The sequence below is a fragment of the Pagrus pagrus genome (genome assembly GCF_965226575.1).
Source record: "Pagrus pagrus genome assembly, chromosome: 18".
In the NCBI taxonomy this organism is placed as follows: domain Eukaryota; kingdom Metazoa; phylum Chordata; class Actinopteri; order Spariformes; family Sparidae; genus Pagrus; species Pagrus pagrus.
Genome location: NC_140202.1, coordinates 20,565,759 through 20,709,937, shown reverse-complemented (window position 1 = coordinate 20,709,937; position 144,179 = coordinate 20,565,759). Strand labels below are relative to the sequence as shown.

At 43.2% G+C, this 144,179-nt stretch overlaps 6 protein-coding genes across 18 annotated transcripts in view; 5 read left to right on the top strand and 1 right to left on the bottom strand.

Annotated features, from left to right (window-relative positions):
• Positions 1–1,130, top strand: part of fndc3ba (fibronectin type III domain containing 3Ba) — a 96,344-nt gene extending 95,214 nt beyond the window's left edge. For both annotated transcript variants that reach the window (XM_084381819.1, XM_084381820.1), the window contains one exon: positions 1–1,130. This exon is cut by the window's left edge and continues 3,664 nt beyond it. The gene's annotated coding sequence lies outside the window, so the exon portion shown is untranslated.
• Positions 1,131–6,082: 4,952 nt separating this feature from the next.
• Positions 6,083–8,741, bottom strand: LOC311273915 (growth hormone secretagogue receptor type 1-like). Its single transcript, XM_084381208.1, has 2 exons — positions 7,881–8,741; positions 6,083–7,708 (listed from the first exon to the last, which is right to left on the bottom strand). Exons 1-2 carry the CDS (start codon positions 8,719–8,721, stop codon positions 7,395–7,397), a joined length of 1,155 nt encoding a protein of 384 aa, XP_084237334.1. The 5' UTR covers positions 8,722–8,741; the 3' UTR covers positions 6,083–7,394.
• Positions 8,742–13,653: 4,912 nt separating this feature from the next.
• LOC311274169 (phospholipase D1-like) lies at positions 13,654–46,801 on the top strand. The gene is made up of 26 exons (XM_084381618.1): positions 13,654–13,798; positions 26,098–26,307; positions 26,798–26,967; positions 27,184–27,326; positions 28,539–28,650; positions 28,913–28,978; positions 30,159–30,217; positions 30,404–30,496; positions 31,298–31,450; positions 32,850–32,999; positions 33,582–33,665; positions 34,858–34,939; positions 35,254–35,364; positions 35,464–35,649; positions 37,140–37,359; positions 37,462–37,590; positions 37,813–37,931; positions 38,311–38,424; positions 40,759–40,869; positions 41,053–41,141; positions 41,281–41,394; positions 41,576–41,625; positions 41,757–41,891; positions 42,325–42,478; positions 42,752–42,869; positions 43,745–46,801. The coding sequence occupies exons 2-26, from the start codon at positions 26,130–26,132 to the stop codon at positions 43,967–43,969; spliced, it is 3,165 nt and encodes a 1,054-aa protein (XP_084237744.1). The 5' UTR covers positions 13,654–13,798; positions 26,098–26,129; the 3' UTR covers positions 43,970–46,801.
• A 3,031-nt stretch (positions 46,802–49,832) lies between these two features.
• Positions 49,833–115,694, top strand: LOC311274167 (traf2 and NCK-interacting protein kinase-like). Of its 12 annotated transcripts, XM_084381603.1 has the most exons (36): positions 49,833–50,270; positions 63,129–63,194; positions 82,184–82,240; positions 83,181–83,306; positions 84,698–84,808; positions 87,040–87,130; positions 87,600–87,730; positions 87,820–87,874; positions 88,710–88,788; positions 88,882–89,057; positions 90,874–90,940; positions 91,024–91,222; positions 92,174–92,290; positions 93,865–93,951; positions 94,812–95,024; positions 95,380–95,979; positions 99,406–99,570; positions 99,843–100,109; positions 101,265–101,371; positions 101,735–101,850; positions 102,450–102,547; positions 102,705–102,728; positions 103,615–103,683; positions 104,227–104,333; positions 104,563–104,665; positions 104,897–105,046; positions 105,489–105,588; positions 105,761–105,931; positions 106,015–106,158; positions 106,596–106,730; positions 107,660–107,760; positions 107,978–108,127; positions 109,804–109,821; positions 110,903–111,062; positions 111,685–111,824; positions 113,032–115,694. In XM_084381603.1, the coding sequence occupies exons 1-36, from the start codon at positions 50,214–50,216 to the stop codon at positions 113,113–113,115; spliced, it is 4,641 nt and encodes a 1,546-aa protein (XP_084237729.1). In that variant the 5' UTR covers positions 49,833–50,213; the 3' UTR covers positions 113,116–115,694. The 12 variants fall into 12 exon arrangements, with proteins under 12 accessions (XP_084237729.1, XP_084237736.1, XP_084237737.1 ...); XM_084381610.1 differs by lacking the exon at positions 93,865–93,951; XM_084381611.1 differs by lacking the exon at positions 95,380–95,979.
• Positions 115,695–118,492: 2,798 nt separating this feature from the next.
• Positions 118,493–122,678, top strand: slc2a2 (solute carrier family 2 member 2). Its single transcript, XM_084380960.1, has 10 exons — positions 118,493–118,651; positions 118,918–119,042; positions 119,480–119,595; positions 119,748–119,910; positions 120,251–120,357; positions 120,640–120,720; positions 121,026–121,130; positions 121,248–121,349; positions 121,602–121,805; positions 121,929–122,678. The coding sequence occupies exons 1-10, from the start codon at positions 118,563–118,565 to the stop codon at positions 122,124–122,126; spliced, it is 1,290 nt and encodes a 429-aa protein (XP_084237086.1). The 5' UTR covers positions 118,493–118,562; the 3' UTR covers positions 122,127–122,678.
• A 1,180-nt stretch (positions 122,679–123,858) lies between these two features.
• Positions 123,859–129,267, top strand: LOC311273420 (eukaryotic translation initiation factor 5A-1-like). Its single transcript, XM_084380494.1, has 5 exons — positions 123,859–123,952; positions 124,777–124,948; positions 125,091–125,195; positions 125,807–125,938; positions 126,414–129,267. Exons 2-5 carry the CDS (start codon positions 124,790–124,792, stop codon positions 126,477–126,479), a joined length of 462 nt encoding a protein of 153 aa, XP_084236620.1. The 5' UTR covers positions 123,859–123,952; positions 124,777–124,789; the 3' UTR covers positions 126,480–129,267.
• The last annotated feature ends 14,912 nt before the right edge of the window (positions 129,268–144,179 follow it).

The following is a 144,179-nucleotide window of genomic DNA, read 5'->3' as shown; positions in this document are numbered from 1 at the left end:
TTATGCCGAGAATTAGTCTTGATGAGGTTAATGGGAGCGAGAGGAGACGCGAGGTCCTTCGCTCCGTTCCAAACACTACTGCCAACGCCGTCTGTTACATTCATTTGGCATTATTCTGTCGTTGGCGTCACTGTGACATTGGCATTACTGGAGCACGGTTCTGTGCTCCTCAAACGGCGCCCTGCTCCCTGTAGAATGCAAACTACGGCAACAAAGGAAGTACAGTTCATACGGGAGCACGGTGCCTCTCTCAGATGTGCTCACGGTGTCTACCTGGCCTGTTGCTACGTAGTCGACAGGTGACGTGTGAGTTGTCCTGTCCTTAAACCCCCATTTGTGATGTTGCCCACCCACGGCCCCCCCTTTATTCCCCTTTTTTAAGCCTTAACGCCCCAGAGGGAGAGCCGAGGTTCGCCTCGCGTGTTTGGCTGAGCTCGGGCCAGTCGTGTTAGTGTTGTATAGTCCGAGGTTGACGCAAGTGTTGACTGAAAGGCTGTGCTTTAGTGGGCAGGGTACTCCCTTTATGTGCTTTGTTGTTTTTTGTTTTGTTATTTTTAAAAAAATGCTGGTGATTTTTATAGACACCCCGCCCCCGACCCCCACCCACACACCCTGCAGGTCCTGCACATTTGGCGGGTATATCAAGAAACGAGAGACAGTTTGTTTGCCCAGCAACCCCACGTCTGTGCCTTCTGATCAGTTTATTTTCTTCTTTTAATTTCTTTTTTTTTTTTTTTTTTTTTTTGGTTATGTTTTGTACGTTTTACAGTAAGTAGAGATTTTGACTGAGAATTTGGCGATTTGACAAACATACAGAGACTCACAGGTATTTAACTATTTTTTAAGCGAGACAAAAAAAGAAACGTATTTTTACCTCACGATTTAAAAGCAAACATTCCAATGTTGTCATGGTCTACGAATTGAGAAAAAAAAAAGAAAAGAAATTCATGCATTTCTTCTTGTATTGTAAATGTTAGACAATTTCATATGCATTATATAAAAGAAACTGCCATATCAATTTTAATGTATAGATTTTTGCAAATACTACCCTATGTATGTAAGACGTAACTGTATCGGTAGCGTATATATAATATATTTATGCCCAATAAATGTTTTGATTTTTTTTCTGACTTTGATTCCACGTGTGTGTTTTATTGTGTGTCTCATTACTCATCAACACTTCTACATACATATACACACTTCATACATATTGTAGGTAATTAAAGCAACATTATGTGACTTTTCTTCCTTAAGATAACGGCTTCAAAGTCATGTTGATGGTTCAGGGTCTTGCAATAGGGTGAATGGTGTCTCTCTCTCAGCCACTCTGCCCCAGTATCACTTGTTTCTGCACTGTGTAACGTCAGTGAGAGGGTAGGATCACAGCGTTACATACATGACTTTAGGTTTCAACACGTAATATTGTTATTATGAGTTTTGTTTGTAGTTAACACCTACATTACGTCTGACAAATTGTTACAGACCAGGGATTTGTATTTACTACAGTGGTGTTACACTCAGAAACTATGGAGGATGCCAAACTGCACAAAATGCCAATTTCTACATAATGTTGCTTTAAATGCTTTATAAAACATTTATTAAACAATTGTTTATTGTAAAGTTGCTACTGATCTCATAGTACTTTATAAATGGTTAATAAATACTGTGTAGTTAATCTATAAACATTATTTGGCTGGCCATTATAAAGTTGCAATTGCTGTTTATAAACCTTTACAATCGCTTAATATATAATAAATGGATTAAAAAGTATCTCATTGTTTATTAACAGTGAAACTACTAATAACTACAGTTTAATTAACAAAAATTTTACCATTTATTAATGATGGTTATCATAAAAAGTTACCGTACTATTGTATGGGTCACTTTTCTACATATAAACACACTAGAATCTGTGTTACACAATAGCTAAATAGGCAGATTTTTGATAAGCAAACTCGCAGTACAGCCAGTATCTGTGATGAATAAATTAATTTGCAGGTTGTGTAAGGCATGGATTTTTATCCTCAAGATTTAATAAAGAATGATTATTCTGCTCCCATCAAGTACACCTTTATGTACTGTTGTAAACACAGCGGGGCATCAATCAATATTAACAATATGAGCGTTTAAATTATGATTAATTATCTCTCAGAACAGGTGTAATTCTTCAAGTTGCCAAATAGCAAAGTGTGTCAGACAGAATTTAATAGTGAATTGTGTCTGTGTGGAGGTGTGTCAGTGCTAGATTTACTTTCCAGCGGCCTCCGTTGTGTTTTGCCAGGTAGCTTGGAGGAGTATATCACACACACTATTATCCTCTGCTGTCCCCAAGGGCAACTCTGCACACTCTACTCTCCCTCAGCCCTGCAGCGACCCAGGACAGCAGGGAATATTAGTCTTTTGACCTTTTATGTTAGTTTTTTGTGGTGCAACCACACAGGTTTGATTAAAGATGTGTCTAATTTGAAAGATTAGACAGGCGGGAGCAGCTTACCTTGATCTTTTTTCAATAATAATAAGATAACCCCTGTGTTGAGGCAGTGCACCGTAAGCAGTGTCCCCAGATTAACTCACTCTTCCAGACAGTGCACTGCAGGACGAATAAAGCTGAAGGATGAAGCACTCAAGTGGGTTTAGGTCAAGTCAATTTTTATTTATGTAGCCCAATATCACAAATCTCAATTTGCCTCAAGGGGCTTTACAGTATGGACAGCATGCAATACCCTCTGCTCTTAGACCCTTGATTCAGATGAGGAGAAGCTTCAGAGAAGCTATTCCTCCAGTCCAAAATATGTCATTTCATTATTTTCTCCACAACCATCTTGTGACCCACTATTGTGGCCTTACCTTACACAAATTAGGAGGACAACGGACCCTGATTTGATAAGATTTTGTCCCAGGATTACCCATCTGACAGCACACACCCACACTGATAGACTCCTTTAGTCCCGTTCTCCTCCTCTTCATCAAACAGTAATTTATTCACTCTCCACTGCACAGCCCACACCTGGATAAACTATCATGATGTCTGACTCATTGATTAAACCTCTCTTCTCTCACCTTTTGTTTCATTGTCTGTTTTCATTGCACAGTTATTCTGAATAGGGACCTCTTGTCCCCATCCTTGTTATTTTACACCTCTTCTTGTCCTCACCTATCATCCGCCCACTGACCATCTTCTGTGAGATACCAACCCAGCTTTTATTAAATTTATTCGCTTCGGATTTTATAATTGTTTCAAGGGTCTTGGTTGAGTGAGGGCACACTCGCACATACTTTTCCATTTTCCGCTAAACTGTTCGTACTCAGAATGTTTCACAGGCACTCTTAAGTGTTTTCATCAGGTATGTGAGGTTACCTCAGAGATGACTGCCGGGTGCTTTGAACCCTGTGAGGTACATAAGGGCAGAGCTGGTTGTTTTGTGGCTTGTTGTCACATAAATACAACGGCAGCAGAGATGACAGAGAAAACACTGCTGTGTTAAGATTGCGACCAACCGACTGGTGTTACATCCCACTGAGACTGACATTATATAACGGAGAATTGCAGGGTCACATGGGGAAAAGATTACAGGGCTTTTCAAGGTACGGTATGTGTCTCTCAGACTTCACTTCAATGATGTTTACTAAAGGTGTAACACGTGGTGTGCTAGTTTCACAAACTTCTCTGTTTGCAATTTGCATCTTGTACCTCTTGGCGACAAAAAGCTACCTGATTGTCAAGTGTGTGCCAGCTCGCATGAAAAATATAATTATGGTTTACAACAGAAAAGCAAAGAGAAATTCAGTTTCTCGCTCCCTTTTTTTTTTTTTTTTTTTTTACTTTTACAAGACTTTATCATCAACACCAGCAGGATCCATTTACAGACATCTTCAAAAAACAAAAAACATGAATCAAATTTTTACTCTTTTAATTAAGTATACATCCTGTAGATTAATAAATAGTATGCTATGACATCAGTATGTACAGTCAGAAACATTAATTGACAGAGGTACATTCTTCAGAGCCTGGAGGGCCATGTTTTTGAAATCCAGTGCATGTCAGTGGAGGCTGCTGCGGTGATTTGGACGGCTGAAACCATCTGAGTGTACGGCTTCGAGTGGGTAGCATCACAAAGCATCTATTTACAAGTCAAAGCAAGCATTACATCATCACTTATAGACAGCTCACTGATCCTCTTTGTCCAGGGCGCATGTTACACTCTAACTTTTCCATATGTTGCATTATTTTACAAAGGCTATTTTAAGGTTGAATCCTTTGGCACACAATGGTTATTTCACTGCAAACAATAAAATGCTTTATAAACATTTATTAAGCAATTTTTTATTGTAAAGTTGCAAATGACGTTTATAATACGGTACTGTTACTGGTTAATAAATACTGTGTGGTTCATCTATAAATGTTATTTATGTTTATAAACCTCTACAATTGCTTTTAAATGATTTATAAAGCATTTTATTGTTTGTTAGAAAGTAAAATAACTACTAAGTAAAGTTTGATTAACTCTAAATATACCATTTATTAATGATGGTTATTATAAAGTGTTCACACAGCATCATGCACTGCAGAATCACCCACGAAAATTGTTTCTGGGCCCACATGCATGTCTCACCATCATCTTCATTTGAAACTATTTAAAAAATAAAAACTTCTAGCAGATCAATTATGAAGAGAAGTAATATAACTCACATTGTGCATGTTTCATTTGACCACAGAGGAAGTCAATTTGCCTGTTGACACCGAACAGTTGGCAGCAGATGACTAACAATCCTGCCCAGTTGCGAGGATAAAATGTTGACAGATATTGTTCCTACAAACCACTGATATGTTCATATTTGTAAGTGTAATAATGTAGGCAACGTTCCATATTGACACCTCATTTCACCTCATATTACATGTTTATTACCTGATGGCAGCCAAGCCTTTGACTGCAGTTCAAGACTGGGTTTCAACATTTGTAAGCGTGACATCACTGGATATTTTTAAGGAGACCTTGAGACATCTCCAGCTGTGTTAGTGGCGACCAAAACAAAACCTTTCCCAAAACCTAACAAAGGGTTTTTTGTGCCTAAACCTAACCAGAGCAGAAGCATGGTGTCGTCAAAAGATAGTTTCAACATATCCATGGTTTGCAGAAACATACACTGTTAACATTTATTCTGACGAGTGGGTGTGTATGATAAAAAAAATAAAATAAAATAGTTACTCAACCTACACAACTGTTTTCATAACTTACCAAAGTTGAACTTTGCAAATGACAGAATGAAAATTCTGCTACATATTTTGTATGACTGTCTGGAACCACAAATAAGTCCATTTTGTATAGAACAGAAAAGGCCCCGTGCTGCAGGTTACATGAAGGTAACATACATCACTACACCTGAGATGGCTGAAATCAACAATGTGTCAACGGTGCAGAAAGCTGAGGTGTTTATGGCCACTGACATTTTGATTTTTACAAACACCAATCAGCTTTCTTTGTCTGATGCACCGAACTGATAAATGTCAAGCACTTCTCTGACCCTCCTTATGTACATTGTTTATTCCAGATGATTTCTCTTAAGTAATAAGAGGCTGCAGCTTTAATAATGATGATCACAAAGTATACTTACAAAAAAAAAACAGAGACAAAGCGTTACATATCTTGGAAATGTTTGCATTCAGTAAATTGTCTCACAATCCCTAAAAATGTGCTGGCTTTGTGGCTCACATGTACCAAACTCCAACCTTTAAGTTGAAACTCACCGCGTACAGTACATGGCTGCACTGGAATTTTTTTTTTTCTCTTCATCCCAAGGACTGTACACCAACCACATTGGCCTTTTGTTGGCAGCATCGACACAGCATGGACTTGAATTTCCAAGATACAGGGCATTCAGCATGTCAAGAATTACAGTAACATAGTACTTTTACATCCAAAGGCTTGACACACAATACACACATGCACATTCTCTCTCTCTCTCTTTCTCTCTCTCTCTCGCACACACAGACAAACAAACAAACACACACACACACACACACGGTATCACTTTACTATAAAGTACACAAAAATGAGAGTATTTACTAAGGAGCGTGTGAGGACTCACTGGGCCATTAGATAATGATTAGTTTGTAAATATCTATGAATTTACATGCTTTACCTAAAGGCGCATAAAGAGTAATAAATTATTAAGTAATTAGTAATTAACAAGCCTACCTAATTCTATGTGTTAATTACTCAGTATTATGATTTACTTTACTTGTGGGACACAAAAAGGGTAACTAATGATTAAGTGATCAGTAATTATTGAGTCTACTTGGTAACTACTCAGTATTATGTTTCACTTAAGTTAAAATGTGCAAAAAAAGAGTAACTAATGATTAGGTAATCAGTAATTAATGACTCTAATTGGTAACTACTCAGTATTATGCTTCACTTAACTTAAAGTGCACAAAAAGAGTAACTAATGATTAGGTAATCAGTAATTAATAACTCTAATTGGTAACTACTCAGTATTATGATTCACCTTAATTGAATGTGCACAAAAAGAGAAACTGATGATCAATTAATTAGTAATTAATGACTCGCCACAGTGGCTGGTTCAAAGTTAATCAGGACAACTGATGAGAGAGCGGTCAGTACCTCAATTCATAGATATTTATGAACTAATCTTTGACTAATGATTCATAATGAAGTATCTTTAGTCTGTTCTATGGTAACTCATAATTATCTACTATATATAGTCCTGGAACCACAGTTATTCAAGGATTACTCCTTAATGATTCTTTAAGTCGTTCCTGATTCGTTCCTCACTCGCTCCTCAGTAACTACTCACGTGTTTGTGTGCCTTATTGTAAGTGTGACCACACACTGCACCTCTGCCCCTCTCTGAAGGAGTACAGAGAAGTGCCTCAAGTTCTACAGTGCTTCCTTTGTCATCCAGAATATGAATACAATATAAGGCAATTGTAGATGTCTAAGATATTTACTATATGTGTGTGCGCGTGTATACGGGCACGCGTGCCCCTGCTGTATATGGTGGTCACATTTGGATCAATACAAGCACTTCAGGCAGGTGTGTATTTTACACCCCACCGGTCGTACTTTTTCAGATTGCAGCTGAGTGTGTTGTATGAATGGCGGAGAGCACTTGCTGAAATAATCCAACAAGAAAATGAAACTGTTGGAGGAAAAATCGAAGGTCTATTGATGCATGTGGACAAAGTGAACAGAGGCGTGCAGCTTTTTTTTTTGGCTCGCGCTTTTCCCATCCTCAGCTTCTTTTAGTCCCAGTCAAATAAAGGCAAATAAACGCTCGTGTAGGCCTACAGAAGTTTGTCCCCGGCCAGACAAAATAATGGCTTTTAGGTTATCAACTTATGACTTGTGACATTTTTTTTGACAATCATATGTTTAGAAGCTGATTGTGGATTCCGTCCAGCCGTTCGAGCCGTCTCCCTTCACGGTGCTGGCTGTGCGGCCTCGAGGCGGCTGGCTGTCGGTCAGGCCGAAGAGCCGCGCCGCTGCGCCCCGGTATTTCCAGGACATGATGTTGTAGAGGATGGGGTTGATGGCGGCGCTCAGGTAGAAGAGAACTACAGACACTAAGCTGCAGTACTCGGACAAAAGAGACAGCAGCGGGGATGGAGCGTCCAGAGAACGGAACTGCAAGTAGCGTCCTACGTGGAACGGCAGCCAGCACAGCACAAAGGCCAACACCACCACCACTGGAGGAGGAGGAGAATGAGGATGATGAGCAGGTGAAGTGGTGGATGAATGGGTGAATGAAGGAGAAGAGAGAGGTAGAGAAGTAAGTGAATGCAGACGGGTGAGACGACATATATACTCTATACAGACAAAGTTATGCGTGTGCGTAATTTGCGCACTCTCCAAACTTACCCAACATCTTGATGGTCTGTCTGTTGCTTTTTTCCCGATGCGCCACACGGGAGTTTATGTTCGTTTCTCTGTGTCTTTGCCACAACCGCCGACCTATGAGGCTGTAGAGCACTGTGAGACAGAACACCGGCATGAAGAAGAACACAGAGCTCAGCCACACCATGGCCCCCATCAGGCCTGACTCCACTGCGTAATGGGTCATTTTACACTCCCGGGTGTCCCCTTCCTCCGGGAAGAACCCAGTCTCATTCACTACCCAACTGAAATTTCCTGGCCACATGCTGTCACGCTCCACCCCAACCATGACAAACACAGGTCCGGCGCTCATTAGAGACACTGTCCAGAGTAGAAGAATGAGGCCGCGCACCCGTCTTTTGGTAACCAAGGCTTTGGCACGCAGCGGGAAACAGATCGCCAGGTATCTCTCCACTGACAGCGCGGTGATGCTGAGGATGGTGGAGTAGGTGCATGACTCTGACACGAACTGAAAGAGCTTGCAGAGCGCGTCCCCAAACCGCCAGGGCCTGTACCTCCACATACGGTAGAGATCCAGCGGCATACAGAGGAAGATGAGCAGGTCGGATACGGCCATGCTGCACAGGTACAGGTTAGTGGTTGTGCGCATGTCCCGGTACTTACTGACCACCAAAATGGTCATGACATTACCGGCCACCCCGACCAGAAACAGCAGCGTGCAGGCGATGGTGATGGCTGTGAGGAGAGGGATTGAGTAGTAATTGAGAGGAGGCAGTCCGAGGTTAACCTTCCTTGTGGCGTTGTGGGTCTCCTCCCAGCTGCAGTTATGGGAGAGGCACTCCGAGAGATTTGGCCAAGAGGGCATGCTGTCGCCGCGCGGTTATTCACGGGGCCGTGCCTGGCCCTGACTGCTGAAGGGACCCAGGGTCTGGGACTCCTCAAGCCCCTTGGCGCTGCCCTTTCCTCCCATCGTCTGTGTTAGAGTTACACACGTAATGGAAAAGGTTGGCAGCCGTGCGTAAAAACCAAGATACTTGAGCGCGTTGCACACAATGTTGCGTCCACACTGAAGCTGGAACGACTCACAATTCTGATCGGACAAAAAACAACCAAGATCCTCCAGGGAATAGATAGTCCTCTCCAAAGTCCAACACAAACATGAGGCTATTTTAGGGCAATCCAAATTATCCACTTCATCTGCGCTCTAGAGTGCTCCAATACTGTTTGGTGTTGAGTACTTGTTCAAAAGAAGAGTAGGCGTGTTAATTATAAAACTAATTGCATGCTGGATATTTGTAAGCTACACATCATCAGCCTAAATCCATGCGGAGGTGTATTCCAATCAAAACAGATGCAGGAGGAAAAAAGACAGCACAGACATCTGTTATCTAAATGATAAAAGAAATATCTAACTTAGGGACAAGTTACAGTCCGCGTCTTCTCTGTTTAGGGAAAAAAACATGAGATTTCTTCATGCGCAAAAGAGTCCCAAAGAGTTCCCATCCCCGGCAGCGCGTCCCTGTGTTTGCGCGTCATATGAATCAAAACAGTGGATCGGCAGATGCATTGGGCAGCATGTGATGGTGAGTCAGAGGCTGGGTCGTAATGATGCGGCAGCAGCGGTACACATCTGTCATGGGAAGGGCACCGCAACTCAAACTCAGCCAAACACAAACGGATAAAAAACAACCACAGTGAAAACGAATACTGTGTGCCGGAACGGAGACAGTTTTCTAAAAGTCACAAGCACCACGAAGGAACGACGCATTCTCAACATAATCATGCACATATGACTTTAAAGGATCTAAGTAGAATAAAGTAGTTGAGGATGAAGAAATTCACCCTGGCTCTCCACATCTGCTCCTCTGGTTGTGGTGCATATCCATTATGTGAGTCCTGACTCCCAGTGCGCAAAACATCATATACAGGTGAAGTGGTGCTGCTCGAGGGGAGGGTGGTGTGAGGGTCTACAGAGAGTCCGGTGCTGCAACGCCACCTACAGGTGTTTTCAGGCTAGTGATGAGTCTGGATTAGTGTCCACCGATCTGTTACCACCAAGTCTTCAGAGAGGGGAAAGAAGAGTGAGCTTTCAGACCCAAAATTGCCACCTGTTCCAGCAGTGTGGCTTTGCAGCACGGATGGTGAGGGTGATTGAGGGAAACAACATCCCCACAGGGATCAATTTAGTCAACTGCATAAGATTCAAAGATCCTATCTGGATGTTGCTTCCTAAAATTATCCACACAGGCCTCTCTAAAGAGCCACTTTTGGTGATGGTTTAGACAGAGAGTACAGTTTTTGCCCAGTGGGATATAAAAATGTGATGCTTAATATCTGAGAACTGCACTCTGCCCGGATGTAATCATATTATTCCACAGTCACAAAGAATCAAATTGCATTAAAGTCAATCGGAAGCCCCAGATTTAATTCAAAGCTCAGATTTGCCCTCTGCTGTAGGGGAAAGTGGGCTATGGTGTGGCACTTATGAGTGCATTGCATTCCTGTTTCACAGTGTTGGCAAATTAGAGACATGTGTCACTTCCCTCCTGCTGTAGAGTTTTATTTGCAAGGAACATTCAGCCACATAAAGTACATTGTATGCACATGTATGTGGATAATATTCATGTTTCAGGCAGATTAAAAACTGTTGCATAGTGTAAAACGAGGGTAGAGCAGAGTCATTTTTAGTAACTTTACTGCCACTAGAATATAAAATAGCTTATATCACCCTGTAATAACAGGCAACCCGATTGGCAATTCTGCCAACAGCAGTGTTCGGTACCGACAGAGACTGTGAAGTTTGGAAAAGAACTTATGAAGTTTGAAGGCTCTAAGCCAAACTGTCAAAAAATTACATTCCGTTTTATAACTTTCATTTTATGCCCGATCATTAATCCCCGTTATAGACTTGACTTTACATAAAACATAGAGGAAAAATTTGGATTGGCAACTGCAAAGTTTGGACAATGTATACTGAGCAGGGAAAATGGAGCATCTGCAGAACACATTTCTGTTTCTTTAACATTGTTTTTAAACTGTGGTCAGGGATTTCTTCTAAATGTGTGATTTAAATGTAGCTGGACCACATGAAGTCATATGGGACTTCAGGAGAGCCAGAAGCTATATAAAAAGCAGTTACTGATATTCTTCTAAGCTAGGCTAATTAGCTTTTAGATTAATGTATCAATTACTGTTTGATTAGACTTAACTGCAGCCTTATTTGTTTGGTATAATAAGCACAATTACTGAGATGCTTGACTATAAAAAAAAACGATTTATCAATGACAAGAAAAGTGGGCAAATTAGACAAGGCTTTCTCTCCAATTAGCATTTAAGGGTAACTCCACCAATTTTAGACCTTTAAATGTGTTACAGGTCTTGGAGGATTACTGAATATGTGACGAAGGTTGTACAAAGCCTTGTTGTTGTTATGTGTTTCAAAAGGGACAAAAAAAGACTAATGGAACACAAGTAAGCAGGAAAATGGCGGGAAAAAAGACAAAGACAGGAAGTTGAGAGTAAAACATGACACATGAGGATATGATCTACAAAATAAAACAGGAAATGACTAACCAGAAACCCAAACCATGACATGTGTGGCTTCAGAGGAAGCTGCAAGTGATATGATAAATTGCCTCAAGTGATGTCACACATTGGCTAACTTGCATTGTGGGTAATGTAGGCGCCAGGTTTGAAAATGGCAACATCATCCGTATCGATTTTAATCATTTGTTTTTAAGCTGTCCATAATGAGCTCAACAGTGTTATAGGAGTGCAATGCAAACCAGTGGACTGTGCTTTTCATAACTTTGCACCAGCATTACCCACAATGCAACTAAGCCACTGAGTGACATCATTGGAGGCTATTTATTAGATTCCATGCAGCTTCCTCTGGAGCCACAGAAGGCTTCATACCACTTTTTCACACAGTAGTACTTCCCAAGACCTCTAAACACACTTAAAAGTGTGAAACTGGTGGAGTTACCCTTTAACTAGTCATTATAGTTTTGTTTTTACACACTTTCATTTTCCATGATGGCATAATGATGTTTATATGGGAATGTCAGATGTCAATAAGTCTGGTCTTGATTCATTTTTGACTGAATGTGCAGTCAACATGCACTTTAGATTTGCAGGGCGTTGGCCAAGATGAGCACATTCGTATCATTGGTGAAAATCCTGTCGTCAACTTTGACAGTGTAACACTGTTTATTGCTGTTAGACCGACAAACATCGCTGCTCATATTCTCGTTGACTCAACGGCTGGAGGCCTGAATTGTGAAGCTCATCACAATTTGCAATCTATTTCTATTTCTACTGCACTGATGTGATCCCCATGCCTCGAATATGGTTATCTCTCTGCCCTTTGCGCTGTGTTTACCAGCAGATACCATTATGTTTATGACCGCTGAATCATAGTGTGAGAGAGAGAGAGAGAGAGAGGCAAGAGAGAGAGAAAAACGAGAGATAGACACACAAATTAAGAAGGAGAGTGAGAAAGACAGATATCTGGTGGTACGGACAGGCGCAGGACACTTGTCAGGAAAGTTGTGTCTTCGACGGCATCTTTGAGACCTTTTCATCACATCTGGTATGTACCTGTGGTCATACGACTGTGTTGTTTGTGCATGTAAGGTTAGATTTGGGTTGTGTGGAAAAAAACCTCAACCGACAAACTTTTGGCATCTGTATTTATGGACTCGTACCATTTGTTGTAATGATGATAATAGCCGACAACAAGCTGAAATCACCACTATTTACAGACAAAAAGCCTCAATTGGACTGTTTCTGTGACAACAGGCGGTAATAACAGCAACATTGGTTATCTTCACTGAAATAGGGCTGTGTTTTAGTGTTAGGAGAGTTCTGTTTTTCTGTTTGTTTGCTCTTTTTATGGCTGTGAACGGTGTGTATTGTGTCCAAGCGTGAAGTCTGTCATAGTTCATCTCTGTGTTTGATCTTTTTACGACAGTGTTGCCGTGTGTTTCAGTCCTATTTCTCTATGGTTCACGTGTATGTTGTTCTACAGTGTCTCTGGTCAGTGTTAAAGTGTTTTTTAGCCGTCATTTTGTCTGACCTATGACTCCAAGGTGTGGTAGCAGAGTCCAGGGTAAAGTCCCTGCCGTCAGGATACACCCACACATTTGACGGTGATGCGTTCAAGTGCGTGTTTGGTCTGTGTGAGCCGTAGTTTGTAGCTTCAGCCACAAGATGGAGGAAGAGATCTCTTTCTGATTTTGTACTTGAACGTGACGATCTCTATCCCTACTCGTGTGTGTGGCCGGCAAACTAATGAATGGTTTAGTGCTACAGGTGTGACATGAGGGTGGGCATGATTTTATCAGGGGAAAGTTTCAGCATGAAAACACACATAGCACGTTCACACAAAGGCTTCGGTGGACACACGACTAACTCAAATTCTTGTTTTGTTACTCATCCAAATCAAAAAAACACATGCATGTAGAGCCACAGGCAGTCAAAAAGGCTCATTAATGCACACATTGGCACAGATAGACACACGTGCAAAAAGCTAAAGAAAGAAACATAAATAACACAAGTTGTACAAACACAATGAGAGTTAGAGTGTGAAATGATGAGACAACAAGCAGGACCAGTGTCAGTATTTTCTTCCCTGAGAGGACTCCTCCTACTTCACCAAAAGTCCACAACATGTGTCGATCCAATGAGAGAAGCCCGTGGGAGGAACCTGTTGCTGTGATTGGTGTAGAGTTTCAGACACCCCTCCCTTCCTGAGGAGTTGGAGAGAGTTCACTGTTAGTTTTTTCCTCAGCCACACTTACTGAGTTAGAGAACAGAGGGAGAGAGCCGGGCTAGCTGCCTGCTGTACAGTCCTTTGTGGAGAGTGTGTGTCGTCCATTCAGTGAAGCCAAGTGGACCGGTCACGAACCAACATGTGGGCTGAACGTCCACAGACAGAGCAGGTTGGTATAGTGTCTCCCTCTCTGTCTGTCTGTCTGTCTGTCAGTGTGTGTGTGTGTGTGTCTGCTCTCTCTGTTGCACTATTTGCGTCCATGGACTTGGGGGGAGATATGTGCCTCTGTGACACTCCTTGGGTTTTGGGTTGTCAGTGAGATCATGGAGAAGAATGTGCAGTATCTTCAAGCTCCTATAAGTAGAAACAAACAGTGGGGCTGAGGGCAGCTCTTGTGTTTCCTCACAGCTGATATTTAACATGAAGCTGCGTTTGTTCATGCTGGGAAGATGTTTGAGTGAAGATCCCTGGCTTCCTGAGCGTCTTGGTCCTTCATTCAAAGAGCGTGCACTGTTTATTCGTGTGTGTTACCTGTTGTACAGGGCTGCTCAGGTGTGTGTGTGCTGACCTGCTGCCCCCTCCTCCTCACACCCTGTTGTGGAAGTTAGTTGCTGCAGCTGGAATGTCATGGGAAGGCTGGAGATATTTTGCTTCTCTTTCTACGCCGCTCGCTCATACCGGTCCCCCCTCCTCTCTTCTTCTGTTGTCTTTGCAACCGATACGCATGATTCTGACCTCTGGCATTCAGAAGCCTTCATTTTCACACAGGCTGCGTGACCTCAATACTGTTCTGTTGTGGTGACAGCACACACACACGCATACATACATACATAGTCAACTTTATTACTGTTACGCCTGACTCAGTGTGTCTGTGTGTGTTTAACTGCATCGACCTGTTCCCTGTGCTGCTGCCCTGGGCAGTTTGTGATACGTATCAATCATTAATCCCGTCAGAGAGAAGTAGAGGAATTTTAGTCCACGACCACCTTGTGTTCATTTAAAGAAGTTATGTAACAGTAGTTGTATCTCATGCAGAGTTATTCTTCTTCTCAGGCAGGATAGGAAGGATTTCAAATATTTTCAGCGTGGCAGGCAGATTACTACTGAAAATATATTCCAGATGTGGACTGCAGGCTCATGTGCTCTCACCATATGGTGGAGTCCTGCCAAAAACCAACAAACATTGTTCTGAGTTTCCAACCACAGTCTCATAAATTATAACCTGTGGTCAATTTAAAGATTATTTTTACGGTTGTACAAAGACATTGTTTCTGTCACTTGTGCTATTAATCTGCATCATAAGATTGTTTATAGCTATGTTGGAAAGATTTGTGGTCCACCACAAGACCTGACTTTCTCAATGATACTGCTGTAGATAACAGGTTTAAATCTAACCACTGCAGTTCCCATTCAAAACACGCTGTTCGGCACAGATTATCTGGTAATGTGAGGGGTTTGCAGATCCAGTAATCCCAATTAATACCAAACATGTTTGATGCCAAACCCCCCTGATAAATTCTGGATGATTGCATCCGAGCTGGACCAAAACAGCCAATGAGAGAGGCGTCCCAGAGCAGCTGAAGGGGCTGTCAAGCAATAATAAACATTGTAGCTCTTGAGACGCACGCGTTAGCTAGCATACTACTGTCAACAGAAACGTAAAATCTCGTTTTGACTACATCGTCACACTCACCCAGACTCATTTAACCTTCTGCTTTTATTTTATTCTCACTGCAACGTAAGTTTTTGCATCAAGCTAATATCCATTATGTTTATGTCTGCTTCCCCATGAGATTGTGTGCTCATACAACACCGTACTTCCCTGGGTGCCTCAGCAACAAAAATGCCAAGTGAGAAGTTGAATGAATGTTTCTCAAAATAGCGGAGAGCAGAGATACTTTGTTTTATAGTTGGATTGCAGCAGACAGCACTGTTTCACTGCTGAGGACAAATGAAAGCGCTCTCATGCACAGCAGTCGAAGATAAAAGGGGTTCGTGAGATGCAGTAAATAGAAGCGATTTATTTACATAGTGAAAAATGTCACTGTGCCATTTGGCACTCAGACCATCATAAGCACCATTTGTTTGCCAGTGTTTCTAAACTGTCTCTATTTTTGATTCAGAGTAGTTATTTTTGATCTGTATACAAGCCTGGGTTATGAAGTTTTCTTGCAAACTTTAAAGGGCTGGTTCACCCAATTTAAAAAAAATAAAAAAATAAATAAAAATCATGCTTTACTCCGTATCACCGTATCTAGCAACGCAGGTAGTTTTCATCATCTTTTCAGAAACAACGTTCTCAATACTCAAAAAAAGAAAACACTCTTCATATGGGCTATTGTTAAAAGTTAAAGATGTAATATGTAACATTTCTCCATTGAAATATCAAAAAACGACTTGACCTTTAAAAGATAATGGTATCTTTCATTTGGTCACCTGTTGCTTCCTCCAGGAAAGAGTGCAGAAGGAAGTTAGCAAAAGTCACTAAACGTAACAAAAATAAAGCTTAGAAACATTTCCTCAGTCTTGAGCATGTCGCGTAACATAGATATTTATCTGCAGTTTTGGGTGTTTACCAATGAAAACAACAACTCCCATAATCTGGCACGATTTACGTCCTTTGTTTGATTGTGAGACTTCTTGAGACGGAAATTACATACTGTGCCTTTAAAGTTAAAAAGCAGTTCCAGCGAAAACCTCCTCACAGCCTGGTCTGTTGATTAACTGGTAAATTGTTTTCTGGACAAACGTGCAGCTGCTGAACTTCTAAAAACGCTGTCGGCATCACATCGCAAAATCTCATGGACAGGTATCTCAACACCCGAGCAAATAAAACCAAAACATGGCTAAAAATACTGGAGATTGTAATTTGGTTGAACCAACCTAAGTCAAGAGCGCGAATGTCCTCTCTGCTTTTTGTCCTGCTACTGTAATCTTGGCGAGTTGGAGCCACTTCAGCGGTCAGTAAAGTTCTAGTTTGGTAGTTTCCAGCCTCTAACTTGGCCGCCTCGGCCGGGCTGACTCAGGCTTGGCTGAAAGAGAGAGAGCAGTTCCATCACTCCTTCAGTACAATGATGCCTTGTGTTACTGCCAGCAGAACGCCACTCTGGCGATGATGACGATTGCTCCCTCTCCTTTTCTGGCATCTACTGTATGTCTTGCTTTCTCTGCCTTTCTGACCATCCCTATCCCCCTATCCGTGGTGTGAAGGATTAGATAATAGGCAGCTTTAGTGTGGGCAGCGAAAGAGAGGTGTCACAGACCTCTCTTGTTGCTTCTCTACTCGTTCCTCCCTCTATCTTCTCTCTGTCTCTCTCTTTGTACCATCTGTGCCATGAGGAGCTTGGCACCGCACGAGCTGTAAATGCCAAACTAGGTTTATTTTATCTTTATTGCATGTGTGTGTGTGCGCGCGTGAATCCGTGAGCGTGAGCGGTAGCCTGTTACGCAAAGACGATGTTTACATGTATGTATCGTATCTTTAAAATGTGTTAACCACTCACAGTTTGCCACAGTACTTGTCAAGTTTGTTACCACACATCCAGGAATAGATGATGCATCTTGCAAGTTAGCTATTTTTTTTCCTGCACTCAGTGATACGTGACAGCACCTCTGCCGATATTGACATAGACGGGCAGCCCCCATCCAATAATGTGACAGTTTCCAAGCACGTATTGCGAAGAAAAATGAGTGTAGAGGGACAAAAGTGGGAGTGCCGGTTTATGACTGGTAGAGATAATTGTAAATGCACATTTAGATGACACATTGTGCAGCCAAGGCAACTTTTATCAATAAACAGATACAGATGTGATAGTCATATGATAAAGATGTGGGGTTCAGAGGTGATGACAAGCAGTATTGGTGGTCACGCCTGTGAATGTAATTCTGCTTTGGCACACTGAAACTGATTCAGACGTTCCCAGACTTAATGATGAAATGCTGTAACTTTTTTTTTTTTATGTTGTCTTCACGTTTTCCCAACCTGTCATGTCTGATTCCACTGTAATCACTGATTTCATGTTTCCCAGAAAGACCAGCCCCTTCTCTCAAACTACGACATGTATTCAGTGCTGCGTGAAACAGTTTAAATCATCTACGCACAATATGCAGATATATTCCCGTATTGATTTATAACAAAATATAACAAATCCATTTAACAATGTTGCAGAATGATAAAACGAGCAAAAAGTGCATCTGCAGAAATTAAAGAACAGTGATGTCCATTGCTTCTTATGCAAGAACTGTACTTTGTTTGACCCTGGAGAATAAGGATATGAGCCACACATCTATTAATGCAAGCCATGTTATCACAACCTCTTTTTTAAATGTACAAAGATAGATATTTTCTGCCAGTTATACTGTTAAATCCCCCCAAAAATCTTGTTCATAACCTTCACAAGAAGAGACAAAGGAGATGACATGCAGAGGATTTGAGTGGAATGTGCTGTACACCTTAGACCTCGCTACCACCAGCATGTCCTGAAGCAGCAGAAGAAAATCATTTTCTTTAGCATATTGGAAATATAAACACTCTGCAGCCAGCTCTGGGTGAGGAAAATAACCCTGTTTCCCTTTTCAAAGCATTGAGGATTTGGTTAAGGTCTCACGGAGTCAGGCTTTGAACTTTCAGACTAGATTAGACCACTTACACATCTCCATCGTGCTGCCTGCTTTTGTAAAAGACAGATCAAAGCTGTTTCCAAACACTTTCTGTTAGTCACTGTCACCCCCAAACTCCCTGTGTATCTAGTTGTATGAGTACAAATCGTGATAAGCAAAACAGCTTCAGAAAAAACAACATGATCATCTTACATGTGGACCGTGGCCACACACATTTGGCAGTGAATCGGATTTTTGGCTGGAAGACACACAACTTCCTGACTAAACTTAATTTTGGATAACAACAGCCTCGCAAGTGATAAGGGATGCAGATTGTTTTTGTCTGCCAGGGTGACCTCGTCTTCGTTCCCATGTGTTGCTGAGCTGCTACAGGAGCAGGACGGCTAACGAGGCTCTGTTCCAAAGACATAAACCAGACCGGGTCTTATCTTTGTTTTTCATATCAAAACCTCAGAGGGAAATGTTTTATGTTATAATAAGGACTGTAAATGCAACAGGGCCGCCTTTTTTGGACACTCATTCATGTAAAACAAACATGTCCTGCTCACTTCTTCCTCACAGAGCGACATTAATGGGTGTAAATGGGTGTGAGAGATTAATGAATCAACTGTATGTATACAGTACAGAACAGTAGTATTGCAGTATTGATTGTGGATTAACCTGCTGTAACCTACAGTAAACCTTTGGTACCTCTTTCTATTGAGCCCATTTTTAAGTGGTAACTAATTACTTTATTCATGAAATTATTAACTAATGGTAGATATGGTTTATGAGTCATTGATAGTCATGTCTTTCTCATAAACCATCGGTTCAGTGTGGGTAGCTGTTGATAAGTTGTTCCTAATAAAGTTACAGGTTTCTTACTTTCTAGGCCAACAGCAATAGTAAGTCATCTTTTGGAAAATATGATTATTCACTTTCTGGCAGAAAGTTAGATGAGGTTTAAAAGGCTTACCACCCTTATTACTTTTCTTTTATAAAGTTACAGCTAGCAGCTAGTTAGCTTAGCTTATCACAAAGACTGGAGACAGGAGGAAACAGCTAGCCTGGCTCCATCTTGTTTGTTTAATCTGTCCAGAAACCACATAAAAATGACAATTTCGCAGATCGAGAGGATTATCCACCTATTATTCCTAACCCCCACGATAGCTTTTGTGACTTATTGGCACTCCCTGTCGCTTAACCGAAAGCCCAGAGCATTTTCCTGGTAACACATTGCTAATCCTCTTTCCTAGAATGATTGGTACGGACCATCATTCATTCATGAAGAGCTAGGTTGGCGACTTTATCAAGTGGCTAGCACTAGTATTATTGCTTAACAATCTTATCATCTAACTCACTGCAACAAAGTAGATGTGTGTGTCCTTGTCCGGTCAGAAGTCAAACTGTCTATTAGAGCAGTTTATTTGATAAACCAAAGAGCAAAAGACAGAGCAATCAGTGTCAGTTGGAGAGATTCTTCACAACCTGGCAACCTAAAATGAGTTCCCATTGATGGCTTGTAACTGACCTTTATAAATGGTGCCTTAAAGTGGTACAAAAGTTACCAAAGTTCTCCAGCTGGCCATAATTCAATCCAAAAACACCATATGTGTGTTGAATATTACATACCCAGTGATGGATTTGGTCTGATTTCAAGCTCGGTCCCTGCATTAAAAGTGTCGCAATATGTCTTTAATGGCTCTCTGGCAGCAGGGTGACAGACAAAATTTCCCCCATGCCACATACTGGAAAGATTGATGAGTGCCCACTTCTCCTTTATAATGATCTTTTTGTTTTTTTTTGCTCTCTCTCTCTCTCTCTCTCTCTCTCTTAGCCGCACTCTGCTGAACCTCCTCAGTTGTTCTCCCACTCTGCATTCGTTCATTTCCTAACGATGTATGATCTCACAATGTGTTGATTTCCAACTAATTGACATTTAAGAGGGATGCTAGCACATGAAGGGAGAGGCGGACACTCTCTGCTGCCTCTGTTGATATTTATATACAAGGAGCTCGCTGGCTGTTAAAGCTATCGCCATGACAACAGGACAGGAAGCAGGAAGCAGGCAGTGTTCCATTGGAATGGAGTCGAGAGATAACGCCTGCATCTCACCAGTTTCCATTTCCATCCCGTAGCATTCTCCCCATCGCTCTGCTCTTCCCTCAGGCTGCGCATTGTAGGCAAGTGACGTGCTTTTGAACATGTAGGTGCATGCATATGTTTGACATATGAGTCTATGCGTGCAGACATTCAAGCCACAGGCTGCGATCGAGGTCCCTCTGCAGTTGACCTCTTTGCAGGGTCAAGCATGTCGGGGGGTCGTGGGTATTCTTGGAGCGGGGAGATAACTCATAAATACTTCTTCTGGAATAGAAGATCGCATGCACTCCCCTCAAAAGTATGAGCAATGGGCCTTGGTGGATTTAATGACACTGATGCATCCAGAATGTTCCCGGAACCGGACCGGATTTTTGTTGATTTACACAAAAGACAGACTTTTTAACTCATTTTATTACTTTCTCTTTGTTCTAATAATTAATTTGACATTAAGCCATAAATCATGAGTTCTCCAACTGCATGATCTTGTCTTGTTTAGAGATTGAATACAATAAAAAGATGTAGCTTTGAATGATAATATAGTATTCATTCAATTGTGTGACCGTCATGAAAGATCAGAGGGCGAAATATACACATTATACCAGCGTTGCTCAAAAGCAATCGTCAAGGTCCATGGGTGTCACGGGTGCAAGAATGCTGGCTTAAAAGTGTGTACACAAAACATATTTCTTCATATACCATTGTGTCGCAAAGTCCTTAAAGGACGAGTTCACCCAAAAATGAAAATCCAGTCGTTATCTACTCTCTCACATACCGATGGAAAGTCAAGTGAAGGTTCTGCGTCCGTTTCTTCCTCGCAGCTTCACAGCAAAACAGTGTTGCAGCATCCTCCTGAGCAGCTGAAGTAGTTTGGGGACTTCCAGATCCGAGTGTCTGGGAATCTCCTGTTTGCTGCATTCATAGTCGAAAATGCTGGCCCACTGCCCCGGCACCTCTTGAAAATGAGGCACACTGGTCTCGTGCTCCTTCAGACACAATGAACTAGTGTCTCTCATTCTACTTGTCCACTTTTTGAAACCTCGGGGTCCCACCTCTGACACAGGCTTGCTAAATGCGCCTATACAAGCCTTAAAAAATATCAGGAGAGGTGTCACTCGCAAGCAGTTTTGATCAGGTTGCATTGAGATTTTGTGAAGATTAAATTGTCATTTTTTTAGGTGTCAAACCACTCTTAGCTGTGCACAATATCTTTTCCCACACTATTGTCTTTCTGTACAAAATGTGACCAAACAAAGGAAGCTATTTAGAGCCACTGTTGACTCAGCAATGATCAAACATGCTCTGCTTAGAAATATGAATACTCTGATCTTATAAATAGTCTTAAATAACTGTTCTGTAGAATATTTACAAAATAACAGTACAGTGATTGTGATGATAGAAAAACAGGAAAATTATCAAATTATTTTGCTTCTCATATTATAAATGCCAATGACTGTGATCGGCACTCGTTAACACTCATCATGATAAAGTCCTATGATAATAATAAACTGAAAATCATTACTTCGTTCCAACATAAGCATCCTTATTCAGGAACAGACCAGAATGAGAGAATGACTGGATGAATGAAGAGACTAATCTGTTTCTCAGAGATAACAGGACACACGCAGACGTGCAGTCAGTGTCGCTGTAGGCAGCTAACTGGTGGCTGCCGGTGACTCTCCTGACTGTGTGAGCGTGTTGGATCCTGTTCAGTGGCGTGGGAATGTTTACCGTCAAGCTGTTATCTGTTGGTGTAGGTGCTCGTGCGTTATTTCCTCGTCACGAACTTTTTTAGCTCCGATTTTGCATTCGGAAGGGACAGAGGTGTCTGGTGCCTGTTTCTCACCTGGGCTGGGTTATAGGTGTAGAAGTTAAGTTCAGGCATTATAGGAAGTCTTAGGATTAGGTTAGGAGATAAAGCTGGTCGGTGGAAGCTCCTTTGAAGTGAACTGTTCAGAAACAATTGGTTTCTGTTCTTTTTTTCCTGTGTGTGTTTGTGTTCCTGCCCCGACTTGCTTCAGACAAAAGGTTGTTGAAATCTGATGAATCACTTAAACCTCCCCCTTGGGTGCTGCTACTCCCTTTTGACTTTAAACCAAAAAGATAGAAGGCACTGTCTCTGTTTGCTTTTTGGAGAGCTGATCCCTTTTTAAAGGGACACCCCAAAATCAAAAAATACATATTTTTCCTCTTACGTGTAGTGCTTTTTATACTTAGTTGGCAAGTTGATCGGTTGTAGAGATGTCTGCCTTCCCTCGAAAACAGTGGAACTGGAAAAGCACTTGGATTGTGGTAGACACGATCACATCAGCGATGTCTCTTTCCAGAAATTAACAAGCCGGTTAATCAAGATTACCCGCAGACCTAGTGAGCAACTCATTTTGAAACAACTTTCTCTCGACCATGTCACCAGGCAGGAGATGACAAGAGGCAGCTCGAGGCAGCGCAGGGATGACAGGTGTTATTTATTTATTTTATGTAATTACAATTTTCAAATGTTATTGATAAAACTCAGGGTTTAAAGAAAAGAGATACTTTCAGACGTTCTGCTCAGCTTTTCATATTAATGCACACATTTTGGATCGCTGTGAGCTGGGATGAGATTGCAGGAGCAACTGCTAACGCTGCTTGCAAACACACACACACACAATCACTTTTAACGCCAGACCTTGTTAACGTCCTCTGGAGTCACGTTGATAACATGCCAATCAAACCAATTTTCTCAAAAACCGAGTGAGAGGCTAGAACCACTAACTTGAAATGCAGCATTTTCTCAAAGAAATAAAGGAAGATTGGGGGATTCAACGTGATACAATACGGGAACATAATCCACACTGTTGTACCACAGAGTAATCAAAAACTCTTTTCAGAAGCTTTCTGCTGAGTCAGCTGCTCCCTTTCTTTCCTTTCCTTCCCCACCCTCTCCTCCAGAATCGTATTCTGTTCTACTCAAAGGGAGGTCTGCTAATGGGCCACATGTGTATCAGGTAGTCTCGGATGACTACACTGTGGCTTGGTGGTATTTTGCATATATGGGTCGTTCTTTGTCCTGCACTTGGGGGTTTATAAGGCGGATTGCTGTGCAGTCGTAACCACTGTTGCAGTGTTGTGGTTCTCCACACCCTGTCTGTCTCCTGTCTTAGTAATGCAGGATTTTACAGACGACTGATCACGGTGCTAAAGTGAAGGTGAAACGGCACCGGGCAGGCGCCCAGGGAGGATATTTCCTTTTCAGACAGGTTTAGCGGGTTTTTTTGCATCTCAAAAACTGTTTATTATTCAAAATGATTCTGAGCAGTGTGTAAAACAGAACGGAGCAGTTTCTCCACTGTCTTTTGCTGTGAATATACGCTGCAAATATTTGCCTTTGGGATGCACACACTGTAAAAACGCAGTACTTAGAGTGTGCAAACTCTTATTAGTCTTTGTGTACATGCATGAGCACTATAACTCATAGTATGTTAATGTAGCATGACTGCAAAGGTGCGGGTGCATGTCATTTGTAAAATTAATTTTGGGATGTGTTGCTGACTCATAATCCCGCTCCGTCCGGTTTTACTCAGCGGTGTCTTACTCAGCGAATTGCATCGTTGCTTCATCACCAACTCCCCCTCTTATGGGTGTAGTCGGTCATGATAAATGTGATTAATCCAGTAATAAGGATAAGGAAATAATGTGATAAAGGGTTTGAAGAGAGAAAGGATGGGTAAAACCTGGCACCTACATTACCCACAATGCAACTTAGCCATTGAATGACATCTCTGGAGGAAATTTATCAGATTACATGCAAACATGAGACACAAAAGGCTACTTTTGTCGTATACGCAATAGTGCTCCTCAAGACACACTTTTATGTAGAAAACTGGCGGACTTACCCTTGAACTCAGAACGTATGAGCCTGTGAGTGGAATATCTCGTGGAGGAGCAGAAAAAACATGACCTTAACCCGCATCTGGTGCAAGACATTCAGGCCACAGCTGTGCATGATGACAAGCCGTCGTATTTTTAAAAAGCAGTAGTAATACTGCTGTTTGCTGCAGCACTTCCCTTTTATTTGGAATACTTCTGACTTCCGTAGAGTGTCATAACGTAGATGATGTTATTCTTTTTTGAAACGTTAATTCAGACGATACATAACGTGATATAATAAAGAAAATGTGAACAGGTAAAAAAAAAAAAACAATTTGTAAGGAAATAAAGAAAAATATTACTTGAAATTCAAAATATACTCCAGGTATTTAAATTGTATTGCAGTGATTTTGATTTAACCCGTGGTGAGACATATAAGAGATACCAGTTAATCATTGGATAATGTAATATTACTGATGCCATATAAAAATCAGCATTGGGTACCATGCTTTTAATGTGAAAAGTCTAGTTTTCTGCCTGAAACCTTTGTCATTTTTTAGCTTCGGTGTCAGCTGGTATTGGTACTCAACTCTGGAAATTATCATGGGAGTAGTAGTGTTGTCATGGGAGTTTAAAAAATGGCACCCCGCCTGGATTGTGTTCATCTGCTGTATGTGAGTGCATGATAAGTCATTTAACTCATGATAACATGATTTGGACGTGGAGGAGGCTATCAGCTGATTTTGTTTGTGTCATTCTTTGTGCGTCTCAGTCATGCACAACTCATATCAGTCGGGCAGTTACTTGGTCATTAACTGGATTTAAGCGGCTCACCTGTTACTGTAGGAATGTCTCTGAAGTCACAGAGGTGGTGAGTGACACGAGATTTATTGAGAAATCATTTCCAAAGAAATGTAATCAGCTCTTCATTCAGCTGCTGCAGGCTGGCGTGCATTGCTTCAGTAATGCTGAGGAAGCGCAACAAACTTATTCACTGAATCGCTGAACTGCTGGAGCTGTCTGACCTCGAGCCAGGCTGCAGCATTGTATTCAGATAATTTATTTTGCAGCATTGTTTTGGTTGTGCTGAGCATCGTTCTGACCTTCCTGCAGCTACATCAATTATTCTCAAAGCAAACAATATTTATAATTCTGCACCCGGCTAACATGATTGTTTGCCTCTTATATATGAGAGAAATGCTGAATCAATGGCTTTAAACTCCTGGTATTTTCTTAAATTGATCATGGATACATCCTATATGCCTGTTGTTGTTCAGTGTGCTAAAACAAGAAGCACAAAATGTATTATTATTGAAAATACATTCATTATTATACTCATTTGTGATGTATTTCAGTCATTCTGTGCTGTAGTAAGTCTGATCTCAAGTAATTTGATTAAAAAAAAACAGCATTTTCCACTTATTTCAATCCTCTGAACACTTTAGAGCCTACTAGTTTCTGAACTGAACCAACTCATTTCAAGATTTCTGGGAAAAGTAAGATTATCTTGCTGCATCGACAGATAATTTCCCTTCTACTATGTCATTTTCTCCTGTAATTCGGTGTTTGAACTCTCCTTTTCTGCAGTAGAGTAACTAAACCTCAAACCAGCTGCCCCTATTTAAGATTCTGAGCCAGTGTGTCTCAGTGTTTCTCCACCAACATCATCACAAAACTAAAGGAGGGGATATGCTTCGGAAGAATGTTGTTTACAGAGTGCTGCTGTGTCTGGAGTGGTGGCCACACGTGACCATGTTACCTAGTACAGCTGTGTCCACAGTGTGTGTGTCTGTTTTAGTATACTTACTTGTTAGTATACTTTTGGTCCTTATAAAAGAACATTAGGGTCTTACCTACACACACTGTTCTGTATATATATGAGGTGTATATATTATCATCCTCCTCCTTTTTCTCCTCTAGGCTCGCCCTGCTCTGGGGGCTAACTGCTAAGCATGCTGGGTAAAGATAAGCCCACGACCAGTAACCTCAACCTGGTGAACGAGGAAGTAACTGACGGCACGGCGGCCCCGGACATCGGTATCAACATGGCCGAGCTTGTGGAAAGCCTGGATACCAGAGAGCTGGACCTAGGGGAGGGAGAGGAGACCGACTATGATGGAAACTGCATAGGTGTGATTACCACCATTGAACTTTCAGGAAGCTTAACTTGTCAGAATGAACCAATAAGCAAGATTTACATGGCCTTAAATGCTAAAAGTAGAGTGTTTGTGACTGATGTCTTGAGTTTTTACCCAGAGTTTCTGGGAAATGTAGGAAAATGTAAGGTAGTAGACCAGCCAGGCTAAAGGAAAGTGTGAAAATTGACCAAATAAAACCACAAGACATACATAACACTTCAGCTCGTGAGCCTTCAACCTGGCACCTAACATCACAGAGTAGTTTTCCTTTACATAATTTAGTTCTCACAAACTTTACCGGAGAGCAAACAGAAACATCTGACCTCACACTGCAAACTAGCGAAGCACGAAAGTCTTGGAACAAAGGGTGACTTTTTTTTTCTCAGTGAAGCAGCCTACTCGCTCTCCCAAGCAGCCTGTACAACACCTACACGCACAAGCAGAAACATCACGCTAACCGCCCGCCTTCCTCCTCCTCCCAGGGGACAGTCGCATCGCGTTTTCAGCGGTGTATGCCACGGTGGGCTTCAAGGAGGCAGATGCCAAGGTCTACCTCCCGACTGTGCCCATCACCGCTTGCATCCTGGAGGTGGAGAGATTCACCACCGCGCAAGACCGCTTCAACCTGTCGCACCACAGGAGTGTCAACAAGGTACCGCACACACTATCTCTGCAAAGAAAGACATTATTTCAATATTTCCCTGCACCCTTTGCCTTTATTCTGAAAAATGTAGTTTTCAGATTCAATTTTTTGCTTCTTAAACCAACTTAAATGATTTTATTTGTCCAATGTTCGCCCCAAGTTCATCATCTCTCTCTCAAACACTCACTGCTACCCTTCTCCCTACGCGTTGTTGTGTGTTTGCAGTCTTTGCCGGCGGTGTTTCGGATTGAGCTGAAGCACGGCGAGTTCACCTGGGTGGTTAAGAGGAAGGAGAAGCATTTCATGGAGCTGCACAGGGAGCTGAGGACTTACAAGACCTTCATGAGGATACCGCTGCCATCGCGCAGGTTGGTGCCCACACACACAGGCGCTCACACGTGGATTTGCACTCCCACACTGACATTCACATTGGCAAACAATAACAGACGCAAGTTTGGATCCGCAGGCGTAGGTGGATGGAAGGGACAGGTCCCCCTTGATATTTAGAACAGGTGCATCCCCGTCAACAGAAACATGAATGTAGCAGAGGAGTTTCGGTATATTTTAATTGTCACCTGGCGCCAACTGAAGTGTTTTCCGTCACATAAATAAAAATCATTTTCCACCATAATTTGTCCGATTTTTTCCTACATTTTAAACACAGCGGTAGGCTTCAGCGTTTGAGCTTCCCACCGTGAGCGTGACGGAGGAAAATGACTGCCATGTGAATTAGTCTATCGACTGGCATTCTTCTCCTGGAGATTCGCCCTCGTATGAAAATAAAAACCCGATCATTTAATGGTTCGCCTTGTAGAGAACAGCTTTTTGTCCCTGTCTGGGAGGTGAGCTCCCACAATGTTGCTGTGTGAACAGATTGTTTCCCCACAGTGTGACTAATACAAGTCTACACACACACGCATACACAAGTTTACATACGCACTGTGAGTAATAGTTTGTTTGTACGGGCTTTCATTTGTGAACGTACCGTCTCAAATACATAAAACAAACATCTCATACCTTCTCAAACAATATGTTTCAGTGTATTGCTACAACTCTGACATTCGAACATCCGTTTTCTCCTTTTTCTATTATCTTTCTGTCCGTTTCTTTTCTTTTTCTCTTTCTCTTGTGATGCACACACTTGAAAACAAAGGAATGTTGCCCTTGGCTCTTAATAGGATTTACTTTTGCCCTAATCCCTCTTTCTCTCTCTCCCTGTCTGTGTTTTTTGCCACTAATATAATAAGTCTCCCGGTTTTCAGTTAAATAAATGCCCAATTTGTCACTCTGCATTCCTGGTGGATATAACACAGTGAGTCAACCGGCAACCTGTCAATTTATTCAGGCTTTTTAGATTTTGCTGTCAAAACACCCGCTGGCAGGACATTATGTGTTTTAATTTCGTAGCGCTGTCTAAAACTGGGTTTCAGCATTACGATGGTGGTTAGGCAGAAATATCCATCACAAAAAAGGTGCGTGAGCAGTTTTGTCCTCAAAGTTTGAGGACAATACTGAGTGATCTTTAAATAGCTTGGGCTTTTTTAACTCATTATTTTCTCATTTCTACCTCTATGTCTCAGCCACACGGTGAGGAGAAGGACGGTGAGGAAGAGCGAGGTGAGGGAGATGCCCTCCCTGCCGAGGGGAGGGGGAGACGAGCTGGTGCGAGACGAGCAGGTGTCCAGCAGGAGGGTACGTGGCAGCGGCGCCTGCAGCCTTTTTTGCTTGTTTTCCTGATTGGGACACTCAATCTTGTCATCACTTCGTGGCAAGGAGCTCTCCTGGCACTCGCTTGTTGCCATGGCATTTAACTCCTTGCCAGCACATGTATCCTCTAAAAACCCTCTCTGACTGTGTGTGTGTGTGTATATGTGTGCATGTGAGTGTTCATAAGCATGAGTTTTGTCATTAAAATACTCACAGTGGCCAAAATATAGTGTGTGTGTTTTTACAGAGACAATTAGAAGACTATTTGAACAAGCTGCTGAGGATGGCCATGTACCGCAAATATCACCATACTGTGAGTAATCATACTAAGTACTGCAAGCTGTATCGCGCTAACATAACATCATCAGGACTGACTGCTAATTTATAAGCTCATACTAATTTTGTGTGTAGATATGAGCCAAATATGACATGTCAGCTACTGTAGATACCTGAGATGAACTGTTTAAGTACATGTAATTTAACATTAACATTTAACATTTAACTGCGCTTAAGTGTTGACGCAGAGCATTAATGTGTTTACCCATAGCACTGTGTCTGCTTTATGTTGACACACTCAAGGCATGTGGGCATGTTATAGCTGCTCATTTTAAAGGTGCGTTATGTAAGATTTTTTGTTTAAAATATCAATAATTCATTTAAATTCATGACAGAATGTGAAGCAATAACAGTTTTGACATTATGTAGAAGACTTCTGTGTATTGTGTTGCGGAGATATCTTCTGATGTTAGCATGCTAACTCGCTAGCCCCTGGACACCTTCCTCCGATAGTGAACAACACCCGAGCACCAAGCTCCCAGAGCAGAGTCAGCTAATAGAAGCGCTAGCTGCACAGCTGACTGAGTTAGCTAAGTTAGGAAAATTGGCTTACGGCAGCTAGTTAGCAGCAGTTAGCGGTTACTCTAGCGATATGCTGCCCCCTATGTGTTTGGAGTATGAACTTGACAGGTGGGAAATTCTTACATGTTGCACCTTTAAGCTACTCTCATGTGAAACATAAGACGATGTTTCTCTTTCTGGAAATTACACATAAGAATTGTGCTGTATTTTTATTTAATGTGATAACACATCTACAGGCTGTTACACTTAACGTTTATTTCTCATTTCTAAAAACTGTTAATCCAAAAAAACAGCAAAATAGGGAGATGACTTATTATCAAGGCCATCTTATATTTGGGCCAGTAACATCTACTAAAATGTAACCTTTACCCTGGCAAACTTTACCTTTGTGTTGAAACGAGCCTTAAAATAGACCGGTACTATGTTTAGCCAAAATCATTGTGCCTGTTATGTGCTGACATGCATCATTCTGACACAGTAAACGACAGCATCTGAGGCGACAGCACATGTTGTAATTTAAAATGAGTCACGTTGCTCCCAGGTGGACGGTTTGTGTTGAACTAATGGCTGCCTGTGCAGTACATTATGTATCAAGTTTTAGAGCCACTGTGTTGTCTCTTCCTGTCTATTCTCAGATGGAGTTCATTGACGTCAGCCAGATGTCATTCATCCACGACTTGGGGCCCAAAGGACTGTGAGCATTCTCTTTTCCTTTAACCCCCTTTTCCTCTCACCATCTGTACAAACACTTCTGTTAGGCCAGGTGGATGAAGCACTAAACACTTCCGGTGCAAAGCGTGATCATTTACAATACTCTCCTTCATTATATTCCGTAGTACAGAAGACATTTACCGCCAACATTTCTTTCTGTCTCTTCCAGGGAAGGGATGATCTATAAGCGCTCAGGCGGACATCGTATCCCTGGCATGAACTGCTGTGGTCACAGCCAGGCCTGCTACCGCTGGTCCAAACGGTGCGGGTTACTTCTGTCCTTGTGCTCTCTCTCTTCCTTTTGTCTCTTTTATTCTCCCTCCCATGCTAATACGCAATTAATTAATGTTAATATGTGTATTCTAATATAGAATTACAGTTTTTTTCTTCTTGTAATCAAGCAAACAGTTTGGTAGTAGTATGGCAGTTGAATGAAATTAAAATTTTTAATTCTGCCTCTTCACACTATAGCAACTCTCTTGCCATTTTTAGTGTACTGTTTACGAGAGAGACTCCTCGATGTCTCAAGGCGATAAAAGACCAATTAAAAAGAAGCATTAGCATTTTATTTTTTAATTGGCAAACTCGGCTAAAATGTAGGTGTGATGGATGTACAAATTACTGGCAGGAAGCGGTCCGAATGTGGGAGTTGAGGCAGAGTGACCACTCGTTGCATATTTAAAAACATAATAATGATAACATCTTAATAAGTAGTGGTTTTGGCTGTCAGTATCTCGGTAGCATCTTCAAAGCAGCTGCATTGGCACACGCTCGCCTCTCTCTTCATCTGTTTGTCTGTTTGTTTCCCTTCCTCTCTGACGCAGCCAAATTATTATGCGAGCACTTTTTTATTATTATTTTCTAAAGACAAAAAAAATCCCACACGTTTGAAATGTTCGGCCCGTCCACCTACATCCCCATGTTGATTTTCTTCCTACATCCTTCAAAACAAGACATATGAGAAATGGTCCGCAGCAATCAACAATGATCCACAGACACACACATAAATCCTGATGATGATGATGATGATGATGATGATGATGATATATGTGTGTGTTTATAGCTGGCTGGTGGTGAAGGACTCATGCCTGCTGTACATGAAGCCGGACTCAGGGGCCATCTCCTTCGTCCTGCTGTTGGATAAAGAGTTCAGCATCAAGATGGACTCCAAAGACACCGAGACTAAACATGGAGTCCGGATTGATAGCCTCTCCAGGTTAAATTTCTGTGTGTGTGTTTGTTTAAATGTGTGTGTGTACGCTTAAATGTAGAATTTTGTAGCCGGTCACATCTATTTTGAGGCTTGCAGAGGATTGTGAGACACCAGTTCAAAAGAAAAATCCACTCTTGGACTTCTACATAAAATCACTCTATGATGTTTAATTATTATATTGTGATGAGATACACTCACGGCTTTCCTTTTGCCTGCCACATTCATTTCCTGAAGAAATGATTTCCTACGAAATCAGCTTTCAAGAGACTCCCTACAACCCTCCAGACAACATGTATAAAGCTGTTGCATCCATTTGTGGGTTTTGCGTGTAGGTGGAGAGCACTATAGCAATAGTAGGCGTGGAGCAAAGACTTAAGTCTCTCCCTTTGCTAGAAATGTGTTGCATTTCATTCAGGTTTGCTGATTCAACTGAACAACCACATGTTTAACACTAATGGATTGTTTGAGATGGCTTAAAAGCATTTTTTTTTTGTCCAAGTTCTGCTGAAAATCTCAACCACTGATCCAAAAAAAAGAAAAGAGGCCATCAGTGGGCTGAAAAAATCGGTTGTTAACAGCCTGCTGTTGCAGGGGGGATTGTTTCTTTAGCTCCTTTTCATTACAACACTCTTAATCCAGGGTTTATTTTATTTTAGGAATAATTACCGAGCTCTGTTTTCTTGTCAAGGGAAAACACAATGCCTGCTTTGATAAACTGATCAGCAGGTTGTTGAAGGAGTGATATGTAAGAATTTTATATGAAAACAAGACATGTAGTATTCTGTTGCAGAGATATTTACTGAGGTTAGCATGCTAATCAGCTATCCTGCATTGTCCAGCCTGTCCTGTCTTTTAATAACACTTTGTACCTCAAGAAGCAATAGTGAGTCACTGTAGCATTCAGTCTGCCCTCAGTCCAGCTACACAGGACATTACTTCATTGCCCCTGGGTTGCCATGGTTGCTGTAAATCGCCTCTGTACTTTATTCTCTGTGGTCCAACTGGCCTTTGTCAGTGAGCTGGTGAGACCAATCTAGTCTGTCTCGGAGGCTGTATCTGTTCCAGTCCAGCTGTGTTCCTCCTAGCTCCTGTGCTGGAAGTGTAAACACCAACATTTCCCCAGTACTCTGAGCTCCAAATCTGGTCAGCTAATAGGACTAGCACTAGCTGCCAGGCTAACTGTTCTAAGAAGCTCACTAAGTTGTTTGTTTGTTGTTTGGAGCACAGGTGGCCTATTCTTACATACTGCACCTTTAAGCTATGAAATTAAACTAAAAATAACAGAAATGCCTAAGGCACTAACACGTACAGGCCATAACCCATAACATAACTCCATGTATCTGTATTTTTGAGCACAGGCATGTATTTTTAGTTCATGTATCTGTGTACATCTTCCTGGCAGGACCCTGGTGTTCAAGTGCAGCAGCTACAGACACGCTCGCTGGTGGGGTCAGAGCATCGAGAGCTTCGTGAGGAGTCATGGGAAGGCTTTCCTCCAAGATCACCGCTTCGGATCATTTGCACAGGAACAGGAAAACATCCCTGCCAAATGGTAACTTCTTTCCCTTATCTGGTAACTATGGAAATGTACGAGAGGACTGAGCAGTCAACTCTCTCTTTGCCATCTTTCAGGTCTTTTTTTGTTGTTGTTGCTTTCTCTCCCCCTCAGCTGGCAGATTCTGTGATATTGAATCATCTGTGTGATAATGTCATTATAAGTTGTCTTTGTACTCAGCAAGCAGCCTGCGGGGAGAAAAAAAAGAAAAAAGAAAAAACGTGCTGTGGTCCTGTGAGCTAATGGAAAACAAGAGTGTTTAAAGAACAGTTATGTCATGGTGTTTTGGGTGTAGCTTGTAAGGTTAGGTAAGTCGCACAGTGTACAGACACTTTCTGTGTTTATAGTTCTTTTTTTCTTTATGTTGTTGATCTTATTGTGGTTTTGTGGCAGTTACGAGGCAAATTTTGACAAAACAGACAGCTAGAAAAAGGCAGAAGTAGTAATCCACTTACTGTACAGAAATAAGTGAAACACTGCACATGCTTGCTTACCTTCACGTATGTCTGTATGTGTCAACACAAGCACATGTGACATTAATGTCTGCTTACTCAGACTGACTGTTATTTGTCTCTTCAGGTATGTGAATGGAAAGACTTACATGGAGGATGTGGCCGATGCTTTGGAGGAGGCTAAAGAGGAAATCTTTATCACCGACTGGTGGTGAGTTGAAGTGTGGAAATGGCCGATGTCAAACCGTGAAAACCCAGAAATTATACCTCTACTTTTATACAAGTGAACTCAATCAGGAGCCATTATCGCAAAGCAGGTGATAAACTGACTATGTGGGAATTATTATGCAGCATAGGCATATTTAAATATCCATCCATCCATTCATAATCCAGGGTCGGGCAGTGGCGGCAGCAGGCTAAGCAGAGTTTTATTATGATCCTCTGAACTGAAGTTAATTTTTAACTGCAATCCTTTGGTGAGATGTTCTGAAACCTACAAAGTCATGGTTCAATTTTATAGATGCGTAACAACAGCAGTATTTATCAGTAGTATGTAGGTGATACTCTAAAAATAGAATACCTCACCAGCTGAACATAATATAGAAAAGCTGTAATGGCTTTTTTTTTTCAGCAGTTCGGTAAACACAGTCTCCTGCCAAAGAATGAGCTGACAACTTGACACTCTCATAGCTTGTTAGTGTAGTGCATGCTGTTACACGTCACGTTATGTATAACCTGCAAGTCCTGGCTCTCTGGCAGGCAATACAGTAGCACTGGCTCTAATTACAGCCTTATCCGCACACCCAGAATAGAAATACAGTGTCAGAGAGTCTCCAAAAAAGTGTCTGGCTACACCCTCTTTGTCTCTCTGTGTCTCTCCTCAGTTTACATGTCAAAGATTTATTGTCCCCTGAGAGTAGAGTTACCTGTACATGGTATTGTAGACTGTTTCTGAAGTTCACTCACGTCACTATTCCACCTTTCAGATCTTTAACAGTGTTTTACAAGGAGTTTTCTAAAGGGAAATAAACACAGTATTTGTCTCGAGATAATATTCTTGACAATGTAATTTCAAATGTAATACTTTATGTTCCCTTACTGCCAAATGTGCGGCTGGCTGAAATCCCTGAGTCCCAAGGCAGTAATCACTGGGCTTATATTCTTAACCAATGAGGTGTCAGCCTGCGTAATGTGAGCCAATGGCACCGTAGACATGTAAGCTCGGGATGCCAGTGTGAGTGACTCATGAGGCTATATCATAATGTCATGTCTGTCATACGCACGCTTCTAAGAGACGATGTAAACTTTAGTTTTTTAAGTAATGTGACACATTCAACTGTTTTCTGAATTTTCTCTTTTTATCTCTTTCCTCCTCCCTGTCTCTCTCTCTTTTCTCCCACCAGGCTGAGTCCAGAGATTTTCCTGAAGAGGCCTGTAGTGGAGGGCAACAGGTGGAGGCTTGACTGCACCCTCAAACGTAAAGCAGTAAGTAGGCAAGGGATTGTGGGAGAGAAATGACCCACAGGCCAAGTATTGAACGCTGTACACTCTGTACTCAAAGAAGAAAAGCATCCTGTAAATAGAGACAGACACTGAAAAATCTCAGTGAAATACAACTCCCACTATTTTACATTTCTTTTTCAATTTACAACAAAAAGAGAGACAAGTTAACATCTGTAGGTATCTGAGAAAAAGCAATGCTCCCACTACTTCCATGTGGTTTAGGTTAAGAACTCCTCACAATATCAGAAAATGTGATGATGTGTTAATTTAGTTTCTCTTTTCTTGTCTCTCTACAGCAACAAGGAGTGAAGATCTTTGTGATGTTGTACAAGGAGGTGGAGCTCGCCCTGGGCATCAACTCAGGCTACAGCAAGAGGACCCTCATGCACCTGCACCCCAACATCAAGGTAATGAAGGATTATGGGTAGTGAAAGAGGATGCAGGAGATGCAGAATCACACGTCAGTGCACTGTATATGTGAATCTGTGTGTTTTTTTGTGTTTCAGGTGATGCGTCATCCGGACCACGTCTCCTCATCCGTCTATCTGTGGGCGCATCACGAGAAGATCGTTGTCATTGACCAATCGGTGGCCTTCGTGGGCGGGATCGACCTGGCGTACGGGCGCTGGGACGACCGAGAGCACCGGCTGACGGACGTCGGCAGTGTGACGCGCTCCGTGGCCCTCGAGCAGGTGAGACAACACGAGTACACCCCAAACACACACAACTCATTAAAATGTCATGTCCGCAGTTTGGAGTTATTGGCAAAAAGTGTGGTTTACAAATGGCTTGAATATGAGGAGAGGAAGGAGAGGAGACGGGATGGAGATTTTATTTTCATTTAAACTCACAGCCTGTGGGGATTGTGTATGAAAACAGAATACATGGCAAACACATTCTTAGTGACAGCTCTTGAATAGGCCTCTTCATTTGAATGGCACAATTAAAGCACAACCACACAGACATTCCCATACACAACTGCACATTCATATGCTGCACTATTGACCTTCAGAGTCAATATTTCTATTATCTTAATAGCTAAGATTATTCCTTGTCAGCAAGACCTAAGGATGTCCCTTAGCAGGAAATGTAAACAACTTCTGGACAGATTTCAGTTCAAGTCTAGTGGGTAGGCTTAGTTTCATGCTCCCCTGAGGATGATCACATGACCTTTCCTCCAAAAAATGATCACCATTTTCCCATGATTGTAAACAGTTATAATTCATACTTCCAAGATGATAGATCACAGTGTTTGGGGGTTTTCTTCGACCTTTCCTTGAGCAACAAACTTTCAACACAAGATATTTTATATTGATTTATTTTTTCTGAGGACCTTCATGCTCCCAAGAGGGTAAACTATGTTGTTGTTATGATGTTAGAGGATATTGGTCGGCTTAGTTAGAATTGTTGATGAGTTTGTATGATCCAAAACTCAGAGAGAGAAAAGAGAGAGGGAAAACATACCAAACCTTAAAGGGTAAGTTCACCAAAAAAATTACAATTCAGTCATTATCCGCTCTCCCCATGCCAATGGAAAGTCGGAGCTTCACAGCAAAACAGCGTTGGAGCATTCTCCTAAACAGTCGAAGTCGATGGAAGATAAATAAATCTGCTGTGATCCGAGTCTCCGGAAGCCCCCAGATCCCAAATTGATTTGAAAAGACAATATTTACATCCTCGACATTGATCGTGCACCCACTTCAGACGCGGTGCTTTATTGCTTTGGAGCTACAGTGAAGATTTTTGGCTTTAAAACGGCTGTAAATATTGTCTTGTCGAATCAATTTGGGATCTCGGGACTTCCGGAGATTTGGAGCTGCTTCAGTTGTGTAGGAGAATGCTGCAACGCTGTTTTGCTGTGAAGCTCCAGAAATCTTTTGTGGACTACAAAACTTAATTCGGCTTTCCATCAGCATGTGGGTGAGAAGATACGGACTGAATTTTCAGTTTTGGATGAACCCTGTTGACCTTTCCATTTCTATTAACATTAAGAAAGTTAGATGAAACATTTACAGCCTCTGTCATTATCATAAAGTTGAATGAGCACCTCTGTAAAACAGATTCAATTACAACTGATCATTACCACCTTCACGAAGCTGGGATTTATTGTAAGGTGCTGTATTAGACTGCTTTAGTCTGAGCTAGGTGTAGCTTGTAAGAGCCTGTATCATCGTGTTCCCAGGCTGGCAACACCAACACCAACACTCCGGCCAGTAAAGGTGTGTCCTCTGTCGATGGCGTCTCCACGAGCAACGGACGAGGGACGCCGCCCAGTGAACCGGTGGAACTGCCGAAGCTGAAGGGGATCGGCCGCAACAGGAGGGCTCGCTTCACTCTGTACAGGCACCTGCACAAACACACTCTGCAGCATGCAGACAGTGTGAGCAGTGTGGACAGCACAGGTGCGTTTAAATGAGAAGAAACCGGGAGAGTGTTGCAATATGAATTGGGTCAATTTGCCATATTTTTATTCCATATGTGTGTGTGTGTGTGTGTGTGTGTAGGGAGTGGTTCAGTGCAGAGCCTGAAGACTGGTGTTGGAGAGCTACAGGGCAACACACGCTTCTGGCATGGAAAAGACTACTGCAACTTTGTCTACAAGGACTGGATCCAACTGGAGAAGCCTTTTGATGGTCCGTGGCACACACACACACAAACACAAACACACACTCACACACATTTTTCCTGGTACACCAGTTTGATGGAAACCAATAATCATCTGTTAAGAACAAACAGACTGGAACCGAGTACCAATAAACACATATTTGTTCCGCTTTTTCTTCTTCTTCTTCTCTCTGCACCAACCTCTCCGTCCTCCCATCCTCTCTTCTTCTGTGTGTGTTCACCGGGTGCAGACTTCATCGACAGGTACCAAACTCCCAGAATGCCTTGGCACGACATCGCCTCAGTGGTTCATGGCAGAGCTGCCCGGGATGTAGCCAGACACTTCATTCAACGCTGGAACTTCACTAAGGTACTGTGAACACACACTTTGTGCATTAACAAACACACACATGGATTAGGAGCAGGATTTAAACTTAAAGCTAAACTCGTCCAACCAGGATCTCATTAACTGCTTGTTGAAAGAATATAGCCACTTATTACTATTGCTTTGATTACATGATCTCAAAGCAGCTAACTTGTGTAAAACTTAAAAAACAGGACAATAAACACTGACCTGGCAAATATGAGAAAAACATCTGGCTGGAAAAAACACTTTAATCCTCACACTCTTGCTTTCCATGGCATCAGCTTTTCCCTCTCCTTCTGTTTTTTACTCTTTTCCATTCCTCCTCTGACTCTTATGTTTACTCTCTCTCTCTGCCCAAACTCTCCAACTGTCTCTCTTACAGATCATGAAGCCAAAGTATCGCTCTCTGTCTTATCCATTCCTGCTGCCCAAGTCTCACTCCAGTGCCAACGAGCTCAGATACCAGGTCCCCGGCTGTGTCGATGCCAAAGTGCAGGTAAGAGATCGAAACTCACAAGTACCGCTTAACTGCTCTCATAAAACAGAACATATTGTGGGAAAATGTTTTTTTTTACTTCTTAATTACACAAAATGAGAACCAACCGAAGAACCACTGGTTGAAGATTACAGAGAAGAGCAGTACAAACTCCCACTTTCCCTGCACTTTTTCCCACATCCTGGTCCGCAAGCACTGCTGGGAAAAGATAAAAGAGAAAGAGCGTTACAGAAGAAAGAAAAAAAACCTCTCCATGGACCAAAAAAAGTTATGTAACTACAAAGGTTTGCACTTGCGATTGACACTGAGGGTTTTTTTTAGCCGTAAGGAACCAACCTTTGAGCTGAATGCTCGACTAAAATAAGAAGCACGCGAAGATCGCATCACGTCTCCATCACGCTTTAAGACAAAGTGTTCTGGATTTTTTTCTTTGTGTTGTTTAAAACACCTTTGTGTGTCTGTTATTCAACTCACACCTCTGAACACTGTGTACCACTAATTATGCAAACCAGTTTTGAAATGCGTGATAAACATTTTGCTTTATTTATTCGTCTTTTTGAAATTACTCTTCCTTTCCTTTGCAGTGAAGTTAATGTTTTCAAGGAATTATTTCATTTTCACCGCTAATTAATTTATGATTACTGTAAGTAATATTAAACAGAAGTACTCTCAGTTACAGTTTACAAGGTGAGAAAAATCATTAAAATATTTTTGTGTATCCTGGTGTTTAGTGTTGCCTCATAATGATCACTGACACAACATGCAGCCATTGCAGTTTCATAGCTGCTTGGCTGGAGCTGTCAACTCATTTTGTGCACAGAAGTGCTCCTCTCCAGGGTGCCAGCTGGTGCAGAGTAAATCACAGCGGTCCAAAAAGAAAAATCAGTATTCCAGCGTGCGCCAGGATACTTGGATTGACACAATCTCATTAACAAAAAAATGACATTGAAATCAACAAAGAGCAAACTAGGAATTTCACATGTTGCTTCTTCGCTCTGTGCTTGATTTGCCTTTTCTGTAATCAGACGCTGATTAGTGGAGAATCCAACAGGTTCTCGCTCCTCAGTACAATATACTCCAAAATGTTGACAACAATAGGCACCCGCCACTACAATGCCACTGTGCAGAATGAGAACAAACATTACATCTGTTCCACTTTCATGAGATAATGAGATACAAAACATATCACAAGACAAAATCTGGCTATTCCATCTGCAATACAGCAGAGAATGAGTGAAAACAGAGCGCAAACCATTCCTCATGATACCATAAATACAGGAGTAGAGTACAACATACAGAAATCTAGTATATCAAACTAGTAGAAAAACATATATGTTAGAAAAAGGCACCATAAACATTATATAAACATTACGGTTCATTACAAAAGTCAGAATGCATACAATTCTGTATTATAAATATCACAGAGTAAGTTGTATCTACTCACCCTCTGTAATATTGTAGACAGGGATCAGTCCATATGACGACATCATAGTTAACGGTGCGCGATATACATGTTATCTTATTTATTTAGTTATCAACAACCATTTACATCTGTTTGAAAAGGTTTTGCTCCACATACATACATACTATAGGTCAAGGCAGCCACATCATCTGCAGTCGACAACAGCCAGGGGATAAAGAGGGAGAGAAATTTCCCAGACTCCCTTATAAAACCGCTCAACTTTGTGAGTTGTTGAGTTAGGAGAAACTTTATTAACTTTGTGAAATGCTTTCTATGACAAATTCTTAATTATTTAGGCCTTCTTGTCAATTCGGCAAATGTTTTACATTAAGTTCTTCGTTTCTTTGCATAAAAAAACATCACATCCGTTTTTTCCCAGTGATGTAGCTGTGTATTTGCATATACAGTAGAGCAGGGGAGGTGGGATCCGTTCATAGGTGGTCACTGGAGATGTGATGTATTCGTAGTTGAATGCAGTGCAGTGAGGATACAGACATTTCACAGAGGAGTATACACATATCTGCCCGTTTGTCACATTGGTCCATATCCTCTCTCTCTATTTTTTTTTTTTTTTTTTAATGCCTGTTTTTAGGGGGTGCTGCATCCCAGATGGAACAGCCAGATTTATTATACTGATATTTTTCTTATCTAATTATCTCATGGAAATGATGTTTATTCTGGTGTTGTACAGTGGTATTATGGTTGCTATCGTCTATTGTTGTTGTCTTCATTTTGTTGTATGTTTAGCTTCCTACGTAGGTATACTGCGTCGGAGAAGACTAACCACGCACATTCATTATGCAGCCGTTTTTAGTGTCACCCCTTGGATAATACTGTGTGTGTGTGTGTGTGTGTGTGTGTGTGTGTACAAGGTGTTGCGGTCGGCAGCAGATTGGTCGGCGGGCATAAAGTACCACGAGGAGTCCATCCATAATGCCTACATCCAGGTCATCGCCAAGAGCAAACACTACATCTACATAGAGGTACGCCAGCATGAAAATAAGAGACAAACACTGTGATGTGAAACTGTTGGAGACTCCACTGAGCTTCACTTTGATGTCAGAGATTTTGTCAATATACTTTGTGTTTAAGTGATTATCTTACTGTGCAATGAGACGCTTTTCTTACTTAATGTCTTGCTTTTCTCTCCTCTCCTCTCTTATCAGAACCAGTTCTTCATCAGTTGTGCCGACAACAAGATGGTCTACAACAAGATCGGAGACGCCATCATTGAAAGGATCCTCAGAGCACACAAGTACGTCCCTCAATTTAAGACCCTAGTGCTGCTTGTGATTATAGGAGGGATGATCGACTGTCTCTCTCCTGCTTCTCACCGCGTTGACACTCCTGGTTTAACGTCTGTCTTTGTGTGATTCATATGTGCTCGCTCACAGGGAGGGTAAGAAGTACCGCGTGTATGTGGTCACCCCTCTGCTTCCCGGCTTTGAGGGAGACATCACCACAGGGGGAGGGAACGCCCTCCAGGCTGTCATGCACTTCAACTACAGGTGAACCACCGCTATTGTCTACTATTGAAAGAGGAATAGCGAAGGGAAACGAGAAAGCAGATGTGGAACTATCATTAGAAATCCATTGCGTTTTATTTCTTTCTAGGTGATTTAAAGTCTAGGGTGCACTGATGCAATATTCATGTACTTTTTGATGAGTTTTAATCTCCCGCTTCCTCAGAACCATGATCAGAGGGGAATACTCCATCATCTCACAGCTGAAAAAGGAGAGTAAGTGCAAGAATTAATCAGATATTTACATATTTTGATACCCGATATTAAGGTTAGAGTCGGAAAGGTATTAATATTTTCCTAATTTCATCCTCTAACTCAATATAACCCCGATGCCTTTCCTTTCCCAGTGGACGACCACTGGATGAACTACATCTCCTTCGCCGGTCTGCGGACACACGCCGAGCTGGAGGGACGCCTGGTCACAGAGCTCATCTACGTCCACAGCAAGATGCTCATCGCTGACGACAACACAGTCATCATCGGTTAGTCTCTCATCTGCTTCCATCACCTTCTGTCCCTTTTTTTTTTTTCTCACGTCGTCTTCACCAAGACGGCTACTATTTGAGGCAGTCGGCCTCTCTGCCACGAAATGTGATAAATAGAAAAAAACCCTGGCTGTCACCATGTGTGCAGCTAAAATATGTGCCCATAAATACCGTTTCAATATGCGGTGACTGCCGCAACGTAGCTCTGCTGCGCCCTCTGCTGGCCGACAAGGTGCAGCTCAGTCTGTCACTTCAGTAGTAATCAAATGAGGAACAAATCAGAAGGAAAATTATAACTGTTCCTCAATCATCTTTTTTTTTTAGAGATAGCTGTAACTTTTCTGTCTACATATGCATTCATATTATATTTGTCTTTTGGCAAACCATTACTACAGATGTATGAAATGTGTTTTTATTTTGTTTGTTTCAGGTTCTGCTAACATCAACGACAGGAGCATGCTGGGCAAACGTGACAGCGAGGTGGCGGTGATTATCGAGGACTCAGAAAAGGTTGCAGCTGTGATGGACGGACAGGAGTACGAAGCTGGAGCCTACGCACTTCAGCTCCGCCTCGAATGCTTCAGGTGTGTGTGTGTGTGAATGAGTCAGAAAGAGGGAGAGACGCATTTTTAAGAAGGATGCTAGAATCTAGTTGAAATGTATGCGACTGTTGAAGACTTATCCTGCCATTCATGTGTCCACAGTATTTAAAATACCCCTGTGTAGTTTTAAAGGGCTAAACATAAACACGTAGTTTGATCTGATGAACATTTCCTGTCAGATAAAGGTGAAAAAGTTTCATTTCTTCGTTCTTTCTCATTCCTTGATTCTCTTCTTTCCACCCCTCTCCGAAACAGGACCATCCTCGGAGGCCACACCGACACCAGCATCGACCTGTCCGACCCCATCAGCGATCGCTTCTACAAGGAGGTGTGGATGACCACAGCGGGACGCAACGCCACCATTTATGAGAAGGTAAGGGTGGACATGAGTTTAAGTCATCAGGCTGAGGAGTGAGCACATGTGCCAGATGGTGTTAAAACATTGTGACAGGTACTGAAACTCAGACATAATTCACAGATGTCCTCGTTTTAAAAATATATGTAACAAGCCAGTCATTTGAGAAAGCAGGAGTCAGGCATATGCTGAAGTGGTGATCTGTTTTTTTGTCATTCATTCCGTTCAGTCATGCCGGAGCTGATCACGCTCATGACACAACAAAAGAACAATGTGGGGGAATGGAAAAATACGGTAGACGCTGGAAGTCTCCAGGTCTTAGTCGCTATTCGAGCAAAAACATTCCTGAGCGTGGTGTAAGAGGAGAAGCTGTGGGAGAAATTTGTGATCGTGTTTGATTGTCTCACATAAGAATGTTTCCATTGTGTGTTGATAAGGTTTCCACTGACCTTCACACTTGCCGTTCTTATGTAAGCAGACAGATAATGATGATCCTTGAAGTGATTCCAGACTCCCTAAATAATACTGAGCTAATGGATGACATTGACCATGAATTACAGACATATTGTCTGGTGCCCTCTTGTCGGATGACATGATGGTATGAGAATCTGTGTGACGTACTGTGTAAAGCAGAGCAAATGTAAAGTTACTTGAAGGTTGAGGTGTGACTGTTCTCATGTGTACATGCCGGACCAAAATCATCTCTGTTAACAGATCTGTGTTCGTGTTAAACTGTATATTCACATCAGCAGCCATGTTGCTGACTAAATCATATGGATTAGATAATGATTACATCCTTTAATGTTCAAAAAACACATTATTTTACATGTTTTTTATTTATTTTTTTGTTGTGAAATACACCAATTCATATGTGTGTGTGTTTTTGGCTGCAGGTGTTCCGATGTCTTCCTTCGTCCCTGGTGAGGAACATGTCCGAGCTGGAGCAGTACCAGTCCAAACCAGGCCTGGCCCAGACTGATCTGGCCCGCGCTCAGGAGGAGCTGCGCAAAATCCGAGGCTTCCTGGTCCAGTTTCCTCTGGACTTCCTGTCCGAGCAGAACCTCATGCCTTCAGTCGGAACGAAGGAGGCCATGGTCCCGACTGAGATCTGGACATAAAGGACTGAATTTAACTGTTTCTTCATGATCCTGAGCGAAGTATCTGGATCGTGATTGTCATTAAACGTGTCATATTGGATTTGCAAGAGATCGCCTTTAATCTGGAGATGAGAGTCTCCTCTGAATTGATGTGACTGCTGGGCATTGACAAATCTCTGAAATCTGGCTCTCGAGCGTAAGCACTAAGTTTTGGGATGTATGAAGAACGAAAAGACTGCAATTGAGGACAACGTCTGACTGCTTTGTGACTGCATTGAAGCTGTGGAGATTTAAAAAACAAAACAAAACAAGGCACATGAACTTTGGGTTTTGGGAATCAAACTGCGGGCACTTAGACTTTTGGACTGTTGGAACAGCTCACAAGACAGCGAGGATCTCTGAGGGACCAGGGTGAGGCGGTAGAAAAAAGTTTCGACAATGACGCTAAGGAATATTCGGCTCTCGGTTAACATTATCACGAAACACACAGAGATGCTGATGCATGCGATGTACTCGTGAGTTTGTGACGTACGCTCGTGAGGTGCGTTAGTGCTACGTATGCTGTTTGTGAGCTCACAGAAGAAGAGCTGTTGAGCCTGCGTATGAGCTGCTTTAAAAAAAAAAAACGAGTTATATCAGATGCCTTCTTGAGATATTTTCTGTCAAATAAATCCACAACATTTGCCCGTTTCTGCACACAGAGGCAGTTTTACTGATTCAACAGCGGCGCATGATTTGTTAACTGTGCTAAAATCTTGTTAACATGATTGCTTTGATGCATGTACCAATCACATCTCTGGAAAAACCCCTCAGAGAACATCACATTTCCTGTAAGAACAGACATAAGGTCCGAACTTTACTACTGAAATCAAAGCGTTGCGCTGACACAGGTACAAAAGCTAACCCAACCCGGCTGTGTCATACTGCGTTCAGAAGGATGAGTAGAAAATTGGGCTGCATGATCAAAGGCGACGGTGCCAGCGACCAACAGAGAGGGTGGATGAGACAATCGGCCCACAAACTCCAAGGTGTCATTTCCTCTTTGCTCAACAGATGGTGCTAGCTTCTTGTGTACAGCCTTTATAGCTTACTGCAGGTGGTGTTTTGCCTGTTTGCCATGTATGTAATTGAATTTGGCAGTTTTAGTATTAATGCTTATGCGTGCAATCAGCACAGCTGTAAAAAAAAGTGACGCAGAAAGGGAAATTCTTTGGAAGCAGACAAGGAACCTAATGGAGGTTTATAGTATTAAGTGCGGATTAGGTAAAAAACACTTAGGGCCATCGTAAAATAACAGCTTGCAATAAAAAGGTTTCTTGGTATTGTAATGTTTGGTTGGAACATGACACTTTTAATGCCTGCGGGTTGATGTGAATGATGCGAGGACACATTCACACGCACCAGGCCAATTCGGTCTCACCTATTACTCACATTCAGGCAAATTTAGCGGCTCCTAAAACAGGACAAGGGCCTAGAAAGTGTCCTCTTAACGATGGCAGTGGAAGAATGTTTCCCATGATTGTTTCTACTCTTACCAACCGTCCTTTCCTCCACCATTATGAGGATAAGATGACATCTTGTACCTCTCCTCTCCACTGCACCTCCTTTGTTGCTCTCCTGGCTCCTGCTTACAGTAATCTAGCGTTACTGCTGTCCTCATTTCAGCTAACGTCCTGTCCGTTTTGCAGTAAGCGATCCCCTCCCTCCTCTCCACGCCGCCGCATGAACATGCAGCAGCAATCACCATTCAGGAGCAGGAGCCTCTGTCCTGTGTCAGTGAGCACTGTTGGATTATTGAGTTATTAAACACTTATTTTCAGAAAAAAAAATCTCTTACAGCAGCTTTAAAACACAATATTTTCCATAGAGCCAGAGACAAAGCCTAAATATGAAGATAAAGTTTATGTTTCCACTTTCTTGGCAGTTCCAGTGATTTTCTTTATGGAGCTTAAACTAAATATGGAAATCGCCTCTCAAAGCATTTCAGTTAATGTAATGCAACACGTCGAGGGGAAATGAAGCTTTTATAAGTATTCTTGTGGTACCTGTTGTTGTCATTTGTATGTGTGAATGTACGGACTCCTGATTTGCTTTTGTTTTTTAAACATGCGCTGTCCTCGTTTGAACACCGACCTCCTGGCGATGTGACATGAACAAGCCACTCCTTTGGAATCCAGCTAATCAGTTCTCACTTACTTCAGTTTGGCAGAGATCCGATGTTTTCTCATGAAAGGGAAGAATCCTGTTTTGGTGTCTTAAGGGATGCACCGCTGACGTGGCGTTCACTGCCTTTTTATTAACCCGAGCAGACGTGAACTGCATTGTGGGATCGGATTATGAAAGATGGATTTCTTTAGACTGGGACCAGGGCATGGATGAGTCAAAACTGAAGTGATGATGTTTGGAGACTTTATGCTCTTTGTTTCTGCAAAGATTCAAACCATTTCTCTTTGAATGTTTTATTGATTTTGACATATTGTCTGTATTGTTTACTTTGCTGTATTTGTCAGTGCATTATTTATGGACTATGAATCATTTAACATTCTGGAAACATTAATTTTTTAAACACATGGCATGGTTGTATGGATGGTTGTGGATTTGTAACTGAACCTCTGTTGCTTTAACCATCACGCAGCAGTCCTTTGTATCAACTCGACCGTCGTCTGTACCCTTCGGCCTCAGTTTAGCTGCTCCTGCTTCCACTCTGTTTGTGTACAATATCCTCTTTATACAGTTGAGAGTATTTCTAATTTCTTTCTGTTCATTTAACACAAATGTAACTCATAATTTAAATGTCTAACAAATAAAATTATCTTGGGATATTTTTTTTTCTTCGTATCCCATGAAAAATAATGTCAGAAGTGGAGTACATTTGTGTCACAACAACGTGTGGTTGGAGATATCCACACGGCAGCGTCGCACGTGTTAACACGTCTGAAAGCTTCGCACGAGCCGAACAATGACATCTCTGTCAAGCGGAGCACTTTTCAAAACGAGGTTACGGCAGATAAACTCAATAAAACAACGGAAGAATTATGAAACAGAATGGGACAAACCGAGGTATAGTTAGAACCAGAGCGTATTCAAGAATGCAGAAATGTCTTTCTATAACAGAAGGCTTTTAGAGAATATTTAAATGTCAGCGAAGACTCATCTGTCATTGTCAGGAAGAAACAAGGATGAGTAGCACCTCCTCAAAGCGAAGATCTGCATCAAAGATTACACCAAGATTTATTTCGGTCTGTGTAAAGTTATTGTTTAGTGAGCTAGGCTTTCTGTGCAGCTGGCTGGTGGGATGTGTATGTCCGAACACTGTGGGCAACTCGGGCACATTTAGTGGCTCCTAAAATGGGATTAAAGATGCAGAGAACCCTCAAAAGCTTCTTTAAAATTGAGTTATGACATTTCACATCAGTGTTTCCACTCTTCGTGTACCTCTCCTCTCCACTGCATCGCTTCTGCTCGCCCTCTGGCCTTTTCTTGTGTACAAAATGGACTCTTAAGAGCAGAAAATACAGTCTTTGAAACAAATGTAAATGTGTGAATGTATGGTATATGTTTCCTGTTTTGTTATTTTTTAACCTCCTCTAAAGGTGAAGTTAAGGAATCACTTCTTTAGAATGCAGCTAAACATAATTGTTCTTCAGTTTATTAATTTGGCAGAGGTCATCGTCTTTCTCACGCGAGGGAAGAAACCATTCAACTTTGGAGTACACAGCAGATGTGTCAGTCACTGACATGGGATTGTTTCCTTGAAATAGAAGAGAGAAAGGGTTCATGTTTGTTATGTAATCCTTTACCTGTTTCCAGAGTAACTCCTGTGTCATCAAGCAATTTATAAAAAGAAAAATCAAATGCTTGATGATTCAAAGAAACCATTTGAAACGAAACGTTTTACTTACTTGGCGAGGACATGTTACTTCCAGCTGCCATCTCTGTTTAGTTGGAGAACCGGTTGCAAATTGAGGAACATCGTGATGTAAAATCTTCTTTACTCTTTATTCATTTTCAATTCGAGTTATGATATTTTTGGACCCACCACATGGTCGTGTTTTATTTTAAAGTAAACAAATGTCTAGCTGTGGGACTTGAGTATAATCGAAGAGGAAACCTCAAACCATGTACAAATTTCTTATAAAAGACAAAACTTCATCAGCAGTTTAAATAGGAATAGGAAATACTGGAGTGTTGTATGTGATGGTGTGAAAGTGGAGAATTGTTTTTGTATTTTTCGCAAACAAGAATGAGGTCGTCGATTCTTGCAGCTCTTGTGAAACATGAGTCAGGTTACCACAGGTGACCCCGTTCGCTTTGACAGTTTACTACCGCAACAAACAAAATTCCTTGGAAACATACCAGGATCTCACAAGGTGCTGATTGATCAGAACATGAGTGTGACTGTTAAAACAAAGGGCACACAAAAGAGGCTTTCACAATTTTTCTGTTGAAAAATGCTCCCACTTTCTCTACATCCAGAACAATCAAGTCTGTATAAGTTGTTTTAAGAGCTTTCAACAGACGGGATACCTAAGAACTCTCTTTTCAATGAGCAACACCAGTCACACCTTTTTCTTTTGTCACACGCCTAATAATACCGAACCCTGGTCACACTTGGTGTCACTTTTGGTGAACAGGTACTCACATGCACCAGCTAATTCAATTCCCTTTAACTGGGACCAAATCTGGTTTCTCACTGCAATTCTTCCATTACAGGTGTGCCTATATCCCTAAAGGTCATTTGAGTGTCTCTTAAAGTTATTCTGATGATTGCCAGAGATAATTATTTTTGTCATTTTAATGGAGAAAAAGAGTACGCCGCTGTCTGCATTCTCTCTTTTATCTTGTTTCGACAGCTTTAAGTGTAGCTAAAGAACCCCATTTAGACACAATTGAATATAGTTGTCCAAGGTGGACAAAGAAACAGGGGCATCAGACAATATAATGATTAATAAAAAATGATAAAACACCTGATAAATTAACATCCTCCAAATTAACATTAATTTTGACTTTGTCATTAAAAAGTTGTTTCAACTAAAATGTTTAATTTTTGATGTCGTTATTTGTGCGGGTGCTGTACTGGATTTTATTTCTTCACATTCAGTTGATAATCCCACTTAATCTTTGAAGGTTTTTAACTGAAAAGTCTTACATACTGCACCTTTAAAGGAGCACTATGCAGTTTCGGGGAAGACATTTTGATCTTCGTTCGCAGATTTGTTTCTGCCTAAACAAACTAAATAAACAATGGCATGACTGAATAAACTATATAAACAAACCCATGACTAAGTAAACTGAGTTAACAAGCTGACTAACACAATTTCATACCGTTTCACTTTGTTTATAATATGTGGCGGACCCTGCCACCTTTCTAGCTCCAAACAGCGTTCTGTTTCTGATTTTCCTCTGGGAACAGCTTGTTCATTCGCTTACGGAAAAGATAAATATTTCTGAGTTTGTATTATTAACTCATTAATTAAATATTAGAAATCTGAGTTTGAACTTCTTCCCCAAAATCTACATAGTGCCTCTTTAACAGGCAATGAAATGCTTTACTAGGCCTAACTTTAAATGTACCATTTATTACTGATGGTTATTATAAAGTGATACGTAAGTCATGTGTTCTTATCATTTCATTTGCCCTCATTAATTAATGATTTGTTTGCACTGAAAAATTGTGTAACAATACAGATTTCCTCAGAATGCGTGACGTAACGAGCCGTTGCTCTACTTCCTACCGCAGGTTTATTGGGAAGGTGCAAAAAAAGAAAAAAGGCTTTGGGAGTCCCTGCTGCCTCACCAAACCCCGCCCAGTAACAGGCGTGGTTTGCTGAGGCAGTCGCCAAATGCGCTCCCCCCTCCCTCCCTCTGTATATCCACTGGCTGTCACAGCAGCGGCTCCAAAACCAACAGTAGCAGCAACCCACTCCGCACGGCGCTTCACCTTCGCTCTGTACCGTCTACATCCCGGCAGACATGGACCTGGAGGTGCTGATGTACGCGGCGCGCTCGCTCCCCGCGTTTGCGCTCTAGCCGTGCGCTCCCGGGCCCCGAGGCGGCACGTCCCGCTGCACAACCAACAAGGAGACTGTTGTTATTTTGTCCATCGGCTGAGACATCAGTGTGCAGGGCGAGAGAGAGAGACTTGAGCAGCAGCAGCAGCAGCAGCAGCAGAGAGAGAGAGAGAGAGAGGACCGCACGGTCGTGACAGCAGAGGCCGTTTTCAGGATATCGTGGCGACCGAGGGCGGCTTTTTGCGTCCTCCATCATGGCGAGTGACTCTCCGGCTCGGAGTCTGGACGAAATCGACCTGTCCGCTTTGAGGGTGAGATGATGGGACGTTTTTTTTAAAACATTTCATCTGTGAGAAACTGGCGTGTGTGTGTGTGCGCCTGCGTGTGTGTGTGTGTGCCTGTGCGTTTCTCCCTCTCTCCTTGCACCTGACAGCGCTTCCCTGAATAGCAACCGGCAGGAGAGCAAAGGAGGCTGCAAGAGGCGGATGTGTGGGAGCCGACGGGGCAGCCAGGCCTCCACAATGTGTCAGATTATAGATGAAATTATATATAGATATTAACTAACATGACAGCTGCCTCGTGCACGTGAAGCCTCATCTTCACCCAAGTCACTTGCAGGCAGGGAGGCTGATGTGGTGTGTGTGTGTGTGTGTGTGATGCTGAGTTGAGGTTGTAGCTGGGATTCTGCTGACCTGGATAAAGGGGGGGTTTGTGTATCTTTTTTTCCACTGGGCCAGCCTGTTATAGGCCCATCAGCCTCGATTCAGACAGCAGTGGAATTTAACCTATTTCTGCCACACACTGCTGATGCTCTGGGCTCTGCGTGTCACGAGAGCGAGACAGAAACTGCCCCTTGATTTGAAGCCCAAATTGTGATTTCATCTCTCCTTCCTGTTTTTTTCGGAGCCATCTGCACCCGAGAAAGTGCCAACCTACCTGTGGTCTGCTCTCACATCCGAGCTGAAGCTTCCCATGCTGCAACAGCCACTTTCTTTTGTTCATCCGGCTTGTGCTGCAAACCACACACACACACACACACACACACACACACACACACACACACGCATACACAGACAGACAAACATCCCCCTGTGCTTGTGTTAATGCGTGGATAACCATGTTTTTTTCGCATCGCCGGGCATGGTGTGTGTTTCTCTGTCAGTGCCGTGTGGGTGTCTGCCGGGGCTGACACACAAGTAGAGGGATGCTGGAGACCTGTTTGCTGCTGCACACACAATGCAGTTGTTGTCTGCCTGCCCCGTATTTACCTGCTCGATTGTGCCCGCATGTCCATTTTTATCCCCTTTATTCCGCCTGCCTCTTTCACTTCATGTCTCTTCGCTTGTCTCCGCTGTGTCTGCTTCAGTCTGTCATCAATCCGCCCCCACGCTCTTCCTCTTTTCATTCTATCAATTTTATCGCCTGTTTTTTCCCCTTCTTCTCCAGCTTCTTCCTCCTCTTGTTTGTCTGACTGACTGACTGACTGAATGCACCTCCCTGTCTTTCTGCCAGCCGCTCTGTCCCTTAGCATTACCTCTCCCTGCCCGCCACCTCTCTTTTGCACGAAGAGCAACGTTGAGGTGAAGGAATTGTCGACAGCAAATGTTACTTTTGAGGGTTTTTTTTCCTCCACCCACGTCATGCAGGGAGAGCAGGACTGGAGGTAGAATGGAAGAGGAGAGGGAGAAGGGAGACAGACGGACGGAGGGGAGATGAGGAGGGAAGTGTCTGTGCATTGGGAGTCAGGCCATGCATGTCCTGTTCTTTCAGAGGCGTGACGTCAGGCTCATGTCTCTCACTGTGACTGGGAGGCAGCCGCAAGGACATGCGCGCACATACGAATGCTCACATTTGTCTTTGCGGTGCCACGAATTTGAAGGTAGTCCCATCAATAGTGATGGTTTGATCATTTTTGCATGTGCTCACGGCTCATTAGCAGAAAGAGAAAGATCCAAAAAGTTTCCTTGGCGAGTGTATTTCTCAGTAATGTCGTATCAGAGCGCACAGTTTGTTGGAATACGATTTGTTACAAGAACGAGACTTCACAAAGTCTCCTCGTACCTGCTAGTGGGCGTTTCAACCTCAAAAATAGAGAGGATTTTGAAATCAAGTTGGGGTTCTGGGAGATTTTGAAACTCAAGGACTACGTTTCCTACATTCAGGTGACAAATAAGTTATGAAAACAACAATGCAACAGCATTTTTACATCAAATAATTTAAAAAACAACGCAGAATAATTTGCCCTCTGGCCTAAACCTGCATACATTTGTGGCATAAAGTAATATTTATCACTTTTCTATCATTCATTCACGATTTCCTTTAAAACTTCATGTAAAAAAAGGGGCTTTCTCCTCGCCATTTCTGTGTCCGCCTCTCACTCACTGAGGAGGACGAGGGGCAGGAGGACAGTGCCGTAAAACAGGTCGCGGTAGCTAAAAGGGGGTGAAGTGTGAAAAACTGTCGGGAGAATCGGGAGAAACGTGGGAGAACTGTGACCCGGAGAGGGTAATGAAAAGCAGGAGTGTCCTGGAAAAATCGGGAGGGGTTGGCAAGAATTCCAATGGGTCGGCTGATTCAGACTTTCGTCGTACCGAAACCAGAATTAAGTTTATTATTTCGAAATTATGGATGGAGATTTTAAAATGACCCACCTGATTGATGTCAGTTGGTGAACGGCTAACCTCTCGCCTCCGCAACATGTATCACAAATTCTCTGGAAACGTTTTGCGTAATGGAAACGCGTTTGCCAGGGTCTCTCACATACGTTGTGAGAAGGCACAGATTAATCCCTCAACATGTCTAGACAGGAATCTAATCTATTATGTCTTCAACCTACACTCTTTGTCTCTCCGTCTTTCTCTATTCCTGTCTCTCAGTCTCTCGATCTGCGCTGCTCCACTTCTCTCATCGTCCTTCACACTTTTGCGTCTTTCATCTTGTTTTTTGACTTGACTCACAGACGCACACAGACACAGACACACAATCTCAGATGAGTGTACAGTCAACTACTGGACTGGCTAGACAGGAAGTAGGTCAGCTGGCTCTGGTGAGGTGGGGAGGGGAGGAGGGGCGGGTGATTATAATACTGGCATGGGTTCTGTTGGTGATGGGGGATTGTTTTTTCGTGTGTGTGTGTGTGTGTGTGTGGCAGCGGCTGGGGAGGGGGGGTGGTCAGGGGGTAGAGCTCGCTCTTGCACTCGGCTACACTGACCATCGCACACACACACACACACACACGCACACACACGCACTGGTACAAAGAGACAGACAGAACTGAGTGGGAAGTAGAGTGGAGAGAGAAGTGGCTTTTCATGTTTGCTGTCTCTGCACTTTTCCCTCATTCTCTCCCTCGCTCTCCTTTTTTCTTAATGCCGCGTCGGCTCTCTGCGACATTTGCCGGTGTGGCGCATCCACCCCCCGGCAGCACCTGTGTAGATGCCGCGTGTTTCACTCGAGTGGGGGAAAAGGCCGGAGTCAGTAGATGTCGCCACCGTTTCCCATCCCCACAATGACACCAGAAGTCCAGACGAGGTCGAAACGCTGTGGTTTCTTATCCAGACAGTGGTTTTTGTGTAAAGTGATACGAGCACGTGCGCACACACACACGCGGGTCAGAGGCGTCACAAGCACGGGGTTCATCCAGTCAGCTGACGAGAGCAACAGATGGTGAGCCAGCAGGAAGTATGGCCTCGGCACCACACACACACACACACACACACACACACACACACACACACACACACACACACACACACACACATGCACACGAGCTGCCAATAGACAAATGCGCTGTGCAGGGACTCAGGTGTGAGATCCGAGATGAAAGAGAGAGCAGGTGAGGATGAAGGGATAGTGACGCGCTCGGAGAAAGACGGAGGGAGAGCGAAAAAGAGACGGGACGTGTGAAGACGAATGGAGCTCAGAGAGACTTAGGGGGGGACAATGAGAGACAGGGAGAGGAGGAGAAGAAAGCGACGGAGGCTGTGCTCGGGCTATAAGGTGGAGATGTGACCAGTGACTAAAGTAGTCCAAAGCAAAGACCCCTCTCCAGATCTCCCCCCTCGCTCCCTCCCTCTCCATCCCCGTTGCCCAGTAAGGCCACATTCCTCGGCCCCTCACCATGGACGCCATAGTAACGGGGCCACAGCAGTGCCCAAGGCTTACACAGAGCTTATTCATGAATAGTCTATATACTGTATGGCAGTCTGTCGCTGAGAAATTCCCCTCTCCCTCCCACCCTCCTTTCCACTCTGCCTGCCTGCTTCTAGTTGACCTATTTTCTCCCCCCCAAGTCACTGATGGAGTCTTTAATTCTCTGTTGCACTTACACAAGCACTGAGATGTATAAGTTTGGCTCTTTGTGCATCAAAACACCAAGCTCCTCATCTGGAATCTGCCAAATTAAATAAGTGTTCGCTGATGTTTTCGCGCAAATGTCCTTGATTCAGGCGACAGGATACCAAGTCCAGGAAAGTTTTGTCGTTGAGGACAGGTTTTCCTGTGAAAATCATCTCGTGCACGGGAAGTGATGTAGTTAATGTTTCCAGCAAAACACCACTGTTTTTGTAGTCGGCGTAAGCGCAGTGTCTGAGCAGGCGAAGAATATTAGATTCAAGGGGGGAAAAAAAAGACATCACAGTGTCAGCCACACTCTTTGATTTCCAAATGATTTCTTGGAAGCGTGCGGAGCGTAAACAGCACAGCAATCAGCAGAGATGATGCCAAAGACGTGCAGAGTAAACAGAAGCTGTGATCTTTTGGATTTTTGCTTTAAATCATAATGAAACGCACTTCAGCATGCTTTTAAGGCCACATTAAAACATGAATATGGACAGGAGCATTGTCCTTTTTCCGTCCTCTCCTTATAAAATGCGCAAAGTGCACGCGCGCACTTCATCCGACGTGCTTTTAAGGGATCATGCACGTGTAAACAAGCCCATAGTAGGAGCTGAATCCCCCGGTTGTGCCTGACTCACGAAGGCAAAGGGCAGAAAAGGCAGGAAAAGATGGATTGGAATGACAGAGGGAGAGAGCGGCAGGCAAAAATTGAGAAGAAAAGATGAACGATGAGGGGGACGGTGGGATGACAGGAGAAGGTGTGAGCTGACAAGCCGGCAGAGATGGATGGGGAGGCGAGAGGCGAGGACGCGGATGGGTTCATTAGCATCGCCGAACAAAGTCTGCGCCGCGTATCTTACTTCGGCGGGGCTGTAAATCTGTGATTAAGAGTTGACTCCTTGTTAATGTACTGTACATGTCTGGGTGAGACGTACTGGGAATTAGGCGAGCACAGCGTCTCCTTGTAAAAGCCAGCAGTGGTGAGCCATGTTGTTAAGTGTAAGTGGTTTTATAAGAGGCAGACCCGGCCCCAGCATGACTCCTATCATCCTCTTAGGGTCTCTAATTCAATACACCTCACTTCTCTGTAATTCACTTTCTATAGACACTAACTGCACTCACCTGGCTGCTGTCTAATGCGAAGAAAGATATACGTCAGATACACAGTAGGCCTATAGATCTGGAGAAGAACGAGTCAGGTTGAGTTTTAAAAGAATGATTATTAGTTTTCCAAATACATGTATCCACATTTTGCTCTGATACCTTATGCATTTCACTGCATAAAGACAATTCATGTGGCCTGGTGCTATTGTAGCCTACAGTCGCTCCCTGAAATATGTGCAGAACCAACTGTTAAAGGATAAGTTCGCCCCAAAAATGGGATGTGTCAGTAAGTCAGACCAAACTCAGTCGTAATAGCTTTAATACTGTAGATTTATTTTGCTGCTATCTGTGGGGCAACACAACGAGCTTCAAACACAACACCGACATCTTATGCAGTTGATGTGGTGAACCTGTTAGCTTTAGCCATGACCAGTATTCAGTCTTCTTTTGGCTGAAGTCTGAGGGAAATATCACACCTTTTTAGCTCGAAGCTAACTTTGTCCGTTTGTAGTGTGGTGCTGGGGAAAATGGGGTGGAGCCTGTTTAGTTGTCTTAGGTAAATTTTAGGCTGGTCAGGTTGATGAGTCATAACTCAACCCTCCTGCGAGACGTGTGTGTCTTGCTTTTTAGCAGCAGGATTTTGCAACGGACGGATAAAATGTTCTTTTCATTACTTTACGTGCACACGAACAACAAAGCAGTTTGTTCTTTTGTTTGTAATGAGTGCAGTTTGTTCTCAGATTGTATTTTCTCTCTTTAATCTGTCCCACTGTGTGGATACAACCTCACAGATTAGATTCACAGCCTCATTTTCTGCACTGATTTTATTTTTGCTTCGGTGTAAGTCTGCTATTCGCTTCTTGCACTGTTGTTGTTTTCACCTCCTCACACAGGCACCTTCTTTATCTTGCATCTTATTTCCTCCTAATCCACATGTTGATGCTTGATAGAGTGTGTGTGTCTGTGTGATAGATGTAGATGGAATTGTTATGTCTAAAACTGATGAGATACCATAAAAGATAGCTATCTCGCGCCAAGGTCATGAATAAAAGCCATGTGCATGGTAATAAAACCTCTGATGTGCAGGTTACAGGCAGCTAACAACTATCCTTCGACTTACTCCGTACACTCAGAAGCATTTGTAGGTTTTTATTCGTTATTTAATCTGAAATGGCTGTAATTATGGGATGACCAAAATGGGTTTAAGTGTCACGGATGATCAGACCGGTTTGAAAATAAAGTTAAACTGGTCTGCATGAGAATCCGTTCATCCATGAACGGGTGCGGTTTTGTTTACATGCGTTTAAATCTCTGCCCTATTAATGATCGAAAAATGTAACGGCAGGGGAAATCCCGCCCTACCATGCACGCACACATGCACAGTTCAGGTATCAGTCTGAAAGATAAGTGTCAGCCGGAGATGGGTCGACAGGTCGAAACAAACCGATGAGTGGTGGATCGTCTGAAGTGCTCTTTGGCAAGTGACAGTTAATTAATAATTAATATTAACGGCTCGGCTTCCTCAATCATAAAGTCAATCTGTAGATGTAAACACAAACAGATTCAGTGCAGTCTGATGTGACCCGAAGCGATCCAGACAGTTGGAAAGAAATTGTTTGTTGTTGTCGTGATGAAGACATACCTGTTGGAACATGTTGGCTTTTTATGACTGGTCCTTTTAGTATTTCCTTCCTTGTTTTTGTTTTGAGTGCCTGGATTGCCTCTGGTTATTGAGGTACTCTTCTACCTTTTTTCCAAGAGCACCCGATTCAATTCTCATCCAAATTGTATAACACAGAGCACCCAGTCACCTCCTATTATTAAATACTATTTAATAATATAAACATGTATTTTTTTTATTGTTTTGATTAAGACTTTAGCATTGAGAAGTTACATATTTACGCGTTTAAGACACAAGGGCCATATCTGTGCTTTGTCTTTGTCAGTGTTTTTCGCCACACGATCATTTGCCATAATGAGCAAACATTGATTATTCCATTTCATGAAATAAAACTGCTCGTCTCAACTTGAAGCTTAAATGGGTCAAACTGACTCACAACACAATAGTAGGATTAGCGAAAGAGCTATATGCAGCTATACCATTATAGATATTGTTGCAGATTATGATCAGCAGATCAGTCACACTTCTGATTACGCTGTTGACCCACGAGTGTTTATTTCTCAGCAGCTGTGGTTCTGCATTTTCAGGAAATTCTGACCTCAAATGCTTAAGTATGCATTATCGTCACTGGAGTCATTTATCGGCTTTGATTGTTTTGCTGATGGAAAGATTTTAACGCAAGTCATTTCTTTTGGCTTTGTGTTTATGGTTAAATCTGTGACTGTAGCGTTTGGTTAGGTAAGAGTTAAGGTCAGGAATGTATTGGAGAGGATTAAAGGTAGGCTGAGAAATGAAAGAACGAATGCATTCAGTATAAGTCCTCACACATGTTGTGAAGTGGCTCTCACAAGAACTGCAGCCCTGCACTCTAAAACCCATTATTTCTAATGGCTTGTGCTGCTCATGGACCAATATGCCCTTTTCAAAGAAAAGAGAGGACCCAGTGCCGAATCCATCTCGGTGTCCTTGTGCCCAAAGTTAATCCTAATTCATCCTACTTTTGCACAAAAACCACTCCATGTCGAGGAGAATTGGTAAAGGAACACGCCAAAGAAACTACAGGAGTTGCAATTCCTAGAAGAAAGTGTGTGTGATTGCTGCATACAATGCTGTCGCTTGTGGCAAATGGGGCGTGAAATAATCAGTGTCCTGTAAGTGGGGAAACTCGTCACAAAAGTTGGCCCTTAGAGATTTGCTAGCACAGCCAGTCAATTTTAATTTGTACTGTAGCGCCACGTAGAGGTGAATGGCATCACATTTCACTCGGTTGACGATGTGTGATGGTACCATCCAAAACTGGTGCTAATTGAATCATGCGTTTAAAAAGATACAGCAGAATTTCATCAATGGTCACAAGGTGGCGCTGTTGGTACTTTTGTTTTAATATAAGCTCAAAATGCGTGTTTAATATGTGATCATGGAGAACTTGTTTGCTGTTCCGTCTTCTTAAAACGATTTTCTGAAACACAATTTCATACCGCCACTGTAGCGCCCCCTGGAGGTAGGCGTTTGGATGAGAATTGAATCGGGTGCTCTTGGAAAAAAGGTAGAAGAGTACCTCAATAACCAGAGGCAATCCAGGCACTCAAAACAAAAACAAGGAAGGAAATACTAAAAGGACCAGTCATAAAAAGCCAACATGTTCCGACAGGTACGTCTTCATCACGACAACAACAAACAAGTGTCTGGATCGCTTCGGGTCACATCAGACCGCACTGAATCTGTTTGTGTTTACATCTACAGATTGACTTTATGATTGAGGAAGCAGTCAAATTTAATTTGTACTGTAGCGCCACGTAGAGGTGAATGGCATCACATTTCACTCGGTTGACGATGTCTGATGGTACCATCCAAAACTGGTGCTAATTGAATCATGCGTTTAAAAAGATACAGCAGAATTTCATCAATGGTCACAAGGTGGCGCTGTTGGTACTTTTGTTTTAATATAAGCTCAAAATGTGTGTTTAATATGTGATCATGGAGAACTTGTTTGCTGTTCCGTCTTCTTAAAACGATTTTCTGAAACACAATTTCATACCGCCACTGTAGCGCCCCCTGGAGGTAGACATTGTATAACATTTTACCCACTCGTGTAATGTTGTGGTACGTGCAACATTCCCAAATTTCGTCCAAGTCAGATGGCGAATGGAAAAGTATCGGCCTGTCAGGTGCCTCACGCCACACCTTACAGTTTAACAATTTTGTTTGTGCTCTGGCAACTGACCCGCAACTGATACGTCTTCCTATCAGTTGCGGATCAGTCGGTAAGCGGTCAGATGGTAACAGTTTGTCAGACTCCCTTGGTTTAGCTGGAACACAGCATCACTACATTATCCCACCCAGAGCGTGACGTCAGAGGACAGTGGTCTATTATTAGGAAACAGGACAAAACTTTTATCAGTGGGATTTCAGTAGAAGAAGCTGGAGATAAGCTATGTATGACCAATGAATGTCATGCTGTCTAATGTTCCACTGAATGCCACTGCGACAAGATAACATTGCTCTTCTGCCTTCTACAGAAGTGGTTCGTGAGGTTAAACCGCGTCATATCTGAAGGACTCGTATGATAAACATAACAATCACTGTTGACGTCTGAAAGCCTGCCAAGTCAAAGTGTTCTTTCAAAATATGCTCATAGAGGAAGTTGCACTCGTTTGTGGGTATGGAAAATTCTCAGATGTCACGTCTGGTATGAAAAAACCCCAAAAAAACTGGAGGACAAAGAAAGAAAACTGCACCGTCATCACGACTATCTTCTCAAACACTGACATTTTGGACGGATGATGTGCGTCCGTGCTCTCTGCATCACATCTCAGATGGTTGAACTCCATTTCTTACTCCTCTCAGCACTTTTGTGCACAAGTTATATTTAACCGCTTGCTGTTATTCAGCAGCTTCTCGCAGACACACGCACACACATGTGCACTGTGATTCATCGTCCACCAGTGAGGTCATGTGGCAGTCATGTGACGCTGGCAAACGCTCAAAAGGAACACAAAATGAGAAAAAAAAAGGGGGAAGTGGGACAAAATTGCTCCAGTCATCGGGAGCTCTAAACCACCGAACCACGGATGCACGTGTGCGTACACACACACACACACACACATGCAGATGCACTGACAAAGCCTGGCGCACACTGAGAGCTCATTCTGCAAGTGGCCTATAAAATATGAATGATACCGTGCTATATTTTTATCAGCTAGCCTAAGGACATGTATGAACTGGAGCAGCAAAAACGCTCTGTTTCTCAAGCCACGGCGCTCGTTCTGTACGTTGTGCACGCTGGTGAGGCTGCACATGCACGCCTACATCATGCATCTTCCAGTGCTTGCGGTGCCTACATGCTTATGCATTTACAGCGTGTGCCTGTGTGTGTGTGTGTGTGTGTGTGTGTGCATGGATTTTTTTTTATTATGTTGAGTAAAAAAAAAAGTGAAAAGAAAAAGTGAGCGACTGAATCCTCGGATGTGTCTTGGGAGCTGCTGTCAGAACTTTGTATGCAGCTCTGAGAGTTAATTCACACAGCTGCCAAACACAAACACACACTCGCAGAGAAGGGGAAAGGAAGTGAGGGGAGGAAAACTCTACCTGCACGAGCTGATAGCAAGGCAAACGGTTGCACCGCTTGCAGAATCCTGCCGTCTGCACCGCTGAAAGAGGCTCGCAGTCTCTCTCCGACTTTTTTTTCATCCATACACACGCGTTTAGCTAGACACACACTCTTCATTTTGTGCCCACTCATACGCGTTAGAACATTTGAACACTAGCCCTTGTGTAGGAGTGTGCTTTTGGCACAGTGCGAGAGAGAGAGAGTGTGTGTGCGTGTGGTATTGAGAGTGTGAGAGAGCGAGACAGCGGGAGGATGTACTTGAGACGGAGTGTGAGAGAATGAGTTTGTCGGCGTTCGCGTGTGGCAATGTGTGTGTGTGTGTGTGTGTGTGTGTGTCTGCTGCAACGACGGAGGAAGAAGGGCGAAGAAGAAACGACAGCGAGAGGAAGGAGGGAGCAAGAAAAAGCAAAAGGCCCCGTCTTCAAAAACTCGCTGACAGGTTGACAGGTCTGCTGAGACCCGCAAGAAACAAACATATAGAGACGGAGCGAGGGAGAGAAAGTGGGGAAAGAGAGGGATGAAAACTGAGAGAGAACAGAAGAAAGGGAGAAAGTGAACCTCTACAGAGATAAAGGCATGCTGACAGCTCGAGCCTGTGCACCATTTTATACTGTAACACCCAGAAAGCACTTGCAAAGTTTCTTCAGTTGGCCTTTATCCTGTGTCATTTCCTTCTCTTTGTGCCGCTCACAGATCCGCACGTTACGCCGGCGAAGTTAGCTGAAAGTGCAATCGCAAATTCACACGTAAGCGCGGAAGGGAGAGGGAAAAAGCAACAAAAGAGACGCGGGAGGGAGAAGTGGCGAGGTTAGAGGAGAGCGACGGCGATGGAAATAGAGTGCATGTGTGGCTTTTCAGAGCGCAAATCAAAAGATGCTTTATTGAGAGGGGAATTGTCTGTGAGAAGCGGGCGTCGTGTAATATCGTCTGTTCTCCGGCTTTGCATGAGTCCCCGGCGCAGATCTACACAATACGGCAGTTTATTCTGGTGAAACGGCAACGAAATAAGCCTCCAGCTTCACCCCCAGTGGAAGATCTCGTTTTTTAAACATCTTCTTTGGCTCGTCCCCTGGATGATGTTGCGGCGCCATTTTAGTAAAAGGGGGGAAAAAAGTGCCAGAAATGACTTTGAATAGTGGCATATTTTTAGCTGACCCAGTAGAATTGGCTGTACGTTCAGGGTAATCCACATTAGAAGCAGTTTATAGTGAGAGCTGCAAGAGTTAGAGCCCACTTCACCCAGGAAAACCTCCGATTTGATTGCGTTACCAGCTCATTTGCGGTGAATAATAGAAACTGTGATGTGAGCTCGACGCTAGCTGTGACATCTCCGCAGGCACCTCTGGCAGAAAGAAAGAGGTACAAAGTTGAGGCCGACACAACATGAACAATGTTCTGTAACTTTTACACAACTTTTTTTTTTTTTTAATAGCAAGAAGGATGCACAGGGAGAAAAAAAAAAGGCCTTAGCAGAAGCTGATTTAAAAAGGGCCTCGGTGTTTCTGGGACTCTGTTGGAGTGAGAGGAGCTTTGGAAAGAGGGAACTTGTCCTGGACTCTGTCAGGAGTGGAGGAGTGGAGGAGAGAATGTGCAGATAAAAGGGTGAGAGAGAGACATAGATGGACTTCGGATGGTCGGAGAACAGAAGCTGGTGGAGCAGAGAGAGTGTGAAAGAGAGAGAGAAGGAAGGAGAGGGTGAATACCAGCTATTGTTGGAATGCCGTAGCAACACACGGCAGAGAGGAAGGGGGAGGTGTGTGTGTGTGTGTGTGTGTGTGTGTTAATGTGTGTGCAGAGGTCAGTGGGTTTTATGCTCTGTTCCGAGTCGCTCCTCAGAGATGCGTCGAGTTCTGTGTTGGCAACCTAGCGACTGTTGGTTTAAATTATCAGCTAGTCTGGACACAAGCCTGAAACAATCCAGTGCTGCATTTCAAAAGCCCAGTGTATCAACACCTCGAGAGCTCAGACACCAGCGCTGCTCGGGTTAGAGAACTTGACAGTCTATCTATCTTGCACAAAATCAAAAAATGCATTGGATAGCGGGCACAGTGCTGCGTTCCCAGTCGAAGTCGGAGGTCGGGATTTCCGAGTTGAAACGTCCAACTTCCGACCTCCGAGCGTTCCAGGAGCCCGACGCCAAAAGTTAACAACAAAAACTTGGCTGACCGCTGCAAAATGGCGTCTCTTTGGCAAGTGTACACACGAGTGAACCCTCAGCAGTGCAGCCTACTTGCATATATAAATTAAAAATAGAGGACGGCTGATACATGAGGTAACAGACGCTGTTATACTTTTTATTTGACTTCGCTTTTACACTTGTAAAGGTATCAGATACTCTAATAAATCCTACCCCCTCCCCATGGGTGCTGCCATTGTTGCGTGACGTCCGACAACTGCTCCCTCAACCTGGGAACTTTACTTCCTACGAGTCTGATGTGTATTTAATGTATAATAATTCATCCTACTAAGTCTGCCATGTTTCCTTTGTTTCTCCAGGATCCTGCTGGCATCTTTGAGCTGGTTGAGCTGGTGGGAAATGGCACCTATGGGCAGGTGTACAAGGTAAGAAGCACACATGAAAAGACATTGATGCCCATTAGTCTGTCTTTCTGATGGCACGCTTCACTATCTCATCAGCTTCTTTCCGAGCAGCCTATATGGAATAAAGAACAGAAACGCTCGCTGTGACTGAAGTAGACAGAGGAGACGGGGGATAAAAGCGGAGCACTAGCTTGAGAGAAATGGAGCGAATGTAAAAGAGAGTTAAATGCAGAGAGGAGAAGCAGAAACTGGGGCACACTGAAGTGCTTTTAGGAGAATTTCCCTTTCCCTTTTTCTTTGCCTTCTCCCTCCTTCCCTGCTGTATTTGCACTTCTTCCTTTACCTCTTCTACATTAGCTATTTCAGGGGGGGGAAGTGTTTCACTGGAACACAGGAAGTGGCTGTGCTCAGATGGTTTGATGTTGTGACATAACTGTGGTTTGAGGTTTTCGCTGTCGGCTGGACTCAGCTGGTTCCCGCTGTCATTTAAACGCTATCTCTCGGTACATGTCACCGTCCGAGCTTCCTCTTCCCTCCATGATGGTCCTCGCTTCCTTTTCCTGACTCTGCTGCTTCATCCTGCCACTCTGCAGGATGTGGCACCAGCCTGTGAGCGACGCTTGCTTTTAATCACCTCGAGCTGGAGTAAACATGTGTTTGTTCAAGTATGTGAAGGTATGGACAAGTGAAGGCCTCTATGAGTGCATGTAGCTTGTGTGTGTGTGTGTGTGTGTGTGTGTGTGTGTGTGTCTAATGGAGCAAAGAGTCAAGGTCAGGTGGTGATGGAGAGGAGCTGTTCTTACAGCTGATTGGGCCAGATGAGAGGTCAGACAGAGGTCGGACACGCTTCTTCACGCTTCTCGAAATAATCTGGCATCCTCACGTGTGTGTGTGTGGACAGAAGAGAGGAAAAAACACAAAAGGATCGGAGAACAGGAGAGTTATGTGGATCCATTTATTGCTGACTCTGCCGTCTTGGTGAAAGTCACGGCTCATTTGCTGGCTGACATTCAGCCGGTCTGTTCCTATACATTACCGAGCCACAGAGTGCCTATGGCAACAGCACCGGCCTGTTGGGTCTGCAGCCTATACAGCTGATCCACAGCGGTTTCTGATTAGCTGTCACACAGTGTATGATACTCAGTGGAGTCCATAATGAAGCTCATTGTGTCGCTGTTGTCGGGTGACAGAACCAGAAATGACATTTCTGCTGTTATTTTCCTGTGTGCACCTGTGGTGTTTTGAGTTTGAAAAGCATAATTATATGTAGCATATTGACTTTGGCTGCAACTAACTTTCCACTGCCGATTATTTTCTCGATTAATCGATGAGTTGTTCAGGCTGTAAAATGTCAGAAAATAGTGAAAAATGTCAATAATTGTTTTCCAAAGCTCAAGATGACGTCCTTAAATGTCTCGTTTCGTTGACAACACAAAGATATGAAATTTTGCTGTCACAGAGGAGGAAAGAAACCAGAATATATTCACATTTTAAGAACTTTAAGAAGCTGGAATCAAGATCAATTAGTCAGTTATCAAAATATCAGGTGAAAACTTTAATAGTTGATAACTAATGGATTATTGGAAAGAACAGAGCAACACACATTCAAAACTTCATTGGCGTAAACTTGAAAATAAAACAGTGGAGCTAAAAAAGATGCCAGTGTTTTTGATTATTCTCCACACTTGTCTTTCTTAGAGTGATTAGTACGGCGTTTCATCCATTCATTTCATCAAAACGCTTTTAAAGCACCACTAAGCAGTTATAAGATGTCACCTTGAGCTATTTTCTGATATATCAACCAAATGCTTGTTTGTGAAAGTAATCCTCAGATTAATCAATACTCAAAATGAATAGTTGGTTGCAGCCCTAACAGGAAATAAAAGCAAAAAATAAAGCACGCGGAAGCTGCTTTGTAGTGCTTAGATTCAAATCTGCTTCTTCAGTGCTGCGGAGGTAGATCCAGACACAAAGTGGAAAAGATTGGAGTCATACACCCAGATAAGGAGAAGAGTCACTTGAGCAAAAATGCCATCTATTTTAAATTCCTCATGTGGTTGAGGTCCCTCGTCTATAGGCGAGCCGCCCGCAGAGGATCAACTTCTTGTGACTCGCTGAGATGATAAATTGACCTTCAGCCTGGTGGGTATTAGTGAACTGGAATTGGTGCGGCTTCTCTCTGAACCATTTTTAGACTCTTGTTATATCAGAAAAATAACACATAAGAATACCATACTGTATGTAGTTTTGGACTGCAGAATATCCTCAGTCTGGATCAATGAATCCTTGTCCGTGTGCTGTGGAGTGAACAGAGGTGGAACTTTCTCTCAGATGGAAAGATTAGAGCCAGGCAGGCTGTAAACATGCTTTTACTCCTCGTTTTGATTCCAAAAATACATTTAATTTGCTCGGTGGCTGGGGGCCAATTTTGCTCTGATGTATCTCTGATCATAGACTGCACGCTAACAACTCGTGCCTTCATACTTTCTTTCACGCCAGTGTTTGCTGCAGTGGTTTTAGGAATTGAGAATCACTAGACGACTCATCCTCCCAAGGCATGTTTTATTTAGTTTCTTGTTTAATTTTATTGGGAGAGTTCTGCAGATTAATTGCACATATCAATCTTAAAGCAGTCAGATTATGCTCATTTTTAGGTTCATGACTTGTTTACGAGCTCTGACGCTCAAAAATCTCATCAGTTTTCTCACAGTAATCCCCCTCTGTCTGAAACGCTCTGTTTTAGCTCCTGTCTCTTTAAGGCCCCCCCCCCATGAATACCCAGTCTGCTCTGATTGGTCAGCTCACACACGACTGACCCAGCAACACTTACAACAACAGAGCAGCTCTGCTAAATCAATTATCACGTGCCAAACTAGCCGCTAGGCGTAAATTATGCAAACGTGTGACATCACAAAATCACACAATTAAAGGCGGGACTTGTGACGAGGTGTTTCAGGAGCAGTGCTTTCTGTGGGAGAGAGGAGCTTCTGTTGGTGCTGACTTTGACCCAATTAACTTTCAAGATCTTTTACGTGAGAACACAAAAAAAGCTGAAGGAAAGGGGAAAAAACTGAAAAAGCGTACTTAGGTCTCCTTTAAAATTAGATCATAGATCATAGAATCATTCTTACTGCAAATGTACTGTTTTTCATCTCACTGAAAGTGAATTATTTATATCTGTGGACTGACAAATTTAGGCTACCTTTGGGCTTATTTAAACTTTGATGAGCTTGTTGGATGATGTGAAAAAAAAAGCTATAAACCAGTAGGGCAGTGACGATGAGATAAACTGTCCTTTTGTTTACCTTTTCTCCAATCAGATACTTCAGTCTTCTTTTCTTCCTTGCAACAAAAACCCTCAAACGAGCTCACTGCATTCTGCTGCAGTAGTTTTTAAACTCGTTGTGCAATTGTGTAATGAAGCCTGAGATATACATGTGTAACCATGCATGCATTCTTTTGTGCGCGTGTGAAAGTAACGTCCAGCGCTGTGTTTTATGTTATTGGCGATAGAGGGGCCGGTAATGTGCCACGTAGCTGCATTTCTGTGTGTCTGCGAGCGCGAGATAACAGGTTTATCAACAATTCCATTACCCCATCTAGTTAAATGATACAGATCTGCTCCACAGTGCTCTTTCCTCTGCCTCTCCATCCCTCTCACGCACCACCCCAAAGTCTCATCTCAATTAAAAATTGTCTTGAAAAGTTGTTCCAGGTTGTTGTTTTTGTGTTGCAGCCTCCCTGTCGGCGAACGCGACGCGGCTGAGAACAGTGATAGACGAGTAGCCGCGGCGAAAAAGATAATTTTAGCCCGACTTCTCTCCTCGGTCTCCTTTTCTCATCTTACATCTCGGTGGTGGTGCTGTTTCCTTGTTTCTCCTCCTCTGTCATCTCATCGCCCTCACTTCTTCATTCCTCTTATCAATATGTAATCACGTTTTTCTTTCTCGTTTCCCCTGTTTTTTGGGTTGAAACTTCCCTGGTGAGCTGTACTTAAGGGAGCAGCCTGTGCCTACAGTATGTGTGTGTATATATAGTTTCTACTGGCTGCTCTAAAAGGGCCATAAATAGAGAACACGGGTAACGCTAAATAATTAAACACATTCTCTCTCCTTTTCTCTCCCTCTTCATCTTCCTCCCTCTCCTTCTCTCTCCAGCTGTTGTAACTCTTTCTCATCATCTCTCTCTCTCCATCGCCCTCATCGGTATTTCCTTCCTTTATCTTGCCACGTCTCTCATCTCTCCAGCCCTCCCTCCTCCCCGTGCTCACTCTCTCTCTCTCTCGTTTTTATTCTATTTTATCATGCTTCTGTTTCTGCACTCTCTCCCCCCTTCTCTCTTTCTTTCTGATGCCTGTGAATATTTGATGGGGCTTATGGGAATTGCAGTTCTCCGGATCGAGGAGACGCTCCTCGCCTCGCGTGTTGCCACGTCAGGGGCGGGAACGGGGCAACATCCCTTCGCCAGCCATTGGTCGAATACTGACTGACTGACTGACAGGCCCGGCTTATTGACTGACAGGCGTATTGATCGGCTAATTGATTAATCACAGCTCCCCGCCATTCCCGCGGGAGAAGCCATTTCTCTCCGTGATGGACGCAAGGACAAGTTGAGAGGGCGACTAATCATATCTCAGTCACAAGCAACACAAACGCACACATGCAGTGACACGTGAGCGACGACACGTTCGGCCCCGTCCTCTCATCGACTGTGTCTCCGGCTCTGGCGGCTACAAAACATTTCCTGTGTTTGTGTGTGGGTTTGTGTGTGTGTGTGTGTGTTTTTAACATCCACATACTTTTCTCTCCATGACTCTGCTGTCGCCATGCAGAGCAGGAGCAGAAGAGAAGAGGAGGAGGAGGAGGAGGAAGAAAAAAAAAAGGAGGCAACCAATCTTTTTTTTCTCTCTGATGACAGAACACATCCACTCTGCTCCTCCTCAGGCAAAGTGCTCCACACACTCTTTAAATATTCACCACTCTCAGACGCACACACTCGTTCGAAACGACGGTTGGGGACCTGCGCCGTATGGGCTTTTATACGCTCACCCACTGTGACAGCGACTCTGTACAACGAGCAGCTGTGTGGTTTCCATTTACTGCATTGGTTTGTCTGCGTGTAAACCAGTGTGTGCATGTGTGTGTGAGGAAGCGTTTGAAGGAGCATGCACGTGTGTTGTCGCTGTTGTTCCTTTCATGTAGTCAAGTGCACGGGTGGCGTGCGCATGCTTTTAAAAAAAAAAAAAACTCTTCTCATCATCGGCATCTTAAAAATGTATGAACAGATCAGACCACAGCAGCCGTGTGCAGCTAAGGCCTCACACGTTTGTTGATGTCATGATAATCTTGTTACCGTGGCAATCAGGGGTCTCAGCGTGTAAACAAATGGATGTAGATTAGGATTAGGGCTCAAAGAAATGCCTAATCTTGTTAGCCAATCACACTTGTATCTCTCTCCCTCCCTCTCTCTACCTGCAGCGTCCCTTCCTGCTTTGCACTCCGGCCCACCTCTCCTCCTCTTCCTCCTCCTCCTCCTCCTCCTCCTCCTCTTCCTCCTCTGCCCTCTTAAGAACTGAATAAAACTTCAAAGTTGTTTTCTTTTTTTTCCCTCACCCCTCCTTATCTGCTGGAAGTCGCACTGCAAAGGACTGTGGGAGATTCTTCTCTCTGCACGCACGCCACAGCCGCCCCTCCACCTCACACACACACACACATATGCCTTAAAACACACACATATACACACACACACACCCCAGAGAAGCAGCGTGAAGTGCGAAAGCCCGGCATAAGAGACTCTGAAAAAAAGGATGGAAGATGGAGTGACGTCATTTATTCCTCTTTGTTTGATGTTCTAAACTCCTCCAGCTAGTGTTTCTCAGCAGGAGAGAAGATCAAACAAGGAGGCAGATACAGTGTGTATCTCTTCTGAAAGCAGTCACTAATGATACTAAAATGGTAACTGGACAAAGCCAGCCAGCGGTTGGCATTACATTTTGTACTGAATATTGTAAAATGTTGACTTAGTCATCCTAAAAAAACTATTTAATTCTGAAGTCCTGCATCAGTCACTCAGTGTAGTTCCAATATATAGATCTATTACCCCTACGGTGTGTCGCGTGGTGCGTTCGCATGGGATAAACAAAGCATGTATTTTACATTATCCCCAAGATATGACATCAGGGCATCGACGTAATGTTAACGTTTCAGAAGTGGAGCATCTTTTCTTCAGCAGCCACATTAATAATAATAATAATAATAATAAAAAAATAATAATCTGATCATGAGTCTGAGTCATGATGGACAATATGATCAGATTTACTTGCAAACGGATAATGTTTTTCCACCATAACTTTAACTTTACATATTAATATTCACCAGAAGACTAAAACTATGACATATGACTGTTGTACCATCGAGCACTAGCTTGAGCTCACCAAACTACTTGTTTAGGTTTAGGAAAGTTCAGGGTTTAGGCTAAAGTGTGTAAGCTAGTAACATAATAGTACACAGTTTCAGTAAGTTACGTATAAGTTTAAAAGAACTCACTGATGACGCTTTGTCACTTTGGTATTACGTTACCTGACTTCCTCCTTTGCGCCGCTCATAATAACTACGGCCACTAGAGGTCGCTGCCTAAGAATAAATACAAACTGTGCAAACAACCAACACAGCTGTTTTTTTTTCTGGTGAGGATGGGCTGCACTTGGGTCTGTTGGCAACACCATCGCAGTTATACTTTCTGCATAAGGGCAGAACATTACTCATTCTCAGCCTCCCCTGGATATGCGTGCTGTATCGGTAAATTGCATTTAGCGTGATAAGGGACTGACATATGTTAATGTATAAAGAACACAGTGCTATGTAAGGTAGCATTAGCGCTAATGGGGATGCTGCCAGAAGGTCTCAGCTGGGAGTGACTGCAGGCTATAGGGCGCGGTTTGTGTTCATCTGTGTGTACCATAAGTGTGTGTGCATGTGTGTGTGTGTGTGCATCCCCTGCCATACACACTACATGTCCCTTGTGTAGGGCAATGTTGCAGTTTTACGCCGTGTCATCGCCCCTTTTTCTAACGCTGTATTTTTGTTGTTTGATTGCGCTGACACACTAGCTCACACACACACACACACACACACACACACAGACGCACATGCACTTCAATCTCTTGAGTCCTCATGAATGAACTGTGAACCGTGACTGAGGTGGATGTTGCTTGTTACCGTGGGAACAGCAGATGTGCTCGTTCCGCCCACATGCGACGACACACACACACACACACACACACACGGCACACACACACACACACACACACGCCGCTCACACTCACACACCTGGCAGTGTGTTCATTAGCCTACATCCTCTCTCTCTGTCTTCCCCAAGGCCACACGCCCCACTTACCCACAATGCACTCCTGCCACCCAGACCGGGGTCAATTAGCCTTGCCTGATGTCAATAACAATCTCTCATTCTCTCTTTGTCTCTCTCTTTGTTTGTTTTCCAGTCGGATCTTCTGCTCTTTCATTGATAGTGGGGACTGTAAAGAGCTGTTTAGACAAAGCCTCTTTCTCGCCGTGTGAATTACTGCTCATCAATAGTTCGGTCAATAAGCTATACCAGCTCTCACTCTCTCTATTGTTCTAGTCCCTCTGCCTTCTCTTTTCTCTTATTCATGTGTTTTTTTCCACAGTCTTTACCTTCCCAATTTTTAGTTTTTTTCCACCCCTGCTCTCCATCTTCTATTTTCCTACCTGTCCTTCTCTGCCGCTTCCTCAGCTGTTTCTCTGCCTCTCACCTCCAGCCTGTACAGTAAATCAGCTCGCCTGTTCGTTTGACCTCCAGAGCCACCGGAGCATGATGCCGATGTGCTGAACCTGCCGCTTTGCCTCTTCGCCGCAACCCTCCTCCTCCTCCTCCTCCTCCCTCGAAGCCTTCCCTCGCTCTCCGACTCCATCGCTCTCTCTTCCTCCAGCTGCGTGTGTTTTTCTGTCTGTCTGTTCTGCAGATGTTGTGGTGTCAAAGGGGGGACTTTTTTTTTTCTCTCTCGTCTGAAGACTTGGGCAGTTTTGATTTGACAGGAGGGATAAGCGGGTGAGTGGGCAGGCCAGGGGCTAACAAAGTGAATTAGTCAGTGAGTGCATTAGCGGGTTGACCTGTGTAAACGAGTTAGCCACTCACTAAAGTAATATGTCTGTTTGTGAGGGGTTAGGAGTACACAGTTTCAGGTGGGGTCGCACAGCTGTCTACATCAACACCATCAAGCTGAAAAGCAACGTTAGCGCGCGGCGCATCTGTATATATATGTGAGTTAATCTGGGTCAGCCTCACATGCCTGCCATAAATAAGCTCAGGACCCACACACATGTTCATCCAGCGAGTGGTTATCCTGTTAGGGTTGATTTATTCCCGTCACAGCGGAGGATGATTTATGATGAGGACGAGCTTTTACTGTTTTCCGATCCTCTTTACATATTTAACATTAACCTAAATCTAAATATTTCTTCTGATATGATGATGGATTTGCCCAGATTTGTGCCCAGCTTTGCCGCCGCTGACCCATGCCTGTGATCAAATTTGTGTTCATTTTCCTGTTCGCAGACTTAAACCGTTTTGCACGTCTGCGTCTGTGATTATTTAGCGCCGCGCCAAGTCCTATCCCTGACCCCCAGATTAGTCCGTTTCTCGTACATTTGTGTGTCCACGGGCTTGTTAATTACCTCGCTGTACTGTGAGCGGGCAGGTTAATGAGCGGCTATATTTCAGGCTGCTGATAGATTATTGTTTCAATAGGCTTTAGCCGATAACACTGGTTCATTTAGAGTGGAATCAACACTGTCGCAAAAAATTCTCCCTCCTGCGAACTCCTCCTCTCCTCCTCCTCCTCCTCCTCCCCCGTCAATAAAAGCCCTCTGGACTATTCTACAGATCATTGCTCTCATCTTTCTTCCTCTCATCTTGCCTCTTTCTTTCTTTCATCGCCTCCGCCTATTTTTCTTTACTACCCCCTTCTCCCGCAAACTCCCTGCTTGTATGTGTTTCCCTCATCCTCACCGGCTCCTGTTATATCTTCTCTCCTTTTAAATCTCCCCCCGTCTCAATCCGTCTCTCCCCTCACTTACTTTCTCATGTGCGAGTGTGAGAGCAGCCTCGGGGTACTTCTATATTTCCTGGCCAGTGCAGAAGTAGATTGGAATGGAGGCCTTTGTCACTTTTATTTACTGCCTCACTGATTTCACAACAGCGTGCGTGCGTGTGCGCCCATGCACGCCTCGCGCACGCTCGTCCGTGTGTGTTGCCGCGCGCGCGAGCACGTGTGAATGCGGAGTGATTGCAGGTGTTTGAACTGCAATGAGGTGTGTCTGGGAGTATTGCCCCCTTATTTCTTCGGGCTCCTTCGGGCAGAACTGTGTTTGCTCCGTTTGTTAGCCCAAAGTAGCTTTAATTGTGCATCGTGGCTCCGGCAGCAGCTGAGCATGCTGGGATCGACAGCCTACAGACTAGAACTGGTGGGTGTTGATAGGAGGGTGAAGGCTGAAACACCGGTTGTCTGAAATCCTTCAACCCTAACGCAGCTGAACTGGAGTTCGGTGTGTTTGAGTGGGTGTGACAACAGTGGCCAATCTCCCTGTACGACCTGCCTGTCGGAGGCAGACGGAGAGGAAAATGTACAGAGCGAAAGCCCATGGGCACATCCCATAGTCTACTCTACCCCTTATGATACAGTTACCATGCCGACAGGCCGTATGCCAGAGGACCATGTTGAGATAGATGCCATTCATTCAAGTCTCGTCTGTGTATGTGTGGGTGTGTGCGTGGATTACCATGACGGCACAGATTAGGATTATGGTGTGACCCATTTCCCTTTTACAAAGAGCTGGCAACACAATCCGGCAATCTGTTCCTAGTGAGTGTGTATGTGTGCTTTCATATGGTTTAGCATGTTCAGCGTCTTTTCTTTTGTCTTCCCGCATCCTTGGCAAACAAAGGACATATGAAGACTGATCCAAGTGGTTAAAGCTCACTAGTTGCACAACATTGCTAAATCTTTTGGAAAATTGACAAGAAGCAGGTGCACACATTTGAAGTTTCACCGTTTGTACTTAATAGTGTTGTCACCATATTCGGATTTCTAACGTTGATACGATACCTTGCAAAATGTTGATATGCGATACCACTGGGACATTTTCAAACAACATGAGGGCGTATAATAAGATTTATTTATTTATTTAAGATAAGTATAACAAAGCCTTTGGCCTGTTTGTTAGGCACAACAGCATCTACAATCAAAAGTATTAATCAACAGAAACCCTGCTGTCTGAGATTCTTCAGGCCTGATAGCTTTGAGGGGGATTAGCTTAGCTTTGAGAATTTCGAAATGTGTGTTTGGCCAACACAACACAGTTTGACGACAATTTCCTGGCCCATCTTATTTATTAGTCAGGGAGTCATAGTCGAAATGATTTAAAGAGGCACTTGGTTAAACTTGTTGCGTTGGCACTGCTTGGTAGCATCGCTTGCATGTGTCCAAACTTGTTATATCCTTCGTCTTCCCTGGGTCTTTTGCCTCAGATTCTAAGTATTTTGATGAAACAACACTCCGACTGTTTTCTTTCCCAACTAAAACAGGGTTAACGAGTTAACAACGTAACACAGCAGAACGAATGAGACGAGTGACGAGACGGGACTTGAGTGAGTTGGAGGCAACAGGGCTGTGTAGGTTCTGCAGTGTTGTGTGTGTGTGTGTGTGTGTGTGAGTGTGTGTGTGCGTCAGGGAGAGGAGAAAGTGAGAGAGTGCAGCTGGTATTGGTGTATCAATACTGCAGGATATGAGAATTGAAACCTCTTACTCAGAATAGAAGTAAAAAAAAAATTGATATTTTTGAGAACTTTTATACTTAGTAAGCCCACGCTAACGCTAAATGGAATATATATAATTTCCTTTACATTGCTGGTAAAACAGATCTCGGATGAGTAGGCTTCTGTAAAGCATAGCGAGCTGAGTCGTAAACAAAAACCAACACAGCCAAGTAAGCAATCATGCCGCTGTGAAAAGGACATTTTTTGAATCTGGTGACTTGTGGCTTGTATTAAAAGCCTCCTATTTTGGCAGCCCACTCTGAAATGTCAGGTGTCACAGTGTCCTTGAACGCACCAGCAGATAGAGTTGGGGTTTCCAACAGGAAACTGTTTAGCAGATGTCATTAAATGTGGCATTTGTTGTGTAAAATATGCCTTGATGTCTTAAAAGTGCATTAAACTTCAGGATCCTTTAAAACGCAGCGGGAATCCCTGTAGTGTTCTCAAAAAAAAAAAAAAAGGTCCCACTTGCCGCAGCAAATACAACAAAAAACTTCAGTCTACCATATGACTGTCTAAAGTAAGTTTTAAGTCTCTGCAAGGTGATTTTAATTCTTTGTGAACTAATAAAAACCAGTGGTTCCCCAGAAAGTGGGATATCAATCTTAATATGGCCTAACTTTGAAAAGGACATTTGTGGTTAATGGGCTAAAACATGCAGAGCCGATGGTGTAGGTGCTCGGATTTCGGTTAATGCGCAGGCTTAAAATAAAGCAAAGGGTCTATTTTTAAATCGCTCATCCGCTCGGCCATTCTCAAGTAAAATTCGGATGGTTCCTTCTGACCTTGCAGCTTGGCTGCACAGCGATCGCACACTGAGGACAGATGCACTGTGAAAATCCAGCTCTCTCACTGAACGAGTCCTCTGCTCATCCCCTCCCTCGTTTTCCAATCACCTCTTCCTCCTCGCTCTCCCTCCCTCCCTCCCCTCCTCCTCACCCCATCTCTTCCTTTAAACAACAACGCTCCCATATCAGGACACTAGCCTCTTATTCCCCTGTCTTCTCCCCTCTCCTTTCTATCTGTGTGTGTGTGTGTGTGTGTGTGTGTGTGTGTGTGTGTGTGTGTGTGTTTGAGCGTTTGTGTATGTATGTTTAAGTGTCGTGCCCACTGTACTCCGGCCAGCCAAGACTGTTGCTAGGCTACGACAGGAAGTGTCCTGCATAGTAAATGTGTCCGGGGTAGGGGGGTGGTGGGGGGGGCTGTGTGTAATTGACTTGGCAAGGGCATGGACGTGCACACAAACAAACAAAATACACACACGCTGTAGAGGTGTTTTTTCTTGCTCACACACACACACACACACATGCATGCACACAGGCACTTTGGGTATCATGATATCCACCAGCAGGTTGTATTAAGGCAGTGGCTGGCAGGTTGGTCTCGCCTAACTGAGGCTGCAAGCTGAGAATGATGAAGAGATGCTTTCCTCTGCAGCCTGTGGTGCTTGTGTGTGTGTGTGTGTGTGTGTGTGTGTGATTGTTCCCTTCAACATTCAGCTCCATATAGCAGCAGAAAAATCGTAAAAGAGAATCATTACACACTCACACACACAACTCCCCTTCCTCACCCCGAGCACACACTCTTACACTACTTACACACCATACCGAGCACTCCGAGTGCTTAACTGGCGTTTTGCTTTCACTTGGCAGATGCAATTAATCATAATTATGTGTTGATGATAATTGCTGGAATAGGTGCACTTTGTGTCGGCGTGACACCTCGGCTCGCGGTGCACACGGAAGGGGACGGATGAGAGATGAGACGGTGGCGTAATGTCGGACCTAAAATCCGTTTTGCGTGGCAACCTTTCACCACAGTTACGGGCTGTTATAGACAAAGTGATGTGTGAGTGGTGACGTGAATTAGAGCTGGATTGCTCTTCAACAGACGGTGGTTTCGAAAAGTGAGGGATTGTTAAATGCTGAAAACGGTTTGATTGAACATGAGCAGGGTGTATTTGCTTTTGATAGTAGTTTAAGTGCGATAGAGAAGTTTAAATATGTAGCACGTACACAGGACACAAGTATTACTAGATTGACAGAAACTGAACCCAGCAGTTCTGGGAGGTGGTTGATGGATAGGGGTTTGGAATGTAGTTTGACAAAACAAGATGTCACATGTCATTTTGTGGTATGTTTGGATGTTTGCATTGAATAAAAAAAATAAGATTCAGTCAGTTTCTGCTCGCCCCCGTGCTGATGGAAAGTTGGGGGAAGTTGCACAGACCACAAAACATTTTTGGAGCTTCACAGCAAAACAGCGCTGCAGCGTTCTCCTGAACAACTGAAGAAGGTGGGGACTTGTTTTGAAAATGTAACATAACAGAGCTGCGTACAGCTCGTCTTATATAATCCTAGTTTAAGGGTTCAGAGATTTCAAATTGATTTGAAAAGACGTTATTTACACCCTTGTTTTTTTTTAAGCTGAAAGCCTGCTGTGCTAAAAGCAGAACTGACACCCCTTCTAAAGTGGGTGCGTGAGCTCGACTCTGCATCAGGGGTGTAAAGACCGTGTTTTATTCAAATCATTTGTATGGAGCCATTTTATGTTTTTTGTTTGCGCTGCAGCTCCAGAAATGTTTTGTTTCATTGTTATTATTTTCATTTGGGTGAACTTATCCTCGAAACCGCTGCTTTTCTTTGTCTTGTGCGATCATAAATTGGATTTGGGAGTGTTAGTCTGACAAAACAAGCAATTTGAGGATCTTTTGTATGTTTTGAGATCAATATTTTTCATTATTTTCGAATACTTTATCAACTGAATGACGACTTAATTAATCATAAATAATACTAACCAGATAAACCGATAATCATGACTATTAAAATTATTTTCAGCCCAGGTCAGATCAACAGGAAATCAGCAGCTGCAGACCTAACTGCCTCTTAAAAGATGATCAATAGGTGGATGGCACAGTTTTCAAAGATTGTATCTCATAAGCAGATCAAACCATAAGTGGACAAACAGATAGGGGAAGATGGGTCTATGGTCTTTTAGAAAACCAGTACGCATGCCACTTTCATTTTAAATAACAAATGTACAACAGATATTTTCAATACAAGTGATCCTGCTTTGTGAAGCATATTCCTGTTTTTGTGGGTGGAACCATCAGAGAAGAGACCCACACTCCATTTTGAATCTCAACCCATACAGTAGCTGAAGACAGACCTGACCCGCGGGGACGACGCCGAGTAATGACTCCACCGCGATGCAGCCGCCTGAAGGCTGATTGGAGATCAGTTCGGTATCAGTTTGCTGTCTCCATCACAGCACGGCCATCCGAGCGGAACAAACATAGTCAATTTCGGTCTGTTATCACTCAAACGCACCTGGCCTCCTTGTGGGTGTGTGCGGAGGTGTGTGCGTGCCAGAGTGACAGATGTTTTCCTATCATGCTTGGTCAAAAAAATACCTCCACAGGATTAAAAAATGGGAAGAAAATTGTGGATTGGACACACGTGAAGATAATTTCCTACACCTCATTTAAAATGTGATTGAAGTTAATGCACAGCACGCTCGCTGTAATGACGGGAAGAATTAGATGAAAGCATTCGTGTGCGCAAGGGGTTCAGCATGTGTGTTTTCTCTTGCTTTGCAGAGAGACTCGGAGAGCCCACGTCGGTGCATTGTGGTTTGCAGAAGGCGCTAGATGCATTAGCAGAGGCAAAGTGGAAGGGTTGCAGGGAGTCCTCTGTTTGTGTCATATTTGCTTGTCGGGGCTCAAAGCCGAACGCTGTTTTCGCTGGCATTAGCGTTCAGCTCAGTCATGTTGACGCAAGACCCGCTTTTCACAGGCTGCTGGTCTGAGCTGCGAGGCATGAGCGAGACGGAGACCGCAAATGCGAGGGGACGGGAAAGTAAGCGAGACATCCAGGGGGAGGGAGGGAGGGAGGGAGGGAGGGAGACATAACGAGAGGCATAAAGAGGAAATTGTGAGAAGTTAAGAGGGTTAGATAATGAGCGAGAGAATCAGAGGGATAAGAGAAAGAGAGGGAGGGAGGGAGAGGCAGAAAACACAGATCTAGGTCAGAGAGGCAAAGCAGTCAACAAACGAGTGGAGAGAGGGATGAACAGGCCCGCGAGGGCTCAGAGCTTCTGGTTCTGAATGGGGAAGGATCGAGGAGACAATGAGCCATGCTTACAAGAAAGACCAGAGAAGGACCATGACAAAACAATTAAAATATTGTGGGAAATCTGTTTTTGACTTTGTTTTTCATTCACGCGGCTGCAGCAAACTTCTATTTCCACTTCTGATTAAAGGAATAGTTCGGCATTTTAGTAAATGCACGATTGAGTTTGATGAGAAGGTCGAGATCACCCTCATTGTCTGTGGGTTGAGTATGGAGCACGAGTCAGGAGGTGAGAAGCTTAGCTTAGCATAGCATAGCATAAAAACCGGAGGCAGGAGGGAAACAGTTTGCTCAAAATGATGCTAAAGCAACCACAGAAAACATAAATATGCTGGACCGACATGTTTACTGTTGTTCATGGTTTGCTACATGTGCTTATATGCATATTTTTTGAGCATTACGAGGGAGGCTAACAGTTTCCACCTGTTTCAAGTCTTTACGCTAAGCTAGGCTATCCATCCACTGGCTCCCTCCCACGTCACACTAACGTGAGCGGTATCGTTCTCCTCATAAAACTCCAAGCGAGAAAACAAATAACTTTCCCCGAGTGCTTTAATCTGCCAATTGTTGAACAGCAGATAAGAACTTCCCAGAGCTTAAGATAACATCTTTAAATCGCTTTGTGCTTTTGTTTTTGTGCAACCGACACTGCAACAACCAAATAAAGTGAATATGCAATGATATGAAACGGGGAAAAAAAGCAAATCATCTCATTGTGGAAGCTGTACTCTGCAAACATTTGTCATTTCAGCTTGATGGATGACTGTTGACGAGACGGTTAATTGTTAGCGGGGTTCGGCGCTGATCGTTTTACCGGTCGCCCTCCCGAATCGTTTTGACATCACTGTTAGACGCGCCATCCCGTTTAACTGCTGTGGAAACGCCATTTCAGTTGACGTTCATACATCGAGACCCGCCCGGTCTCATCTTTTGGATTTGCAAATAAATGACCGGGGAGAGGACCGAGAGGGAGTGAGAGATGAAGATGAGCAGACAGTGCTAATTCCTTTCTGTTGCTCCTTTCACACTCGGTCATTTAATAAGGCTGGATGACATTACTGCTCGAGGAGGGAACGAGGGATGGAGGAAGGGAGGCTGTCAGGTGGCTCAGTGTAATGAATCTTTATCCAGCCCCGATGACGCCCATGTCCAATATCTGTTTGACACACTCTCTCTCCCTCCCTCTGCTCTCTAATTCCCTCAGTCGTTCTCTCGCCCTCCCTCTCCTCGACGTCTCTGCACATGTGTGGGTGTTTTTTTGCAAGAGTCCTTCTGTCTGTGGAAATAAAGGGGGATCTTTTCTGCTTTTTTATGAGTATGTGTGTCCTCAAGTGTATGTGTGAGTTTCTGGTTCGTAAGTGGCTGTAATGCCTTTGTTGGTCTCCAACAAAGCCAGTCCTTGTGCTCGTGGAATTGGGGCAGTCTGATCCTAATGAGAAATCCCTGTTCAATCTTTCCAGCTCTTTTTACTCTCACAGAATCTGGACTGTGTGTGTGTGTGTGTGTGGGAGAGAGAGAGAGAGAGAGAGTGAGCAAACGAGAGGCTGATCACAGCGTTCAAACATCCAGCGGTGCTTAGTTTGCATTGTGCAGCGCTGGATTGTGACACAATGAATTATCATATTAAAACCCTAACTTTCTTTTAGTAATACATCAGCGAGTTTCAAAGTTTTTTTCAATTCCGGAGGAGCTGCTCAATGAGAAATTAAACGCGAGGGTTTAAAGGGAGCTCGGCTGGCGTTAACATACTGCCCGTCATCTCGTGGGAACCCCGCCGAATGTACAAGTGTCGAGTTTTATTCTCGCTCAAAGCTCAGAGAAGATGATTGCTTCGAGGTCCGAGGCAAGTCTCGCCACTCGGCAGCAATTTGGCAAGGGTTCCACTGCCAGCTATTTTGGCCCAACAGGACCAGGCCCCCATCTAAATGGATGGGGAGAGAGCCACAAGTACGTCACAGATAATCTGATAAAGTCTGATTAAAAGATGCTTATAACGTTTGGTGCCTGTCCCCCCAAAATCCAAAACTTGTTTGGAATCAGGATTGTACATGTTTTTGCTGAATTCATTAAATCACTCTGACCTCAGTCCAGAACAATAAGTATCATCATCACTTTTTGGCCCTAATAGAGATTTCATTGTATCATTATGTTGACCGCTGGCCAGTTCAGCAACTTTATAAAATGAGTGTTGAGGAAACAAGTAAGCTTTATTAAGTCGCCCGCATTTTTTCGCAGTTAATAACCGTATTTATTGAATAAGCTCCAGCTCTGAAGCTATTCATCTGGTAAAGCGAGTTTTCAGTGAGCCTGCGAGTACGATTGATCTGTTAAAACGAGATAAAAGTAGAATCTGAGGCGGTGAGAATGACTAATGACCGGTGGCCGGGTGCGGAGATGGTCTTGTTGCTGTAAAATCGCTCCTGCAAAATGAATTGCAAGGCAATAACACCACAAACTTTTTTTTTTGTATCCATAATAGGCTTCTGTTCTTACTGTAGCATTCCTGTTTTGGTTGAGGCGCTCATTATCAGAATAACCCTTCGATTAAAAACCCTCAGGAGGCGCTTTCGAGCCAGACCATTAATGCCATCTGGTTTATAACAATTCCACCAGGAAAAACAGTCCTGCCCTTGTTTTGAGTGCGAGTGTGTGTCCTTGGCTGCGTGTGTGTGTGTGTGTTTGTTTGTTTGTGCCACTGCTGCTAAGCCGCTCTGCTCAGACTGTAACATGCTAATCAGTCGAGTCCAGACAGGTGGAAGTAATAGCCGTCAGTCGTTTTAGCGTCTCTAGCCCTGTTAGCTTCATTAGCTAATCACAGCCACAGATGCTCTGTTGCAAACGGACCACTTGGGCCTTCAGTTTGCCCCTCAGCTCCCAATCTCCCAGTTTCTCGCCTCCTGGCTCCCTCAGGCATCTGCCTAGCCTGGATATTACACAACACAGTCAAGTGTGCAGACTGGTATCCGTCTTTTGTTTGTTCTCTTCTCCGTCTCGTATATCTTAAGACGCCCTCAACTGTGTTTTTGACCACAACTTTTACGGGCCGCTGAAGTCAAATCACAGTGACATCTACAGGGGAATCACGTTGACCCAGTCGTGCCCTTGTTTCCCCCGCTATCCATCGTCTTTTCAGTTGCTGATCAATGGAGAAGCGGTGTAATGGTAATGATTTGTCAGTTTCCTTCGATTTATTCGACTGTGACGTCAGATGATTAAGATGGAAAAGTTTGGAAAAGGCAATGTCACAAGCTTCAGATGCAGAATGATTTATTGGCTTTAACTTCTAGTCTAGTCATAGATATTCAATAATTTCGAGAAAGACTTGATTTGAAACGCCAATGTACCTTCAGTTTGGGGATAATGGCAGTTTACAAACCATTATTTTCATGATGGGGTGACACTTGTGTCTACATTTTGGACTGTGTCTTTAAAAAATGTTGTATTTGTCTCTTATTGGACTGGATTTCCTTCGGGATGTCCTGTTTACAATAAGTACTGTGGTGTTTGAATGATAGAGGAAGACATACAGCTGTGCATATACTGAGTATTTGAGTGTCTGACTTTAGCTTTGATTCATGCTTTTAGTATTTAATCATGAATATTGAATGCTTTGGAGAAATACTTGTTTTTTATCCAGGAGCTTTAGCAGCATCAGAAAACCTTACTAACTGTTGTTATGTGCTGTTGCAACTTGCATGTAAAGACCTTTGTGTCAGCTTGGGAATAACAGCAGTCCATCGTGCACTACTTGTGGTGGGCTGGCGCTTAACATTTAGAATTTTTGTTTTAAAGGTTACATATTGTCTTTGTCACGATTTAAACTGGGCCAGCTTCTGCAAGTCATGTTTACTACAGGATTTTTGCAAGTGCATGCTCATGGGGGAAATGATCTGGTTATGATCTGGTGCCATACAAATAAAGATTGACTGATTGATTCAATGCAGAAAGAGCAACGACTGTAAACTGTTAAATAGACTTTGCCATCTTATTTTGTCTTTGACCGTCCCTCTCCTTTCCTCCTTTCACCAGGGTCGCCATGTTAAGACCGGGCAGCTGGCAGCCATCAAGGTCATGGATGTCACCGGGGTAAGAATCACACATACACGCGTGCGCTCTCACACTCGCGCACGTACCCACGCACAGCAAATCATCTCAAGTGATTATACCACCGTCGACCATGTCATCTAATTATGAGCGATGAGTCAGTGCTGGCGTGCGCGCACGTGTGCGTGTGATGTGGCGGAGAGGAAATGAGGACAGGCCTATTGCCATGGTAATATTAGCTGGAGGTATTAGGACAGCAGTGTGGTCTCAGGCGTGTCTGTAAAGCAGGAGGGAATCTCAGCTATATTTAGAGATCCTCTCACCCTACGCCTCGCTGTCAGCGCTCAGCTGCCAGCGAAACAATGGAGGACTGCAGGAATGAGGCAACAAAGGAGCATGAATGGATGAGTGAGTGGATAAGGATATGAACATATGCAGGTGTGTAAATTACCAAAGGAGGAAAACAGTGTGAGCAATGAATAAACAAATAAACGGTATGAATGGCTGTGGTGTGCGAATAAATCTGCTTAAATACAATAAAAATGAATGACTGTGCTAATTAATGAAAATTAAATGAAGTGCAAAGACAATTTGCTAACTAAATGAGCCGCCACTGTACAGAATCAGCTCGCTAAAACAAGTGTTTTTGTTTTCATGCGTGCTGAACACTAAATTGAAGTAATCACTGCATAATTTTGTGCATAATGAATAAGAAATTACATTTTTAAGTAACCGAACGGCTTGTTTCAAACAACTGCTTTTGGCTTTTGTGGCGGCAATCCCCCTTAAACGAAAGCAATTAAAAAGTAATGCTGTTATTGTGGAATATTTAGAGCCCAGCTGTGTGAGTTTCTGGCAGTTAAATGGCCCCGTCAACAACTTTATCCTTTTCCCTATTAAGATGCACGAGGGGTCACGCGTAGAGGTCGTGTGTTTTCATAACGCCTGTTGATTTTTCTCTCTTCTCGCGTGTGTGTGTCAGGATGAAGAAGAGGAGATTAAAGCGGAAATCAACATGCTGAAGAAGTACAGCCACCACCGGAACATCGCCACCTACTACGGAGCCTTCGTCAAGAAAAACCCTCCCGGCATAGATGACCAGCTCTGGGTACGTGCCTCACGTCTGCGTGTTTAGGAGCTCTATAAGAGGGCGGCTGTGGTCTGCACAGAGCACAACAGAACGGAGCGACTTTCCATTCTTCACACTTAGATTGAAAAGAAGCGAGTGTGTAGTTTGCGACTGCGCTGAAATATGCTGTATGCTTAACGTGTGTGCGTGAAAGATATAAAGCATATGAACGAGTGTGTGGCTGGCTGGCTGCTGCAATAAATCATGTGTTAACGCGATCTGAGGGAGCCCTCTCTCCTCTGATCCTGTAGCATTCATCACGCAACAATGGGAGGACGCACACACACACACAAACATATGCGTATACACACAGCAGCCTGATCTACTGCCGGCATAATTCCCCCTGACTCAACAGCCTGTTTTCCCCGTGTGTGTGTTAATGGGTGCGCAACATGAGCATGAGTTGCATGTTTGCGTGCTTTGACATGTATCCCCTCATGTCTATGCATACTGTATGAGTGAGTTTCCTTTGTCTTTGCCTGAGCACGCTTGCTCATCCTGGATGAAGAGGGTCGGCTGTTCCTTGCCAACTTCCTCTCAGTCTGTAATCCAGAGTGATGATGAGGGGAGCTCGAAGCAGAGCCAGAACTGACCAGCTGAACTTTTGCCCGGATATCTGCAGGGGGATGTAATGCTGGGAAGGATGAATGACGAGAGGAGAGATGAGAGCATGAGGCAGCTAAGGATGGAGAGAGAGGAGAGGGATGGACAGAATGGACACATTGTGTTTGGGTCAAGAGATGGACTTGATTCGTTCATGTGATCTCGTGACCCCGTTTAGTCAGTCTCTGCAGTCCTTTCGGTGGTCTGTGGCTATGGCTGTGTTGTTAATGTGTGTTGCTCTCTGTATTACTAACGCATTTACAGTAATGTGATTATGGGTACTGTGTATTTTCTTTATAAGTTGAAGAAAGCCCTTTTTATTCTGTGCACATGCATCAGTACCCAGTCTGTATAGCCTTATGATACTGGCTTTCTGAGGCAGATTACCATAGCAATTCTTGTAAATATTATCAATCTAAGCCAACAATATATCAAATGATATTTTTTGCATTAAATATATTTTAAGACAAAAATGTCTCGATTGGTGGTTGATATGGTGGTTATTTTATTCTCCATGACCGATATATAGCTGTAGTAACCTGATTTTGGCACATAACGTTAGCCTGTTGTTGTATCAGTCAGGCTCTAATATGATGAGGTGCGAGGACAGTAGAGAAATGTACTGTGATACATACATAAATAAACAAATCTGATTCTTAACTAGCTCCCTTATTATCTCGGTAAGATGCTTTATGAGTTACGGGCTTGTTTAGAACGGATTGCTTCCTTTTGCCGAACAGTCGATAATGGACCTTGTGTGTTTGCAGCTGGTCATGGAGTTCTGTGGAGCCGGCTCAGTGACGGACCTGATCAAGAACACCAAGGGCAACTCTCTGAAAGAGGAGTGGACCGCTTACATCTGCCGAGAGATTCTCAGGGTAAGCGGCAAGTCACATCTGTAAAAATGTTTCTGCTGTTTAAATCCTACACGTCCCTCATGAGTAGGACATTATTGATCCTTGATAAGGTTTTCTTCTGAATGAATGAAGAAAAAAGAATGGGAGAAAAAGTGATATAGTTCACCAAAAACGCCTCTGATTATTATTCCAAATATAACTTTTATTTATTTATTGATGTCGTTTATTTTCAATGTCAAATGTTAGCATCCTCCTACACAAAGGGAACAAGGCCTTACAAGTCTGAATCAGATAATCCCCGTTGGAGAAGTTCAAATAATTCCCACTGATAAACGCGGCCATAAGATGAATGTGTACACATAATTTTGTTCCACAACAACCGTCGTTCTCTATTGTTTTACGCTTTGGTTCCCCAAAACGACTTCCTTGTCCTTGCACGGCTACAATCTGCATCAACACCACTGACGAAGCAGAAGTTAAACAACGAGAACAAAATTGCTGTAATTTTATGGTCAGGCTCTTGATTATAACATCGACAGCAAACAGGGATTAAAAAAAAAAAGGAAATTGAAGCCAAACGCAGTCGTTGCTCTCAACGGCAGCAGGCAGTCCAGAGGCAGCGAGACAAAACAGTCTCCCTGTGTCATCTCGGGACACGACTCGCTGTTGAGCAATAAAGTGTTGAGTTTTCTGGCATCTATGACATGAGTTGATCTGAAATAACAGCTGCTGTTGTAGCCGCTGACACGGGAGCGGGCTAAACCTGTATGAAGCCAACTGTTCCCTTCCTCAGAAAATAGTTTGGAGGCCCTGCGGGTCAAAACACAACATTTCAGAAAATTGCAAATGTTATCTGAAAAGTTGTTTTCTGGAATGTTGTTGTGTTTTGACCCTCAGGGGCCACCGTGATAAAGAGATTTCTCGGTTGTCTGTATTAAAATAAGGGGCTAATATTATAAAAAGGAATATTTGAAAGCATTTTATTTTGTCTAACAAGTGAGAAAACAAAAATAAAAATAATAATAATAAATGTAAACAATGTGTTTCCGTAGATTTAACACTCCTTTTGAACAGATCCCCTATATTATTTCTTAAATATTAATTAAACTTAATTCAATTCTCATGTAATGTAATGCCTGTAAAGCTTCTCTCCATAGTATTCACAGTTCCTCAGTATTGTATAACAGACCTGTTCTTAGATAGCGATCCCCAGTTGTTTGTGTTCCATAATATCTGTGTTTTTGGAGCGACGTGAAGCAAATGAATTGAATCTACTTGGAAAATCTTACCCTTCCTCCCCCATCTTATCTGCACTAACTGGTATTGTGCGTTTCTCTTTTTTGCTGAGGGCTATAGCCTCAAACAGAGCGCGGCAATATCACTGCATCTTGTCAGTTAGACGCAGTGCCGCTGTGAACTGAGGCAACAATGGTTTCCCTTCATCCACTTTTATTCCTTTTTTCACCCCTCGTCTCTCATCTTATTTCGTGCTCTATGCTTCCTCTCGTCCTGCTCGGATTTAGTCCGTTTCTCTCTGTGTGCCTCTGTCCCTTCACATTTTGTGTCTCTTCTTCCCCTTTGTCTTCCTTTTTCTCTCCTATTTTTGGGTCCTCGTCTGCCCTCTGTCCCTTTTTAACATACTCTCTTTGTGTCCCGGCTGTCTCGCTTTTCTGTGTTCCTCTCGATGTTTCAGTCGCTTTACAGTTGATAAAAGAGGCTTCGCTAAAATAAGAATTATTCAACTTTCAAAGCGTAATTACCTGACACACACTCGTCACTTGCTTGGCTTCGATACACTGAAAACCTAAAGTATGTTTGAATTTAATTATAATAGAAAAAAGGACCATTTCATGCAAGATAACATGCATAATAATATGGTTTCTAACATGTATTCTGTCTGTATATTGAATAGTTGATTTTCCAGACAGAATAATAAAACAGTCACAGACTATACTGGATATTCATGTATAAATAATACTGCTGCTGCTATATCTGCTTCCACTTCTTCTAAAACTACTAATAAGACTGATACTAGCACTTGTACTGCTGCTGTTCTGCCATAAAGCATTTTCATTTGTAAGTAAGGGGTCAGAGGTCAAGGTCAGCCACACAGGAGCAACCTTGGCGCTCCTACTCCTCCTCAAAGACGCCTCTTTTTGTGAACGAGCTCTTTTATATAATAAAAATCGTAATAACCATGACTCGGCTCATTGCTGCAGCGGCGTTCCTTCACTGTGTGTCTCTGTCTGCAGGGTCTGACTCATCTCCATCAGCACAAGGTCATCCACAGAGACATCAAGGGACAGAACGTCCTGCTGACTGAGAACGCAGAGGTCAAACTAGGTCAGTCTGCCATCCAACCCCACTTGACAAAACGGCTTTAGGATTGGGAGGGCAGGAGGAGGTATAAAGTTTCAGATGGCTCAGAGGTGTGTGTGTGTGTTTTCTTTCTTCTTTTATGCTGAATACCAGCCTACTCAACTCTCTGCAGCTCTGCCACTGTTCGTGTTGCAGATTGCTGAAGAAGGAACTCTGTCTCTCTTTTTTTTTTTTTTTTTCCGCTCTCCCCCTAAAACCCAGTGGGGAGGGGATTATAAAGTGTGTGTGTGTGTGTGTGTCTGTTTGTGTGCATGCAAGCTATTGCAGGTTGGGCAATTCGTTCCTGTTTAGAGTCCATTATCGAATTCAGTAAAGCCCACTGGTGTGCTTCCAAATCGGAGCACACACGCTGAAACAAGCACACAGTGAAAAATAATGTTTTGTTTGTGTTTGTGTGTGTGTGTGTGTGTGTGTGTGTGTGGTTGCCCTGCAGTGGACTTTGGTGTTTCGGCCCAGCTGGACAGAACAGTAGGAAGGAGGAACACTTTTATCGGGACGCCATATTGGATGGCACCCGAGGTCATCGCCTGCGACGAGAACCCCGACGCCACGTACGACTTCAAGGTGCTTCAACGTCCTCCTGTCCGCTGAAGATGTCTGTCTGCTGCGTGTTTTTTTCTTTTTATTCATGGACTGTGTCTCTGTCATTACAGAGTGATTTATGGTCGCTGGGAATCACAGCAATAGAGATGGCTGAAGGAGCACCACGTACGTACCCAGTCATTAACCCACACCTCTGCTACACATCATTTCCTAGCGCTACTGCATGAGATTGCTGTAATCAGGAGCCGGATCATTTTTCAGTCGGGGCAAATGCAACTCGTCTGCAGCCATAATTCTAATGAAGGCCAAGGAGCAGAGATAGAATTGGTTGTTTCTTCTTCTCTTTGTTTCTTCCCCTTTTCAGTCATATGATGATTATAATTCTGGTTCAGTGAAAAAAGCAACTTCTGGTGAAAGTCTGCCCGAGCTGCAGTCGGTCCCTGAACACAGTAATCATAAAGGACATCATTTACTTTTATCAAGGTTGTTCAGTTCTTGTTCTTGTCTGGGAAAGTGCAGTGCTGCATTTGGGAAGGAGGCCTCTAACAGGATGAGATTATTTCAGCCTGCATGGACGTAAACACAAAGTAATAGCATTAATTAAGATACCAGCAAATGTTAAAAACACGGCACAGATAAGACAAGCTAAACCTAAACCTGGTGCCTACATTACCCACAATGCAACCCACTGACTGACATGAACGGAGGCAATTTAACAGATTACATGCGGCCTTCCTCTGGAGCCACAAATGGTTGTATACCACTTTTCTCATATACGCAGCTGAACTCCATTAGTGAGATTTATTACCAACAAGACCTAAGTGTGTATGTTTGTTTGTAAAGCTGCTGGATTGTTATCAGTATCGACAGCATGTATTGATCATGTGAGGGCTAACTCCAACTGGCTTTGACTATATGCCACGATAATGTTTAGCGCAATTAGCTGCAAACATTCACCCTAACCCGCCCATTGTCTTGTGCCTGGTTTCTGCCTCTTTAGCGCTGTGCGACATGCACCCGATGAGAGCTCTCTTCCTCATCCCGCGCAACCCCGCCCCCAGACTCAAGTCGAAGAAGTGGTGAGTGTGTATCACTATTCGAAGCGGGATAATCACATCACAGGATTACAGCAGCTGTTTTTCATTTATTCTTTGGTGCGTGTGCGTTTTCAGGTCGAAGAAGTTCCAGTCGTTCATAGAGAGCTGCCTGGTGAAGAGTCACAGCCAGAGACCCAGCACGGAGCAGCTCCTCAAACACCCGTTCATCAGGGACCTGCCCAACGAGAGGCAGGTCCGCATCCAGCTGAAGGACCACATCGACCGCACCAAGAAGAAGAGGGGAGAGAGGGGTGAGGAAGAACACGTGCCGCAGACACACACAATATAGATTCAAACGCAGATGTGCGAGTAGATTCACACCGACGTGGTGTGTGTGGAGAGACACTTTCATTAGGAAGATAAGCCTGATAGATTGCAGCTTATAATTATAGCATTGTATATCACAGAGTTATGTCATATTAGTGGTTCTTGCTGAGTGTTTCATTTCAAAACCTGCTGATAAAACCAAAAGTAACACAATTATTTTCAGTTAACATTATAATCCTTAAAGTGTTTGGCGACACTGATGGTGGGGATGTAACAAGTACAGCAAACAGTGGTTGAACAGCTACTTAAAGGTCCAGATCCAACAAACTGGTGTATCTGTTTTCAGTGCAGCCAAACAAACTCATGCTGTTCTTTATAAATAGGTTATTCAGTGATTGGCCTTTTCACATCACGCAACTAGCAAATATGATCTAATTTAATGCCGCACACAGTTTTGGTATTTGGCAGAGTTGTTGCTAACCTATAAGACAAATAAACTGTGTTTACTGTGACTGTTTCACAATAAAAGCCTACTTGTGTTTTGCCAGTTCAGTGCTTTTAATGTGAAGCATAAGAAATGCTTGGTGTGCTTTTAAGAAAAACTTAACGTTGGATTACATACTTACATCATTTCCAAGCAATCATGCATGTTAACGCAATTCGAATCGGATTTTGAAGCGGACCCCGCCACCACCAATAAAAACTAATATATCCACCTTGTTCCCAACCCTGATGTTACCTACGTGAACTTTGGGTGCAACTTTCTGCGTTTTCCATTGTAACAGGACGCTTGTCCTTGTTCTTAGAGCGATCAGTATGGATCTAGGGGAGCAACTTTATCTTGTGCGGTATGAAAGTGCCGCTGGTGCATCAGTTATTATGATACTTTGTTGCTTACGCTGGAAGTATCACCCATAATCGTTTCCCTAGTAACTATCCCAGTGATCTCCCTGCAAACGCGTGGATAGACGGGTCATAACAGAATCTGTAAATATTGAATAGCCATTGCTGACAACTTCCTTAATCTTAAGGGTGCTAACTTCAAAGTGCAGCAGGCCCACACATGACATTCAGTTTGTGGCTTAAGTGCTCTCATACACACACAAAGAAACACACACACTCATTGCACAAAAATGATGGCCATAAGTGTGAGATGTAGTACTCTTTCAGATGTAGACACAGAGGCAAATTCTCACACACGTGGTGTCACATTCATGCAGCTGGGCAGGAAATAAAAGTGACAGACCTCCATTGCACTGCAGCACGACACACAAACACACACTCAGTCAGGGTGATAGACTGGCACTCGCGCACAGAGCCGCGGCAGTAAGAACCACATTAACCGCTTCAAGAAACAACACGCTGCAGGGCGGACGTCGTGATGATGTATAGAAATGTCTTGTCATTGTAGAGACTCTGGCTTTCTCCAGCTGTCACTTTGTCACATTCAGAGGACAGGTCCGCGTGGATGTGTCTCAGGGAGAGCGAGCCGGGCGGCTTCTGCAACCGTTATGCTTTAAGCCCCGCTTGACTGAAAGAGCTCCGAGCTAATGTTCTCCACCTCGCTACACACAGTAAAATTACAATTTATACTCTTATTTAAAGTGGCCGAAAGAAAGTGCCTTGAAGGGGCGAGAATCCAGGAATGCCAAAATCGTGAGCGGCTTAGTAATGAACAAAAGTAGCTCAAGTGAAAAATGTAAAAAAGTGAAGTGGAATGGCTTTGCTCTCTGCTGGTTATTACCTCGCTCACTTTAGGTTTGTTCTTTTCTTATTCTGACGTTTTCCTCTCTCCGTCAGATGAGACCGAGTACGAGTACAGCGGCAGTGAAGAGGAGGATGAAGAAAGAGACATGGGTGAACCGAGGTCGGTATTCTCACATAACCTACAAATATTAAAACACAAACATCTGACATCTCTTCACGAACTCAAAATCATTTGGTCCCCAGCTCCATCATCAACATACCTGGCGAGTCGACCCTGAGGCGGGACTTCCTGCGCCTCCAGCTGGCCAACAAGGAGCGCTCGGAGGCCCAGCGGCGGCAGCAGCTGGAGCAACAGCAGAATGAGGAGCACAAACGCTTGCTGTTGGCCGAGAGACAGAAACGCATCGAGGAGCAGAAGGAGCAGAGGCGGCGGCTGGAGGAGGTAAGCAGGAAGAGGCTGAGGAAGAAGCATTAACCGTGACCTTTGACCTTGTTGACTGCATTTATAACATGGATATTAATGTCAGATTCCCTTTCCTTTAAACATAAACGTTGTGCTGCTGTGTTAATCAGTTATAAAGATTAGCTAGTTCACTTGTCAGTTAGATACTTCACACCACCCAGCTACTATTATTATTCACTCTTGTTGCCTAATTATAGCTAGAACCCCAGCTAGCTAATATGTCAAGTAAGCAGGTTAAAAGTAAAGATATGTGTTTTTTTCTTCATACCAGTGTCAATAATAAATTGTTCACCATACATACACCATCTACCTGTTCAGCACAACGCTCACACCAAGCAGCCCTGTCCAAATTTACCAGTTAAACCAATTAAACCACGGTGAGTGGGATTAAATGTTTGGCATCTAACCCTGCTCCATTCTGCAGGCTGCAGCCAGGTGCATCGCCTCTGTTTGGCTCTTCACGCTCTCTCCTTTTAAACATCATTTGTCCCAATATGGCAATTTAAAGTCTTTTCAGCAATTGGTAGAGGCTGCTGGAGAGGAGGAGAGCAGAAACACACACACACACTCACAGAGGCAGCCTTTCCCCAGCGTCCTTCTCTTAGTTCCAGAGAGCAGGCTTACAGAAAGAAATCCTTAGCCCATAATCTGCGCGCTCTCTCTGGGTTCCCACTAGGGTTTGCCTCCCAATGCACGGCTAAGCACCATGACTCGACTCAACTAACATGACCCCACCACTCAGGGCCAAGTGTGTGCCCGTGGCTCTGAGTGAGCAAATGCGCTTGTTTCGTTTGTGCAAGTGCGAATGTACTGAATACGTTTGTATCCTGTGTGAACCGGAGACAAAATCTCTGAACAATTTGTGTAAAAAACAGACAAGTCATTGTGTTGCGATTTCTGAGCCTTCTTGTGCTTCCGTTCTTCTCACAGCAGCAGCAGCGAGAGCGTGAGCTGAGGAAACAGCATGAGAGGGAGCAGAGGAGGCGCTACGAGGAAATGGAGCAGCTCCGTAGAGAGGAGGAGAGGAGGCACGCAGAGAGAGAACAGGTTCATACACTTACTGTAGTATAATATTAAGAAAATATTACTGTATGCAGACAGTGTGGTGCCACAGGAGTGTGTAACGCGATGACAAGTCCAAAATCTCTCATTTGCCCTTTAGTTTTCCTTTGTTTTTCCGTTTCCTTTTAAGGCAACATCTCCCCCCGTCTTCCTGACTCACTGTGATTGTACTCGTCTCCTTAAATGACCTCAAAGTCATATTTTCCTCATGTTTTTTTCCCCTTCTTGTCAGGATTTCAGTTTCAGACACTTTTAATCTGATGATACATTGTTTTCCTGCGCTCATGGCTCGGTCCCCTCGTGCAATTCCCCCACTTTCTTCTTCTCAGCTTCTGCCGCCATGTCCATCTTTTGTCAGCCATATTCAGTCAGTTAATCAGATATTGTTGCAACAAAGCGCCACAAAAAGGGTTTTCTTTGGCAGTTAGCCTAAGGCAAATGCACAAATTCCCTGAATTTTTCAAAAGAACAACTGAGTATAGCGGTGCTCAGTGTTCGGATCTTTATCGTCCCACGATTTACAGTAGAGGACACGGGACACTGATCACAACAGCTACAGCAAACATCCGAATGAAAGGGATGTATCTGTTTTTTTAAAAGAATTAAACCATTGTTAAAGTCCCGCTGAGCAGGGCAGTTAAGGGTTTAGTGCAAATTAAGCGCATCAATTGCATTTGGAACAGAGAACAAAGTTAAACCTGCTTTTTTCCCCGGGAGACCTTTATCTTCGTCCGAAAGGGGAAAAGAATGAGTTCCTTGAAGAGCTGGCTTGTCCGTCTAAGATATCTGCTATGTGCAACTTGTTCTGTAGATTTTGTTTTGCATTGAAAAGGTTTGCATACCAAGAAATCAAATAAAAGGTTAAAATGGACTCAATAAAGCAAGAGATTATTGCTTTTGTAAAAGCTGTTCTTTTGTGTCAGTAGTTCCCTTAGGACAAAAATCAAGGCATGCCCGCTACAATATTACCTGCCAATATTATAAGGCACTAACAAATGGCTGGTTTGCCACAAAGGTATGACACTATTGAACAGGTATTTTATGGTCAAAATATCAATGTAAAGAGACTGTCGGGTAGCATAAAAGACTTGGCTTATGTACGTTATACGATTGTTCTGTATCTTTCCCTCTACATCTTTCCTGCTCTCTTTTAACAACTCCTTCCCTTGTCCTCTCGTTGAACTTCCTGCTGCTCTGGTGTGTATTTTCTGTCTGTCCTGGTCCCTCTTTATCGCTCTGTTGCACTCCTCCCACGCTTTTTTCGAATGTTTTGGAAAGATATATTCAAACCTCTTTTTTTTTTTTTTTTTGTCCCTGCCTCTTTGTCACTTTTCCTCTGTAACGCATTACAACTGTTCGAGAACACGGTCTCCTCTTCGCTTCATCTGGCTTCTGAATCTCATCTACTCTCCTTATTCACAGCAAACCTCGGGAGATTATCTTCTCTATTTTTCTTTCCATCTCTGTATTTCCTCTCTCTGTGTCTGTGTTTGGATGTTCAGATTTCCTGATTTTTGTCTCAGTCTATTTCTATCTCCTTGTGCCGACATGCTGCTCAGGAGTATATCCGTAGACAGCTGGAAGAGGAACAGAGGCAGTTAGAGATTCTCCAGCAGCAGCTACTACAGGAACAAGCATTACTGCTGGTAACCAGAGCCCTCCCACGTGCTACTACTGCTCCCCATCTGTGCTGTGTGGCCCCCTATCCCCACTGCATGCACCCGAGTGGCAGTTGTACAGAGGAACTGACTGTGAGGGAGTCCACAGTCTGAGTCACTCAACCTGTTGGCTACAGATCTGAGGAAAAACATGAGGCGGAAACATTGAATCGCTTATCTCTAATGCTTGTGTTGAATTAATTCAGATCGCCGATTGCATGTACAGTACCATTAAGTTGGCTGGATCTCAAAGGATTCCCCACAGGGTGCAGAAAAACTGTTTTGTCAGCCACAATCATGTTGGCCCACACAAAGTGAGAACATCCAAGAGAAAGTAGGACATTGTTTTCCCACACAGGCTTTCTCTCACTGCCCCAGTCTTTCCTTGGGCAACAGTTTTGTGCTTTATCAGTGTCAGGAATTCTCAGTATGTTTTGTAGTATGTGTTCACTAATCCTTGCATCCTATTTGAGGATACATTTATTGAAGGAGAGCCTGCAAGGAAACCTTTTGAGATCCAACCCATGTGAACTCCAGAGACCAAAACCCAAGGATGTGTGGGAAAACTGGCCTCTTCCCCATCACTCCCTCCATCTTCCCTCCCCTCAGTACCCGACTTCCCCTCCCCTGTCTCTTTTGCCAAAGCCTTATGTCCAGTAATGTCCTCGTCTCTTTTACCCACCATCAGCTTTATAATACTGATTATAATTGTGAAAGGTTTATGTTCCATACGTGATCCCAGTTGTGCTCATTTTAGTTCAGTTTTGCATGATTTGTGAATGTGTGACTGGAAACAGGTCTGTCTCTCATCACTCCCTCCCATTCCCGCTCTTCCTCTCTCCCTCCAGGAGTACAAGCGTAAGCAGGTCGAGGAGCAGCGGCAGGCGGAGCGGCTACAGAGGCAGCTCCAGCAGGAGAGAGCCTACCTGGTGTCTCTACAACAGCAGCAGCAGCAGCAGCAACAGCAGCAGCAGCAGGAGGGAAGGCCAGCGGAGAAGAAACCGCTTTACCACTACAAAGATATCATCAATCCTAATGACAAGCCTGCCTGGGCTAAAGAGGTAAGTCACAACATGCATGATGTACAAAGACATGCATGCAATTGTGATTATGTAATGAGTTATTTTCCATAATGTGCATGTGTTGACGATTATCCTGGTAATGTCTTGTAAATCGACCCCTGTTGTGCGTCATACACACCAAGTGGCCTTCTTGTGTTGTTAATTTCTTATTCAGCAGGTCTTACTAGAGGCAGCAGTCCTGTGAGGAAAGTAGAAAATGGAAAGTGGCGAGTCCTCGCCTGTTTAATCCGAAGACGCTTGAGAAATTACGCTGCTGCTCTTTATAATCGCACTGTGATGTCTGCTTTGTGTGTGTTGGTTTTGTTGCTTACCCTCCTCTGACTCTGATTCCTAGGTCCAGAAGCAGCAGCATGTTCAGGGTAACCCACCCCACTCCAAACTACGACATCACCAGTCATTCAACCAACCGGCTTCATCCCCTGGCTCTCACGGCCAACACAGAGCTCAGGCCCCTAGGCGAACCCCATCCCACGGTGCCCAGCTCCTCTCCAACCACCTCCCCCATATCCGTATTTCACTCGACCCCGGAGAACCCCTAGATCCTGGGCTGAAGCAGGAGATAAGTCAGCAAGTCAGAGAGTTTAGGGCTCAGAATCTCAGTCAGAGAGGGCGCAGCCCAGGGCGAGTCCAGAATCAGAACCAGGCTGCTAGCCCAGGGCCAAATAAAGGACCTACTAAGAGTCATAAAGAGCAGTCTAGTCAAGGGCCAGTCAGCCCGTCTAGTCCAGTGCTCAACCCTTATGCTCTGGGGCCCAGTAATCAGCAAGAAAAGTCTAGAGACAGGCCTCTCTCTGCCCCCAATCAGGCAGCCATTCAAGGGCTAATGTCTCCCGACCCACAGCTTAAGGCCCTTCAACCTTATCCTCAGTCCCCAAGACAGGTCCAGGAACCCCAGCCTGGATCCAACCATATCGCCATTCCTGCAGTCAAACTGGTTAGTGACCGTCCTCGCCACAGGTCGCACTCACCTTGCCATAGAATAGATGTAGATGTAGAACCGGAGTATCAGGGAGGGTGGCAGAAAGGGATGAGGACAGCCGTCAGCACTGAGAACCTTGTGTTGCACTCGGACTGGATGGTCACACCATCTGACTCAACTGACCCCCTCTCTCAATCCTTCCCTGCCAGTGCTCTCTACTCCAACCTACCTAGAAAAAGAAACTCCTACTCACCTGCCTACAACATGGGCAACTTTCTTGAAGTCCCTGATAACAGTCGCTCTTGTTTCCTTACTTCTGATACGGACAGAAGAGGAGACAAAGGGGGGCAGAACGCAAGACGAGCTAGTACCTCTATGATTGACCTTTTTGCCTCTGCCCCGGAAGACATATTCAGACGGAGCCTGAACCAGAATTCCTCTCACTGCTTGCTACCCGGCTCTCCATCCTCTCCACTTCCTTGGTTGGCCCTATCTCCACGCACCTCTCCACAACACTCCCCGTCTTACTCCCCCTTATCCACAAGCCCAAGCTCCAGCTTTTCCCCTCCATTCTCTCCTGAGATCTTTGTGACCAACATGGACGACAGAACCCTTTGTCCTTTCCGCAATCACCCCAACTTGAACAACACTGGAACCATCCACCTCATCTCACCTGCCTCTACCCCTCACTGCTCCCCGTATGGCTCTCCCTTTGGATCCCAGTCCTGTATCAGATCTGTTGGAGCAGAGTGCTAGACCCCTGTCCAAAACACACATGTATAGGAACACACTCACATTTTTGTACTTATATATTTGTGACTGAAATAATGCATTCCCCAGCCCCAAATCCTTACGGTAACCATTATGTCTACATGCTGAACTTCATACAAGGGCGCCCACACTACCAGAAAGTAAACCTGGAAGCAAGAAAGCTTATTTGGTGTATGCACCATGCAAGCAGTTCTCATTGGATTGAATAGGCGGCACCTTTGCCTCCGGTGTCAAGTTTTTTTGATTTGTTGAACCCTGTGTTGCCTTTAGTACTGGCTGATACAACATTAAGGTTTACTTCCGCATCTCCAAATTTAAACGCTTACTTGATATATGATGAACTGATGAAGATACAATCGTAAAAATACCCCAATCTGATCTTTAAATATTGAGTTGTAGCCCAAATAAGTGTTCTCACATGGTCACAAAATAAAACATCTACTACCTCTTTAACAAAACCATTCCCTAAGCTCAACCCTAAAACCAAGTCTTGGCTCTCAAAGCAGCCCCACATTAGTCCTCACAAAGATATAAGTACAAGAGCATACATACTCTGATAACATATATTCTTACATACAGTACAAACACACAATGAACAATACAGATCTGTGTATATATTAACATTTATCTTTTGATAATGAAGTTTATAAACCTGCAGTTTTTTATACTCGCAATATTCTCCACTGGGACTGAGATCCAGACGAGAGGCGCCGATATTCTGGGACAGTCTCTAATATCACTCTGAACCATTGGTAGGTTCGTAAACCACAGCCCAACCCCAACCCCAACCCCAATCCCAACCCCCAACCCTGCCAGCCACCTTGTTACCCAAAAAGCACCATGGCAAGCCCCCCCCCCCCCCCCTTCTAGACACGCCGGTGTCGCTGTCATCAGGAAAACCCACCCATCCCAACTCCTTTTTAGGTCAGTCAACAAATCTCGGCTTGGTGATGGGTGCTGGCCAAGTGGTGATGGTTGGATCGTTCTAACAACCCTGAAACCTCAGAGGATGCCCTATATACTCCATCTGCTCTCCTTTCTTATCTTTCTCTGTCTTCTTTCTTAGTGTAGATGCGGCAGTGATCACAACTAACTAACAAATGCTTTGTGTTTTCTCCACCACAGAAGAAAAAGCTTTTGGGTAGTTGGCTGGAGGCACTGTAGACCGTACAAATAGTGGACGGAGCTTCTGGGTCTGAAAAGTGAAGCCAATAGAGAAGTTCCTAAATTATAATAAAATTATGATCTCATGTAGAGTTAAATAGACGAAAAAGCATGGTATGCTTTAGCGTGTGGCTACCTTGTGATTGATAAGTTGCTGCCACCTACCTAGTGTCACTTCTGGCTCCACAAACCCATAATGACGACGGCCGTAAATGCCAAACTTGGGGGTTTTAAAAAGGTAGTCCACAAACTAACGAGTGACACAGAAAGTAAAGATTTAAGCAGCACTACCCAAAAGGTTTTTCTTCTGTAAAGGACTCTTCTTGTAGTAATCTCTCTTTCTCTTAGGTGAATTGATGATCATTTTAACCTCGATCGCCCGCTGCCTTCACAGACCAAACTCGCCTTCGATCACAGCAGTGCTTCTCCTGAACCGCTACATGTGTCTTTTCCATTTGTTGTCCGTACCGAGCTTCATCAGTAGTTGCATTTCTTTCCAAGTGAACAACCGACAACATATTTGGGACGTTTTCTGCCGCCATGTACTGTGTGTCATAGTTACCTTGGTGTAGTTGACTCCCTTGCAGGCAACTAACAAAGATTTGAGGAATGACACAGTATTGCATAGTTGTTCCGACCCAGGTCATAATCTTGAATAATCCGACTAGATTATAAGCTCATGTGGAATTACTGAAAGCCTCCGAAGGGGATGCTTATCATTACACATGCATGTTTACCTGTGGGCTATTGACACTATGCTCTGCTGAGCCATGACTCAACCCTCCATCAACCGTTGAGTAGATTGTTTAGAGTGGAAAAGTGTGATTTGGACAGTTGGGAGCATTCCTCGGAGCCTTCTCTCACTGCACAGCAGATAATCTGATAATCTGATTACATTGGCAAGAGGAGCTTTCTGCCTTCCTCACTCAGATATTTGGTGCTCGTTAGCACCAACGCGCACGCGCACTCCCACAAGTCGGTGGAAACAGTCACTCAAGCTCGTATTTTCACTAACAATCAAACATGCATTCAAATGTGTGCACTCGCTGCCTTGGCATGTAGTGGACTCACTACATTTTGGTTTGAATGTGGTGTCTTTTGAAGAAGATAAGGGAGTAATTCTTGACCTTTTCCCAAAGCCATCAGACATTCTTACTCCTCAGCTGTATGTGGGACAAGAAGATAAGCATAGACAAACAAGTAGATGGGGTGAGCAAGGACACAAATGTTCCTTTGAGGGTTTCTGTGGAAGTCTGGCTGCGCTTCAGCTGCTTATTTTTTTAAGAAAGGGGCAGTTAAGACAGGTTGCAACAAGAAAACAGACTTACTGAATCTGTTGGAGCAGATTCTTTCATGAGTCATGAATGTCACGGCTGATGATAAGATTATCTGGTGGCTAATAGAGGTGCATGTGGTGGAACGATACCTGCAGTAGGTTGATCGTGGTGATTGGTTGTTGTGCCGCGTGACGGGCTGTGAGTGACAGTGGTATGTGACCTGTCCCAGGTGGAGGAGCGATCTAAGCTGAACAGACAGAGCTCCCCAGCGCTGCAGCACAAAGTGTCCAACCGCATCTCCGACCCCTCCCTCCCTCCCCGCTCCGAGTCCTTCAGCAGCGGGGGCATGCAGCCCGCCCGCACCCCACCCATCCACCGCTCCATCGAACCACAGGTGTGTGTGTGTGTGTGCACTTGCGAAAGAAGGCATGTGAATGTTTTGTGTTTCCTAGTGAAGAGTATATCTGTTCAAATAATCACAAAACCTCTTTGCTCCTTATACCACGAACTCCTTTTAAAGTTCATGTCTGCATATAGATCAATCTCTCTTTTTCACATCTGTCTCCCATCTTTCCCTTTTCTACCTGTATGTTTTCTTCATCTCTCTCTCCCTCTCTCCATCTGTCTCTCTCTCCCTTTGTCTTTCTCTCTCTGTCCCTCCTCCAGATGGCTCACCTGGTCCCAGTGAAGACCCACTCCAGCTCCATGTCTGGCTCTCAGTCTCTGCAGGACCAGACGGGTTCAGCTCTGAGTGAGGGCGTCAGCGCAGGCTCCCCCAGGCCTGAGATGCCCCGGCAGAACTCAGATCCCACTTCTGACACCCCCGGACCCCCGATGCGCATCGCAGGCAGAGAGGAACGGGATCGGGAACGGGAAAGAGACAGAGACCGGGACAGGACTGCCTGGCTGAGAGAGGAGGACATCCCACCTAAGGTCAGCGACTCACGATTATGAGGGAAGACGGGCACTAATGATGTGTTTGCTGTAGTGAATTTTATGTTAATTGTTAGTTTTCCTCTCCTTTTATAAATGTTTGTGAACTTGTTTAGTGTAGTGGATCTTAAAACACGCTCTTTGCATCAAGTTCATCAAGATAAACACAAACCTCATCATGCCGATCAGCTGAATCGTTCTCATTTTTTGGGTCACAAAGTGACTGCCCAGCCCTTTGTCAAGTGAGACAGCTGAACTGATGTTGAAACCAGAGTGCAACAATTGGCTGTTTCGCAAGGTTTAATCAGCTTTTGCAGAACTTGAAAAACATGAGCCGTCTGGCTTAAGCTGTTGACTTTGATACAAGAAAATGTAGAACATGACGTGAGACCTGTCGTTTGCTTTGTTTTAATGACACTTGTTGGCATTGTTAGCCAGGACAGGTGCACTACTACAAGCCACTCAACGTTACTCACAAGCAGGATTTACAGCACCACCACCCACGCTATAATGTGCCAGACTTTTTATATAAGCTGTGACAGCAAGGCTTGTATTGTTGTCACCCTGTGAGTCTGTGTGTGTGTGTCATCGTGGTAAAATGTGGTCCTGGAGACACCCTACTACAGAAGTGGTTTTGAGCAGCCAGGTGTTTATATGTTTGTCTGCGGGCGGATTTTGTCACCGCGATTTTGGCACCTGCTTTCCAGTTAAGTAATTGAGATCAGGGTGTCGGCTGATTTTCATGGTGGATGTGGTCTGAGCGAGGGCACAGGACGTAGGGGGGATAGAAAGTAGGACAGGGGGTTTCCCACTATACACCCTTGGCATACATTTGTTTCAAGTGGCGTTTCGCTGTAGCTCAGTGTCAATTATTAATGGCCACTTTAATACATCAGGTTCAACTAGAGACAATCTCGCGATGTTTAATATTGCACATTCCTCATATCAAATGTGTGAATATTTCAGCAAAATACACATACATAAGTAGTTTTTTGGGTCTTTATTTTTTTTATTTTTTTCCCCATTTTTTTTACCATACCACCATACATCTTTATTAATGATATGTTATATAAGAAACGTTTTTTAAACGAGATTAAAAGACAAGCTATTCCAGCAGTGCTGACCTTCTGTCTGTGTGCATTTTTGTGTGTCCAGGTCCCCCAGAGGACGACTTCCATCTCCCCAGCCTTGGTCAGGAAGAACTCCCCCAATGGAGGAGTGGGTCTGGGCCCTCGCACAGGTTCTCAGCTCATACGCGCCAGGTAAAGCTCCCAAATCAAAGCTTCAAGACACTGCTGATCACATTTATGCAGACCGGTTTGATATATACATATTTTCTTCCATTATTAATATTTATCAGGCGTAATTCTCTCGGGATTTTAAAATAGATGTCTTGTATATACGGCAGCACTTTTTGTAATGGCATTAAATCATGTTTTAAGATATATGATACAAATGCAAATCAATAGGATTAATAATCAGCACTGCAGGAGCTGCCTTAGATGATCTAAAGTATATAAAATCATCGCACTTCTACGGTGCATACATCTGTTTTACACAATAATTTTTTTGCATAATTTTAAAGAATTAAGAAATGAGTGATGAACATTTTCCTCCCGTTTCAGTAACCCAGACCTGCGGCGCTCGGAGCTCTCTCTGGACGCCATGCTGCAACGAACTTCCTCCAACTCGTCATCCTCCTCCTCCCCTTCATCTCAGGGAGGCTCGGCCGAGAGGAGAGGTACAAAGACGCACACACAGGCACGCACACTGAAACGAAAACTGACAAACGGACACGCTTGCATCCCAAACGATTAAAATCCGGTGCATGTGCTCGCTCTTGTAAAACATGCAAATGCGGACACGGAAGGAAAAGGCGCAAACGTCCACGTGCGCTCACAGGGCTGCGGAGAGTTTCAGAGGCCATCAGCGGGACTTTGTCAGTCGCAGTTCTGCTCTGATCAACCTGTCTGATGTGCCCTGTTACCCTCAGCCTCCAAAGAGATAGAGGGGAGGAAATGAGAGAGGGTGATAGAAAGAGGCGTACGGGGATGTGTCAAACAACAGGCCAGGGGGATATCTAAGATATGCATGGATCTCCCCTTGACAAACACATGGCAGAGAGAGAGAAAGGTTGAAGTGTGGTGGGATCAGTTTTCCTTCGTGTTTGTTGGACGTTATTAGCATTTTGCAGCCGGGGTTGACAGTAAATATGGCAGAAATGTAAAACAGGACACAGATAATATCAAGATAGGGAACTAAAGGTGATGAAATAGGTTGTAGGATGCTTATTTGTGTGTGTGCGGCTCAAAGGTGTAATTACTTCCATGTTCCGATCAGGTCAAACCAAGCAGGAAGGATCCCCTCCAGGAGCCAATCAGGAGGCAAAGCCCAAGCAGGAGGAGGGCCGTGAATCAGCCAGACCCAGCAGACCTGCTGTGAGTCACACAAGGCAGACACACACTCACATTCACTTTCGATCACAGAAATCTCCTCCGTGGGAATCTTCTACAGGCCTCTTCTCCTTTTTCCTGCTATTCATCTGGTTCTTCGTTTCTTTCTCTGCCTCCTTCTCTTTGTCCTTTCATTCTTCAGAGCTATAAGAAAGCCATAGATGAGGTTAGTGACACTCGAGTCCCCCCTTATTTTATCCCGGTTTTCCTTTGCCTCGATCTTCGGAGCCCCCTTTTTTTCCCCTCGCATGGTGGAGCTTCACAAGAAGATGACGTTTCTTTTCTTTTCGCTTTCAAATATCAGGGTGTAATGGCGATGGCGGTGCATGTGTGCTTCTACACACATACCTGAGAGAATGTATGTGGATGCGTGCTTGTGCGTGTGTGCGCGCGCTTGCATGTGTCAAGTTTGTGTGTGCGTGTGTGTGTCTGGGCGTGAGTAACCTGAAGTGCCAAGCACCTGAACAGTCTCTGAAACTCTTTTCCTGTTTCTCTATTGTCACGATTACTGGTCAGGAGGAGCTGGTAAGCCCACCGTGTATGGCGGTCCCACCCCCGTCTGCATGATTTGGTCTGCTCCATCCGATGGGTTGAATGGGGAGGGGAGAACCACGGACCAGTTGGCATGGGGGTGATTGGTAGAAGGGGTGCAGACTGTTGCTGCCCTCCAGTAGAACACCCAGCCTGATTATCTGTCCTCTCTCTTCTTCTCTGTCTTCACAACGTTAATGAATTGCTCGTGAGCTGTTAAAAGTGCTGATCTGTGATCACTTTTTATGTCACAAAGTAAACATTATAATGTGGCGAAGCTGGAAAAACGTGGTCTCAGATAAGCACTCTTGTCACAGGACACCTCTGTTTAGAAAGCCCCGGATGTTTGTTTGACAACAAGCCAGTTGTCCTCTTGTCACGATGCTGATGGTTCGTCCCACTCTTTGCCCCACTATGCTCCCCTCTTCCTTGTATGTGATTTGGACTTTCACTCCTCAGGTTCTGAGACTGATGGTACAGAACTGACTTGACTTCTTTCTCCTCTTCTTTTTTCTCCATAGGACCTAAGTGCATTGGCCAAGGAGCTCAGAGAACTGAGGGTGGAGGAGGGCAGCAGACCTCCAGTCAAGGTACAAGGACTTTTACCAAAGGGATGATGATGATGATGATGATGATGATGATGATGAGTAAAAAGATATATTTATTTTTATTGTAGTCTTTGTTAGAAGGTGAAAGGGTAAGATGACAGATGAAAAATAAAACAGAAACACTTGTGATCTGGTCATTTACAATACAAATAAATTAAATAAATAAAGCAAATTTAGAAAAACAATATATTCAACTGTGACTTGCTGTATATCACTTTCTGCACTTTGCAGTCTACTTCCTTGCCTCTGTAGGCACATTACACTCTGTACTTGTTGTGTTACTGCTGTCTGATTATGATCAGCAGAATAGCATGAAACCAGCAACAGGAATATATTTTGAGTTTCCTGTGTGAACGCATCGCGATACAAACAAACCAAAGTGGTGAAAACATTGCTCTACAACACTACGAGCTGTCAAAAAACTCCACAGTGTAACCTGTAATTTAAATAACTCCACATATTCAACATTGATTCTGACCAATTCCATTTCTTTTGTCTGTCTTTGCTTCTTGCCTCCTCATAAAGGTGACGGACTACTCGTCTTCCAGTGAAGATTCAGAGAGCAGCGATGAGGATGGGGAGACGGTGGGACACGATGGGACTGTTGCTGTTAGCGACATCCCCCGCATCATGTAAGTTGTCCCCTCTGCTTTTGTTTTGCCCTCTCACTCTCTTGTTTTTTTGTTTTTTTTTCAAGCTGGACTTGTCAGTTCCCATTTGTGTTGAGTTATGCATGTCTTTGGAATATGCGCCATGCCAGTAGCTTGTCAGTATAGTTTTGGGAGAATTGCTTTGTAAATAATCGGGTGTGTGTGTGTGTGTGTGTGTGTGTGTGTGTGTGTGTGTGTGTGTGTGTTGCAGGCCAGCAGTGCAGAGCAGTGGTGAGTCGTATGGAGGGCTGACAGAGGACTCTCTGGGAGAAGCCTATAATAGCTCCAAGGACGGGACTCTCGTGATGAGAGAGGTGATGAATGCGCGCGCGCACACACACACACACACACACACACACACACACACACACACACACACACACACACACACACACACACCAGAGAATAAACTGTGTTTATATTTTACCATCACACTGGGCTCATTTTTGCTTCTCTATCACCACTTTATCCTCGCTTTCCTGTAAACTGCTAACAGTCCTTTTGTTTTTCCAACTCTCTTTTTTTGTTTGTTTTCTGTCTCTCAGGCGGAGGAGAGGAGGAGAGGCGGTCACACCGAGAGCAACGGGTTCGGGAATCACAGTAACCATGGTAACCTCCCTGACCTGGTGCAGCAGAGCAACTCCCCCTCAGCCACACCCACCACAGCCCTGCAGGAACTCAGTGACATGGCTGAGGTCAGGCACAAACACATCCCCGAATACGTGCTGCAAAAAAAAAACGCAGGGTTAAACAAATGTGGTAGTATTAAAGGGGCTCTATGTAACAGTTTACTTTGTATTAATCACTTTTTTATTGGCCATATGTGAGCGAATTGTAAGGTGATGTGAATACGTGTATACAAGCCTGTGGATGTTTTGTTTAAGTTGTTTTATGCTGCTGGACTGTGGATTTCTTCATGAAGGACTCGGATGGTTTAAGAAATGGAGTCCGCTAACACAAACTAGCATCTGGCTTGCCGCACAACACAGTTCCACAGAGACCCTTTAAAAATCAATAATTAATTATCAAAATTAGTATAAATGAATCCAGCACTGGTCAAATAAAATAATTGCATCACAGTATATTTTTAGTTTTGTAAAAAACAAAAATACTTACTCGCTGTTTTCTGTCCTGCAGTTCGGTGTGGGCGGGTCTAAAGCGTCCTTCACCCCATTTGTTGATCCTCGTGTCTATCAAACCTCCCCAGGTGAAACCGATGATGAAAACTCAGCTGCAGGTAAGGAAAGCATCGGAAAGATTTTTTTGGGTTATTTCTTGTGAATCATTCAATGACGTTTGTCTCCAAGACGGACAAATTTGCTGTTTAGTTTTTCACCTGCAATGTCTGCGCAGCTCAAAATCAAAATAACTTTGTGTCTCCTTCTTTATTCTCTTCTGTGCTATCCCAGCCATGTTTGCTAATGAGCTGCTGAGGCAGGAGCAGGCCAGACTAAACGAAGCCAGAAAGATCTCCGTGGTCAACGTCAACCCGACCAACATCAGGCCCCACAGCGACACACCAGAGATCCGCAAATACAAGAAACGCTTCAACTCTGAGATCCTGTGTGCAGCACTCTGGGGTGAGAGGGGGACGTTCATCAACTGTCCTGAACACCATGATCCCTCTCTCTGTGTATCTGACTCTATATGTGTGTGTGTTCAGGTGTGAACCTGCTGGTGGGGACAGAGAATGGCCTTATGCTGCTCGACCGAAGTGGACAAGGAAAAGTCTACAACCTGATCACCAGACGGCGCTTCCTGCAGATGGATGTGCTGGAGGGGCTCAATGTGCTGGTCACCATATCTGGTAGGTCGAACACAGACACTGCATTTACATCTCAGATATGCCCAGTTAAGAAGGTCCTGATGATAAAGTCTGCGATAAGCAATCATCCATAGTATATATATCTATCAAATTCAAATAAACTTGAATTGTAGAAAGTTAAACACAAGACTTGTTAAAAGTAAATATATAATTTCAAGAGTAGTAATAAAAGAAAAATTGCCTGAGTCATCTACAGTATGTCAGTCACGATACCTAAATAATGTGCCATTGTGTGCTGGTCACAGCGGAGGAGGTTTCTAAAATATTTTGGGATTTTATTAGGCTGGGAACGAGACGGATCAGCAAACTCATGTCGTATTTGCACAATTGGTCTGGTGATGCCTGGCTAGGATTTTATCGCTTCTTTCCAGTAAATTTAATCTCGTTTGTCTGCCTCCTCTTTGTCCCATCCCTCTCAGGGAAGAAGAATAAGTTGCGTGTCTACTACTTGTCCTGGCTGAGGAACAGAATATTACACAACGACCCGGAAGTAGAGAAGAAGCAGGGTTGGATTACAGTTGGAGAGCTGGAAGGCTGTGTGCATTATAAAGTTGGTAAGTAAGGATCTGCATGTGTGGTTCTGTGTGTGTGTGTATATATACTGAACATTAATGCATTGACGCTGACTTGTACAAACATGTAGGTAATGTGAGGCGCCATCATCTAACACAGTTGGGTTAGTAAGGGAAAAAGTAAGATCAACAGAGAAAACAAAACACTCCGTGGTAAATCATCTGATCCACTTCCTTCATACGTATGTGGTTGTTGTTGCCGTTGCGTCAAACCATAATTAGAGATGTCTGATTTTTGTCTAATTTAATTGACTTTAGCCTGGCTCGTAGCTCTTAACTAGCTCTTCACATAAAACCCAAGGCCCCCACCTAGATGGCGCCTTCAAATGAGTAAATGAATTGCGATCACATGCGCAGAGGCTGATATTTAGGCCAGAGTGATCTGTGATGTTCTTTAAATAGAAACAAATGAAGTTTGATATGCAAGTTTTTGGCTCACTGGTTGTCTCACTACATTTCAACAGGAAAGGAGCAGCCACACTATTAACACACATACCTAGAAGTAAAATATTATACTGCTGGCTGTGAAATTTCAAAATAAAGCAGCTTTGTGTTTATGTATTTTATTTTTGCTACCAGTAACTCAGATTAAGTACCAGTTGGATTGCCTCATGTTGTTAAGGGAAGTTGCTGTAGATCCCAAAACATGGACTTTTATTCTTTTCAGTTCTACTAAAGCAGAATTGTATTTTACTAACTAATCTAATTCTTGCCCTTCATGCTTTTCTTCACATCAAATACAAGAGATTTAGACCAGTAAGGGGAGTGGAGACAGGGTCAATAATTGCTCCTAATTTTGAGAAATAATAATGTTTTACCATTTTAATAACTAAAATCTAATAAACATTGTGTACACTAGTCAGTTTTAATTCAGTTTGTTCTGAACACGAGTTTTTTTGTCGTGTTTCCAGTGAAATATGAGAGGATCAAGTTTCTGGTGATTGCTCTGAAGAACTCTGTGGAAATCTATGCCTGGGCTCCCAAACCTTACCACAAGTTCATGGCCTTTAAGGTACGGAAGCAGAAACATGCACATACACATTGCATGACCATTTTCATGAACACTTCCATTGATTTGATTGATGATTTGATTGATCGTTTCCCTCTCTGCCTCTCACTATCCCCTCTCCTCCGCCATTGCCCTCTATCCCCGAACATCTTTGCCTCTCTTTCCGCCTCCCTTATTTTCTCCTCCGTCCCCTGCGTCTGTTTCTCTCCCTCTCTTTCAGTCATTCACTGAGCTGCAGCACCGTCCCCAGCTGGTTGACCTCACGGTGGAAGAAGGCCAGAGGTTAAAGGTCATCTACGGCTCCAGCGTGGGCTTCCATGTCATCGACGTGGACTCGGGCAACCCTTACGACATCTACATCCCCTCACATGTACGTGTAGTGCGATGCTTGTGCGCATCTGAGTGTTTCTTTATAAGACTCTCTCACCTCTAATGAATTTGAATGAAGAGCGACGCACACGATGTGTGTGGCGTGGGATAACAGTATTTTTCAGCCCTTCTCAGCCACTTCCTTGTGTATTACCTGCTGATCCCTGTGTCAAGGTCACAAGGTCTCACGAGGATTAGCTTCTAGGAATATAAAGACGCTTTTCTTGACAAATTACCTCTTTGATTGATTTGCCGTCATGCAAGTAAAAGATTGATGGGTGCTTTACCTCATTCATCAAATACTTTTATAGTTTGCTAAATATGATGCATGGGGCTCGGACTTTCTATTTAAGTACACAGCGTATCACTCAAAGTACTCTTATCACAGAACATTAAGAAGCAGTAGCCGGTTCCGGATAAAGTAAAAGAAGCAATAAAACAATGTACATATGACAAGTTAAAGTTCTGCATGTGTTGTAACTGCAGCATGTGAATCCCCTCGGTTAAGATAAGACCTCATTGGTCCACGCAATGAAGTCTTATCTTAACCGGTAATAAGAGATCATAATACATTTGCTGATTATATTTTAAATGATCAATCTGAATCCACAGAGTAACTGATAACTTTGGTTAATGAATAAACAACACGTCCTCACCCTAAATGACTGAAAAGGACTACTTAAACAACATATGTGACATTGGACGGTACCTACTACAGGTGTACCGGACACTATTGTAGCGGACCTTGGTTAACGTTTTGAAACAGTCACAGTTTGGATAGGTTTAGGCACAGAAACTACTTCTTGGTTGGTCAGGTTTCGGAAAAAGATCATAGTTTGGGTCAAATTAAGAATATTAACGTTTAAGGTAACAGTAACGATAACATATAGTTATGTCACGTAAAAATCTTAATGTGACGTAAATTTAGTACGTCACGTAAGTTTAAATAAGTCAATACTGACCCGAAAAGCCCTGTGTTTGACCCATCCATCAAGCCTAACCTCCTCAATATGCAGACTTTAACACTCATATACGTCGCATGACTTCCTCCTTTGCTCCCGTCATAATTACTGCAGCCACTAGAGGCCCCTGCCTAACAATAAACCTACATATACTGATTGCTGAGATGACATATACGTCCATTTTCCTGGTGAGTGCGGGCTGTATATAAATGTAGTAGAATAAAAACTCTATATTTGCTTCTTGCACTTTCCACAACTGGTTATAAATTCTAGTCTCTTAAATCTCTCATGGAAGCTAGGCAGACTATCAGTCATTGGCTGTTTGCGTGCTTGAATGCAAAGTCGTGTATTTGCGTGCTTGAATGCGGTTCAGTCGCAGTCACTTGCATGCAGATTAGTTTGTTCCGTGATGGCTTCACTAATCGCATGCTTTTACTTAAATCGAGTTCAAACACAGTTCAGCCAAACTCTTGATTTAGCGGTAATATTTTACTGCATATAAACCACTGAATGCAGATGTGCGGACACGCAATTGTAGCCTGGGTTGAATTTTAAGACGCAAAGCAATGGAACCGGCGCTTTACAGTGCGTGCACAACGAGACTGATCATTAACTAATATTCTTGACCTCTTGAGGTGATTTTCTTTTTTTCAAATGTTTCTGCCTTTAATCGGTGCTTCCTGTCTCTCTCCTTCCCTGCCAACTTCTCTTCCAGTGTGCCAAACGCATGAAGGTGACATCCTGCCATCCACCCTTTAGACTAGATCAATAGACCTTTAGTTGAACCCCATAGTGGATGCACAGAAGTACTACATGTGTCTATGTGCAGTTCATTAGAGTAGAGATTAATGGACAATTTAGCTAGAGATTGGTTTGCATGAATAAATTCATCTTACCCACAGGAGACATCACAAGAATCTAAAAATATGTAACAGACGTTTGATCATGCTGGAGCCACAACAGAAAAATCTACAGGATTAAAGCCTGATTCAACATTTTATCAAAATAAATAGTATTACATTCATTTAGCCTGCAGTTTCTTTCAGTGCATTGCCGCCAGATCTTTATCACACACCTGATAATATTCCAAAAACTGTACTTGAGTATCACCAACCAGCAACAACACAGTGTGATGTACTCGGAGGTTACAGTGCTGCCGTTTTCATATCTGACATGATGCGTAATTTGCCTCCTTAATGTGGTCAGTCAATAAGCAGAAGTGTGGCAATAAGCTTGAGCCATTCTGCAGAGTTCTTGTGCAAATGCCTCCCACGGGTTGAGATGAGTTTTTTCATTGCCTCATTGCCACTCACTTTGCTGATATGATCCCTTGTTGTGCTCCTGAAGTGTACTTTTGAGTCGCGCCTCAGGAGAGCCCCGCCGGCACAAATAATGGGGTTGGTCTCTGGGCTACACTTTGGGTAAAGTGCACCGATTCTGGTAATGTCTGTGTGTGTTACTGTTCCCGACTCCTCTGGTGTTGTTTCTGTTAATTAAGGTCACAGGAAAAGTGCTTTAGTTCGTCAACTCACTTATAAAACAGCACAAGGCTTCTCAGACAACGAGCCAAAGTCTGAACCTTTTGATGCACTGATGCTCCTGATATTTGGCAGCCTTATCAATGTCCACGATCTTGCTCTTTAGAGGATTACAGAATGCAGGCCCGGTCCCAAAAACATGCCAAAGAGCGAGCCAAATTCCGTTGCATTAAATGCTCATGATCTGTAATATTTTAATCTAATGTAGATTACGATTAAATTTGACAGCTTTAATTGAAGCCTCTGAAATGTTTGCGTGTGTGTGACCCGTGATAGATCCAGAGCCAGGTGACGCCCCATGCCATCGTGGTGCTCCCGAAGACCGATGGGATGGAGATGCTGCTGTGTTACGAGGACGAGGGCGTCTACGTGAACACCTACGGTCGAATCACCAAGGACGTGGTGCTACAGTGGGGAGAGATGCCTACCTCTGTTGGTGCGTGTCACCCACATTTGTATTTATGTGCGCTCGGTTGATTTAAATGGATTTTCTTTATCAACGCTGGAGTCATTAAAACATCATAGAGAAACATTAATGAGTCACCAAAGTTGAAGTTAAGAGGTTTAAATAACTACACTGATATATGCAAGGACCCATTTCAGCGCCCATTCATGTGTGAGTTGCAGCGCAGATCAAAAGTCTTGTAAGTTCTCTGAGAACTGAGCTTAGGGGGGTTCATTTAAGGTTTAATTGCATTCAGAAATCAGTTCATAATATCTGCCTTCAGAGAAAGGTTTCCAGAGCTCCTTCGCAGGAACAAGGAAGAAGAGGGGGGGGGGATCGTAAAAGTTTGAGACAGTGACAATGGATACAGATGGATCAATAGTGAACGTAAAAGGAAAAGTGAGAGTTTAGGGCACAGCTAGAAGATCCAAGGCAGGAATGTGTACAGTAGTGTCTTGTATTTTACTGCCCTCATGTGGCAGCCAGGGGTATTATGCGCTTAGAGCAAAAAAATCTGGATTCTACATTGTGCGTTCTGGATACTCTGGGTTATGGGTTGTTTATATTTATTTCCATTGCCACTTATGCTTTTCTTGTGTTTTCTCTTTTCCAGCCTATATCCATTCAAATCAGATTATGGGCTGGGGTGAGAAAGCCATAGAGATCCGCTCTGTGGAGACAGGCCATCTGGATGGAGTCTTTATGCACAAAAGAGCCCAGAGACTTAAATTCCTCTGTGAGCGGAACGACAAGGTAAACAAGTTGGATTGCACGCCCTTTGATCCTCAGTTATCGTTAACTGCTGCAAAATATGTAGAAAAACATTCAACCTGCTCTGGTCTTGATATTTTGGTCTCCAGTACAGTGGTCCTGATTGCAGCACTGCTTCTGTAGACAAAGCGCATACACATAAACTGTTAAAAGACTGATTGTGAGCATGAAGTGGTGTAATATGCATAGATGTACAACACGCTGAAATGCATGAGCATAATGGCTTTTAAGGGGCACTTTGTAAGATCTGGCTAGAATTTTAGTTTTATACATGTTTAGAAAATGAACTAACATTATCAACAGAGTGTGAAGAAACAACAGTGTTGACGTCATTTCAAAGACGTCTTTGCGCTGTGTTGAAGAGATGTTGACTGAAGTTAGTGTCTTAGTCTGATAAGTAAACAAAATAAACCCGCAAAATGTCAAGAAAGCAGATATTTGTACCTACAGAGAAAAGTACAAGCGTCGCCTTCCAAATTCAAGTTTCTCTCCTTTATGAAAGTAAGCCTAGCTTAATATTCTCATGTGCCCGTCGTACAACACACCAAAACAGTCTTGGTTCGTCTTTGCACAGTCACCTCTGATTTGGTCTAAATAAATCCTCGATTCACTGAGAAAGAAGTCAAAATATACCAGCTCTACACGCCGTTTTCACCCGCTGCTGATGCCCGTCTCTCTCTCGGTCCTCTCCCACTTCATACCTCTCCTGTCCCTGCCTGCCACGTCTTCTGCTGTAAATCACCTCCATACTTTATCCCCGGCCTTCAAACTTGCATCTTTCGGTCTCAGGGGCTGTGTTCAGTCGCAGTCTTGTGTCCCAGCCGCGTTCACTGGGAGGCCTGGTGGCGTGGTGACTCCGAGGTTCCTGCGAGCTAAAAGAGTCACTTAGCCTCACAGCTAACTGAGCTTGAACTTGCTATCAGCAGCTAGTCTCGACAGCTAAAGATAGCTACAGCAAATAGCAGCAAGTCCAGCGTAGTGAGCAGCAGTATGCGGTTATGCTGCCCCCGATAGTTTTGGAGCTACCTTTTGAATTCTAGCAATTTCTCACAAATTACACCTTTAATTAGCTGATATTAGCTGATAAATGATATCAGTATTATTTGTGATCTGCAGTAATTGACGATGAGATGATTGTGTTTAGGAATGAGAAATAAAAATGTTCATGTGTCTAATATTCTCCCTCCAGGTATTCTTTGCATCGGTGCGTTCGGGAGGTAGCAGCCAAGTCTTCTTCATGACCCTCAACAGAAACTCCATGATGAACTGGTGATGGCTCCTCCCACTGTCCGCTCTGCCTGACTCTCCCATCGGCCTGTCGGGCGATAACCCGCCTCGGCCAACGGCAGATCTCACAAACGAACCCGATTGACTGAGAAGAAGCCACAAGTGAACTCTTGAAACACCCTGAGAGACTCGATTGGCGTAGGAACAAAAAAAGTTATTGTAGAGAAAATCAACAAAGACCTGTTCTAAATGAAGAGACATGCTACCCTAGATTATGTCGGGTCATGCAGAAGCCATCGTTATTCAACTGACTGGCAAACTGGTGCCACTGACTTCCCAAATATTCTGTCTTTTTCTGTCTTTGTCCGTAGCTCTTTTCCCTTTTTGTCCGTCTCTCGTCTCCACCAGTGCATTCAGGTGTACAAGTGTAGAGTGCACTTTACACCCGCCTCCTTCTATCCCTCCTTTTTACCTGCTCTGCTCCCTCCCTCCTCCCTGCTAGATCTAGTCGTCACTTTACCAATCCTTTGACACCGGCGTCTTCCATTTTCCTCACTTCCTATCTGCCATGTGTGGTCTCATATCGAACTACTACACCTCAGAGGTCGGAGAAATAGATGAATGAGATTTAATATAAATTTAAATATATACTTCAGAATATGACAGCGCAGGGAGGGCAGCTGAAGGATGACAAATCCATTCTGGATGTCGGCGGTGAAAGCGGACAGTCTGATTGATTTTCTTTCTCCTTTGTCAGTCCTCCCCCTCCTCCTCCTTCACTTCCTCCTCCCGCCATCTTTTCGGGCTCTGAGTAAACCCAATTGTGATTTAATGTTCGATCGCATTTCTCTGATAAAGATGCGATGAGACTCTGCTGTCATCGGCGGGTTGTAACAGTATGCAACAATGATTTGTGTCCCTTTAAAATGAAATCACTGGTCCATTCTTCCCTCCTTTTTTTTCTCTCTTTCCTTCATCCTGTCATCTTTGCACTCATCTGCCTGTTCTCACTCTTCCGTCTTTAAACTCTGAAGGTGCTGCATCAGATATACTGTAATATTAAATGAACAACGAGAGCGTCATTCTGTTCATTTCTCTTCTTTTCTTCTTTTTTTCTCTCCTGTGGCTGAGTCAGTCAGTCTTTGAAGCTTGATGAAATGTACAGCACATCTGTGTCTCTGAAATCAGGAGTGTATGTAAGTGAGTGTGTATGTGCGTGCGTGTGTGCGCGACATGAGTCCCATTCAAATCAATTTCGAATCAAGGTGGGATATCGAAAAATCAGTGTCCAGAAAAAGAGTCAAGTAATTCAGTCTCTGTGCGCGAACTTTTACCTTGATGCGATCGAAGCAACATTGAGTGTGTTTACATGCAGATTTATGATATTATCTTCTTAGTATGGAGTTTATGAGTTGGTGTATTTGAACACCAAGCATTTAAAAAATAGGCAATATTAGTGGTTACTTTGTTTTTTTTTGGAGTATGCTTCTGTTTCCTTTAGCACAGTAGTGTTTTGGCTATTCATGAATACAGCCACGGTGCTGTAGACGCCATGAATACGCCTATCCTGAACACAACCTCGGCAGGATATGAGCTACTATCCCGAATACTGTGTGCATGTGAAAGCACTCACTGTTGAAAGCTGTGGTGTTGAAAACCATGCTCCTCCTCCCCGATCGGTTCTTCTGATTTTGGCTCCCGCCTGTTTGTACAGTGCCTAGCATGATGTAAGCAAAACAAAAATGGAGGCCAAATGATTATCGCTCATGTTTATGATTCAGACTTTTGTTGCCTATTTGGTTACTTTTCACTGTCTTCTTTTGTGTTATTATCTAACTTTAACACACTGAAAATGTTATTTGTCTCCTCTGATGGAGATGTGCGTTAACAAATTTAAGACTTGATTTATTCTTTGAAAGGAGTAACTAAATATGGTATGACAAAACTTTGCCATTTCTTTCTAAATATTTAGCACAGCTCAATCATTAATACATACTGTATTGAATTTATAACACTATTGAGGGTTCTTGCATACTCATCCATGTTGGAGAGCACTGTAATGCAGATTATTCTTTCTTTTCGGTGGATATACTGCAGGTTTGGCAGTATTTTAGCCTATGGTTAACAAATGGAAGAACAACAACAACAACAGATTTGACTCATTTGAATCAAGTTTTTCTGTACAATTATTTCTGTCATATTTTTAAGGACTTTTTACACATCCACACTGTAGCTGTTCCTGTGCAGCTCTACGTTAGGTTCACTGATCTCTGTTAGGGGGAGCAGGCTAACATTTTAGCAATAAAGAGCCGAGCTGAAGAAACCACTGTCTTCCCTGTGTGTGTGCATGCATGCATCTGTGTGTCTGATTAATGAGCAAGTGTGAATGTGGGGCATTATTACTGTGTTTGTCCACCATGGAACTCACTCTTCCCGTTGGAAAATGCTGATGGTCGTTACACTGAGGACTCTCCTTTCAAAGACGAAACCACTGTATTCTTGATTCTGTTTTATTTCTTGTTTTCTTTTATTTTGAAAGAGCATTACTAATGTCCTGTTTTGGGATTTATTTGTTTTGTAAAAGAGAAGCTGTAAGAGAGAAATAAATGAAACTAGAGCATTATGCTTCTGGAGTTGCGTTGGGTGTTTTTTTTTTGTGTGAGCATGTTGGTGAGAGCGTGTCTATTTTGCAAGTGTGCACATTAGTATCAGCTCGACCCTCAGACTTTGTCCACCCCTCCAGTATATTATTAACAGCAAGTATCTGTTTGTGTGTGTGTGTGAGAGAGAGAGAGACAGACACAGAGAGAGAGAGAATAATGCCCAGATTTAATTATTACTATCAAAAAACACACAACTTTGAGCAGCAAAATGTGCCATTTGGCATTATTTTAGCAATTCAATATGAATTGCAATATACATTATAACAATTTCCATAATCATCCAGTCGAAAAACACCACACATAAGATCCTTGTCTTCCACAATAGATTCCTGACTTATCATTTTATTGCTTCTTTACAATAACAATTTGTGTGTCAGGGGACAGATAAGCGAAGCATTCACTCATGTGCCTGGAGACAGTGGAGATGTGTGTGTGTGTACCCATGTGCATGTGCTCATGTGCATGTCGATTAGTGAGTGAACAGAGCGTGATCAGCCATGCAGGTTCCATTGATCATTACCAGCCTCCTGGCTGACACTCTGGACCCACCATGGAGTCGGGAAAGGTAAGATAATTTCCTCGACAAAATCGTTCCTCACGTATATGCCATAAAATGTTTTTACACTCCGTAATGATGTGAGCAATATTGGCACAGGTGGTTGATGACATCAGATGGTTGCATATACCGCTGAATAAATAAACATTCATCAGCATTTTCTGTGTCGACACTGTCGTTTTGCCTCAGAGATTGTCACGAATTACATTTTGATGCGTCTGCCACAACTCTATCTCAGCTCAAATGCATTCTTAGATAACTTCTGCAACTTCTATATGTAAGCATATTTATGATTGTCAGAAAAAAGTCCACTAAGTTGTAATAAACCCATCAATAATGTGGATAAAGTTGTTATTTTTCTGCATTTATGTTTAGTTTTATTTGTGACTGTGTACCATGTACCAAATACACAGTGAGTAACTATTTACACTCGGTCTTGATAGTGTCCATGTTAAACTGTGTGTTTGTTCATGCATTCATGTGTGTGTGTCCTTATCTGTGTGATTACCTTTCTCTCCTGCAGCAGCTAACAGGCACATTGGCCATCGCTGTGTTCACAGCAGTGCTGGGATCCCTGCAGTATGGCTACAGTCTTGGAGTCATCAACGCACCCCAGAAGGCAAGGCTTAACACAGGCTTCACCCCCTTACTGGGACAACATTTTGCCACAGCATTCTGATATCTCCATGCAAATTAGCCGGTCCAAATACGCTCAGTCCAACCCATGACCACCTTTGCTTTTTCTCAGACAAGATTAAGTTCTCTGTACACACCTTTCTGCAGCACTGGAGATAAGATAATACTTTGAGTGACCAGGGACCAACTTACCTCTTCTCTATGTCTAGACAAAAACCTTTCCCCAAACTTTTTTCCAGGTTTTCTTTGCAGTCATCTGAGAATAGTTTCGTCAGAAACTTTGCAAGCTGTCTGAAATTCTTCCAGTCTATAACAAGTAGTATTTTGAGTGCCTCTCCACCAAACACGTCTTGCGGAGTGGCAGACAAGTCAGAATGAATTTTCGTGCCAATGTCTCTCTGCTGCAAGCTGCTGTAAGAGCTGGTGCAATTTAATTCCCTGCGGAAGGAAAGCACTATGCTCATCATGGATCGCTCTGATGAGGACATCCTCCGGTCCAGTTCTGTTCAGATGGCATTGTTTTTTTTATACAGGCCAGAATTGTTGATGCAGTCTGCCTTTATTGGCCCCCCTATGGATTACATCTCAGGGACTCTGAATGGAAGCTCTGGCAGAAAAGAGGCACACTTCCTTCTCTGTTGACATCCATGTCTGACCTCGAATTGTCCAATTTGAGCTTGGATCATATGTGGACATTGAAAGCACACAGCAGATGCAAATCTGACGTCCGTCCCTGAGCCATGGCTGGCACTGCTCTGCTGTGCCTATTGAAATGTCCTGCATCACTTCAGGGTTGGCCAAGGTTATCAGAGCATTTCACCACCATCAAGTAGTTTGTTCTTAAGCTTCTAAGCGTCTTACTTGTATGAATATACAACACCTGAGATTTAAAGGTACTGATGCTGAGACCTGTGTGCTTGGCAAATATGTCAAGCTTGTCTGTTGGTGGCAAGGTCATATCTTCAAGCTGCCAACCACCTTAATAGATGCAGAATCCAACTGGGTTTGCTATGCAGGGCAAAGGGTCATAGGATAAAGAAGGTTCCTCATGATTGGTGTAGTATGGGCTTGCAAATTTCAGTGGGCTAAGGCCACTGGATGGTTGGCTAAGCCAAAAAGAGGTTGTGTAAGGTTGACAGGATACAGTAAAGTCAAATAAAATTGTGCCTTATCTCTGCTGAGACAGCTCACTCCTCACTGCAGCTCCAGGTCTGTTCACATAACAGTGTTCAGCTACAGGACATTGTAAATAGCTGTGCAGACATGAATGGTTATTATACACTATATGGTACTGGTATGCTGTCATTGGAAATAACTCTACTGTTGATGGATCACTTGTGATGGTGTATCTGAGAGAACATCAAATTCACCAAATGTGCACCTTTATAAGTGCCATCTTTTCGTAATCAAAAGTTTATCACTGATATTTCCTTTTAAAATAACATTTTCTCAAGTAAACTGTGATGTTGCAGCTGTGATCGTACCTCTTGATGATCCATACACATGTCGGTGTCACAGGTCATTGAAAAGCATTATGGCCGATCCCTTGGGGTGTGGTCGGAGAGGTCTGCCGTCCTGTCAGAAAACAGCACGGAAGAAGACGAGTTCACAGAGGCGGGACAAAACCCTACCGTCATCATGTACTGGTCATTATCGGTGTCAATCTTCTCCATTGGTGGCATGTTATCCTCCTTCCTGGTGGGATTTGTGGGAGACCTGAGAGGAAGGTGAGCAAGGAAGGATAGAGTAATGAGGACACATTTGTGCGAGAATGAAAGTTTGACGGAAAAAGAAATACTCGAGGAAAAAAAGAGAGCGTAGAGAATGATAAGAGTAATGAGAGGAGAGAAGGAGGCGAACGTTAATGGGAAAGGACTTACAAAGTTAATCCAGGATCAATATGGAATAATGCCATTATACACATCCCCTTATCCATCATCCGGCCTTCTCTGTATCTCCCTCTGCCACCTTTTTATCTCTTTCTGTCTTACAGGGTAAAGGGCATGTTAATGGTAAATGTTCTGGCTGTAGCTGCTGGACTGCTGATGGGTCTTTGCAGGATGTGGAAGCCTCACTTCATGGTCATCGCAGGCCGTGCTGTAATGGGCTTCTACTGCGGTACAGAAACACACACATTACGACACACACATTTAATACTCCAATACAGCTGCCAGAATAAATATTGGTAATGTTTCTGCAAACCTTGGACATGTTGAAACTTAGCATTTCTTTATGTTGCAACTGAACGTTTGCTTTGGGTTCAATTTTCTACTTTATGTCATGACAACGATGTGGTTATGATCCGGTCAGATTTTGTCAAACATATCTGATTTTTGTCACCACAAACACGTCCGGAAATTGTCATGAGGTCACCTTAAAAATATCCGGTGTTCTCACACTTACACATGTTGAAACGCAGTCTCCAACTGTGGTCACTGGCTCAGCAGCCTTCTCGCCTGTAACTCCACCGCCATCACCTCCACCTTTTGATATGAAAGTGAGGTTACAAACCTGTAATGTGATCATAATAGGACATGTTTGTTTTGTTTTGTCAGGGTTGACGTCTGGGCTCGTGCCTATGTACGTTGGGGAGATTTCTCCCAAAGCTTACCGAGGGGCTCTGGGAACATTACACCAGCTGGCTATTGTCACTGGCATCCTGATCAGCCAGGTGAGAGGAGCACACACACACATGCACAGACACACACACATGCACAGACACACACACACACACACATATGCACATGCACAGGAGAATATTTGCTTGTTGGCATCCTGAATATAACATAAGCTGTATGTGTGTTCACTTGTGTGTGGATGTAGGTAATAGGCTTGGACTTTATACTTGGTAATGATGATATGTGGCCCCTGTTGCTTGGTCTGTCGGGAGCTCCAGCAATACTGCAATCACTTCTGCTTCCTCTGTGCCCTGAGAGCCCACGGTACCTTTACATTCTGCTGGGAAAGGAGCAAGAGGCTCGAAAAAGTAAGAAATACAAACTCTCTATGTCATCCTCTTTTCTCTATGGCTCTCTTCTCCAAACACTTCATCATTTCTAAACATACAGTTTATAGGCCACAATAGTTCAACAATTTGGAATTGACTGGAAATAGGGGGAGAGGGTTCAACCTTTTCTGGCATCTGTGTGAAGGTAAACATTTGAAAGCTAAACGTTTACTTGTAGTGGAGAATATTTACACTTTAGCTGCTCCTGCTATTTTTTTTAACATAAAGGATCTGAAATCTTCTTCCACAACTGCAAATTGAGTTAGTCATATATACCGACTTTTGCTCTTGCCTCAATCTTCCCTTTGTGTTGTTGCAGGTCTGCTTCGTTTAAAAGGAGCATACGATCCGACTCCTGATCTGGAAGAGATGAAGAGAGAGAAAGACGAGGCAGACAGGGAGCCCAGAGTCTCTATCCTTTCTTTGGTAGGTCTCTGTACAGGAAGATGGCCTCTCACAACTACCTAAAAATGTTTTTATCTCTTGTGAATTTAGCTTGAACCCTGACACAAAGGGGTACTCTCAGTACACTCATGGTAACGTGTAATGACTCCAGTATAGGTAACACTAAATCATTAGCTAAAAATAAGTGATATAATAGTGATGTAGAAGTGAGGGTTTAAGACTACTAGATTAATGGAAAATGTACTTTTTCAAACAAGCTACTTTAAAAAGACTTAAATCTTTTACTGTTGTGTTCTCCCCAAGATCCGCTCCTCTGTGTACAGACAGCAGCTGGTTGTTGCCCTCATGATGCACCTCTCCCAACAGTTCTCTGGAATCAATGCGGTGAGTGACAGATTAATTTCCACTCTGCATTTTTTAATGTCTCTCAATCACTTTACTGCAGTTAAACTAAAAATAAGATAAGAGATAATGAGATTACTAGATGGCAGGGAAATCGTGCTTTCATGACAGCACGTACTGTATGCGCACATCAGCAGTGAATGAAAATGTATATCACGGGAAATCTATAGTTATCTGTTGTACATCTTTAAATCACCTGTTTTTAACTTTCCTTAAGCACACAAAAAAAAGTTCCTTCATATTTCACTTTGTAATTACGTAAAATCTGTGCTTGTTTTGTCTCCAAGATCTTTTACTACTCTACGGTTATCTTCGCTCGTGCTGGTGTGGCTCAGCCAGTCTACGCCACCATAGGAGTCGGAGTCATCAACACAATCTTCACTCTGGTGTCTGTGAGTGGCTACATTTACATGCACGCACAGACACACTGTATGGGCACGCAGTGGCATCTTTCTTTCTCTCTTCCACACACAGAAACACACACACGAGCAATGTGCTGTATGTTCTAGGTTGCCCTGGTGGACAAGGCTGGCAGGCGCACCCTGACTCTGGTTGGTCTGGGAGGGATGTGTCTGTGTGCAGTTGCCATGACAGTCGGTCTCAAATTCCAGGTTTGTTCAATCAAGTGTCAAAGATTTATCTATCAGCAACTTGAGCTGAGCTTTGATCAACTAATGGGACTGTCAGATTTTAACGGGATGGCCTGCATTTCATCTTTGTTACACTTATTATTATTATTACTGTTATTTTAACTTGTGATGCGCACAGAGGTGCAACACAAACAGACGCTGCCTGAGAAAGAACTCAGCATTCGATCATTTTAAGTCATCATGAAACCTGAGTGATGTCCCCCCTTCCTCCAGAGTGAATTCCTGTGGATGAGCTACGTCAGCATGTCAGCTATCTTCCTCTTCGTGAGTTTCTTTGAGATTGGCCCTGGTCCCATTCCGTGGTTCATAGTCGCTGAACTGTTCAGCCAGGGACCTCGGCCTGCGGCCATCGCTCTCGCCGGCTGCTGCAACTGGACCAGCAACTTCATCATAGGCATGACCTTTCCCTATATACAGGTAGGCAGAAAGGACACGCACACACAGTTTGTACTGTAAACTTGTGCAACCAAGTCATGTGGGCTGACTTGTCTTTGCATCATCCCCCCCCCCCCCCAACTCCTGTATTTTTCCTCTTTTCAGGATTATTTGGGTTGTTACGTGTTTGCTCTGTTCGCCGTGCTGCTTCTCTGCTTCACTGTGTTCACTTATCTTCGGGTTCCTGAGACCAAGGGGAAATCCTTTGAGGAGATTGCCGCCGTCTTCCAGAAGGGACGGAAAACGTTGAACCCTGATGACACGACCGAACTTCAGCAGCTCAAAACATCCACAGATGCTTGAAACAGCAGCTACGTGTTAATGCAGTCAATTTGTACGTGTGCAACGGTGTCTCCATCAGTCAGTATTTTAAATGTCTGTTTATATACATTTATTCTTTAAGGGGTTATAATAACAGAGAGGGAAGAAAAGGGGAACATCTTTTACACAAGATATCATGTTTTCATAATGTAAATATAAGAGCTACATATACACAGAAGTGACTTATGATATCATGTTTCCGTTATATGGATTAGTGTTTATTCATAATGTAAACATTTATTGCAGTATTACCACTTGATGGTTAATCTGGCTGAGGTCAATATTGGATCACATGACTATTTGTATGCAAAAGGGGTCGCTTGTTTCGTTGACCCTACAGAGAATCATCCGTGGGCTAAATGGGCAGCTGTTTACTATCGAGTATGCCATGTCACTGTTTGTTTACAGATTGTTTCTGTTGCCCCCAAGTGGCCAGAAAAAGCAGTTACTGCTGGTTTGCCACTAAACATGCATTTAAAAACTACAACTGTGGAATTGGTTAACCAGGAGTCTTTGTATGTGCAGAATGCTGAAGAAAAGAGACAATAAAGTGTTATATCTCAAACGTGTCTGTTAAACTGTAGTGATGTTTGTTGAACACACCTGGATATGACTTTTCTACTGAATTACTCCACACTATCTACCCTGAAATATAAACATAAGCCGACTCCATTAAGAAATGAGTTCTGTTTTTTTGTGAAAAAGAATTGGACATATTATTATTCAGAGTATTTTTAACCACCTTATCATATAGAGAGGATCTTTAAGATAACAATAACGGTTTGTTTTAAGAATGATCCGATTTAGGGAACAAATGAGGGAGGTAATATAGCAGACAGGGCAGCTCATGCTTTAACCGATACAAGTGTTAACTTACTCGGGTAAAGGCGGGTCTATTCACTCAAAGACACAGTCCCCAGTCTTACATAGCCCCCAGCAAGGCAACAGGATTCTTTACAGACTAATTACAAGCTGGCTGTGCTTGTCCAGGTTAACGCCTCTGTTTTGCCCTGAGCTTAACAGTCACATACATCTGGAAACACAGGAAACTTGCAGTGGGCCTTCCTTTGTTCAACCTTTAAAAGAGGTACACTTTTGCTTCATCATAGTTTTCTTATTACAAGAGACAATATGGCACCATGAAGAATTACAAAATTACATTTTCCGTCTTTAGACTGAAGCTTTTTAGGAGATCTGGTAGTAAATAAAACAAACAAACAAAAAAACTCTTTACCCCTTATTATTATTATAACAGGGCTATTGTTGTTTAATTTGTAAAGAGCATATTAATTGTAGAGGATTGTTTGGTATTTTACATTTTATTGGATTGTTAAAGGGGCACAATGCAGCTTTGGAGAATAAATGTATACTAATATAACAATATTAATGAGGTGATAATACAAACAATATATATCTTCCCATAACTGCATAAACAAGCTGTTCTCAAAGGTGAATAGGACCAGAACACAGTTTGAAGCTAGAAAAGTTGGCAGGGTCCGCCACATATCAACAAAGTTAAAAAACATGTATTAAATGGTGTTGTCCTTTTAAGGTCAGGCTTCGTGGGAGTTTCGTGAAATAAATGCAGTGGAGTGAAGTTACTGAAATGAATACCTGACACAAGCACTGCAGCAGGGGAACTTCATGAACGCTCCTGTACAGGTGTCCCCTGCACGCCGTCACCGCCCTCCCGTGGGCGAGCCTGCTGCACCTCGCCACCCGAGCCCCCACCTGTCCCCTCCCCCTCCCTTACAAAAGCTCCACGCATGCGAGGAAGCGCTCTCTATTCGGCGGAACAAAGACACAAGGTAAGCGTCCTCTTGTTTTTTTTGTTGGTGACATTTTCTACTTCTTTTCCCTCTTGAGTAATGTAACCCATTGTTTGCCTTATCTAATGTGTACCGCCGGCAGCCATTTGTCGTGTCGCTAACATTAGTTAACCATTAACTTGACGGTGTTTGGTGGTCCTCGGCTAACGATGACAGCACATACACGAGGTGCGAACCTCAAGCTAGCTAGCGAGGCGGCTATACCTGGCCCAGGTGCTGCCACGTAACACGCCCGGCTAGTTAATGGTGTGTGTCGTTCTTAATGCTAACTCCAAACCACTGTTTTTAAAAAAGCCAAGGCAGCTTACCTGTTCAACTCGTTGGTTAATTTCCCTGGACGGCGTGTAAAAGACATAACAAGTCAACTAAACACCAGCTGTTAATGCCAGCTGTTCAATGAGCCTCTATAGATAAATGGCAAGGGGAGGTATGGTTGCACCACCTTGGATAATGTTAATCAGAACATGGGTTGCCAGATATGTGAATTGCCACCATTAAGTGTTTTTGCTTTGCAAGAGTCAAATAGTGTGCAGCAGAGCACCTCCCTCTCTGATCTCCAGGTCCAGCCACTGATTTGTAGCTCGGCTCTATCATATGACAGTTGTTGAGGAGCCTGAGCTGGTCTCGTTTGTTCCTCACCAGCTAAGACTGTATACAAATCTGATTATTCCTTTCACATGTGCAATAGTGGGATTTAATACCACACACATCCTCTGCAACTAATGCTTCAGTCGGTCACATTTGATGTTTGTTTTTTTGTTTTTTTTTCTTGTCGTCTTTTGCTCATTTGGGTGACAAAACAGCCTGTAGCCCATCATGGACGATGACTTCGAAAGTGGGAGCTCTGGGGCCTCTAAAACATATCCCCAACAGTGCTCTGCATTGAGGAAGAATGGCCATGTCCTTCTGAAAGGACGCCCCTGTAAGATCGTTGAAATGACTACCTCTAAGACCGGCAAGCATGGGCACGCCAAGGTAAAACCTCCGTGGATCCTTTGGAATTCACAGCTTAAAGCTCACTTGTAATTTAGCCTGGTGCTTCCCAGTTGTACAAATAACCCCCGAAGCTTACTTCACAGGCCCAAGGCCAGATCTAAAGAGTTACGGTGTTTTTCAGGTCCACCTTGTTGGAATTGACATCATTACCGGTAAGAAATTGGAAGATATCTGCCCGTCTACCCATAACATGGATGTCCCGAACGTAAAGAGGACAGACTACCAGGTGAGCTGTCCCTATTGCATCTTATTGTGTAATCTAGGGGCCCCAAAGGGGATGCAGCATTTACAAGGCCTACTGAATAGTGTCAGTGAAAACAAGTTGGTACTGGAAGCCAATACACATTTCCCTGACCAGTGTTTTTAGACCACCAGTGCATCCATTTCCTATGTTTAGTGTTTTCACATAACCTAATCCTAATGGAAAATGTAGTGTGGAAAAATTACGTGCTTTTTCAATTGCTAAACGGTTGTGACACACATGTTGGAGCTCAGCTGTCTTAAGTGGCTGTGAAAGCACATACTGGTTTGGAACTGGTCAAGCAGGTTTTGACAACAGGCAGTCTCTTCCTCTTGTGAGCGGCTTCTTATGGTATGGCAGCTCTCTGACAATGCAAGAAAACGAAGACTGTTTTTTTGTTTAACTATATTTTTGCTGTATTGTTTCATGTGGCAAAATAACATTTTTCCCCTAATGCTCTTCATGCTCGGTCTCATACAGTAACACCTTTGGCTACAGCTGTCAATTCTGTTTTTGTGTTCAATATTTGTATGCTATTTATGTATATATAATATTTAATGTGGTGTTTTATTTTTTTGGGTTGATGGTAATTTTAGCTGTGTAATATCGATGACGGTTACTTGTCCCTGATGGATGACAGTGGAGAAACCAGAGATGACCTTAAAGTGCCAGATAATGACTTGGGCATCGAGATCAAGAAGAAGTTTGAAAATGGTGACAGTTTTTTGGTGAGTTTCTTATTGCCCAATGGTGGACAAAAAACTTCCATAAATTTGCTGTGTTCATTGATATTAACATAAACTTCGACAGTTTCCCTGACCTTCCTATGCATCGGCATCAAACAGTTGGTTTCATGCAGTTTCATGGGTTGACCTGAGTTCAGTTTCTTTAGTCAAGATTTTGTGCTGATGTGGACTACGATTTGAATATACCACTGTAGGATTGATTTACACTTTTTTTTTTTTTTTTTTTAAATAGAAGAAAAAGCTGTTAAACCTGTTGCGTTTAAATAACTTTCAGTAATTTAAAAAGATGGTTATTACTATACTATAAAAATCCGTTATCCTGCTCTTCTGCGCCAGACAGTTTTCCTAGTAGAGACGATATTCCTTGCTTTCACAAGGGCTACATTTCATTAACGGCCCAATGCACTTTGAGTCTACTACACTGGTCCCAGATCTTACTTTTCACTTCCTTTTTCAGGTCACTGTGCTGAAAACAATGGATGAAGAACTTGCAGTTGCCACTAAGACCATGGCTGAAAAATGAGTCCAGGACGGCACTGGAGACATCACACGTCCATGCGCCATGATGGCTTTGAAGCTTCACTAAAGCTACTCGCCTGCACCCCACATCTCAATCAGTTTCTCCACTGGTCAAGTGAAATCCAGAAACTGGACTGGGTCAGCGTGTTCAGCTATACCTTTGGCTCAGGGCTGACCGGCATTCGCTTCAGTAACTTTGCAGAGGGTACTGATGTTATTCCAAGAATTCCCACCACTATCCCAGCAGTTCATAACATTATTTTAGAATATGGGTGACTTGTTTTATTCTGTTAGTAATTATTTTTCAATCATTCCTACTGTCTGTTTTTTTTCTGAATGAAATTTGGAGCTTTTGATTTGGCTGTGACAATGTGTTTTAAGGTTTGTTAACCATTGGCATGCTGCCCTTGTCTTCAACTTAAATTCTCCTCGTAAAATGTTTTTTCCCCTCCACTGGCTGACCTGACAAGTCAGGGGAGCAATTAAGAGTCTAAAAGCCTAACTTCATTGATGGCTAGAATGACAGATGACTTGTGCAGCTATGAATTCATGTGAGCAGCAACATTTAATTTACTCTGCATTTCAGCTTTATTGCAGAAAGACTTCCACTGCATGTAAGCATGTCTCAATAAGAGCGGCCAACTCTACCGTCTCAGCCGAATAGGCCTGGACACGGGTCATTGGGTGGGGCCATTTTCTTTTCTGTTCTATGAAACTACTTTTCCTTTTAGTTGGGGCCTTTTTTGAGTTGACAAATGTACACAAGATCATTTTGAAAGGACAAAACACTTAAAACCTTAATATTGTTTGTGGAACTTGGAATATAATATTCATAATTATGTCTTCATCAGTGTATAATCAATTGGTTGTTTTTTTTTAACCTTAGGATGAGCCTTTCATATCTACAGTTGGGTCCTATTCTGCATAGTCTGCCATATTTCTACAGCAGCGCAGAAGGTACAGACCAAACTGTCTTTGTTTTTAGCAGCTGCTATAGGAGGGGGTGAGATGAGGGGTGTCAAATCTGCAACCACACCGCTAGATGCCATTAAATCCTGCACTCCAGACCTTTAAACCAATTTTATGTTTTAAGTTTAATTTCAACAACTAAGCTTTGTTTGGCAACACATGTTACATCATCACAGTGTGGAAGATAACCTTTACCTCTTGGGATACGCATTAGTGAAAACAAACCATTTTAAGTCTTTTGAGACATAGCCAAATCTAGGTGGTGGTCCTGCTGTGGGTGATCCAAGTCTTGTTGTGATGGGAGACCTTTGCCCAAGAACTGAATAGATGTTATATTTTGGGTTGTGGGTGGGGGAATGTAGCTGTAGGGGGAAAAAATCTGAGGGAGGGTAGGTGTGTTTGCAATTTAATGGGATTTTTAAGTGTTTTGTGCCGTTTGGAGCAATCCTAAATGGATTGTGACTTGTGTATTTTTATTTTATTAAGCTGAATGGTTGTTATGGTCTTTGTTTACATCCACACAAAAAACAGTTTTTTGCGAGGCATCGGGTAATATCGAGAAACTTGAATGCGTTCACATGCGCTGCATTAACATGGTTGCTGAAGAATCTGCATTTACATGCGGGTAGTCACAATTAAAACATAACTATTGAGTGTATTTGCACTGGACTGATATTTCTTTTTTTTTGATCCGAGCATTTAGAGTGATGGTGAAGTGGTAAAATAACCTGCCGGTCAGCTGTGGACATGGCTTCAGTTTGTTTGGTGCGCTACTATGAGTTCTGTGACCTCTGCCCACTTTCTGCACTGTTGTCATAACAATACTGTGATTTCAAGTTTTGGTCTTGAACCTTTGCTCTTGTAAAAACCCTGTTAGAAACTCAGTTAAGCACATAATGGGTCAAAAAATTACAACAGTGGCTTCCGACTCTGGCTTCTTGTCTGAGTCATCTAGATGTTGACATAATGGTACACATCAACCAAAGGTGAAAGCCACATGACTGTACTGGAGTAATGGTACATTTCATATTGAGTATTTATTTCTCAAGGCAGGAGGAAAAGCATTTGACCAGCAAATGAGCACTCCAACAGCAGCAGTATAGTACAAAGCTGCAGGCTGTTGGGATGACTGACATGCTATGGAAAAAAGGGATGCATGCAAGATCACTTGAGTCCCTGCTCGCCTTCATGAGCGCATAAATCTCCCAGCTTGAGCCTGCAGCAACCTGATTTTATCATTCTTGGGGAGTAATGAGCCCGAAGAATGCATGTAAAACGTAACCTTTCATATGCAAATTCCAGAAAATGCTGTTTTGGGGCAGCAATCAAAGATATATGGAAGTTAAACTAGTTTGACTGGTGAGCCAACACTATGGCATCGTGCTCTGACCTTTATTTTTGGTTGCAAACATGCCATTCTGGATGATAAATGAGATTTCTCTTCTCAGGTGCCTCTCATCAAAGACATTATCATCATCACATCTGCTTAATTTCTCTGTTTTAACACAACACATTTTTTTTTTGTTGTTGTTGCAAGAAACAGGTTTATTTTTGTTCAGACCACAGGTACATATAATATTCAGACAAGGAATAGGTGAATTACTTGGTCTTGGATACTGTATGTTTTTGTTATATGTTGGGCATGGGCTTCATGGTATTTCCCCAGCTGATCTTTCTTTGTTGTCCTGACTGATCTGTACAGTTTTTTTTTTTTTGGAGAATCTGACCCGGGCTTCTTTTCTATTCTAACTTTTGTATGGCTGCTGTCTTTGTTTGTATTTTACTAGGCAAAATAAAGTTAATTCAGATGTTAATGACTTTAAGATGTTGTCAAGTGTTTTATTTTGTCTAAATGTCTCAGTGTAACTCATTACATTGAATTTTTTTCTGTTCTTTGTTTAGCCCTTTGGACAAAATAACTAGACTTTTAAGCAAAAGAGACCGTTATGGCATCTTGTTTAAAGTAAAGTCACAAAAACACCGTGGTTGCTGAAGAAATGTCAATTTTGAACTTGGCTACCTGGTTTTACATTGCTGGATATTTGTAGTTGACTGTCAAGCATTCATAAATAAATAAAGTTGTCAGACTCTGAATAAATCCAGACAAAAAAATAGACGTGTAAAGGATGAGATTAAAAAAACAAACAGTTGTGGAATGTAATGAAGTACATTTACTCAAGCAATGTATTTAAGTAAAAAAATTGACTTGAATATGTCCATTTGATGTAACTTTAAGCTTCACTATAGAGGGATATTCTGCACATTTCTCTCACCTGCATTCGCCTGCAAATTGATAGTTTCCAACTTAATAATTTTCATACCCATCTTGTCAAGTGAAAATCACATATCTCTAAATTTGTTGAATTTGAATTTGATAAACTGAAGACTTAAGTGCAAGTCTATAAGTGTGGGGAGTATACAGAGATTGCAGTGAAGCCACAGCAATGCAGACGTTCCAGATCTATATGAGACAAATGCTGAAAGAAACTAATGGCAATCACAACATGCATTGATGTTAAAGGCTCAGTAGATGGCAGTGAAGCACCACTTTTGATAGCTGAGCTTGTTCTGAGGTTTGCTCTTGACCCATCCATCTATCTAGTCATTTTTCAAATCCAACTTTTTAACACAGTTTGAATATTTTTACAGCTACAGAAGAAAAAGTTTAAAATATGTATTATATTATTAAAACAAGACTCTTAAATTACTTTGAATTCAGTATCCAGCTATGTTAACATGTCTCATTAAAAGTTCAAATGATTTATATTGGGGGGGAAAAAAAGTTTAGAGGAAACTACATCCACAGCACTCCACTAGTTGCAAACTGGCTTGAGCTCCCACAGACCCCCAGTTAACAAGGCACACTGAATCACCTTTGCGGTCTCTACGAACCCATTAATGTCTCTCCATGGCTATTACAGAGAAAACCTTCAGTGCTTCTTTCCTCCAAGTGTGTTTTAGTGGGATCATCAGACCTCTTTCAAGACTCAGTGTGGAGATCGAAACGGGGATTGCGGAGGGGATTGGCAGAGGTTTTACGGGCCATTCCACAGCGCTCCAAACCTGTTTATCCAGACTGGTGAAGCCGCTGGATTCCTGCCCGATGTTTGGAGGACATGAACTGGTTTGGAATGATTGGAGATTTGATGGAGTTGCAGGGTGGTGAGGGGAGCTTTCTACTGTAAGTCAGGGAAAACACGGCTCCAAAGACACACATGGGCTACATACGTCAACACTGGGGCAGCGCCAAGTGAAGAGAAGAGCCATTATGTAACCGCAGGACCTATGTCTCGACACAGCATGAGATGGAGAGAGAGAAGAGATCAAAGCATTAGTGTGAACCGTGTGCTTTTATTGAAAGTGTATGGGATTAACTGTGCTTGTGTGTGTGTGTGTGTAAAAGAGATGAGAGGATAAATAGAGCTGCCTTCAGTTTCCTCCCTCCAACTGTTTCCCATCAATCCCACACATACATAACTGCATTATTACTGGTCCTTTAGCTGGAAAAGATCACTGTAAAGTTAATAAACCCTGTTACTGGTAGATATTTAAGGTACATAGAGCAGGATAATCAGCTTACATTGAGTAAAATGAACCCTTACATAACCGTCACAACTGTCAAGACGCAGACATAAATCCCCGAGGGTGGTTACCTTATATGAAGCATACTATAAAAGGCCTTTATGTCTGACAGAGATGGGGGGGAAAAACAACAAACACCACACTCTCATCAGTCTCAAAGAGGTGGATGCATTATTTGGCAGTGCAGATTTTTCAGACAGGGCGACTATCACATATTTATAATCAAATGTTCGACGTTGAGTCAAAAAAAACCCAGAATATGAGCGGTTGATTGTGCTTCTAGTAATTTCTGTGGGTTACGCACATGTCTATGCATGTAGCCTACATGTGTGAGCTCGTCCACATGTGTTCGTCTGTCTGACTTTGTCTGGTTCCCTGACTGTTTTTTGAAGATCAGTGGAGTTATTGAATCCAGATTTTGACGTAAAAGTGAGGAGGAAGAGCACTTCATCTCAGCATCTGACAGGATTAGAAGGACTGATGGAGCACAGGAGGTGCTGGTTCATCCTCCTTTCATCTGCTCAATCCCACTGAGCGAGGAACAGTAGGAAAGGTTTCTGTATGTGTGAGGTGTTCAAGTGTGGAGCAGGGGTACCAGGGACAACAAATCCAACAACCATTTGATGGATTGTGATGTACATAAGTGTCCTCTTTAACCTAGACTGAAACCATATACTTAAATATACAGTATATAGAAGGATCTGGGTAAGTACTGGAAGTAGACATGTCGCCATTACTGCTGTGGCGTTTCCCTACAATATCCGCACGTTTGAATACAAGCTGTCCTAAGAAGCAAACAATATTTTCACGGTTACCATTACTTTCTACATAATTTGACTACAATGCTAAATTACCTGAACGCTAAATGTTAAAATTTTATACTGTATTCAGAAGCTGTTTTGAACATCAGAAGGATATTGAGACCAGAAAATGATGTCGGTAGCAACTATGGGCGACTGGAGACATCATCTCAACTTTCACTTTGGGACTACATAACTGCAGGCTGTGGTCAAGGTCTATTCTGTGTCAAAATGTTGGCTGGGAAAAGCGGGGGCCCTGTGCATGTCTATCTCTGTGTGAGTCTTTCTGTGCGCACATTTGTATGAAGCTGTGATTAAGACCAGAAGGGCAGGGGAGTGTTCTGTCTTTAGAAATAGTTGGGCAAACAGATGTGTTCATTGCAGAACGGTGCTCACAGCATGCACTTTCTATTTTAGCTGACAACCTCTGTACGCTCATATTGCTCGGAAGGCCCCCTTGTCTTGTCTTTGAGAAAGGATGAGTTCACCAGCAAACAATCTAGACGAGACCGGTTGTTTTGCTTCTTTGGAGTTTGGCATAACAAAAGATTGCTTCTTTGTGTCGCTCCTCTTAAAAGAGCTGGAAGGAATGTGGTACTCTTCGTGTGCTTCAGGCCATGTTTGCAGTTGCTAAATGCACATAGAAAAAAATATTGAGAAGTTGGCTCTAGATGAATAGCAGTTGCCCTCTCGGCATTTCTTGGACAAATAAAAAAACATTTTACATTAATATAATATTACTATATGAACATAATATTATGATAATATAAAAAACAACAACACAAACTATTGAGGTTATGCATCCAACAATTTAATGACATGAATTAATAAATGAGTATTATGGAGAATAGTGTTGCTTAAATCCAAATAGTTCTGGCCATATGCAATGATGTTAAATGAATGAAAGTGTAAGTACCATCCAAGACATGCACAATACATTGATACAGCATAGCTAATGAGCTTCTGTTTTCCTGGCGAGTGTATCTAGATAAATGGGTTTGAACGTTGAGACTATCCTCCGATAGACCTCTGGTCAAATGCAGCGTGTTGTTTCTGGCCACCTGCTCCCCTCTGGCACAGCTTTGAACTTCCTTGTGTGTGTGCGACCTACAGTGCATGTGTGTATATTTGTAAGGGCAGTTAGTAGACTAGTAGTTGGAATGTTGAAAGGTTGTGTACGACATCTGGAGGTTGACTCCAGCAGGAGGTGGGGAGACAGCCGTAAAGATGAGCTGATGGAAGGTGGGTTGGGGTGGGTCATTATTCGAACCAGATGAGGTTAGCTTCTCATGGTTGAGGAATATAAACACTGCTTTTTGTGGTATGATTGTAGGAGCGATACAACTCCTTTCCAAAGGGGCCCACAATATTACTATGCACAGCCACTCACCCACACTCACAGACTAATGGAACAGCCATCGTGAGCAGTTCGGGGTTCAGCCAGGGGATCCAGGGATCGAACTACTACCTTCCAATTAGTGGATGACCAACTTTAACTCTTGAGCTAGAGCTGCCCCCAATTGTTATGGCTCAAGAGGTATTCTGCAGTCTTTTCTAATGTGTATATAAATATTTTGTACATCCAAGGATTTCTTAAAAACAGTTATTCTCCTGCTGACAAACATGTTATTTCGTAGCCAGGATGAACTCACATATTTGCATGACTGCCTTTACCTGATGATTCACTGTAATGGCATGTTATTGCCTTCTTGTGGTCATAAAACAACGACAAAGATACTCCAGACACTGCAGAGACACAAAATGACTACATAGAGATGCAAAACGACTACAAAGAGATTAAAAAACAACCACAAAGAAGTGCAGATGTTCCACAAAGTCACAACAAAACTACTTCAAAGGGATGCAAAATGGCTACAAAGACTCTCAAAACAACCACAACCAGACACAAAAAACAACTACGAAGAAATTCAATAACATCTACAAAGAGATATTCCACAACATGACAGCAAATCTACTTCAAAGAGACACAAAAAACAACTACAAAGAGATTAAAAATGACTTTGAAGAGATGCAAAATTACTATAAAGAAACCCAAAACAGCATCGTTATTAATAATGCGCCATTTATTATTGCCAAGAACTGTGGCTTTTAACACATTTTTCTACTCTTCTTTAAAGCTGCGTCCCAATCTGCCCCCGCCCATTCAAATGTTTCTAAACCCAACCCTGCTGTTCACGGGCTACAGATTGAAAACAGCCTTTTGACTAACAATGGTACATTTACAGCAATTTTTATGAATGTGCCATGTCCGTGTTAAATAAATAAACTAATACATACAAAAACATGAAAAACAGGTGACACACAATGGCTGGATAGCAAACTACACATCCTAAAAGTGTCTATTTTTCCCCCCTGAAAGACCTCACTCGAAACATGAGTCATGATGAAGTAAATGACAGTAATGAGTTTCAAAGAAAGAAGGCTCATGGTACTATACAGTCAGCAGCTTTTGCCAAATTTTTCTGTGCTTGTCTTACTGCTCAGGCTGATAAATTGCAGCAGACGAGGCTCAAAGAAACGTTTTTGGGAGTGGTGTTGGAATGTTGAAGAGATTATATCATACTAATAAACAGGTGTCTGTCTGCTCTTCTCCCACTCTTATCGATTTCCAGGACAAAGCTGGACCCAATAGACTGCTGACCACGGGCCATGTTACATAAGAAGAAGCAAACAATACTTGTGTGTGTCTGTTTCCATTGGTGCAGGGGTGGATGTGGGTTTTGTCAAGTGGTTTGAGAGATTGTTTCAGGTTTGGTCCTTACAACAGCCAGTATATTAAAATGTGCACATGTCAGTGCTTATTTATATGGAGATGTGTGTTTGTACTCATGTCTAGATAAATATTTGAAAAAGTAATAAGCTCAGAAAAATAGCTGATACTGAAACTGAGTTGGCAGCTACACAATGACTCATGCCCTCTAACACTTACTCGGAGAGCGATTAAGATGTGTTTTGTTAGATCCAAAAATAAAACGAATTCTGTGCCCTTGAAACAGCCCCAATTTCAGCTTGTGTGTGTGTGTGTGTTCGGATGCCACCATAACCATCAACTATTCACTGTGCCCCGAAAAACAATCTCAAGGACACCCTGAGAGAGACACTTCGCCAGCGTGATGTGTTTTCTTTTGATGAAGTCCCGATTTTTCTGCAGGCTGTTTGTGAAACAGCTCACTCGTGTTTTGACTCGTCTCTGAAGAGAATACCATGAGAAAATTTGTGTGCTGCTGACGCGGCGGTCCTATCTGTCCTCATGGAAGTGAAACAGCAGTGACTCCCACTCGAAATAGTCTGTAGGCTCAGCTTGCACTGTTGTTGAACTGACTTAAACTATGAGGAATGATGATGACGAACACTAAAAAAAACAGTGAAATAACTTCCATTTTAATATTTATCTACCTAGAGCAGTCTAGACTTCCGTTGTTGTGTGTGCATGTGTGTGAGTGTGTTACAACAGTTATAAGAATAATGCTCAGCACTAACTGAGCTACACGGTCATTTTAAGTTTCAATTTAGAGTTACACTTTGGCGTGTTTGTGCATGTGTGTGTATGTGTGCATGAGCGGGTGAATGGCCGTGTAATGTGCTACATATGTTCTGTGGTCCTGTGTGTTTGTGGACCGAGGACTGGGAGCGGTTACGAAAACAGCGTTACCCAGAGTACAGTTCTCCTGGATCACAGGTTACTGCCCCGGGGGGTTGTGGGATAGGCTGGGCCACTGTAGGGAGCGGATAAACCTGACAGTGACTCCCAGGGAGCTTTGTGTGTGTGTGTGTGTATGTGTGTGTGTGTGTGTGTTACTGACCCCAAAAGAGCGGGAAGTGGAGACTGATGTAAGTGACATCATGGTAAAGCAGAACAAGCTGTTTTCAACTTGATGCTATAATCACCTCTGACGTTCTTATTTATATGTGTGTGTGTGTGTGCGCGTGTGTGTGTCTAAAACCAAGTCCATATGTAGTACAAAGGGAGTCACAAATGCACCCCTGCACCAAATTCCTGTCATCTTTTGCTAATTTAAGAAACTTGATCCCAGCAGCGTTTTTGGTTTAAAGGGTGACTCTACTGGATAATGCTCTACTGGATAATGGTGGACGTGCAGTCTTGTTTTCATACAGCAGGTGGTGCCACAATGTCTAACAAGCGGGCGAGGATCACCATGTGCAGCACACCATCAAACACAAGGCTGATGTGTTGTTATTTGAAAAAGTAGTAAAACCTTGGGGTATGCCCCTGCCCTAACCTCTTCGCTTCATCCTTTCTTTACTGCCTTCTGTTACAGGTCTCCCTTTCATCACCATACATGATGCTCAAAATCCCATCCTTCTTTTTGTTGTTATCCTGTTGAATCCCTCACGCTCTGCCTCATTGTCTTTCCTAATGCTCACTGTGTTTTTCATGTCCCCCCCCGCCCCCAGAACCTTCTAGTAACATTTCAACTCTTCACATCTGGAATGCACCTGTTACGTTAGAAGTCGGTTTTCCCGCGAGTCTTCAGTTCCTGTGAAGCTGAAAAATCTCCCAGCCCATTTAATAAGTATAAATATTTAACTGCATGAGTCATAATGTTCGGGTTCTGGAGCTACCCTCTGAGCTACGGTTCGGATCATTCTTTATTATCTGAAAATTGGTTGCGGTGAATGCATACAATATTCATAACAGAAAGGATATAAAGAGAGAAAATGAACACATTTAAACAAATTAATGATTTTACCCCAAGTGTCATTAATCAGATGTCACACAAATTGGACCTTTGGGTTTCAATAATGATCGTGAAACACTGTTTAAACGAAAGGAAATGGGAAGCAAGCAGCTTTGACACACGTTTCCCATGTCAAGGTCCAACATTTTATTTGACCCATCCAACCACCCAGAGCTTGTTCCTCAGCAGACTTTGAGGTGACCCTAAAGGGATTTGTCACTTGAATGTAAATGTACAGTACGTCAGACAGTCTCTGGATAATTCTCTAGAATTGGTGTGTTTTGTGTTTAATCCCACAAAAAGGGGTATAATAATGTATGAAACCTTTTCAAGACCAATGAAAAAGGCCCAAAATAAAGGAGACTTGGTGTTTGGTTGCCTGTGGGTTGGACTCTCACAACTGTTCCTAAAAAGTTGGCTGGGGAATGGACGGTGACAGGAGTTGTGGTACACAGTATATAACCGGTTCCATTCTGGTTCACAAACCTATTTTGAACCATTTGCACCACTTCCACAAACAATAACTCCGACTGGTCTTTGTGCATCGTGCAACAGTTATTCAAAAAACTGGTAGAAACATGGGCTAGTTTGCTAGATGGCGCCAAGCAACAAAAGCCAGTGTGCAAGTGCCAAAAACTGCAGTTGGTTGAATGGCCACTTGAGGCTACTCCTAAAAGCGAGTCAGTCTCCACAAACTCCTGCCTATTGGGCTGGTACATTAGGAACGTACAGAGGAGAGAAAGAAACTGGAGGAGGATAAGAGAAAAACAACTGAGTCTCTGGTGAGTGCTGGCTTTGGTCAGGTACCTTGGAGCTAGGTGGATGCGGCGTCATTTGTCTCGTCCCTGGCTTCACCCACACTCCACCTCTTTGCCCATTTCTGACCAGCCAGGAGTTAGGTGGAGTTAAGGCACTGCCAAGGTGATTTCACGCAGGCTCTGTCCACTATTTACACAGTCAATGGATATTACTAAGGCTCATATAATGAACGGTACGGGTTTAAGAACCAGAAATAATTTGGTGGTACGAGAACCCAGTTGGAACTGGGATACAGATTTTATAGAACATAAAATAATATGGCTCTCCTTACTGCTGTTATTTTGGAAATTCAAGGTTTGTACTCGACACATATCACGCAAGGACTTCAGCCTGTTTCATCAGTATTCGGGTGTTTGATCCTGTGACTCGAAGGACTTTTGTCTCCCCCCTAATTATGGTTGACGATGGTTGCCGTAGATTTCACCATACTCAAGTGCACCACGACTTAATGCATCCATGGTTAATAATAAAACTATGTTTTGTGTATGCAAATACAATAATGACTGTGTACCCCGTAGTTCAGTGTGTGTGTATGGGAGTCTTGGCTGTGGTGTGTGTGATAGGCCGGATCATCCTTAGAGCTGCTCTGAATCATTGTTTCCAAAGCCTGTTACCGTGGCAGCAAGAGCACTACGAGATCAACCAAAACACAGCCACATAAATCTGCACTTAAAAGGGAACTGCCCCGTGCCCCGTCTTTGTTTATGTGTGTGAGTGTGTGCGCGCTCTGCACCTCACAAACCAGCTGTAAAATATGATGTCCATCTTATATGACTTTGATTAGTGATGCATCATTGATGAAGTGGGGACGATGTCAGCATTTGCTGTAAGCATTATGAGAGGTGTTTGAGCTAGACAGAATATTGATCGGTATTGAAAATCAATGCAAACAATATCCTTTGTCTCTCCTCCTCTCACCTCTATTCTCCTTTGCAATCATTTCCTCATGTCTGCGCCAGAGAACATAAACCTGACAACCATGAAAACAGAGAAAGAGACAGCAGGAGGGGCGGGTACAGCGACTTGTTTCTATTAAATGAAGGCCAGGGCATTGTTCTCCAAACGGAAAGATCCAACACACGTTGACGACCGAGACCTGCTGCTGTTTGCACACAAGCACCGGCATGCTAATGTACAAAATGTCATAGCACTGTGCTTGCAATGGAAAAGGCGGGAGTTGCACATTGATTGGAAGGCTGCTCTCTGCCCCCTCTATTGTTGAACTGCCAATCTGTCCGCATCCACTAATAAACATCAGTTAGAGTGTGTGTCTCTTTGTGAACTGGAGGTCACTGTGCAGCCTCTCCTTTCCTTTGTTCAATAATAAACATTAAGGAGGCTGATTCAACAATCTAAGACACTCACATATTCACAGGTCAGTCTTCTGCTGAGGTCTTTTTCCCACAGTTCAGACGTGGGAACTGGGCTGGAATCATTGATTAAATGCGATACACATATGCTCACACGCAAATCTCGACAATTTGAGATGCTACGTTATCTTTCCCAAACAGTTCGGAAACAGTTTTTAGAACAATGGGTACCTAATCTCAGAGGGAGACAAAAGCAGGCATCTCATATCTCGCCGCAGACGGTCACCTTTGCCAGCAAATATGACAACTGCCCATTGCTGATATTATCTAGCTATCCGGCTAATTTAGCTAACGTTAGCATCATGAGTTGGTTGAAAGCGCTGTTTCCTCCATACTTTCTAATATTTCCAGGTGACTGTTTCAAAACGGGGAAAAGAGTCCTAGCAGCACATGATGGCGTATATAATATCCTCAAAGAATGAAACTAAAGCTGTATGTCCCAGGCAAATGAAACCGCCTCATTTGCATGCTGGTGTAGAGCTGGTCCGGGATGGATGGTACCATATCAGAGTGGCTAACGTTATCGACCATGCCTTTTATGTTTTGGGAGGTAAACCCCCCCATCCTTGTGAAGTAAAAACATATTGTTTGAAAACATACAATCAAGAAAGCAGAAATCAGACATCAGAGTGTGCACACCATCCAGGACCACAGTGCTACCCTTTTCTAAAAATGCAACCCCTAGAAGTAATGCTGGGTTAGGTTGCTGTTGTGGGCAGTGAGCTGCTTAGCTTGACATGCTATGCAGCTTATCTTTCTGTTTTAATACATTCCTTACAATTTTGCTCTTGTGTTTTTGGCTTTGAAATTAAAAAAAAAAAAAAAGGAAGCCAGCAACACCAGAGTATCGCTCTTGTTACGTTACGTTACATGCTGCTATAAGATGTGGAAAGATAAAGCTTAACAGGCCCGTTGTGCCTAGTTATGGCGGCTGATAACTGAACAATAGCTGTTCAGGGTAAGGGTTCAGAAACAGTCAATTCGAATCCCACAAGGGCAGAAAATTGAGTAACAGTAACAATCAAAGCTACCGACAGAGAGGCAATTACACAAATGCCAATACGCCATTATTGTACCAAATTGAGGGTTTATAGCCGACAATGAAAATTTTGACGCCAGTTTCTGTTTCCATTTTGATCAAGCAGAATTAAAACTAGAGTCACTGCATGGTTAAGTATAGACACCAAAAGTCAAGATCTTTAGGAAAGGTCAGCCTTCTTTTTAAAATGAAATATATAATAGAAAAGAATGGCAAGGTACTGAGAAAGAGCAAGAAGTTCCCAGGAAAGTTACGTAGATGCACCATTTCTCATTTCAAACGCAGAACAGATAAAAGAATAACGGTTCTTTTGTGATCACCATATAGCTGCAGTTAATTTGATTATCTTCGACTTTGACAGTACATCATTGAGTCCTCATGTTGGGCCAACAAAGCGCCCACTGAACTGAATGGAGACATGAGAGAAGACCGTGCGAGGGATTCAGCAAGAGCAAGACCGTATGAGTGTGAGGATGAAAGGGAGCACTGAGATGTGAGATTGTATTTGACAAAGATGGGAGAATGTCAGGGGGCTTTCCTGTGTGTGGAAGACCTAATTGAGTTAACAGACATCAGACATGTCACAACTGGACACTTACCACTTACTTTCCTCCAGGATAATAATAAAAAATAAGAACCACACTACTTATCGGGACATACTTTGCATCAGAACATATTTGCTTCAGTTTCGGCTAACTTGCATAAAATGTTATGCTAAATGGTAGACAAATGGTGGCAAGATTGGGAGGACTGTAACCAAATGTGCTTTATTTGAAAAGGGATGCTCACAACGGCTTACCCACTCCATCTGTTGCGTTCTAACTAGAGTCAGAGCCGTAACTGGAGCGATATAACTCCATCTGGACTTGACAAAGAACGAACAAAAGGAAAGTAAACTTTTATTCGTGCTGTGTGTAACATCGACCACTGCTGAGTTGACAAGATAAGGTAGAACTTTATTGTCCAAGTGGAAAATTTGCTTTGGACATGTGTGGCAGTATGAAATCGCAGGTGGTCTTAGGGGCTGTAAAGGACGGGCGGACAGAGGGATGTTTTAAATGGCGGTGCCTGCTTGGGGATTCCTGCACCGTCTGCCTGACAGGAGGGGCCGACAGTTTCCTTATACTGATACCTGTACTCATCCTCCGAGCAGGTTGACCAGATCCATTTGAAATTACCTTTATGAATCTGTGATTTGGTGCTCTGTTGGAGCTGTACAGTGGCTTTATCAGAGCTGAAATCAGTTGAAATCGTGGAAATCAGTAGCCTGCTACGTCTGAAAACAGTGCTGATCAGAGGGAGTGTAAGCGAACGGGAACAGTGAAGTTCAGGGACTTAAAACCAAAGCAATGAGCTGAACTGCAGAGTCCGGTGATAATTCTCTGTGGGCTCATCACCTCGAGCGACGCTTGTCAAGTTACACGTAGTCACTTGATCCCTTGTTAATGTGAAAATATTGATTAATGCAAAACAGTGAGGCCAAGAAGCATGCCTGGTCACAGACCAGACCATCACAGATATGAAAAAAAAAAAAAAAAATGTTGCTTTTTGCAGAACATAACGTTGCACTGAGTCAGGATTTGGAGCTGAGAGATCATTCCATGCAGAGCGTCCGTTGCAGAGATTTTATTTGTGGAGCAAGACTATCTGTCTGTGTGTGTGTGTGTTTGTGTGTGTGTGTGTGTGTGTGTGTGCATGTGTGTGTTTGTACTTATCTCAACATGCTCACTACGAAAATAACATTCAAATCCAAAACATGTTTTTCACTACTGTGTACTGGGCACACATGAGAGACAGTGGGACAGAGAGCACCAACACACACCCGTACACACACACACACGCACACACACACACACACACACACACACACAGAATCCAGCCGTGGCCTTGCTTACTTTGGCCCCCGTCTCTCTCTCTCTGTGTGTTATCCCTCTCTCCATCCCTTTTACTTTGTTATCCAGCTCTCGGTGGATCCTCTCCTCTTACCCAACGTCTGGCAGTCTTTTATACACGATCAAAGGCTAACCCCTCCTTGTGAACACTCATTTTCATCGCGCCGTACAACAACAGAAGTATGTGCAGTGTTCCCAACACTCCCACTCTGGCTACCATGCACACACATACACACAAGGACGCGCAAGAACACCTCTTTGGAAATGGTCTTCAGGCTGATTTAGTGTGTTGTTCAGGCATTCGCACGCTAAATACCTGCAATCAGATGACCATACACACACCTTTTGGAGGGCGAGTATGCTCTGAGATGCGGTGGATGGGTTCGGTCCAGATAAATCCACAATTATTTCCCTCGAATTCTTTCTCTTTCTTTTTCACTCCACTCTTTCCTCTCAGTAGTTAGCCCCTGCGCTAAAACCAACTTTCTGGCTCGCTCTACGAAAACAAAATCTTTTTGGCCAATCAAATCCTCACCATCTGTTGTGAAATCCCTTCAAACTTTCCAAACTTGCCATCTTTTGAAATCCCTGCTGCTCTCACTCAGTCGTACCCACAGCACCACAGTATATCGATTTTTAAAAACTTGTTTACTTCCCGAGTCGACAGCAGCCGTGTTCATTTGAATGTGCAGCGGTGTTAATGCTGATAGATATCCCTGCTGCACTGTACACACATATCAGCACAAAATAAACCTGGTTTAATGGCTCACATTAGAGGTGCAACGGTATAATTTATAATGAAAACGATTCCAGACCCTGGAAGTGGAGTTTAGGCTCAAAAGAAATGATTGAATGCATAAAATCTGAGCAATTTTATTCACACAGCAAATGATGCATTGTAATTATGCTCCATTAATCAGACCCAGGAATACTGAGATGACTAGGTTACTTTTGCCTGTGCACCAGTGATAGCAGTGGCCAGAGGCGTTATGTCGTTGGGTTGTCCGTGCTGTAAGGTCAATTTATCATGTAACTATACATCGCTACGCTCAAACCATATCCTGGTGACCTGAATATGACCTGATGACCCTCGGTGCCTTCCACTTTTGTGCACAGCTCTTAGACGAGCATACGCCTCGGTGCATGTGTGCGGGGATATCCAGCTATAAGTCCAGTGTTCACTGTGAGTTCTCTGCGGAGTTGTATTTTCTTCTTTGTCACATGAATACTGCACTTCCTTCCCCAGTTTAAATAAACCCACCACGTTCTAATCAGACTGCAATCACAGCGCCGAGGCAGGCAGGTATGTGCACACTCAGCACCGAGTCTGGGAATACGCTCGCAACACAGACGCTCTCACAGACACTGTATGCGCGCGCCATTATAACCATCGCGCACGCTGAAACAGTTACGAGTAGAGGTTGGGAGGTTTAAGATCAAACTTCTAAAACTGCCAGAAGTTGCTGTATTCTGTTCCAGGAGTCACATCTTTCAAAGTTAAGTTAACTTGTGAAATATAAATCAGTAGAGCCAGTCTGATAATGAACCAACGCGGACAGATAACATCAAGATTGACAATATCTGTCTGATAACGTCGAGCCCCTGCCTTTAATCTCATCCTGGTTATTTTACCCCAACCCCAAACCAGTTCTCAAACTTGGTGACCCGCGTTTTATGCGCACATTTTCGACCACATCGATCGGGGAGTTTCCTTTGAGGTTGCTTCTTGTGAAACCTGCTCGTACTTGAGCCAGAACTACGCCGTGCTTGATTCCCTTTTCGGGGTCTTACAACAGAGGGGATAATTGAGCCATCCATTCTAACTTAATACAGTAAATTATACCTTGATCTTGATAAGCAATCATGAGTTCCAGGCCTTTGCTGCGGTTTAATAATGCTCCTTTTGTCTGAGGTGTGTGTGTGTGAGAAAACTAGCACTCAGCAGCGGTGATAGCATCTGAAGCTGGCAGCCTTTTTCGAATGCTCGCCCTGTGTGTGTGTGTGTGTTTTCGTGTATCATTACCATGCAAGTGTATTTTAATGATTTTTTTCCCCCATTTAAATATGAGTGAATGTGTGTATTTTGGTCGGAGAGAGGGCGCATATCATTATTTTTGGAGGCCCGTGTGTGTATGTGTGCGCCCCTACGGTACGTGTGTGGGTTTTATGTGCGCATGAAACGTGTGTGGTTATGTTGGCAGGTCGCGTGTTGTGCTAGTCTGGCCCCAGTGGTTTTTACGATGTATATCAGGCAGCTGCTTGGTCCAGCATCTAACAGATCCGAAATAGAGTTGCTATTCTAGCAGAATGGCAACTGTGAGATACAGTTTCACACACGTACATGCACACATCTACTGTACATGCACACGTTTACCATGCACGCTCACAGACGGGCACCGACACACACCGCTTCTGTTCCCCCGGCTTTCTCCCTTCTCTCGATGCATTCCTCAGTCGGGGTTGACCTTTCAACCGAGAGGTCAGATAACATCTCAGGGGATGTACTCTGCCG

Coding starts and splice junctions, on each gene's coding strand:
- LOC311273915 (XM_084381208.1), bottom strand. CDS start 8,721: ATGCCCTCTTGGCCAAATCTCTCGGAGTGCCTCTCCCATAACTGCAGC. Junction 7,709..7,880: donor ACAGACCATCAAGATGTTGG/GTAAGTTTGGAG, acceptor CTCCTCCTCCAG/TGGTGGTGGTGTTGGCCTTT.
- LOC311274169 (XM_084381618.1), top strand. CDS start 26,130: ATGCTGGGTAAAGATAAGCCCACGACCAGTAACCTCAACCTGGTGAAC. Junction 34,940..35,253: donor GCACCCTCAAACGTAAAGCA/GTAAGTAGGCAA, acceptor GTCTCTCTACAG/CAACAAGGAGTGAAGATCTT. Junction 37,932..38,310: donor AACGCTGGAACTTCACTAAG/GTACTGTGAACA, acceptor TCTCTCTTACAG/ATCATGAAGCCAAAGTATCG.
- LOC311274167 (XM_084381603.1), top strand. CDS start 50,214: ATGGCGAGTGACTCTCCGGCTCGGAGTCTGGACGAAATCGACCTGTCC. Junction 63,195..82,183: donor CCTATGGGCAGGTGTACAAG/GTAAGAAGCACA, acceptor TCCTTTCACCAG/GGTCGCCATGTTAAGACCGG. Junction 87,731..87,819: donor ACGCCACGTACGACTTCAAG/GTGCTTCAACGT, acceptor CTGTCATTACAG/AGTGATTTATGGTCGCTGGG.
- slc2a2 (XM_084380960.1), top strand. CDS start 118,563: ATGTACTGGTCATTATCGGTGTCAATCTTCTCCATTGGTGGCATGTTA. Junction 119,043..119,479: donor TGTAATGGGCTTCTACTGCG/GTACAGAAACAC, acceptor TTGTTTTGTCAG/GGTTGACGTCTGGGCTCGTG. Junction 120,358..120,639: donor GAGTCTCTATCCTTTCTTTG/GTAGGTCTCTGT, acceptor GTTCTCCCCAAG/ATCCGCTCCTCTGTGTACAG.
- LOC311273420 (XM_084380494.1), top strand. CDS start 124,790: ATGGACGATGACTTCGAAAGTGGGAGCTCTGGGGCCTCTAAAACATAT. Junction 125,196..125,806: donor TAAAGAGGACAGACTACCAG/GTGAGCTGTCCC, acceptor TGGTAATTTTAG/CTGTGTAATATCGATGACGG. Junction 125,939..126,413: donor AAAATGGTGACAGTTTTTTG/GTGAGTTTCTTA, acceptor TTCCTTTTTCAG/GTCACTGTGCTGAAAACAAT.